The sequence below is a fragment of the Leptodactylus fuscus genome, chromosome 3, assembly GCF_031893055.1.
Source record: "Leptodactylus fuscus isolate aLepFus1 chromosome 3, aLepFus1.hap2, whole genome shotgun sequence".
Taxonomy (NCBI): domain Eukaryota; kingdom Metazoa; phylum Chordata; class Amphibia; order Anura; family Leptodactylidae; genus Leptodactylus; species Leptodactylus fuscus.
The window spans coordinates 114,825,435-114,969,613 of record NC_134267.1 but is presented as its reverse complement, the minus strand read 5'-3'; the positions used below and the strand labels follow the sequence as shown (position 1 = coordinate 114,969,613).

General features: G+C 39.7%; 2 protein-coding genes across 6 annotated transcripts; one reads left to right on the top strand and one right to left on the bottom strand.

Annotated features, from left to right (window-relative positions):
* Positions 1 to 8,489: 8,489 nt before the first annotated feature.
* POU3F2 (POU class 3 homeobox 2) lies at positions 8,490 to 10,255 on the top strand. The gene has a single exon (XM_075266659.1). It carries the CDS (start codon positions 8,553 to 8,555, stop codon positions 9,699 to 9,701), a length of 1,149 nt encoding a protein of 382 aa, XP_075122760.1. The 5' UTR covers positions 8,490 to 8,552; the 3' UTR covers positions 9,702 to 10,255.
* A 32,426-nt stretch (positions 10,256 to 42,681) lies between these two features.
* On the bottom strand, positions 42,682 to 72,203 carry FBXL4 (F-box and leucine rich repeat protein 4). Of its 5 annotated transcripts, none has more exons than XM_075268198.1 (8): positions 71,852 to 72,203; positions 68,786 to 69,381; positions 67,344 to 67,689; positions 58,355 to 58,599; positions 48,688 to 48,901; positions 45,340 to 45,411; positions 44,080 to 44,392; positions 42,682 to 43,274 (listed from the first exon to the last, which is right to left on the bottom strand). In XM_075268198.1, the coding sequence occupies exons 2-8, from the start codon at positions 69,295 to 69,297 to the stop codon at positions 43,111 to 43,113; spliced, it is 1,866 nt and encodes a 621-aa protein (XP_075124299.1). In that variant the 5' UTR covers positions 69,298 to 69,381; positions 71,852 to 72,203; the 3' UTR covers positions 42,682 to 43,110. The 5 variants fall into 5 exon arrangements, with proteins under 5 accessions (XP_075124299.1, XP_075124298.1, XP_075124300.1 ...); XM_075268197.1 differs by having other exon boundaries at positions 71,881 to 72,203; XM_075268199.1 differs by lacking the exon at positions 71,852 to 72,203 and adding an exon at positions 71,364 to 71,734.
* Between the last annotated feature and the right edge of the window lie 71,976 nt (positions 72,204 to 144,179).

Below are 144,179 nucleotides of genomic sequence, written 5' to 3'. Positions count from 1 at the left end.
AGTCTGGTGGACATATCTAGGTGAACTTGATCTGTGTCATCCTCTGATGCAACTAATAATGTATTTAGCAAATTTGAAAAATATTGTCACATTCACATTGTGCACAATGATATAAAACATATAAATGATATTTTAGATATAATTTTGTATATAGCTGTTGCATCGTCAGACGTAAAATATGAGTGCATTAGTACAAAAAATCAACCAAAAACTAACTATGAGAAGTCAGTGCCAAGCCTGTCTTGTATTTGATTTGTAGGGTGAATTCACATATGCGTCATTTAATCCGTCCTTCCAGTCTTTCATAGGATCATAAGAAAGCATTAGCAAAAAAGATGGATCCATCTAATAACAGATAACAACATATCCCTAGGGACCTCACTGTCTGTAATGGGGATCTACTCCACACAAAAAAAGGTGTGCTTTCAGAAATCCCGCAATTTGACGGTCTTTGACGTACATGAGAAAATGGCCTTATAGGCTTAATATAACTTTCTAACATGATACAAAATTTGGCATTATCATAATTGAGTCATCTTTTCTTAGTATTCAGTTCTCACAATGCATGCTTAGATAATCCATCTAGTTTCCTCTTCCAAATGTCAGAAATACAACTTTAAGTGTTACAGAGATACAGGATGTCTCTATATGATATATAGTTTTACTATTGTTTGTTAGGCAACTGATATAACAGTACAAGATATAAACTTATAAAACTACTATTGAGGTGTGCTGGGATGTATATGGAGAATTCTTTTCTATTTGGAGTATCAGCACATATATATACGACCATTCAACACATAGATGATAGATAGATAGATAGATAGATAGATAGATAGATAGATAGATAGATGATAGATAGATAGATAGATAGATAGATAGTCAGATAGATAGATAGATAGATAGATAGATAGATAGATAGATAGATAGATAGATAGTCTTGTAGAAAAACACATCCTTATACTAAATAAATAAAGAAGGTTCTACCAAACAACATAGTATACTCTGTTGCTTTACTATTACTACTGCACATACTGTACTGAAATGTTATATAACCTAGTTCACTGTATATTTGCACTGGATATTTTAAGTCTAGCTGTGGATAATGACTATGTTATCTCACCTATAATATAAATTAGCCATGAGGGCTCAGTAGTACTTTCACTCTTTATCTCTGTGTTTAGGGCTGTTTAGAAGTAATGAGAATTTACATTTCATTAATGCACTTAGTAATGGTGCTTCAGAGGCCACCAGGTAAGTTCAATACAGCTCAAATACAGCCATCCAGGGGCACATTCATATTCAAAGCAAAGTGGCTACTTGGGATCACAATGGCATCACTGTGTGAGCTGCTTACATTATAAAAAGCACTAAAAGTTATTTCCTGTACACCCTGCTGCCCTACAAGTAACTACAACAATGTGGGCATCTACATGGAATGTATGGTATGAGCAATGTCACTGTGTAAACAGATGTGTGTACAAGATATATATATAGATAGATAGATAGATAGATAGATAGATAGATAGATAGATAGATAGATAGATAGGAAAAAAATATATATATTATGTGGCCATAGCACATTATGTCAGTGCATGCCATTGGTAAGAGGTTCATTTTATGCCATGGATTTTTATAGTACCTACCAAAGTTTATATCTCAGCCCCTCAGTCCCTGTACTACAATGTCTTATTTCCCACATGCTTTGGCAATGCTACTGAATATTTAGTTATACCAATAAAGCTAAGAAAAAATATTACAGAGAAAGAAATGTGCAGGCAGTTTTTATACATAAAAATGATAGAGACAGAACATTATAAAATAATAATAGATGGAGATAAGATATAGATGATAGATAGATAGATAGATAGATAGATAGATAGATAGATAGATAGACGGATACTAGATAGATAGATAGATAGATAGATAGATAGATAGATAGATAGATACGATAGATAGATAGATAGATAGATAGATAGATAGATAGATAGATAGATAGATAGATAGATAGATAGATAGATAGATGATAAGAGAGATAGATAGATAGATAGATAGATAGATAGATAGATAGATAGATAGATAGATAGATAGATAACAGACAGATAGATAGAGTGAGTGAGTGAGTGAGTGAGTGAGTCTTGGCTTATAACTATATGACTATAATACATATAATCCTTTGTCTTGATGATAGAGAGTTTGTTTCTATAGCTCATTGTTTCAGGGTAAAACTAATATGAAACCTATAAGACACATGACAACATTTCAGACTCTGGTGATCTAGCAGTAAGATCCTTATAGATTTTCTTCCGCTTTTTGCATTTTCAGATTATGTATAACTAGCTAAGCATTTACAGCGTCAGTTGAAATTACAGCATAGTAAGAGACAAATACACTATGAAAAACTTTGAGGAAACTTCAGTTAAATTCCTCCATTTATTTGTCTAGTGGGAATCAATATCCTGTCACCATAGTACCTGGAAAGTGGGCAATTTGAAAGCTGATCCATATATGCATGTGAATATGTTTTAATATCAGGGAAGCTATGATATGTCTCAGTCATTTTCCATCCATTTTGTTTAGATTTTTTTTTCAGCTTTGAAATGTGTTTTCTATATGCCTTAGGGAAAAGCCAGCAGCAAGTGTTGCTATAGACTTGTCATAAATTTATCCCATCCACTGTAGTCCTCTTAGCTGTTTCATTAGAAGAGCCAGCTGCCTCTTTGTGGGGATGGGTTTTTAAAGCAATCACTTCTAAAGGAAGCCTGGGCCTCAGTTTTGTCCCTTTGGCCCTGAAAGTTGAAGCCTCATTCAAGCGCTGGGTTTATGCACCAAATCAGGCTCCTTGTCTTGTGAGAGCTGCACTGAAGACATGCACTGAGTGTTCACCATTGAATGGCTCATACAGAGGAGGTTAAAAGGGGAAGGGTGGGGGAGACCAAAACATTCACTCTTCACAATAGTTACATTAAATGCGACCAGCAATATGCATTACAAAGAGACACCTCAATTTTCATTGTACTGACAAACTAAAGCCTCAACCCCATTCCTTCACCAATCTGAGGTTAGTGAACCAAAAATGGATATACCATACATACAAAACTTGTGGAATCCACTGAGAAAACACTTTCTGCCTAGCGGTTCAGCCTATTTATTTTCTCATTGCAACCAGAGAACAAAACAAATCTTTTAACTTCACCCTTTCCAGCTTGTATTTTCTTAGGGATCCAAGCAGCTGAACAATCATGTATGGATGAATATTGTGCAGGTTTTGTCTCACTGGTGCAAAAAGTTTTTATTTTATCTTAAGACTTTATAAAACATAAGACCAGTGGAGTAAATAAATATTGCACTCTGCATATTGTCTTTGTTATGTTCATAATATATACACACATTAATAGCATAATATAGGCCCATTTATTACATTCATACTACTCCATATTCTGCTTAACCTTCAAACCTCTTGTTACCTATGTTATCAACCAATTAGGTTATAATAATGTAATAACTATTGATAAATATACAAGCATTTATTATTATTATTATTATTATTACCGTTGTTGTTATACAGATCCCATTAGAGTGTGCTATTGCGTAGTGTTGTATATATACCCACAGATGTAGTGGTGCCATATAATAACCAATACAGGAATTTGTAGATAGTAACTGCGGGGGAAAAATGCCATTTCCAACTGCAGATTAAATAGATAAATGGATAAAGATGGAAAGATAGAAAGATAATTCTGTATAGTGTAATACAGTAAATATATAAATTGTATACAAGGAGTAAATTTATGTAAAGATAGATAAAAGATAGATAGATAGATAGATAGATAGATAGATAGATAGATAGATAGATAGACAGACTCTATCTATCTATCTATCTATCTATCTTTTGTGAACTAGTATAGTGCTCCACTTTCCGTTTTTCTTGAATTTTCAGAACATCTGGGGCATGAGTCTATGTAATCTAGTGATACTGCACAGAAGGACCCAGGGCATGTCTGGGTATTAGTGTGTAACAAGTCCAGGGCTGCTTAGGAGACATAATGCAGTAGTTGAAAGCTTTGCATGAGCTGTTTGAAATCTCCTATATTTGAAATGGAGCACAGCCCTGGTATTTGCTCAGCTGCTTTGAAGAGTGAATGAGCTGAACCCAGCTCTGCAGTGGGGACCCCAGGCACAGCATCACCTTCACCTTGCACAGACATGAGAGAGGAAAAGCCTGGATCTCTAGGCAGCTAATAATGCACCTAACACTCTGTCATTCACCCTCTAGGACTCCTCTCACTGAAGTCTCATTTACATCGACTTTATCTCCAGTCCCAGTGCTAGAGGTAGGACCACTAAACACACTGAAATCAGGTGTATTCAACGTATCCAGTACTAAGACTGCCCAATACCCCAGGGAGAATGTGAATTAATTGATAACCCATTCAATGTCTCATCAATAAATATTACTTTCTAATGTAGTGAGGATCCACTAGATCCAGTGGGTGAAGTGAGAATAGATAGTTTACAGAGTTAATGGATAAAATAAGTTCATATACATAGTCAATGAAAGTACAGATAAGTAGTACATACAGTAAATAAAGAATGAACAGATGGTTAGATGATAGGTAGGTAGATAGATAGATAGATAGATAGATAGATAGATAGATAGATAGGAGATAGATAGATAGATAGATAGATAGATAAAAGATAGATAGATAGATAGATAGATAGATAGATAGATAGTTTATAGTTATAATACACAGATGGATATACTACATTTATAAAGTGAGAAATAATGGATGAATTAATAGATAGATAGATAGATAGATAGATAGATGATAGATAGATAGATAGATAGATAGATAGATAGATAGATGATAGATAGTTTATAGAGATAATACACAGTCAGACAAAATACATATATAAAGAGAGAGTTAGCCAATGAAGAGACAGATAAGTTAGATATGTATTTCATCATAGATAATGATGAAACAAATGACTAGATAGATAATTAAATGACAAATAAATAATGCATAGATCATGAAGAAGCATATGATAGAGAGAGAGAGAGAGAGAGAGAGAGAGAGAGAGAGAGAGAGAGAGAGAGAGAGAGAGAGAGAGAGAGATTATACGGACATATAAAATAGATGGATGGATGGATGGATGGATGGATGGATGGATGGATGGATGGATGGATAGATAGATAGATAGATAGATAGATAGATAGATAGATAGATAGATAGATAGATAGATAATTGGGTGAAATGAGGATAGATAGTTTACAGTGTTAATGGATAAAATAGATTCATAAACATAGAAAATGAAGAGAGATAAGTAGTACATAGATAATGAACAGATGATTAAATGATAGATAGATAGATAGATAGATAGATAGATAGATAGATAGATAGATAGAGAAACAATGAAGAGACAGATAAATAATACACAGATGATGAAAGACGCGGATGACTACAGATCTCTAGATTATAGAGATAATACACAGAATAGATATATTAAGAGTAATAGACAATGAAAAGACAGATGGATAAATAGATAATAAAAATCAGAGGACTAGACAGATACTGTAGATATTACGCTTGATAGATAGTAATACTGCTATGAAGTTACCGGATTTACACGAATCTATGTACAGAAATAACAAGAATGATAACTGAGTGACCTGAGCCAGTAATGCCGGACACCATATCATATTCTCATTGCCAGACTGACGGAAAATAGATCGCATGTTGTGAATTACGGTCTAACCACGCTGTGAATTCTAGAATACATGAGAAGACTGTTGTGGACACAGACCTCAAGCAGTGCAATGCATCCAGTTAATTCAGTGCACCAGACAGGATATTGATACAGTCCCCTGACAGTCTTCTGCTTGATGTTATCTGACACTGTGATTGTACTTTACCCATTAGAGATTATACGCTGACTCCATTTTAACCACTTCAATGCCTGGCTGGTACCACCTGTTACTTTAAAATGTCCAATATATTATTCTGCATGTAGGAATGAGGGTGTATTATAATAGAGCATGCAAAACCAATGGGTGTGTGTGGATTGCTCCTATCAGAGCAGTTAGTGTTACGTATATCCATGGTACAGGTCTGTGCACACTAGTGATATTCTGGTTATTATGTCCTGCTAATGACGAATACTGCTGTTTATATGTTTGCAGAAATATACATTAGGTAGTACTGTATGTATATTGTACTACAATTCCCCCACTCCATATTCTGGTGATAAAGCTGTACATTTATGGAATACGTCAATTTACTTTACACAAGTCAGGATGTATACAGACGAAGGAGAATGAAGTTTGTCAGTGACAGCAGAGCTAAATTACCATTGGCACTACTTATTGTTCTTTAAGGGTGGATTTCTACGTGGTTTTTAGCTGTACTACAAGTGATCCTAACATAGTTCTCTGACAAATTAATCTCTGCTATACTCATAGGCGAAAAAGTGAGAAAATAGATCGGACAAGACTGCATAGTTACCTCTAATAGTAGATCCATGACACCCAGGATGTTGTACATCCAGCTGCCAGATACTATTGGCATCAGGAAAGACATTCACTGACCCCATCCATACTAATTCCTCAGTACGAGGGGAGTCAATACATCCAAGATCTGGGGGTATTAGGGGTCATTACACAAGACGTGCCCTTTAGCTTCAGTTACACTTATTATACAATATTCACAAAGCGGATCTTCTTAAAATTAAAGGAGCATAATCAGTAAGGACTGTACTCATAGCATAAGTCATAGGGTACCATAGAACTGAGCATACCATTCGCCAATAGCTCCTCTATGTACTATACAAGGACACACGTGGAGTGTCTACTATACAGATCGATAGAGAAAATGGCACATTATTACCTGCCACTCTGATGAGACAGCACCTAGTCAGCTCTAGATGTCCACCTGTCTTTAGACTGCAGATAGATAGATAGATAGATAGATAGATATATAGACCATAGATAGATAGATAGATAGATAGATAGATAGATAGATAGATATTACATAGATAGATATTATATAGATAAATAGGAGATAGATAGATAGATAGATAGATAGATAGATAGATAGATAGACCTATATGACATAGATAGATATTATATATATATATATATAGATAGATAGATAGATAGATAGATATTACATAGATAGATATATAGATAAATAGGTGATTGATAGATAGCTAGATAGATAGACAGACATTACATAGATAGAGAGAGAAATATTATAAAGATAAATAGATAGATGATTGATAGACAGACCAGTATTAGATAGATAGATAGATAGAAAGACAGATAGATATTACATAGATAGAGAGATAGATATTATAAAGATAAATAGATAATTGATAGATAGATATATGATAGATAGATAACTTTTTAAGGACATTATAGGAAGCCTTCAGCACCAATGATAAGATATATAGAATAGCACTGCCAATTCCTCCTCTATATACAGTACACAGACACACGTGGAGTGTGTACTCCACAGATCGATAGGGAAAAAAACTCATTATTGCCTGTCACTCTGATAAGACAGCACCTAGTCAACACTTCGGGAGTCTAATAGATTTAGATCCTGTCAATCTATTTATATAATGCGGACAGGTACGATAGACAGACAGATAGTAGGTAGAGATATAGATAGAGAAAATATTCAAAGACAGATGGTAGATAGGTAATAGATAGGTGATGTATCAATAGATAGATAGATCAATAGATAATGTATTGAATGCTAACATATGACAATACATGATAAATAATATATAGATAGCTAATAGATGGCTGCTGTTAGTGATGAGTCCAGGGCCAGATGCAGCGGTGTTGCCCCCTCAGTGCCCGTCTTCAATGCTTACATGCCTGGCACCTGCTGGCAGTCCTAGGGTGCAGGTAGCACTCTCAGCAGCAGTGGCGGCTCCTCTGCCATTGGCTGGGCTTTGCCTCTCCTAATGCCATCCCGTTAATTACAGTGACATCACCGGTCGCGCCTCTATTGCATAATGCCGGCCAAGTGACAAGAGCTGATGTGTGTGATGCTTGTGAGTAGCTGAGGTGAGGGGGTCTCTGGGGCAGGACACGAGGAGTGCGGGGAGAGGGGCACGGCCGCCCCACACTCTCCACAAAGACTCGGACACTAGTTTATGGGGTAAGAGCAGCTTTATTTCCCGGCTGAGGCACCGCGCTGGCCCTGCACCCGCCGCCCACATCTCTCCTCTCACCGCTCCTCATCCATGTGGCTGCTGCAGCTGCAGGTTGGTACAGAGAGTGGGCGGGGCGTTCCAAGCTCTCCACCAATCCTGTGGCGGGGCTCTCTCCGGTTGCTAATGGTATCCACGTAAATCACAAAGCAGACAGCCAATAACAAGCGCTTAGGGGCGGGGCCGGAGACGCGTGCACAGGCTGCTGCAGGGGAGAGAGGGGCAGAGACACGCAGGAGAGGGAAGAGAGAGAGGGGCGCCTGGGGCGAGGGGAAGTAGCTGTCAAATGCTCGGCTCCTTTAACCAGGGCTATCAGTCGGGCTCAGAGAGTCATGGCGACCACAGCGTCTAACCACTACAACCTGCTGAGCTCCAGCTCGTCCATCGTGCATGCGGAGCCCGGTGGCATGCAGCAGGCTGCGGGATACAGGGATGCACAGACTCTGGTGCAGAGCGATTACACATTGCAGAGCAATGGGCACCCTCTGAGCCACGCACACCAGTGGATTACGGCTCTGTCTCACGGGGATGGGGCACCCTGGTCCACTAGTCCCCTGGGCCAGCAGGACATCAAGCCCACAGTGCAGCCCAGCAGGGAGGAGCTGCACAGCGCAGGTACTTTACAGCACCAGAGCAGAGGTCCTCATCTGGTGCATCCGGCACACGGGAACCACCATAGTGCAGGGGCATGGAGGACCACCACCTCAGCTCACCTGCCCAGCATGGCTTCCACCAACGGCCAGGGGCTCATCTACTCCCAGCCATCCTTCACGGTCAATGGCATGATCAACCCTGGCTCCGGGCAAGGCATGCACCACCACGGGCTGAGGGATGCCCATGAGGACCACCACGGCGACCATGGCCATCAGCAGCAGTCCCAACAGCAGCAGCAGCAGCACTCCCAGCACCAGGGTCACCACGACCACTCCGATGAGGATACCCCAACTTCAGATGACCTGGAGCAGTTTGCCAAGCAGTTCAAACAGAGGAGAATCAAACTCGGATTTACCCAAGCTGACGTGGGACTAGCTCTGGGCACTCTGTATGGCAATGTCTTCTCCCAGACCACCATCTGCAGGTTCGAGGCCCTGCAGCTCAGCTTTAAGAACATGTGCAAGCTTAAGCCTTTGTTGAACAAGTGGCTGGAAGAGGCGGACTCATCCTCTGGAAGTCCTACCAGTATAGACAAGATAGCAGCTCAGGGCAGGAAAAGGAAAAAGAGGACCTCCATTGAGGTCAGCGTAAAAGGGGCTCTAGAAAGTCATTTCCTCAAGTGTCCCAAGCCATCTGCCCAGGAGATCTCATCACTTGCGGACAGTCTACAGCTAGAAAAGGAGGTGGTCAGAGTTTGGTTTTGTAACAGGAGACAGAAAGAGAAAAGGATGACTCCACCAGGAGGGACTATTCCAGGGGCAGAGGATGTATATGGGGCTAGCAGAGACACACCACCACACCATGGGGTGCAGACTCCTGTCCAATGAACCCCCAGTCCCCCGACACATAGAACTTTTCATTGTCCTTTTTATACTATGAGAGAACAAAGCAGCTCACTGGACTATCATACTTGGTAGCAGGTGTAGTGATGTGTTATGACCTTTACAGGCGGCTACCCAGGCAATGGAGTAGAGTGAGTATACACACCAACATGGCAGGGGCTTATGTAGAATAAAGGAAGCCACCCAAGTCCCCAGCATATACAGCGGTGACAGCAAGAGTTAGCTTTAGCCCTCGGAATAATGATGATTCTAACTACTACTGTGTATCTAATGTGGAGCCCTAACTTACAACATTGACTTGATGTAGAAGTCTAAATTTGCACTGTAAGGAAATTGAAGTTTACATGAACCATTCAATGAAGATTTCATTCCTCCAAAACCCATGAATAGACTGATGGTCAGTATATACAGGGAGCATTTGTAGGGTTAATGACACCATGTGACACAGTGCTCTCCTTTGTTTTAAGTTTTTATGTGTTTGTGGACGTTTGCTATAAAAGTTGTGTTCCCAAATTTGTGTTCTTCTTATTTACACCCCCTCCCATCCAAGACAAATAATAGCCGAGACACTGTCATATGTATTACTATTATTTCTACAGTCTATAGCTTCTATACTGTAAGTAGGCTTCATTTGCAGCCAGTGTCCAGGCATAGTACATAGAAGGGATAAATCAATGCTTCATTCTACCAAAGAGGCCTGAGGTCCCGAGGAGGAAAAGGTTAAGTGTATCCAGAATAATAGTGTCCTCCATCCCCGGCACTGAGGCCGATCAGCACTGTTGTCTCCTTCTCACCTCTTATAGATTTATTATTTATTCCAAGCCAGGATATCTTTCCTTATTAATACATCCCTTCCATCATATTTCATTTTAGTGATTGCCATTTTTATTCAGAATTTTTCTCTTCCCCTATTCCCAGACAGATTTGATTTTTGCTTTCAGCAGATGTGAGACTTAGAAGGGTCTTGCTTTCATCTATTGTGGGAAAGGGGCTAGGGGGACAAAGGATCTACCCGTTTCAATCTCTATTCAGTGCGTTGTCTATAAGCTGAATTCTTGGACATTATCTTGGAAGTAAACCGCTAGCCCTAGTCTAACAAAGGCTTTGGTGGCCAAAAACGAGCCTAGTAAAAAAAAAAAAAAAAAAAAAAAAGTTCCATAGGACAAGTGGGAAGGGGCATATGAGACATGGCAGCCTCAGATATCTGTCCCATCATTAGCCATGGCATTTGTTTTGCACTGGGACATTGTGTTGCTCTCCAGCTCCAAAAGGGTTAACTTGATGACAAACTTCATTGAAGTGTTCCATGTCTAAACAGGAATATGGGGCACCCCTGGCTCTATAGGGTGTTGTGAAAGTGGGCATCACTCTACCAACTCACCATACTGTACAACTCTGTAAATATGTTGAAATGTGTCTTATAAATGCAGAAATAGTTTAATCGTTAATTTTGTCTATGTTTTTTAATGCTGCCCAGGGAGATATTTTTCATATAAGTGGTCTCTGCCTCACTGTATATTTATTTCTTCAAGAGATTCTGGAAACTTGTTTTTTTCTTTTGTTTTGTTTTGTTTGATTTTCCTGTCGGTTTTAAGAAGTAGGCAAATGAAATCTATATAAAGTTGTACATTTTACAGACTCTCTTTCTGGTCTATTTTGAATGTGCTCGTGGGGAGAAATAAAATGCAAATCTCACTCTATATTTATGTTAAATGAAAATTTTATTATTGACATAAAGTTACAGAAGAGCTATTGAATCCTATTTCTTTTCTTCATGTCACGACATATCTGATATTCTGGATCCTACATCCTGATCACATACAATATTCCAGATATTATATTTCTGCTCTATGTATGTGCTGTTACAATCTTCAATTTGGTTAATATTCGCTTTCTGCGTTTTCTACAAGGATACACTTTCCATACTGAGCGCTGTTGTCTTTTATTATATAGACGCTTCTTTATTAGAAATAAGAAAAATGAATGCAAATGAAGTGTAGATGAGCTAAAATCTATAGTCAGGTTCTAGATGATTTCCATTATAGTAAATATTCCAATAAATTTTTATTACACAGATTTAATTACAGCATTGACTATACATGTCTAGGGAATATTATAGTTAGATTTGGATTATTATTGTTACTTTTTTAATGTATCCGATTGGAGTAATAGGTGGAATGTGAGGGGTAGATTGGGTTATTATATTTGATCATCTTTTCTAGCAGCAGTCAATACTACACGCGTTTTAGATTCAGCTAAATGATCTTATCAATAGTCTGGAAGGAAAGTGACAGAAAGAAGAAGTGTTTGGTGACCGCAGACATGCTGATGGGGAAAATGTTTAAGCTGAGTATAGATCTCAGTGGTCAATGCTATCCGGTGATCACAGGCCGCCTGTGCCCTCTGCAGGACGTGTCCATAGGCTGGGGCCTTTAGCTGCCCAGACCCCTGCCCTGATGGATATCTGGACTACAGTCTATGCCAGGGGCAGGCGGCGTGCTGTAGGGCATGAGAGTCATCTAGGCGCTATTGATATATCTATATATAAAAATATATATGTGTGTGTATATATATATATATATATATATATATATATATATATATATATATATATATGTTTGTGTGTGTGTGTTTCAAATGCTATTTTATAGATATCTTTTTTAATATATAATATTAATATGCTGTAATGGATTCCAATACAATCATTCTAATAATAAGAACCTATGGCAGGGTCGCAGTTGTTATATTTGGTGTACTATACATTGTTGCCTGCACAGAAGGCCTTAGCCTGGCACTGGATGTGTGCTAGCACTAGTCACAGATGTTTAGCATTGCTGGTGCCCTGGGCTGGTTGTTGGTAAACAAAAGCTTATGGTTGATGGTAATGCAATGCTATACTATGCTATACCACCAACCTCCTGGCACTGCTCCTCCACTGGCATCACAAGCCAAAGCCAATTTTATGGCTATTTATTTCACTACATTGATGCTTGTTATTTCCTATGGAAAGTATTTGTAATGTTGCAAATAAGAAAAAACTGAAGAGAATGGCAGAATAACAAACTGCAAATATATATATATATATATATATATATATATATATATATATATTGCTAGAAGCTTTCTGATATTTCTATTATAAATTTCTTCTGTCTATGTATCATTATAATCATATCTATTTACATAATCTACCATTTGTATGTAGTTCTTCATAATATCTATCTATCTATCTATCTATCTATCTATCTATCTATCTATCCAACTATCTATCCATCTATCTATATCCACTGCTACTTTAAATACTGTTTAAATAATAATATTAATAATAATAATTGAGAATTAGCTGCTTTTAGTAAAGAAATACGGTTTGTTTGTTTTTTACTGATGTTGATTTTTTATGTGGATGCTAATTTAGGTGTAGATAGCGCTATTTATACACACATGGGGTCTTAAATATTCGCGTTAGTTTTTAACTATATAAAAGTATTTTTAGACTAAAACTATTTTTATTATTATTATTATTATTATTATTATTATTATTATTATTACTACTCCTAGTGGTGGTGGCAAAAGCGTCAGTATTTTTTAGTGGTGGAAAAGCGTCAGTATTTTTTTTTACATCCCAGGTTTTGCTACATTGTTATTATTAATTCCTAAAATAAAGCAAAGCTGCACTGTATGAATTATGTATTGCACTAATGTTATATATTGAACTAAATCTCTTCCCTAAAATACACATTTAAATATCCATTCATTCATTCATTCATTCAATAAATGCATTTTTGAGGAACAAAATAACATAAAACCCCTCTATGTACAGATTGTAGTTAGAAAATAAATATCGTGCATCGGATCGGTACACAATGTGATTTCTGGTGCCCATAGAATTGAAGTTTTATTTCAATAATTGTAATCAATAGAGGATAATATTAATGGTGAACATAACACTACTAACAATAATAATAATAATAATTCTTATAATAAAGGTGATAAATAAACGCGGAGGGTAACTATCTGCGACTTCTCAGCCTAGTGTGTATTATACCTTGTCTCTCCAATATGTGCAGAGTGAGAAGTCATTAGTGACCCTGTATAGACCTCCAGCAATGTGGCTATCACTGTCCTATAGATTAATAATGAATACAGGAACATGGCGCATTTGTTGCTGTTGTGTAATGACCTGGCAATGTGGAATATAACCATTCATTTATTTATGAAGCAAATCTACATCATTCCCAAGCATCATTCATTGCGATTCCCTCGGCTGTGCAGACAGCATTGTTATTGGATGTTGTATGTAATCTAGCCTAAGATTTGGGGTGTGTTGGTGCTGAGTGGACAGGCATAGGAGCTTGTGTGTTGTTTATGAATTAAGAAGCCGCCATTAGTAAGGAATAACACATTGCAAGGGTCAAATGGCCTTTAATAGGTCAAGTCTGCTGTGCATAGAGTGGAGCTCCCTCCAATGGGAGAGGGCTATAGCTGTTTAGTATATATGGATGTATTATGCCCCCCTCCCCCCCAGTAGCCTGGGCTTTGCAGGAGTTGTGCACAACATCCATTAGGCTGTGATTGTCTGGGCGGGCTGAGGTGACTTGTATAGCCCTGAACATCCAGGCACACACGCATCACTGATTAACAGTATATATTAAATAAACCTGTTTGTACACATTGTCCCAGCCCATAGAAGCTCCGGCTTATTATTCTAATTACTGTAATTAGTGGACTCAAATGCTTGCTGCTTGATTCCAGGCGACAGCCACTGGCTTTACATTGCTGGATGAAAAGAACACCAAGTGCACCGCACACAGATGAGGGTACATAGCTATACACTGTGTAGATAGGTGACATGATACACAGGTAGTGGCAGGACATGACTAATAAATATATATATATATATATATATATATATATATATATACATATATATATATATATATATATATATATCCTGAATGAGGCAGGACATGACTACACCAGCTCACAACACTGCTACATCTCTAGTGTATAGTATATATATTTATCCTGAATGGATCCATTCATCCAGCTGCACATATCTCCCCATGACTGATGTGGATACTTGCACTCCACCTAATACCTTAGGTAAATAGAAATCACTTATGCATCCGCATTGGTTTAACCAAATTGCTTTTTCCCCTCGGTGCACCTAGGTTCAGTGTAATTGTGTCCCACAAGCCTTAAATGAATGTTACTATTAATTGATAAGATCAGGTAATCAGACATTGCTTTTCGATAGGGAATTGTAATTAAAACTTCAATCCCCTCTTGCTCTCTCTGTACATAGTTGGGGAAAGTTCGGGGTAATAGAAGACAGTGGTGTGGAGCTGGGATTATGTCTTCTTACCTAAATTACAATCGCTATTGATCAATTGTTGTTAGTTACCTGGGATTAAAGGGTCACAAAGCTCCATTGAATGGTTGCCTTGTATATGTGGCCTCAGAGAGGCCTTAACCAGTGCAGGTTACTGTATGGTTATTGATTATTGGCAGGATGATGCAGCATTATAGTATTGTGTGGGAATGGTCTGCACAAATTATAGGCATGACATGCAATGTTATTTCCACTCACTGGTGATAGATAGATAGATAGATAGATAGATAGATAGATAGATAGGAGAAACTATCTATTTTAATTATAAAGTCTCAATACACATTTTTGGATCAGTCTTATATAATGAATTGATACAGTGAATAACACCTATAGATTTGCATATTACTTTATCATTTTGAAGATGTATCAGTCACTGAATTTCATGGCTGTCTACACCAAGTCCAGATGTTAACCATGTAATAAGAAGTGCTAATGTGCTTCCAGATTTCCTTGTGACTACCATGGCAGAGATTGCAGCTATTTTGAGCAAACATTTACTTGTGTGAGTGTGTTGTGTGGATGCTTTGTAATACACGAGTGATACAAGTGCTGTTATTTTAGCTTTGATGTTCTTTCCCATGGTATTTAGACACTGAGCACTGCTTTTCTCTTTCTGTGCTGGCCTCTTGGATTCTATAATAGAGTTCTGGCGACCTCTATAGACGGCATTAAGGTATTGCCCATCATTAAGCGGAATTTCCTAAATACTATTTCCACGTTTTGTAACTATAGTTTCCAGTCCTAATGCGGACTATAGAGATTTAAACCATCCAAACTGTATACATGGAAATAGCTCTATGATACATGTGTATAATTACTTATCTATAGTTCATGATTGGGCACAATTTAGTTTAATATTTTATTTTTAATTAGGACTGATGACAAAGTTATTGAAGCCTAAAATGTATTCTCTATGATATTTACAATGTTCTTCCTTTTATTGTTGTCTTCTGTGATAAGACATCACGCTAGAACAAATTGCAGAAGATCGGGTTGACTCTGCTACATATATATATATATATATATATATATATATATATATATATATATATATGTGTATATATATATATATATATATATATATATATATATATATATATAGGTCTTATTAGTTATGACCATATTATGATTTTAATGTGTAGTGAATATATGTGTAAATTGTAGGAGAGGGGAGACATTACCTGCATCCTTCAGTTATATGCATAAGAAACATACATATATGTTTTAGCCAATATTAAATATAATGGAGAGTTTATTAACTTTAGTAGTGGATGTTGCAGCAGAGTTGAGTTTGTCATTTACCGCTCCTATATAACAGGGTAATGCGGCAGATTTCTCTGCACTAGTATGAAGCACATGGTGACACCAGCTCTGCTATGTCTGACAAGTTGTGAGGTGCATGTGATATATTTTGGCTTCTATTGCATGTGATCATCCAGTGTATAAGATGATAGGGAGTACTTAGTAGTGAGCTCACCCTTGCAGTGTTGACCTAGCCTACAAGCTTCACACTGCGACTTTTCCTCTTGTCTAACATCACAATACAACCAAGTGGTTCTTATATTAGTAGGAACTTTTCATTGACAGGGATGTGTGACAGGAGGAAAATAATTTGCAAGTCTCTGAAGGTTTGGAGGAGTGATCACAGGACAGGCTGTATTGTGACAGTGCTGTGCTGCTATGGTGAGATGTAGCTTCAGATGAGCCAGTGACAATGCCATCTTCAAAGCCTCTCACAACAAGCAGCCTCACGTTTGATATTTTGATTCAATAGGACCTGAGCTTCACAAGATCCCTCTTCCCTGTTTATCACTTTCTTCCTTCTAGTTCTGATTTCTTCCCTCACCCAGTGTCTTTCTGGTGCCTGCTCAAATTAAGCTTGTCTTCTTTCCATCCTGACAACTGTTCCACGACTTGTCCTTCTTCAAGCTCCTCAAAGACTCTCTCATCCTGCCTGATCTTCCCCAGCAATCCTTCTGAATTTGCTTCTTGTCTTGCAGCTGATGCTGAGAATGCTGAAGGATAATGTATTTAAGTGGCACTATGCAATAGATGCACCAGATCCAGGGCCCTGTTCTCTGTGTAGCTGTTCTGGTGTTTCCAGGCTGAAAAGGGTTAATATTGTACAGAGGGCAGTGTATGAAATTACTTTTATTGCAGTCTATAACATAATGTGCTATATTGTAGTATATCATCAATGTTAGATATGTCATTATAATAATGTATAAATAGGGACCATGACAAAAATAATGCTTCTTAGGATCAGTAACATTTTGTTTGGCTTGTATCTATGGGCCACTGTGCACTGGTGTATGGCGTATGCGTGGTTGGTATACATCAGCATATATTTATTTTATATTGCATAGGAAAGCATAGTCGGACATACTTTTTAGTTTTAAAAAAAGTAAACTGTATTTTTTATTTAGGTAGTTAATGGCTTACCTGATACTTATGTCACTGTATGCCTATAAAGTGGAATATAGCAGAGGCTCTGGTCCAGGGATATATACCTGAAGTACACTTCTGACATAAGCAGAAACATGTGAACAGAGGCTTACTCCAAAAAATAGCAGGCCATCTACAATTTGCATTCATAATTTCTTGCAGTCTATTGCATGATTTGAAGACCAATCAGTCAATACCATTTGTTGTCACATAAACATACTGCAACTGCAGGCGTGACTGTGCCCTACTGACATTTTAAGGTTTTATCTTTTTTATTGTGCAGTTAGAGAACCAGAAAACAGGAACAGCAGTATATGACAGACACCAATGGTTCCAAAGAAAGACCCCTTTGATTGTAATGGGGTCCATTCTTTATAAAGTGTTCCCATAAACATGCTGCAGATCAATGCGTCACAGTCAAAACTTATGATTCACTATTTTCTCACCCACTTTTTTTTTTATTTGTTGCTTTCTAAAATTGAACCGATTCCTAACTATTTGGTATAACTCATACCCACCTTCATCTCTCTTCTAATCAGCTTTATTTTAGGCCTGGTTTTACAAGACCCATAGACATAACATTGAATATTTTCTTTAGCCTGTATATAAAATACATAACCTGATACAAATAGATACATTTTATATTCTATAGAAATTAACAGAATCAATTGAGACAAATGTTATAGTACCATAGGCTGTGTAATAACAGAAATAGTTCATGTACATCTCAAGTGACTATTAAAGAAAAGAATAAAGAGTAAAGACTAAAGATTTGGTAGCATAATATACTTTATTTTCTTATGTCTAACAGTAATGTATACTATACACGAACCTTTATATCCATACCATATTAGTAGTAACAGCAGCAGCAATAATAATTCATAAAAAGATTAATTATGATAGCAATCAATCTCATAAATTATAGTTGTCATTATTCTTGTCATAACACAGCATTTAACATATATATATATATATATATATATATATATATATATATATATATATATTTATTTATTTTAATATTGAAATGTACTAGGCCCTCATTCTACTATTTTTCCCATTATTTACAGTGTTACCTTGGTTTTTATATGGAAAAAAAATTTGTTGTACACGTATATTGCAAAATGATATACACTATTGTACTTCAGCAGTAGCATTGAGTTAGACCTGTCAAAAAAATGCTGAAAAAAACCCAAGACAAAACAAAAAATACCATTGTGAATGAGCCGTTACCATGAAATTCCTGCATTAAAATTAAAACCATTCAATATCATCATTAGTTTTTTTTACTAGCATGGCATTATATATATATACTCAGTAGTAATAATAATAATATATACTATGATTGCTATCATTATTATGAATAGCATAAAATAATTTTAACTTAGTTCACTATAATTCTTATTCACCTGCTTCCAGATTTGTTTAAGATTAATAACAATGTAATATTACTACAATAGTACGCTATTATTTTTATAATTATTGTTCTGTGGTTCTATCATTAGAATAATATTCTTAACAGTCAGTTTCTTCTTATTAGTATTTAGTGTTTGAAATGTAATACTATTATTAATAATCATTCCTATCCCTATTACATTCCTATTATTCCTTCTTCCGTCTAGGTTAACCGAAGCCCTTTATATTCCAATTTTTCTCAAAGACAATGTAGCAGTTTACAGTGCTTTCACCATTACAGACTCATTAATAAGAGCATCTCTGAATCTGCGAACCCTGCAGAACTGCAAAATGACTTTTTACACTATGGCAGAGTTTAACAAAAGATGACATAGTATATGGATATTCGATTTTGTGTATCTCCCATACATAATGAGTATGTGAAAAAAAAAAGCTTCTAGTCAAAGGGCATCTTATTAGATGAGGTTTGTATGTGGCTTTCTGCAGCCATGCAGCCACACTAATTCACAGGGAAAAAAAACATTTACAAATCATTAGTATTAGGCAGTCCCATTATACAGGCCTTTCTTACCCATTCCATTATCTTTCCTTTTCCATTTTCATGTAGCTAATTTTACCTCTCCATTTTTATTGCTGTGCTTACTAACCTTTAAGCTGCAGTGGGTATAATAGAAGGGCAAACAATTTTCTCACAGTTAACTAGACAGCATAAATGTCACATGTTGCAAACTGAAGCCTATTTGCAAAAAGAAAAAGAGACAAGAGTGAATACATAACATGCTGTAATCCCAGTGATTTGCTTTCCACATTGATGCTGCTGAAGCTCGCTTCCACTGTATCTTTCTGCTGGAAAGTGATGGATTGTTTACTGCAGCACTAAACAAAGAAATAGTGGACGACTTCACCATACATCACATGGCAACTGGCCTTTACACACCCCAAGCAATGATAGCACCCTGGCTTTGGAAAACTCACTTTGTGTTATAAAACCAGACCAACAATTATCAAATTATTCATTCAGATAGACACTGTATGACATTGAACTGGACAGCAAAGCCCATAATGATGAGACCTATATCCCGAGATATAAAAGACCCTCCAATACATTCAAGGAATAATAACATTAAATATCAATAGTAATAAAAGATATGCAGAAAGAAGTATTCATTTTTATTAATTTTATGATGTAAATAAGGATTGCCCCATGTCTATACTTCAGACATAACAATTAAGATAGCAATTAGGATATAATACAAAACATAAATAATGTCATAGGGTGAATTCACACTGTCTTATTCCTCCGAATGGGACTTGCAGAAAACCATTTACATGCTACAGAAGCAGGAATTGATTTTCAGTTGTTGAAATTTCTGCAACAAATCTGCCACATGTGAATGTACTCCTACGTTGCTTATTACGTTGGGGTGGATATGAATTATCTACAGTATGTTAGCCCTTCGCTAGGTTTATTGCTGCACACCTCGGAAATCAATGTACAGATATGTATAGGCAATGGTAGGAGTAGATTGTATAGCATTGATGTAAAAATAATGTTATTTCAGTGCAGTATAGCTTTGTTATAAATCACTACTACAATGATCTGAACTGAAAAAAATAAACTTTTTGCTTTGGGAAGCAATAATAAAATCAGGCTTATCCAGTCCTGTTATGTAATTCCCATTACAGAATATTTCCTCTCCTTTCCACTGAAATGACTGATAGAGAAAAATGTACAGAAAACAGTGAATAGAGTTGGATTTGTGCACCAGAGAATCCTCCAATGGTCCCCACTGGGCCCCTTATAAAACCCCAAGGTCTAGGAAAAGAGACAATCTCATTTACATGTTTGATATATAAAATTACTAAAAAGGATACCTACCCTTACACAGTATACAGAAAAGGTCTGCCCTCCGAATCATTTTTGGTAGGCCTAAAGAACTTCAATCCGAAATTGGATTAGATTATGATATTTTATGATTCAATTATGTAAATTCCATCAAGACAGTTTGTTTAGTTTTGTCTGGGGTAATTTGGAGGACATTTCCTTCTTAATATAATATTAAAGAAATTGTGCATGGGTCTTTTAACCGTATCTAGAATAGGCATGGGAAAAATGCCAGCCAGCAATTGTCTTGGGTTGTCCAAAGCATTGGTTAACCTGCATGTTTGTCTCAGCCAACTATGCATGCTAATCCCTATGGATAAGATAAGGGATGCAGCTGCCAAACACCTCTGGCACAACTTATCTCTTGGGGAAACATTAAGATCATGTGTAAAAATTAAACATGATTGATGCACCATTAGCATGATTCTGTCTAGGAGTCTTTAACCTGAACTTATAGTCACAAAATGTTCTGTAGCAGCATAATATTTCTATTGTACTGGCTACAGATTGCTTCCTTTCCTATAAATAAAGCGGAACCTGTAGCGATGGCCATCACATGGTTGCGTTGTAGACCAAGGACCCTCCACAGTTCTACTAAACCAAATGTAAACTATAAGGTTTTAAGGCAATTCAGGTTTGCTTCAGTGAAAGCCTTGAGGGGGTTAAAAAGTCCAAATATGACACCAGTCTTAACACAGTACAATTACCGCATATGTCTCCCTCACATGGACCAACATAAACCACTATAAGGCTAAGGCCCACATTGCAGAAAAACAGCTTATTTTTTGTTGTAGATTTTTATGCAGAATTTTGATTCAAAGCCAAGATTGGTTACAAATGGAATGGGAAATGTAAAGGAAATATTTTGCTCGATCCACTCAAAAGACCGCAGCAAAATTTGCAACAAAAAAGCAGCTTTTCCGTAAAGTAAACAGCATGTTCATATGTGTAGAATAAAATCCAGGCATTGAATAGTTAAAATAAAATAAAATAAAAAAATGTAAATTTTCTGTACACTATTTTTATTTGGTAAGATAAACTGCCCCCACTGGGCAACTCCTGTGAAATACTTTTGCCATCATTTTATATTATTACTTGCAGTTCTCGTGTTAGATCTCGTACGGAATCCGATATCCCAAGCTTATTTACATGCTGTGCACAAGCTCTTTCTTTACTATGTAATTAAACATTAAACAACACTGCAAGAATGAATATGCAAAGCATGATGGGCACATTATCAAAGACAACAAGAACACTAGCATTTAGTGCTGGGAAAGCTGCACACATCTCTCCAGGAACACAGCATAATGGCTATGTCCTGACAGTGTTTATACAGTGTTTATATCAGCAGCATGGATGGCATGCAGTGTTTCTGGAAAGGTATCCACTCCTATACAGGCTTCCGTCAATACTCCATTTATTAAAATCATTTCAGTAAAAAATAAATGAGATACATGTATATTCTTAACAACAAAAATATACCCAAGGATATTTTTCCAATGAGAGAGAATTATGTGCCAATCACTAATGGCTGCGACATCTTCATGCAGATACAGATTGGACAGCTGATGCCCAAACACATTACTTTCACAATAAAATCAAATAAATCCATTTGAAGATTAAAGAATTTTTCTCTTAAATATAATGAGGGTTAATATAATAGATCATTGCAAATTTTTTTCTATGTAAAAGTAAGTATTGAAAGGTTGAAAATGCGTCAAAACCGGTTACATTTTAAGCCGGTTGCACACAACTATGTACTAACTGGCTGCCGTTAATGAACGGCATGGACAACACGCGGGCGACACACAGATGTCACCCATGCATCACCTGTGCACCCACCATGCTTCCACGGCCCCTTTCATTTAATGAATAAGAGCCACTGAAAGCGGGGCCCAAAATCGGACAGGAATAGGATTTTTCCATATTTTGCCGACTGAACTGTCAGCCTGCACACGTGAATTAGACGGTCATGTGTACGGCCCATAGAAACAAATTGATCACGCTCACGGTCATCTGCAAGGGGGCTCAGACAGCAGTTGTCCTACAAAACATTATTGATTGACAGTGAATGGATCTATTTTTATAAAATTCAGTGATGCATTATGCCAAGGTTAAGACACTATTTACATTTTTCAAGAAAAAGTGCCACTCATGCCTACAGGTGGTGTCGGGTATTGCAATTCAGCCTTATGCACTTAAATAGAAATAAGCTGCAGGAAGCGCTTTTTTTCTAATCTTGTAAATTTTTCAAGGATCATATCACGGTTCCTTGTGGGACAGATCCATGATCGGTACATGTAAAATTCTATGAGCCAAAACTGTTCCGTCAAATGTCTTCGGTTCTGAAAAAAATAAAATAAAATAAAGATTTTTCTCAAGAATATAAATCTACGAGAAGCTAAAATATTGGTGCATCTCTGTATAACTGAGTCATTCTCCACTTGAAGCCTTGCTTTGAGAGAGGAATACCAGCGCATTTCTAAGGCCCCATATGGAGTCCCATGACATACAAGGTATCATATAATAATAATATATAATACAAGGGTATTATACATAATTGCTATGTTATATTTCTTACAAATTCTAATCATGCAATTGTTATAGATACATTCTAGATTCGACAAAATCATCATGTTGGATGGGTTTAATATTAGCAATGAGACGAGTATTCACGTTAAGTCTGTAGCTGTAGTGCTATGCTAAAGATTTTATCCCGAAATGTCACAGCCAAGCCCTGACCTGCCTTCTCAAGGCTTCCTTACTGAAAATGAGATGCAACTGCTTCAGCCAAGGCTCTAAACAAGCTCAAAACCAGAAAAACACTTGTTGGTCAGGACATGTGAATATCCCTGACATCTGTTGACTTGCATCACTGGAAAGGTTTGACTTTGCAGCATAAACATTTTTTGGCAAGCGAGATCCATATTTTTCATCAGCCTGTAAGCCTCCTTCCTGCTGCATACATTTGCTTCTTCCACCGAGCAATACATCTTAAATACAAAGAAAGAAGAAACCAAATGATTGTACAGTAGAAGATTCTGAAAATCAATCACAGCAAATAATATACCTAGGTAGCGACATAGTCGATGGCTATATTATTTATGTAGTGTGGAATAATATAGCTTGAACTCCAGACATGACTGACTTTTACATCAGTTGTTTATTTACTGTAATCATACATATGATACTGGTTTTGCTATCAGACTTTTTTTGGACGGGGGAGGGGAAGTAAATATGTAGTAAGACTGTGAATGAGGTCACAAGCTATTTATTCTCCGTGAACCCTGCAAAATTCAATAAATATAGACTATAGGAAGATTAAATCTAAACACTCACCTTCATCATTCGAATGGGATGAAGCTGCTTTGAGTTATAGCGCTAGGCACATCCACATTCTTATGTGCAGAATGTGCCAATAGGTGGCGCTCTATTGTCCCTTCATTCAGCTAATCAGTAAGGAAGAGTCTGACCCACTCTTCTTTCTCTAAATAAATCTAACCCATGAACTGTCTTAGTCCAGACTCACAATGCCATATGTCAGTATGTTTTTTACCAGTGTAAAGGTGAACAATATCAGGAGCTGAAACCAGGCTGAATACTTGCCCTGAGTGTAGGAAAGTCTAGAATTGCCTCTGAATAGAGGTAAGTACACAACAGAAATGGTAGAATAAATAGAATTAGAATTATAGAAATACTAACTGGACCAAAACAGGAATTAATGCCATTGAAATAAAAAAAATAGCGTGATAGATTCATTTTTATTTATTCAATCATAAAAACTAATAAAAAATAAAAAAAATTAAAGTCTAAAAGGGGTTTTCTTGGCAGAAAATCTTTTTTTTTTCTTTTTTAGAAAGGTCTGCTAGAGCCAATGATGGGCTAACAAGTACACTTATATAGCTTTAGCAGTGTTTGGAGTGACTTCTGGGTATCTCTGGTTGCTGTTGGCATTCTCTGCATTTGTTTACTTGGTGTTGGCTTCCTGCTGTGTAGCTTCTACACTAAGTCCCTCTCCCTCAGCCCCCTCCTCTCTCACTCTGTTAGATCGCCCTCCCTGTCTCACTAGCTAAGGTATCCTGCCTATTACTAGCCCCTCCTACTCTCCCGTCTCCCTAGCTAAACTATTCCGCCCACTACTAGCAGAGAGGAAAAGGGGAGGAACCGTTTCCGGACACAGGAAGGCTTGGTAAGTATTGATGGCGATGGGAAAGGGGTTTAGTAATAGTGATATTCCATTTTGGAAGCGGTACGTCACCGGATTATCAGAAAGTTTCCATGGGGCAGTAATGGATATGGGTAATTGTAGACTTTTTTTTTTAAATTGAAGTAAATTAGAAGTTAGGCAGGGGGAGGAGCTTTAGTTTAGGGTTAATGCTTAGTTTATGCTCGACAACCCCTTTAAGTGTACATGCCCTGACTCTTGAAGGGAGCCTGTCATATGGAAATTCAATCTAATTTGCAGGCATCACAGTATAGAGCAGAATGAGCTGAGCAGATTGATATATAGTTTTGTGGGTATAGATTCAGTATACCATGTCATTTATGAATAGCATTTATCCTCTATCCATAGGAAACAGGGTAAATAACTGATTGGTGGGGATCTGATCACTGACTCTCTCGCTGATCCTGAGAATGGGGGTGTTTAACCCTCAATGTGAACTTGGCATGACTGCAGAATGCAGATACAGGAGCAAGAAGGGATGGATACAGTCCTAGGAGACCTGAAAGTGTTATACACGACTTTTTGGGGCAGTCAGGGCTCATCTCTATCGGTAACCCATTTTTTATTTTGTAAAAATCACAGTCTAATCCTGCCCAATGTTTATCTTGACAAACCTCAACAAACCTCAACTTTCCTGTTTAACCTTTTTTAAGCTGGCAATTTCTTAAAATATATTTAATATTCTTATTTACAAAATGTATTGATTTTTCTTATAATACTGCATAGATTACTTACCCACTTCAGGACCAGGTACATTTATGGGATTTTTTGTACAGGGTACAATTTTTTTTTTCATTTGGGTTATTAAAATAATTTTTATATCTTTTTTCGGTGACACACAAGGTATTATGAAATGTGTAACTTTTTGTAAGTTTCACGTTTGTTTTTTTAATAACAGAAAGTGAACTAAAAAAAACCTTTTCAAAATAGTTTTCCCTCTCCATTATAGTAATATTTATGAAGCTGACACATAGCGTTGTGTCATTGAGGGCGGAGCTAAAACCTGCGATGCCGGTGTGGTATTGGCAATTTATTTTTTTATTCAACTTTTATTTTTTGTTTTATTTATTTTATATTGTGCTCCCCATAAGGTTATCATAGATCTTGCAATTACTGGCAATTAGAAACAGGCTATTTCAAGTGCATTGGCACCTGTAGATGCCAATACAATTGTAATACATGGTAGAGGAGGAAACCACTGACTTCCTGCTCTACCTGTATTAACCTTTCTTAGAAGGTGTCATAACCACAACATAGCTACGTCCTGTAACAGACTTGATAAAGTAACTGTGTCGTGATGCAGAGGTGTAGTAATTGTAACGTTTTGTAGGCTGCAGGCCTGAAGTAGCTTGATGGCGGCCTACACGTTAGATTGGATTAGAAGAGGAGGTGGTGGCAATTTGGGTAACCTGCACCAGGGGATTGAGGGCAGGTGAGTATAATTTTTAATTTTATCCCCACACTTCATTAAATATATTGTGACGGTAATAACAATATAAAACTTATTTATACAGGAGGCAATATTAATATAAGGGGGACATTTGAAGGGGCATCAGGAGTCATTATTAATTGCTTGGGATTAAAAATAATGCATGCAACCAGCAGGTGAGGTGTAAAAAATAAAAATGCATTTATACTTACCTGCATTCTCCCCCTCCAATCCTGCGCTTGGCTGGCTGTCTCCTCCGCTGTTCTCAGCCTCTGTGGGTAAGTATTGGAATATACTTCTTAATTACAGTAACAATTTAATCAGAACTAGTTTATAAATTGCAATAAAAGTGAAACCAAAGTGACAAAAGGATGATTCCTGTTGGAATTAGAATATAAATGCACGTTTATATAACACAAGCTAACAATATTTTTAGCTTTGGACAACAAACCCATATTATACCCATGATTATGTAGCCTGTTATCTATACTAGAACACTCATTATCAGAAGTATGTTGAGAAGAACAACAAGCTTTAGTGTATTCCCCTATGGGTAAATTTCTGATAATATTTGTAGGATGGCAACTAATGGCATGAAGGATAGTATTACTATCAGTAGGTTTTTAGAAAAGAGAAGTTTCTATTTTGGCAGTAATGCAATTTCCGTGAAACATAAGAGCAAGAAAGTTTAGCTGTTCATGTGAAACATAATTTAAACATATTCATACAAGCCACAAAGTCAAAAATAGCTTCTTACATCCCCCCATATATGAATAAACAGTCAATGTAATTACCATAACCCATAATGGAGGAAGCAAAAGGATTATGAAAACTAAAGAAGTATTGTTTTTCTCAAAAAATCATAAAAAAATAAATCCCCTCATCTTCATATGTTTAAAAATCATTAAAAAAATTAAAGCATAACAAACATATTGAGTATTGTCGTGTCAGTCATGATCCAGTCGATACAACTATAAAGTTCTAAAGTGCCATTTATCTTTGTCTGTTGGCCACCAATATATATATATAGTGATAAAAGTGTTTTCCCCAAAATGGCATAAATGGGAACATCAGGTTTTTCCTAAAAAGATAATTCCTCACACATTTCTGTATGATATAATGTTATATATAGCACACAATAGATGGGGGAAATCGTTAGCATATTTTACACTGAAGCCAATGAGCTTGAAGTTACATCTCTGTATGGAGTGTTCCTTGAAAGCAGTTTTATAAATTTTGGATATTTCCAAGTAACCTGCAACACTTACCTTATGGTTAACATAAACTAAATTCAATTCGAGCCGCTTTAGGCCATGACTGGATGCTGATGCCACGGCTAGCTGGTTTTTGGACTGGGATCTGAGCCGATCCGTGTAAAATTCCAGTCCAAAAAAACTCAAGTGTGAATTAGCCCAAAATGTGCAGCAAATTGATTTATTTAGAAAAACAGGAAAATAAATAAACTCTGACTTCAAGCACAAACTAAAACAAAATACATCCTTAAATTCAGCAAAAACAAAATAAATACCTGCTCATCTGAGCCACTAACTAAACAGAACAGATAACCATATATATACATATACATTTATATAACTATACATGTGGCTTACTTCCAGCCACATGAACAAAACAGGAGCAATATTGTCTCACCAGACTAAGGGTTACAGGACAGAACCATACACCTCCTTTCACCTCATGAAACTGCATTGCAATGCAGGAGCTGCAGCCCTTTATGGCCCAGTAATGAGCCAAGGATCTACACCTGGGCTGAGGCCTAATCCAGATCTGCTCTGGACCACACATATGTCAGAAACCTTGGGCTAATATATCTGGACTCCAGGACTCTGCCTGTCACCTTCTCACAATATATACACTGCTCAAAAAAAAATAAAGGGAACACTTACATACAATGTAACTCCAAGCAACACTGATTGACAATCAATTTCAAATGCTGTTGTGCAAGTGGAATAGACAACAGATGGAAATTATTGGCAATTATCGAGACACACTCAATAAAGGAGTGGTTTTGCAGGTGAGAACCACAGACCACATCTCAGTACCAATGCTTTCCAGCTGATGTTTTGGTCACTTTTGAATTTTGGTTCTGCTTTCATACTCATAATAGCATTAGTCGGACTCTACAACCCACACAAGTGGCTCAGGTAGTGCCGCTCATCCAGGATGGCACATCAATGCGAGCTGTAGCAAGTAGGTTCGCTGTTTATGTCAACGTAGTGTCCAGAGGCTTGAGGCGCTACCAGGAGACAGGCTAGTACACCAGGAGACGTGGAGGGGGTCATAGGAGGGCAACAACAGAGCAGTAGGACCGCTACATACGCTGTTGTGCAAGGAGGAACAGGAGGAGTACTGCCAGAGCCCTGCAAAATGACCTTCAGCAGGCCATAAATGTGCATGTGTCTGCACAAACGGTTGGAAACCGACTCCATGAGGATGGTATGAGGGCCCGAAGGATGCTCACAGCCTACACTGTACATGACACTTGGCATTTGCCACAGAACACAAGGATTGGCAACTTTGCCACTGGTGCCCTGTTCTGGAATGTTCTGGAATGGTCATCCCAGTCCCCAGACCTGAATATCATTGAACATCTGTGGGATGATTTGAAGCGGGCTGTCCATGCTCGGCGACCATCAAACTTAACTGAACCTGAATTGTTTTGTAAAGAGGAATGGTCCAAAATACCTTCATCCAGGATCCAGGAACTGATTAAAAGCTACAGGAAGCGACTAGAGGCTATTATCTTTGCAAAAGGAGGATCTACTAAATATTAATGTCACTTCTCTGTTGAGGTGCCCATACTTTTGCACTGGTCAAATTTTGGTTTAATGCATATTGCACATTTTCTGTTAGAACAATAAACCTCATTTCAATCCTGAAATATTACTGTGACCATCAGTTATTAGATATATCAAACTGAAATGGCTGCTGCAAACACCAAAATATTTAGAACTAAAAATGGTTAAGATTAATAGGGGTGCCCAAACTTTTTCATAGGACTGTATATATATATATATATATATATATATATATATATATATATATATATATATATATACATAGCAAGTAGCAACACAGGGAGAGTATTGCACATCATCAGTGGGTGTACTGGGCATGAAGGAAAAACTACTAGGAGGTGAAGTGGGTGGACATTCAGAGGAGCTGCCTGGAAAAACACTGACACTCCCACAACCAGGAAGTATTGCATGAGCCTGAAAATAGGAATGGTAAAAATAGTCCAAACACACCAGCATTTCTTACCTTTGGCCACATTTTCTTAGTTCCAGTACACACCTTTAACATTCTGAAATTACCAATATCATTTTACTATTCTTGAAATAAGTGGAGGTTGCTATCCATCACAATTGTATCATGGGGAGGGCTGTCACATTATTTTTCATGAAAATAAAAGCTGTCACCAGAGGACACAGTACTTCTCATGTGATCATAGGTCTCTCAAATGTTTGATAAATATGTATGCATGTGCATAAGAGCAAATGTGACAAGAAAGCAAATGTGTTTTTTTTTTATTTTTATTTATGTGAAATTACACATTAAAATGTTTAAATACATACAGGATATTTAAAGGGGTGCCCACAGCTGATAAATGCTTGATCAGTGGGGGGCTGCGATCTATCACTAGAGCAGGGGGTCTTGTGTCCCCCCATTTCAATACAGTGACAGTTAAGCATGCATGCTATCACTCCATTCAAACTCTATGAAACTGCCAGAGATTGCTGATAACAGTCTTCAGTTGCCTTCCACAGTCTCATAGATTTTCCATTGGATACACAAGACTGCTGTGCTTATAAGTGGTAACATCTCCAATTATTAAGCACTTATCTTGTGGATAGAGAGAGGTTGAAATCTTGGAAAATCCCTTTAAGACATTCCAAAACAACTAAGAAATTACGTTCAGGAATCTGCTATCTTTACACTTGTAAATGAGCTGAAAAATAAGTACTGTGAACAAACTAGGAATCTAGTGTCTTGTGTATTATAGACTCCCGTAGCTGCATTATAAAGTCAGCCCATTGCAATTTATCAGTGTCCTCAAAATAGATAGTTATAACATTGCTGCGGGATGTAAGTATTGACAGCAGTAAATGCTCCTGATGCTTCATAAAATAAAATTAAATAGACTCACATTCTAGAAATCATAAATTAAGCTCAACCTAACTCAATTATTAATTGAGACTTCATTAGCAAAGAGTCTCAGGGCGGTTGTTACTGCAGTTTCCATTTATTTTCAAGCCATTAGACAGAGGCTGTCAGATATAATCTTTGTGGACGCATGCAGAGTTCAACAAGTTATAGCAATAGTCAAAGTAGGATGTAAACAGCAGGCAGCAAGCAAAGGGACAAAGTTTGCTGTGTGTTCAGTGGAGTTCACTTCCTAGGAAACAGGATTTTTTTCCTTTGGAGTATCAGATCTTGACTGTGAGCAGTTGCTACTTACATTATTGTATACTTTCAAGAAATATGTTGTCGCCAATATAAAAATATAATTACTGTATATATAGCTATAAGCAGATGACAGCTAAAAGAACTATTGTGATACATACTACATTTCACAATTATAGTAATAAATAAATATGCATAGCTGCGTATAGTTTTATATACCAGGGTAACCTGAGCAATTAGCTAGTACTTTGGAAGCCATTTTTAAAATTTTAGTTTCTAGGCATCTTATTATGCTACACTATAAATTTTTTAATAATATTTAGCACACCAGCTCTTTTGTATTACCACCAAAATTATGGACTATTGTGACCAACTTTTGGAAAAGTCATGCATTTATTCATAAATGTCAAATAATCTTGGCCACATCTTGTAGGGACTATTTCATGCAGCACAAAATAAGAGGTATTTGGGAGATAAATATGTCCCAATAATATGAATGCATATTCACTATGACAAATCTCTCTTGAAGGGGTTGTCCCATCTCAAGGATCCTATCTATAGTGGTAGTTTATGTAAATTGAAGATTTTTCCTAAATATATTCCTTTTGAAATGCTGCTTTGTTTGACTGCTATGTGACCTTATTCCTTCCATTGTTTACACAGCATTGCTATAACTACGGACCTGGAAGATAAGACAAGTGACGTCACGTACTCAGTGCCAGCAGGAGAATCAGCTCAGCTAATTGTAGTTTTCTGATAAAACCCTGTCTGTTGTCTCTATGGTTGATGTAAACACAATATGTAAACACTCAAAGTAAACACACAGATAACACTGAATCCATTCACTACAAGCATGTGCATATTATCTGATCTGTATAAGTGTTGTGATATCTCATTCAGAAAGCTGGGAGGGGAGGGGGGAGAAATACAGGAAGTGAGAAGAAGAGACTGCAGGCAAAGCTGAAACAATGAGATGGGGAAAACCCCTTTAATTTTAAGTGAGTTCTAGGCTGATGTACACTGGAAGATAAATTCATGAGAATTCCCACCTTTAAAAAAGTAAGAAGTGCTGCACATAGATGTTGGCGTTTCAGACGACAATATAAAAACACTCCTATCCCCATCACATGATCCTGGTTTACTCCTGGACTTCTCATCCAAGATCGACATCTCTGAAGGATCTCAACACAAGAAGACTGGATGTCCACAAACAGGAGAGGGGAACAATTTCCTGACATTTCCTAAGGTAGTGTTTCTTCTCTCTCTTGTGTTGCAATATAAAACTCCTTATCTTCAAAATAGACACACAGAAGAATGGATTGTACAAATGTGATGTAGGCAGGTACAACACTGCTCAAAGTTTTTACAGTCCATGTTACATTGAGAAAATAAGACATATGATTATATATAAATATAATTATCATACAGAGCTACATTAGTCAATACAGTAGATAGAAATGTAATTGCTGTAGCCTAGTAAACATAGACTGGTGGATAGTGGTTGTGCTGTGGCCAAGTAGATTTTAACAAGTAAGCACTGGTTCCATTGTTATATTATTCCAATCTATTTAGGCAATTTGCTTTCTCAAAAAAAAAAACCCAAAACCCTTTGAGTTGAAATTATAAATATCCACAACCTAGTACGGTTATTAAATATTACAGACAAAAGCATCCAAATTTTATAAAATAAAACATATGACATAGTTCCCCAAAGTTACAAAAACACTATCTATTGTGGATCTAGGACCTGGAATACACATAGATTGTGAGTATCATTTCATGGTTATACTTTTACCATTGGCTTGGAGATCTGGTAGGTCCTTATAGTTTGGTAATGTTCTGGCTCCCATTTCATAGATCCCTACTAATGCCACTTTCTAACATATTTATCGTATTTGTAGATATGCCTGTAATTCTTTTATCATTTTCATGGAAACTAGTAAGTTTATGTTGTAAAGCTGCGCCTCATTTTAGCTTCCAAAGGATTCCATTTGCTAACTGAACAAAGTGACCTGAATTTTATATCTAACACCATTATTTTATTATTATTTATACTTTGATTGTATAACAATCTTTAAAGCTTAACTTTACACAGATCTCTTCAATAGTCAAAGCTGTCAAAAAGAATTACCAATATAATATTTATCACAGAAAGTCATAGACATAACTGTCTGTCATGTACTAAAGAGACACAAGGATCTGAATACAAAGTGTGTAGCATAATTAGATATTTTTAATGATGAATATTTATACATTGGAGTAATTATACAGTAGTATAATATAATTGCGGATTAAAGTATTGTGGATAAGCCCCAGCCAATACAGTTCACTTCTCAAATAACACCAAATTTTGCACGTATTATAAAAATATTTCACTTACCTTGCTTACAGTCAAGTAAACTGCTCCAGACAACTAAAAGATATGTATGTCGCTATGTACCAACAATCAATTGTGGCTATAACATGGCAGACAAGGGTAATGACTCCCAGGTCAATTGAATGGATCCATTACAGCGGAGAACAGTTTAAAACTAAGACCCCATGCTGCACTTTACAGTACCAGCAAAGCGAATGAGATCCTGGCTAATCCCATCCACACATTCTGAGAAAAAAAAACCTGTAGAAAAGCTCCATGTTAATTTTACCTGTGGAAATGGAGGCTTCCTATAGATTTAATAATGGAAGAAAAATCACAGAGAAAAACGCAGTAAAAACAAATGTGATGTATTTTCTCTGTGTTCTTTTCCACAGCGTTTCTTTTTAGCTATGGTTTGTACATGGGGCCTCTGCCTAAAGGAGTTTTCCACTTCTCCATCATCAGTTCTGCATTCATTTAATCACTTACCAGACACAGCACTGTAGTAGATATGCCTGGTAATACAGATTTGCTCAGCTCAGCTCAGTCTTATTTCAAGTGAGTAAGACTGAGGCTCGGTTCACATCTGCGTTTGGGGATTCCATTCCCCTCTTTGCATGAAAAATGCAAAAATTCAGACAGCACTTTTCCCTCCCCTTTTTTTGTGTAGAAACCACAAGAACCCCATTATAGCCTATGGGGTCCACGGGTTTACTAAAGTAACCACTTTTTTATGCAGTTAGGTTTCCATCTGAGGGATCCCCAAGCGGACCCCTGAATGCAGTTGTGAACCTAGCCTTAGCTGCAGTAGCAGACACAGACACTACAAAATGTACACTGCTGTCCCTGGTAATCTATAAAAAAGAATGTGCTCCTTGATCAGTACGAGTGCTAAGAATCAGACCTTTCCAAAAAAACTCTTTCATTAGAAATTCCCTCTAAAATAACCTTAGCTGGAACTATAGGCCTTGAAGCGATTTTTTAAATATTCTGTTCAGCTATTTGAGAGTCATTTTGGTTTCCCTGCCTTTGCATTTGACAGCATGAGTCTAGGACTTACTAAGATCTGCATACAACTGGCCTTTGTCCAATCTTCAAGATCCAAATTCCAATGATATTACACTTCAGACAAACTTCTCTCTATGTAAAATATTCAAGAACATACCTCAAAAAGTGGACCGGTTCTGATCAATGATGTTTACTTAAATTTACTGTTAGGAAGTAATTTTCTTTTTTCCACAACTTTTGATGCACCATATGTTTATTATGGGCATCCAACTCAAGCAGAACGTACAGGCTTGCCAACCTGGCAGTTTACTAAAAGCATTTTGTTTTCAGAGTTGTTTGGAAAGATTAGAGAACTTGGAACTGAATACAAACTTTTTTTTTAAGCAGTGTCAAAATAGCAGTTTGAAGATGGGAATATTACTTGTATACTCCCATTTTTCTTACTTTCGTTGCTACTATACTATTATATTATACTGCATGCGTTACAGATGGGATTTTAGGATTGTGACGGACTTGATAAAGATTGCTTAGGGACAGAAATTGCCTACGTTATAAAATCCTTTTCAGATTCTAGTCCCCGGACCGGTTTGACAAAAGGGGTGCCCCCATTAGCTTTTTTGCAGATCCCATCCCATACTGATTATGCATGTTCCCCTGCAGCAGCCCTGTAGGGAAAACAAAGCCACCGTCCGTCCATGGTCAATCAGTACAACTGTCTTCTCTTCACATTGGTCTGTGCTTCAGCTAATAGGGAAAGGATGGTCCCAAGAGAATGATACCTTCCATTAGCTTAACTGACATTTTAGAAATTTGAAAGTCAACCCCTTTAATTTTACTTTTCGTGTTTTTTTCCAAATCCCAAGATTTTTAAGATAAAATTGAATATCATTTCAATTTAGAGGAATGTTATCAGTGCATTAAAATGATATAATTTTTAAGTACCACCAAGATATAATATTTAATCTGAAAAATGTTTAGATTCAAAATTGTCTATAAAAGGTTTTAGAAAAGTTAAATGTAGCTAGAACAAACTTTCAGCAGTGATATATGACTTATAACGCTGGGAAAATACCAAATTAGCATAAAAGAAACTAACAATCTGAAGCCGGCCAAGAAAAACATCAACATTAAGATCTTGTTTTTTCTTGTAGGTAAGCGGTGTTTTAAATATGCTGTGTAATCATCCCATAATACCACAGACATACAGGAGAGATGAAGTCATTACTTGCTAGTGTGATGTACTGAAATTAAATGCTCTAACCTCGGCTTCAAAACCAATCTTGTAATTTCAAAAGTAGAAGGGGAATACGCAGAGATTGGAAAATGAAAGATTGATCTGCTGGCGTATTATTGACAGAACGTAACCACAAGTTCTTATTTGTTGCTAAAGAAAAAATAAATTGGGCATACATTTTTATTGCCAATCCATTATAAAAGAATAACCAGAAGTGCAGAATTAAATTTAAGAAAGACAATCATTTATTGATATTTATGTCTCATAGAAATGTGATACTATGTCATTTGGCGGCAGATTCACACTTAATAGGTTTTTTTGTTTAGTTAAATAATTTAAGGCATTCTGGTGGAGAGAAAAGGGTTAAATTAGCAGTTTTAAGTTAAACACATTAATATTGGCGAAAGAAAGAAAGAAAGAAAGAAAGAAAGAAAGAAAGAAAGAAAGAAAGAAAGAAAGAAAGAAAGAAAGAAAGAAAGGAGATAGATAGATAGATCGATCGATCGATCGACAGACAAAATATATATGGCCGCACCAGTACAGGGTGCTCACCAATGGGAAAAGGATTTATCCCGCTCAATATAACTCCAAAAAAACAAGCGGCACACCAAAAATTGTGAAAAAAAAAGTGAAAGAGGTTTATTGCCTCATGCTGTGACGTTTTGGCTCCAAGAGCCTGTTTCAAGCAAGTTTTTCACAATATTTGGTGTGCCACCTGCATTTTTGGAGATAGATAGATAGATAGATTAGATGCAACTGTTAGTGTTGCACTGTTGCCAAATCTGGCCAATGATAGGAGTAAAACGCTATGGACTATAGGAACAGACTGTTGAGACTATGGCTAAATTGACATGAAAGAGGTACAAAATGGACATCCAGTTTTCGCATCAGTCTTGCACCCCTTTCATGGATCAACCATACATTTCAGCGTATGGAGGGATTCTTGATAACGGCCAAAAATAGGACATGACCTATATTTTGACAGTCCTTGACAATGGGCCATCAAGATCACGGTTGTGTGAATAGCCCCGTGAAATTAATACTTCCGTATTAAGTCTGTTAAAAAAAACGGACATCACACGGCCACAGTATTCACTGTCGTGTGAATGTAGCCTAAGAGAGATGTAATCTGCAGTCTCTTAGCTTTTTTTCCTCCTCCTATTGGACTGGGAAGAGACATGCCATTAGCTCAAAATAACATGTCTACTTCACACAGTAATACACCACGGTCACACTGCATAAAACCCTTATGCATAATACACTCATTACATAAAATCAATATTTTGAGCAATTCATTCACTCATTGTCTGCAAATCATTAGCAGTGCTTACAAATAAATCTATAGTTATCCCTAGCCCAATAACTAATAATTATGTCATGAGTTATTTACTTTTCAGTCCCCATTAATAACCAATACAACCAAGACTAAACCTGACATAGGACATTAATACGTCTTTTATTCCAAGTGAAGCTACATATTTGGTAATCCGGTACATAAGGTTTCTAGTCAAATCCCATCCAATGTAGCTAGGCTTATTTCATACAGGAAAAGGAGTGTGGTGCTTTGTACTCTCTCCAATTACAATGTAACATAAAAGACCTCTCTTACCCACAGATATCACATTGGGTGTAGAGAAATATTGCTCCAAGCCCAACGACAGATGCAGTGGGAAAGACTGGTTGGACAAACAAACATACTGTCATTCAACACTGGAGCATTAGAAATATGTAGTGATGAAGTGGAGTATGGAGTATGGGTTTGCCAAAATGCAAGGAGAACATTACCATGTGGCAACTGTAAAGTCTGGGGTAATGCTATGAGGTTGTTCTTCTGGGATCGGTCTAAGTTCCTTATTCCCAATTAAGGGAAATCTTAATTCTTCCGAACACCAAGTCATTTTGGAAAATTGTATGCTTCTAACTTTGTGGGAGCAGTTTAGTAAATGACTTATTCTGTTTTAGCATGACTGTGCCCAGTGCTCAAAGCAAGATCCATAAAGGCATATATGGGAGAGTTAGAGTTCAAACCCATCAGACACATTTTATCTAACTGAAATTGTGCCCTATATTCCAATATTGGTGTCTGACTTCTTATATGTGTTTACTCCAAAATCTTGTTTAAAGCCTTCCCAAAAGAGTAGAATCTGTTTTATCTGCAAAAGGCAGGTTAACTCCATCTTAATAGATTTAGAATGGGATATTACAAAACCTCCTGTAGTTGTAATGCCTCTCTGCAGGCACACAGTACAGACCAAAAGTTTGGACACACCTTCTCATTCAAAGAGTTTTCTGTATTTTCATGACTGTGAAAATTGCAGATTCACATTGAAGGCATCAGAACTATGAATTAACACATGTGAAATTATATACTTAACAGAAAAGTGTGAAACAACTGAAAACATGTCTTATATTCTAGGTTCTTCATAGTAGCCACCTTTTGCTTTGATTCCTGCTTTGCACACTCTTGGCATTCTCTTGATGAGCTTCAAGAGGTAGTCACTGGAAATGGTCTTCACTTCACAGGTGTGCCCTGTCAGGTTTAATAAGAGGGATTTCTTGCCTTATAAATGGGGTTGGGACCATCAGTTGTGTTGTGCAGAAGTCAGGTGGATACACAGCTGATAGTCCTACTGAATAGACTGTTAGAATTTGTATTATGGCAACAAAAAAGCAGCTAAGTAATGAAAAATGAGTGGCCATCATTACTTTAAGAAATGAAAGTCAGTCAGTCTGAAAAATTGGAAAAACTATGAAAGTGTCCCCAAGTGTAGTTGCAAAAACCCTCAAGCGCTACAAAGAAACTGGCTCACATGAGGACCGCCCCAGGAAAGGAAGACCAAGAGTCACCTCTGCTGCGGAGGATAAGTTCATACGAGTCACCAGCCTTAGAAATCGCAGGTTAACAGCAGCTCAGATTAGAGACCAGGTCAATGCCACACAGAGTTCTAGCAGCAGACACATCTCTACAACAACTGTTAAGAGGAGACTTTGTGCAGCAGGCCTTCATGGTAAAATAGCTGCTAGAAAACCACTGCTAAGGACAAGCAACAAGCAGAAGAGACTTGTTTGGGCTAAAAAACACAAGGAATGGATATTAGACCAGTGGAAATCTGTGCTTTGGTCTGATGAGTCCAAATTGAGATCTTTGGTTCCAACCACGATGTCTTTGTGCAACGCAGAAAAGGTGAACGGATGGACTCTACATGCCTGGTTCCCACCGTGAAGCATGGAGGAGCAGGTGTGATGGTGTGGGGGTGCTTTGCTGGTGACACTGTTGGGGATTCATTCAAAATTGAAGGCATACTGAATTAGCATGGCTACCACAGCATCTTGCAGCGGCATGCTATTCCATCCGGTTTGTGTTTAGTTGGACCATCATTTATTTTTCAACAGGACAATGACCCCAAACACACCTCAAGGCTGTGTAAGGGCTATTTCACCAAGAAGGAGAGTGATGAGGTGCTACGCCAGTTGACCTGGCCTCCTCAGTCACCAGACCTGAACCCAATCAAGATGGTTTGGGGTGAGCTGGACAGCAGAGTAAAGGCAAAAGGGCCAACAAGTGCTAAGCATCTCTGGGAACTCCTTCAAGACTGTTGGAAGACCATTTCAGGTGACTACTAGAGATGAGCGAACACCGTTCGATCAAATACATATTCGAACGAATATCGGGCCATTCGAGGTATTCGATTCCAATCGAATACCACGAGGCAAACGCAGTAAAAATTTGTATCCCCTCCCACCTTCTCCGGTGCGATTTTTGCACCAATAACTGTGCAGGGGAGGTGAGACAGGAACTACGACAATGGAGACATCGAAAAAAAAATCAGAAAAAGGAATTTGCGGCCGAAATCAGGTGACCTTCAGTTTAGATGAATGGTGAGTTTAACATTTGATTAATTTGAGAATGTGAACTGTGACTGTGAGGCAGGGACAGATCTACAGGCAGTGCTGGGTGTGCGCTCTGCTCGGCTGCATCTCTGGAATAGCCCAGCTGAGCGCACGGCCCAATGTAGCAGTGCTGGCCGATGTAGCAGTGTCCGATGTAGCAGAGATGAGTGTGCAGCAGGGTTCAGCGCACACTCAGCTCTGCTAAATCTCTAGTGTAGCAGTGCCAGCACTGCTACATCTCGGCATAGGAATGCATTGACCAGCGTTGATTGGCCAAATGCTATAGCATTCGGCCAATCAACGCTGGTTCTTCCAGTGGAGGCGGAGTCTAAGAGCGGTCCACAGCAGTCTCCATTCTGGTCCAGTCTTAGACTACGCCTCCTCGCAGACGAGCCTCCGGCAGAACCGGCGTTGATTGGCCGAATGCCGCACTCTGTATGGCATTCGGCCAATGCTGGTCAATGCATTCCGATGGGAAAAAGTCAGCTCGCGCATATCGCAAGCTGACAGGGATCCCGACATAATACAGTGACTTTGGAATGTTAGATGCCCCCAGGCATGCTTCCCCTGCTGTCCCAGTTGCATTGCAGAGGTGTTGGCATTATTTCCTGGGGTGTCATAGTGGACTTGGTGACTCTCCTGAGTCGAATGGTGGGATCCCCTGAAACAAAGCATTTTTTCCCCATAGACTATAATGGGGTTCGATATTCGTTCGAATAGTCGAATATTAAGTGGCTATTTAAAACGAATATCGAATATTTTACTGTTCGCTCCTCTCTAGTGACTACCTCTTGAATCTCATCAAGAGAATGCCAAGAGTGTGCAAAGCAGTAATCAAAGCAAAAGGTGGCTACTTTGAAGAACCTAGAATATAGGACATATTTTCAGTTGTTTCACACTTTTTTGTTAAGTATATAATTCCACATGTGTTAATTCATAGTTTTGATGCCTTCAGTGTGAATCTACGATTTTCATAGTCATGAAAACACAGAAAACTTTCAATGAGAAGGTGTGTCCAAACTTTTGGTCTGTACTGTACATACTTAAAACAGCTGAAAAAGTACTTAATGCATAGTAATATGAGGAAGGGGGAAAGGACTTCCAGATGCCTAAATACTGTGAGCTCTTCCCATTTCTACCAGAGTGCGCTTAGGGCAAGCTCCTGGGCTTGCACCCTCATTATGCCCCTGCACTGTATGCAAACCACAGATTAGAATCTATTACCACCATGACATCTCAGAGACTGTTGTGTACACCTACGCAACCCAATGGATGGAAGCGGAGGATGGGAGTAGTAGTAACAGTGATGATTTCACAGGGTAGGCCAATTACACTCAACCGAAATCCTCCAGCCTACCTTTCACTGATGAGGAGGCCTTCATGGTACCTGATGGTGGTGGTAGTTGTTCCTCCGGGCACTTCCAGTTGGTGAGGGGTCCTGGCCATGGATTACGTTATAGTAAATACATTTCCCTTGTGATTTTTTTTTTTTTTTTAAATCTACCTACGTAAAAAACAAAATTAACATATCTGTAGCTGTTTATATATAAACTCAATCACTGTGGAGGATGGATTATTTTTCAGGCCATACAGAAGAGAGTTGCCCAATCGCAGTATTTATTCAGATATTTTTCAGAAATTAGTGCCCTCATGGGTCAATTTAACTTTTCACCTGCATAGGTCTGACAATCCTCCCCTAGTGTGTCTAGGTACAAAAAGAACCTTATAAAATTCTTGGTCATAAATGTATTGCAATCACCAATGGATGGCACAGCTACATGAATATGGCAGATTGTTAGTTGTGTTGTGTGTGTGCAGAACCTGTGAATTCCAATATTAATAGGAAAATGGTGTATTAAATGGATCGAAAAATGGACGCAAGAGGGCCTCATGTATGTTAACACCTATTAAGGCACAACAGAACCTGGAGAAAGAATTATCCACATTTCCTGGCAGAAAAAGCTGACTATTATCATTGATCAAAATCTGATTTTACACACACTAACTGAATAGTCACTACAAGGGAGGGCATTGCCTTTTGCCACTGAGGTAAATTGAGAACCAGACTGAAACTGGGAGTATATGCTTTACTTTATGTTGATATTCTAGAAAACAGAAGTGCAATTAGTAGGCCTGGGCAATTAATCATAAAATCAGTCAGCTCAATTAACCTATGTGAACTTACGGAGATCGATTATCACAATTATTTTGCATCCATGCTATTCTGTCTGACACCTACACAGAGCAAAAGGCCAAATCCAGGATTTGTTGGTGGCGCAAAAACAATTATAAGGGAACCTGTTAGCTCCTTTTCACCCCTCAAAACCATTAGTACCTCATAGTGACTCAAGTATTGCCCCTGCTGTATATGTCAGCATTCACAGAAAAAAATACTTTTATTAGGAAAGCTATTTAGGTTCCTCAAGTCAAGTAGGTGGAGAGCTAATGGAAAAAGTCACACTCTCTATGACCCAGCCTGGCCCCTCTGCTGTGGTTAATGTCGCCGCAACAGCTAAACTAGGGCCCACTTCTTCCGCTAGCTCTCAACCACCTTGACTTAAAGGATCTAATTTGCATACACAAAGAAAAATATTTTTTTTCCATTAAGAACATATTAGTAGCAGTCACAGGCACCTTTAGGCTGGGTTCACATGGGTTTGGGGGCAGATTTTGACGTGGAATCCGCCTCAAAATGTGGCTAAAAAAACTCCTCCCATTGACTTCAATAGGAGTCGTTCATTGGCTTCAAAGTGAGCTGTCCTTTCTTGCTGCGGATTCCACGGCGACGTCTGTGGCGCGACACTCCCTCCCGACTAGGCCCATTCGTTTGGAGCCGAATGCCGCGACAGTCACGCTAGCTGAGAGAAGCATTATTTGGACCAGATTCTGAGGCGGATCCCGCATCAAAATACAGTCCAAAAAACCTATATGAACCCAGCCTTTAGGCTAAGCTTTTTTTGTTGCAGATTTTGCTGTGTGTTTTATTCTAGCTAAAGTTAGGAGTAGCTTGTGCAGAAGGGAGAAATAGAAGAGCTTCATATATATTGCAAATCCTGTTGAAGCCAGTCTTGGCTTTGGCTCAAAAACGCACAGCAAAATCTGCAAAAAAGAAAAAAAAAAAAAAAAAAAAAGATGCTTTTCCACAGAGTGGGGCCTCAGCCTTTCTTTTTACCCAATGGTTTCCATCTTTTGGAACTAATTTTATTGTTAGCACAACATAAAACACATAATTTGTAATAAAGACATTTAATACAAGCGTGTGTAGGCCTCTGGAAAGGTTTCCAAACATTTTATTTTAAAAAGTTGCCAATATATATCACATCACAAACTGTTTCATTTAAGAATATTTGTAGGACCTCTTGCCTTTACGGTAAGAAATACAAGAGATGAACTTGAAACCTAATAAATATTTAGATTTCTATAGACCAATATATCTGCCCTGCAGGCTTGAAATCAGTTATTTTCAATATAAAGGTGTATTAATTAAGAACAAGGCAAAAATAGAATAATTTATCTAAAAAAAATTCAATTAAAAGAACAAAATTGTCTCTTCAAGCATTGCATTTCATTCATATTTTAACTTAATTCAGCAAACACATGTATAGAATACATGATGATAGCTGGAAGAGTTAAGGTTAAAAAAGAATATTTCCGTAATAAAAAAGAAAAGCTATCGGAGCAGCATGTATGGTTACTGAGTAAAACTCTTTTTGATGGACACATTTGGAAATCTGGAGGCAAGTTCCTGAACTATGCGGCTGTCAATCTGTGAGCAAAAGGAAACATCTAGTAGGACAAGATCCTTACAGCATTCCAGCAACTTTCGTAAAGATGGCGGACTCACTAGTCGGGTACCTAAAAAATAAATGAATAAAATAGATTTCTTCATGAAGTTTGGATATGTTATTAGAACTGTAGCTGTAAATTAACTGAAATGTGCTATCCAGGGAATAACTAAAGCTTACAGGCTTTGGTGAAAAGCTCAGCTTGCCTCCCCACTCATGACTGTCGTCACTCCCATCTGTACATTTTAGCATCATTCACATTTTCCTGTCCTTCTGCTGGGTTTAGACCACCATAAAGACTTGTTCACACCTTCCCATCATTTCTTTTCTTTTTTTTTTTTATGTAGATTGTGAGCCACATATAGGGATCACAATGTACTTTTTTTTTCTACCAGCATGTCTTTGTAGAATGGGAGGAAATCCACGCAAACACGGGGAGAACATACAAACTCCTTGCAGATGTTGTTCCTGGCGGTATTTGAACACAGGACACCATTGCTGCAAGGCTGCAGTGCTAACCACTGAGCCACCGTGTTGCCCCACTCCATCATTTCTATCCTCTGTCAGTGCACCTTTTTTGGCCTGTCACAGAATTGCTCCTTGACTATACACAGACCAAGTACTCTTTTTGCACTAAAAAGTTAATGTTCTTTTCTGACAATGAAAGGCTGTGTATTAGAAATCCTCTTGAGATGTCTCAATGCAGTGTTCCAGAGGAAAGGGGAATACATTGATAGTGGACAGACTGACACTGATTCCACGGAGGTGTTTTTTAAAGACAGAAGACTCCCCTAAATACCTCCAAATGCTTCTATGTGAACAGGCTTCAAACATTGACGACATAGAAAATGCAAACGCTTTTAAACAATACTTACCTAATATATCTAGGTATTGAAGAAGTTGGCAATTTGCTGCCAATTCTTCTATATCAGAATCACAAACGGAGCGATTAGCAGTAAGGAAAAGTTTTCGCAGACCTGGAAGCTTACGGGCAAGATTTGTAAAACATCCTGTACTGCTATGAAGTGTAGGACACCAACCGAGGTCAAGTTCTTCAAGAAGTGGACAACCAGAAGCAATATCCATGATACCTTTTTCTGTAATGTTCTTACATCTCCACAAGTCTAAAGATTGTAACTTTTTGCACTTGGCACCTATAACTCCAGCTATTAGGTCGTAGTCTTCAATCTGTCAAAATAAATATGATGTCAGTATGTAGCTTTTCATGTAGCAACATAACAGGATATCTGTATCAAACTAACAAAAGGGAAATATGCCGTAGTATAAAAGAAAATTCTGGTTTTTCTGCAGCTCAGGCCTGGTTCACATCTGCGTTGGTGATCCATTTGGGGGAGTCTGCATAGGGACCCCCTTGAACGGACTACCGAACGCATTGGCAAGCGGTGTACAGTGAAAGTACACGGACCCCGTAGACTATAATGGGGTCCGTGTGCTTTTTGCATGGAACATGCGGACAGAAAAGTAGTTCACAATCTACTTTCCTGTCTGCATGACTCGTGCGGAGACTGTGCGGAAAACACACAGACCCCTTTATAGCCTATGGAGACCGTGTGGAAAGCACACGGATTATACAATTATAGGCTCCATGTCTCCCCCAAACGGATTACCCACGCAGATGTGAATGAGGCCTTAGTCTCATTCACTTGAATGCAGTTAAAGTGCAGTGGACAATGGCTCCTTTTCCGAATAAAAAACCTTTTTCTAAACAGACATCTCCCTAAGGCTGGGGCCCTACATTTTAAACATGATGTGGCAAAAAACACTCTAAAGTGAATGGAATTTTGACTAATTCCATCCACATATTGCAGAAAAAAAACTGCAGCTTAAAATGGCAGCATGTCTTTTCTGCAGTGTTTTTTTGGCTGCAGCTCGCTACGTGGGGCCTTAATCTTAGGCTGAGGCCCCACGTTGCAGAAACGCAGCTTTTTTGTTGCAAATTTTGTTGCGTTTTTTGAAGCAAAGCCAAGAATGGCTAAAAAAGGAATGGGAAATATATAGGAAGTTTTTCTGCCCCCACCTTCTGTTTAGTAGTTATGCCAAGATAGATGGATACGTAGACAGACAGACAAATAGATCAAAAGGATAATAAGAACTAGGGCTTTCTGGGTACTTACCAGGACACAGCTGCCAAGGTTAAGGTGATGTAGGTCTGGACAGAAGTTCAGAATACTAAGTAGAGCAGTTTGCTGCAATTGGAATTATGTCAAATGCAGGTTTGAGAGGAAGGGAAAAAAAAAGAAAAAAGGGGTCAATTGGGTCATCACCTGTCCTGCTTAAAATGCAGCTTTAGGCTTCCTACCCAAACATTACAAATGCCATTTAATGAGTCCCTAGGTATCCCAAACATTGATTAGTTTATAGTCTAAAAATCATTACAAGGCTAAATGTCTGTCACTTTGGATGTGATTTCTTATCCCCTAGAGAGATCTATTCTTTAACTTTGGCAGGCATTCTCCCAAAGGATGTCTGATTGAAAGAACAGTTCTGTTCAAAGATATAGGGAAGCCGGGTCATAAACACAGAAACCTAAGAGCATCCTATAAAGGTGGGCAATAGAGTCTCTGACATCTCCATCCAGGCTGATAGAAATGCCAATAGAGCTGAAGAGAATCAGCATTGAATTCCTGACCCCTGTGTTGCAGATTCATTTAGCTGACAAGGCTACTACCAAGAATCCACCAGAAGGCAACAATGCTCAGAGCGTGGAGTAATACAGATGTGCTATATAGGAATGTACAAAACAAATGGAAAAAAATAATGATTTTACAATATAGACTTTAACGTTGTAAAAAAGATTCGACTAACATCAAGTCTTCCTTATCATTTTCAAAACCTTACACAGCAAGATCCTGCTTATTTTAAGCTTAGGGGTCCAGTGGGTGGTCCTTATCAGTTCTCTTAGTAGGTATGTCATAGAGTAAAGGTTGTTAAACCTTAAGGTCGAAAACACCATGGGAAAATTTGCAGCGTTTTACAGTAACTGTAAAGTGGATAGCATTCTTGTGAATCCCATGCCCACTTTGCGGTAATAAACACAGCTTGGATACGCTGTGATTTCCATAACCGCTGCTGTTTTGGAAATGATAGCATGTCAATTATATCTATGGAAACACTGGCAGCTTCCCCGTAGATAGAATTGTAACAGAAAGTCCATGGAGGAAAACTCTGCGAACTTTCTGTTTAAAGTGCTGCGGGAAGAACCACGATGCGTTCCTGCCACGTTTTTTTCCTGCCGCGCTTTATAGTTGTGGATCGTCCCGTGGGAATGCACCTTTTTTTTTTTGCAGATTTTGCTTTTATTTATTTTTTTTAAGAATGGCTACAAAAGGAACGGGAATTATATAGGAAGTACTTCTCCTTCTCTCTCCTACTAAATCCAATCCAGGCTTTGACTCAAAAAACTGCATTAAAATCTCCAACAACAAAAAAATCTGCATGTCCACAACATGACGTTTTAATCTAAAAGTGGTTTCCCTGCCAATACAGCATAAATCCATATCCACATAAAAGTTGTAGATCTTGGGTGTTCGACTGCTGGGAAATCCCCAGTTATGACCACAGGGACTCCTTGCACCAAAGTCTAATTACACTGGTTATTAGTTGCAAACCCCTTTTAGGCTCAAGCCCCATGTTGCAAAATGCAGTGTTTTGGCAAAATCGCTCTATTTTACAGTACCTGCAAAGTGAATGGGATACTGGCTAATCCCATCCACACATTGTAGAAAAAATTTTGCAGCAAAAAAGCTGTGTTTACAAACATACCGGCATCTAAGAAAATCACAGTATGTTTATATTACTTACAGAAATGCTGGTGTTTTCCATATAGGTATAATGTAGGACAGAAAGTCTGCAGAGAAAAACATGATGTGTTTCCGTGGAGTTTTTTTTTTCCACAGCATTTTTTATTTTTGCTACTTGGAGCCTACGGGTAAGTTCACACAGAGTTTTTTGGTCAGGATTTTGAGGCTGGATTCGCCTCAAAATCCTGACCAAAAAGACAGCTCCCATTAAAATCAATGGGAGCCGCTCAGAAGCGAGATGCTCATTCTTCAGGCTGTTTCACGTCACGATTCGGCCTGAAGACACACCCTCCTCCGGACTAGGCCCATTCATTGGGCCTAATCTGGAGCAGAGTACATGGCTGGCTGCCGATGCAGTGCACCAGCTTTCAGACGCGGCTACCCAGCTTTTGGATTGGAACCTGAGGTGGCCTCTGCCTCAGGTTCCGATCAGAAAAACCCCATGTGAACCTACCCTTAGCCTTAAAAGGAAGTCTATCACCAAGGTGAAGCACATTAAACCAGCAATAAAGTTATACAGGTAGGGCATACCTAAATGTAATGCCTTTTTCACCATGAAAATGGGCACTTTTTTGTAGTAATAATTATTTATTTCACAATATCCAAACGCACAATTTAGAGCACAAAGAGCATCTTCGTTGCTCTAAATTACTACTCCCTGCACTGCTTTACTATGTCCTTCTTCTTTAAGGGACAATGCCGGGTAACCATACTGAAATCTTGCTTGCCCCTTGCATTCGCACCAACATATCAGATCAGTGTGGGACATAGTAGTTTGGAGGAAAAGGACCATCATCAGTATTCTAAATTGCTCATTTTCATATTGTAAAATAAATTAATATCATGAATATTATATCAGCAACAAAGACACAAATTTTCATAGGTAAAAAGGTATTACATTCAGGTGAGTCTTACCAACCTAACTGTGATGCTGGCGACAAACCTCCTTTAAAGAGGATTTGTCACCAAGTAGAAAATACTAAATAAAATACACCATTCGATTCTCGCTGTGCTCTTGAACAATTTTGTGTCTTTCTTTTTAAAATCCGTACACCCATTTAAAAGATATGGCCCCTGTGAGATGATATGTAAGATAGCTATGATTCGTCAAGTGGGTGGTAACCTTATGTTTTCACATGGAGACTCAGAGCTAGTTTACATATAATTTTCTAGGGGCCATATACATTTAGCATTTTCTACTTGGATGACTGATCATCTTCAATTGGGCCACAATTTTATGCTAAAATTGATATAATGTGTCACACTTAAATCATGGCCCTTTTCATGTCACATCACACTCCTTTCCAATGGCGCAACGCCCACTTCTTAAACAGTCGTAAAAATTTGATCTCAAGATAGACAAGCTATAATGTATCACATTTTGGCACATTTTACATCAAAGTAAAATGTTATGAATTTGAAGATCTGTAATACGATGAAATACAATGCTCCAACCTGTCAGAATGGAAGACCTCAAAGGTGGAGATTCATTTGGGGTTTACAGTCTACCCTATAAGCACTGCAACCAATATAATACCCGTTCTTCAATATTAACACACACAACATAAATCCTTCTAGGCATCATTTTCATAAATCTTATTCATAATCAATTCATGTCATATAGAAATTTACAAATGAAACCAAACATCAGGATGTCCTCACCTCAATTTTTGTGCGATAGAGAACAAGGCGTTTCAATGCACAGAGTTTAGAAATATGGCTGAAAGCCTGAGGTGGCAGCTTATCACAAGAGGAGAGATTTAATTCCTGCAGGTTTGGACACATCTCCGCTATGACTTCCAGACACGCTTCATTTAAGAAATGGCCACAGGCCAGATCCAGACGCACTAGCTCAGAGCCACACACTTTTAAGAGTCTGAAAATGGGGGGGGAAAGAAAGACAGAATGTAAAGATCGAAACATCTTGCAGATGTCACCTTACAAGAAAAATGCAATGGGGTTATACTATTCTCAATATACATTTCATAGTGATGCACTGAACTGCGACTATCTTCAGTTTCCTATTAGTTCTTATTGTGTGTTACCTATATGTAGGGAATCTTTATGACCAGAAGATACAGAACCTGAATGTATAGAGCGAAACGTATGAGAAAACTAACAGGAATAGCTACACAACCTTTTTATTTCTATAATAATCCTAGGACTCTTCCAAGATAACAAAACTGATTTTTCTTATTTCTGTCATACGGCATCAGAACCGAAGTGTGTACTGCAGATTTAAAGGGGTTGACCCACAAAGGATATTTATGACCTATCCTAAAAGGATCTATGACCTATGCTAGCTATTAAATGGAACAGCAGTGAACATATGTGACCAGTGTTCCTCTCAAGGGGTCTTTGGATGACCATTTTACTGATCAGAGGAGTTCCCATCAATTATTGGGGTTTTCCAGACTTAGGCTAAAGCCCCACTTTGCAGAAAACCAACTTTTTTTGTTGTTGTAGATTGTGCTGCAGTTTTTGGAGACAAGAGTCAGGAGTGGATTGAGCAAAAAGTAGAAGTAGAAGAACGTCCTATATATTTCTCATTCATTTTGTTGCCTTTCTTGGTTTTGGCTCAAAAAACTGCAGCAAAATCTGCAAAAAAAAAAAAAAAAAGTTGTGTTTCTGCAACGTGGCCTGTGCCTTAAAATGGACCTTTTACCACCCCCACTAGTTCCAATTCATTGCAATCCTTAATAGGTACTGCTCCACCGATTCTGGTGCAGTTGGTATTTTCTGTAGCCAACACCGTTCCTGGGCAATAGGTACTGTTAGTTTCAGTACTCAACTTGTTAATTTTTACTGTGAGCTGGGCAGTCCTGGTCTGGAGCAGACAGTTTGAGACTAGAAAAAATTCCAGCTGCATCAGAATGAAGGGAGAAGCACCTAATGCAGGGGTCAGCAATCTTCGGCACTCCAGCTGCTGTGAAACTACAACTCCCAACATGTTCCATTCACTTCCATGGGAGTTCCAAGAACAGCAGAGCAAGTATGCATGCTGGGAGCTGTAGTTTTACAACAGCTGGAGTGCCGAAGGTTGCCTACCCTTGACCTAACGGATGCAAAGACATGGAATTGGTAAAGGTGGTGAAAGGTCATCTTTAATAAGTGACTCAACTGAAGATCATTGTGGGTCAGACACCAGGGACCCCCTAAGATCAGCTGATAGAAGAGGCTGCAACTTTCAGGTAAGCGCTGTAGCCTCTTCACCACTTACCAAGCACAATGACATTTTTTTTTTTCTGCACATCAGCTATGCTGGGTATTGCTCCTCAGCACATTAACTGGAATGGGGCTGAACTATGAATATGCTATGTCAGGGATGCATATAAGGGCTCATTCACACAAGGCAAGAGGGGGTGGTTTCTGATGCCGAATCCACCTCAGAATCCGCACCCTCATAATAGAAGTCTATGTAGACTGCTAGCTTCTTTTTTTCCATGAGCAGTATGTTCCTGCTCATGGAAAAAAGAAACGAGCTGTACTTTCTTCTAGGGTAGGAACAATAGTGTGTGGAGATGTTCACCAAAAGCAGAAACTAAAGATTTTATAATATTTTTGAAAAAAAAAACAAAAAAAAACAACCCAGAATCATTCGGCTCTCAAGTGGTGAATTAATCAAATTAATACAATTAGTTGCCCATGCCCTACATAATAGGATAGAAATTGATCAAATCAATTTTTTTTCTGAATTTTACACGAATTGCAATGACTAATAAGGCAAGATACAAATTTACTAATCCCAACAAATGAAAATTAAAATGTCATCATTGCTGCAAACAAACATTATACAAATCAGGGACGGGCAATTAATTAGGAAAATAACCGAAACCAAATGCCAACCCGATTAACCGATGTAATAGTGTGCACATCAGTTATTTTGTTTCAGTTATTACATTATTTGTGACCCTATGCCTGAAGTTTTGTTTGGATCGAACATGTCTGAAGATCAACTGCTATTATACACTAGGGTCTCTTCAGACCTCAAAGTATACTTAAAAATGGCCTATAGTGTTACTCACTTTCCCTAGGCACTGCCCAAGGTCCTCTTCAGGCTTGCTAAAGATGTCAGGGACCTCTGAGGCCTGTAATTGGACCTCAATGGTCACATGTGTTGTGATGCAAATATATAAGCATGACAATATCAGTCACGTTTGCGTCTTTGCGTCATGAGGACACATACTTTTACCTCATTCAGCAGGCCTGAAGAAGACCAGGAGCAATGCTGAAGCGCAGGGGAGGTGAATAAGGGTGGATTCACACCTGCACCCGGTCTCTGCTTTGTGGGTTTCTGCCTTCTGCCCAAGACACTGGACAGGAGACAGAAACTAAGCAGTGTCCGCCCATGAGTGTCTTCTGGTCTACGCAGCAAAACAGTTTTTTTTAACCGGACACAAAGTCCCGCATGTCTGACATTGTGTCTGGTTAAAAAAAAAAAAAAAAAACTGTTTTGCTGCGGAGAAGCTGAAGACGCTCACCAGCGGACACTTTGAAAACTCATTCAAATGAATCGGTTTGAAACTGACTGCCGGTTTCCGTCTCCTGTCCAGTTTCTCAGGCAGAAGACGGAAACCTGCAAAGCGGAGACCAGGTGCAGGTGTGCACCTGCCCTAACAGTGTTTTTTTTTTTATGTTTGTTCACCTCCAATGGGTCTACGTTAGTTATACTCCTGGTTTGGAAAAGACCGCAGAGTGTAGTAGCGGTTCTGGTTCAGACATATTCGTTCTGAACAAAGCAAATGGACAAACCGTTCACATACTCATACCTGAAAAGTGGTGCATTAAAGGAGCGTAGGCAAAGTAATCGCCATTAATTGTAATTGAAGTAAAATGCGTGATTAATCACAATTTAAATTTAGGTCATAATTAGAGATGAGCGAGTACTATTCGAAACTCCCGTTTCGAATAGCACGCACCCATAGGAATGAATGGACGCAGCCGGCAAAGTCTGCATGCCGGCCACTTCCATTCATTCTTATGGGTGCGTGCTATTTGAAACGGCCGTTCATCTCTAGTCATAATCACCCAACTCCAAAACACAATAAACAATACAGAAACATTAAAATACAGAAAAGACATTAGTATAACTATATAAAAACTAAGCCGCATTAAAAACATTCCTTATTTCGAGGCGTAGATAATCAATATAAAATGAAACGGCTGTGGTTAAAAAACGAGGCCCAAACATTGCCATGTTCTGGCTAGTGAGGCAAGAACATAAAAAACATGAGAAGCTCTTATGAAGGAACTGCCTCATATGCATGACACCAGTAGCCATTGTCTAGGCCTCTGCCATGTCAAAAGTGTAACTTTATATAAAAATAGTAGATATGCTGCACATTCTAGCTTATAATAGTATCCAGATCTGATAAATAGTGGAGGATTTAAATTAAACATGATATAGCAAATGATTTTAATCATATATATATATATATATATAGAGAGAGAGAGAGAGAGAGAGAGAGAGAGAGAGAGAGAGAGAGAAAGAGAGAGAGATTAAAAAAAAAAAAAAATTTATATATATATATATATATATATATATATATATATATATATATGCAAACCTAAAATGTACAGCACAATAAGTGTACCTGTCCTCTAATAGAAATGGAAAAATGTAACAATGGTGTAATATACAGTATATGGAGCTTCAAGCATATGCCTAATGCTAATAAAAAAGAGGTGTGAAGCCTCAATTGTGAAAGCAAGGACAAAAGCTTACATATACCACATTGTTAACTTGTTAAAAGGAACAGTCATTTGCTGTAGGGTCAATAGGTAAACATGGAAATATATGGACAAGAAAAATCACTGCTACAACCCAACATAACACACGAGGAACCTGCGAAAGAATTAATTAGGAAAGGTGTAATGCATACCTTGGCAGGCTCCTGACATGGAGACACTCATGGTGTGATAGCACCTTCTAGACCTTCTGGTTCTCTACACAAGGCCGACAATTGCACATTTACGTGTGCTTCCTAAATACAGTTTTGACTTGCAAAGCACAGCTCAGCTTGGTGTTGGCAATGACAGCACTAGTGGTCTCATAACTATGCTGATACAGTCAAATAATGAGAGATTTTTATTTTTTTTCTCAAGAATAATAGCAAAAGATACTAGCTTGAAGTGATATTTTGCTCTAGGGATATTTTCCTCTAAACATATTATTCCGAGGTGGCTTAAGCTCCCTTTTCCAATAATAGAAAACAACCTGACTTTCATTTACATTTGTTTGCCCAGTCAGCTATTTTATCATATTTGGAGAGTCAAACGTCAACAATGACACCCGTATTCAGTAATAAACCCCAAGGCATTTACTTTACACAGAAAAAGCAAGCTAAAAAAATTACATTTTATAAGCATTTTAGTGATCTAAACATGTATGGTCCTCCATTAAGTAAAGATTCAATAGTAGAATTATTTCTCAGTATCAGAAGAACTATTAGCACTTACAACGTAAACCCAGAATCACACTGGCATAATTGGTTCTGCTTCATCCGTCTACATTGCCCATGGCAGGCATGTTACAGTGTCTGCTGAGGCATTTTGCCCATTTTGAGTGTCATTTTGCAAAAGCTCAGATTGAACCGATGACTGAAATGTATGGGCAATAGCATTTAATTAAATAAATAAATAAAATTGGAATGACTAGTCAAAGAAAACCAGGGGAAAGGGTGTGGTTGGGGGCGCGGTTAAGCATGGGGGTTAAAAAAAACAGTTTCACTGTGGAGACCACAAAACACTCACGGGGGGACATTTTGCAAACTCATTCAAATGAATGGGTTTAAAAAGTGACTGTCGGTTTCCGTCTCCTGTCCAGTTTCTCAGGCAGAAGACGGAAACCTGAAAGTGGAGACCGGGCGCAGGTGTGAGCCCTCATGCCACTGGGTCCATACTTTTATCCTCAGTTGTGAATAAAAAGTATGGTTATGTACATTACAGCTGAGTAACTCCATGTGCCTTATAGTAATAGCAGTTAACTCCATCATGTCCCTCACATTAACCCCTGTGTGCTTTACATAAGGGTTACTGATATGTGAGACATATGGAGGTAATAATTATCTTTATCATTAAGGTCCTTTATTAGTTCCTGCATATGTCTCACATATTAGTAACCATTATGTGAAGCACACAGGGGTTAATGTGAGGGACATTATGGGGTTAACTGCTATTACTATGAGGCACATGGAGTTACTAAAACTAGTTTAATAACCCTAAATTCCTGACATTAATAGAAGTAGCCCCCCCCCTCCCCCCAGTAGGTACCTGGTGGTTTTTCTCTTTCACTTTGCTCTACGGAGCTCTTCTCCTCCTCCTGGGGGAGACTTTGTAGGATGCAGATGGCAGGAGCTGAGCTGTAGCAGCAGCAAGGCTTCACACGGCCCTGCACCCATTGCTGAGCCTGAGACTGGAGGAGGCGGGGCTATAACCTCTCATACAGCAGCTCACAGAGCCTTCCCCGGAGTCTGCTTGCATGGCCACTGCGCAGCTAGAAGTAACTACAATGCCCAGCGGCTGCTGCACAGCACAGTAATTGCCTGGTTTATCCCCCCTAACGCCGGCCCTGCGGACCGGTGCAACATGCCCTGCGGCCCGGTACTGGTCTGCGGACCGGCGGTTGGGGACCCCTGGTCTAGAAGATATTTGAAATCTATGGGAATGAGAAACAGAGAAGTGTAGCCCTCCCTAGAACTTGAATACTAATTCTGATGGAGACCCAAGTATTCATTATTCATAGTGATCGTTCTCAAAAGAAATATTAGAAATAAAACTTAACTTTTATTAAGATTTACTATAAATATATGTAGTTTATATCCAGACAAAACAATTGCATAAAAAGTGAACGTCTAACACTCTATCCCACTGAGACTCTGATAAGTTTGCTGGATATACAAAAACTAAAGGATATTAGGTGCACACGTGAAGACACCTAAAGAAAGGGTAATGAATAGAAGGGGCTCCCAAATAACTCCTCTGTTGTCACTGGAGTATTATACTGGTAACACGCTGAAGGATCAAAAAGAGCGCTACCGATAAAAAAGAGGTAGTCTCACTGTCATTGTCTCTCCACTTGACAAGTTGGCACCCTACGTAGGATCAGAAGTACGTGAAATATATAAGGGAGATGGGACTCAGATAACAGTCTCCAATCCTAACTATAAGTTTCCCTATATTTCCCTACTATCTGGTACCACATCAAATCAGAGGAGAAGTGTCCACCATAGCTGATCATCAAAAACATGCATGGAGAAACTACAGGGGGTGAGGAGTAAATTAGGTCCATATAGACGCACTCTTAAAAAGAGACCTATCAATATGAATAATGATTAGCGACAATACATATAGTGTTCTTCATATGGGCTTTACCTCCCCCGTATATAGTCTAAGTGAGATACTGATTTTTTTTGAGACCTAATCAGTTGCCTTATAACATCATTTACTTCAGTTCACTTAATAGCGGCCCCTACACATAGTGTAATGTCCCATAGCAGCCCCTCTACACAGTATAATGTTCCACAGCAGCCCTTCCACACAGTATAATGTCTCATAGTGTCCTCCATACAGTATAATGTCTCACAGAACCCCCTACACATGGTATAATGTCCCAAAGTGGCCACCACACAGTAGAATGTCCCAGAATGGCCCTCTGCACTAATAAAATGAAAAAAGCACATACATAGGATCACAAAATCGTTATGCATTTTCTAAAACTTTGGGCTTGGGTGAAGCATACCTGAACTACTATTATCCTCTCTACTAAACATAACAAACAGCGTTACTTGCCTCCCCTGTGCTCTGGCTGCCAGTACAGATGAATACAAGGTTGGATTATAATGGGGGCCACTGGGCCCCCTTGCAAACACCCATTTTTGCCCTTATGATAATCTGCCCCTGCTCAGTGCAGTCATACAGTGCGCAAGAACGGGGTCCCCATAGATCAGACATTTATCACTTATCCTATGGATATGTGGTACATATCACTTGTGGGATAAGATTTGTGGGGAGACTGTAAGCAGCAGATCATACTGTAAATGTGGCACTTTGCCATCTGAATGCAATTATACCAGAAAACTTGGAGAACTGCATTACTAAAAGTCCGCTTTGTAGTATTTTCTAGATGATAGTGTTAAAAAAAAATACAGCTGTGTATATATTTATGCCAAATTACATATAGCTCACCAATAAATAACATCATCAATAAGTTAAATTACCTTCAGCCTAGCCTCTGGATATTTACATGCCCGAAGCAGTATACTGTGTATGCACACTGCAAATCTAGTGGAAAAATGTATGTCAAATTATTTAGCTAGAGGATGAGGGGATTGGAAAATAGCAAGGTGGTTAAACTTTTACAAAATCTTCTAGAAAGTCTATTAAATTATAATCGCTGTTGCACATTTTGTTAAAAGAGTGATGTGATTTTTAATTATTATGTCATTGCCTCTGGCTGAGTCCAGGAGCTTTGCCAAGGATACATGCCTGGAATGATGCTCTACTCAAAACAGTCATTCAAGCAAATTTGGTGTCTGCACTGAACTATTAAAAATGGAACCAGCCTTTTTCATGCAGCCCAGAGGGTTTAATTAAATGGGAAGAATGATATTTCACACGGAACCTGAAATGGTTAACAAGTTCTTTTGTGACCAATTAGCCATTTGTTGTAATTGCACATATGTGAGATAGAAAATCGCTATATTTAGCACTTAACAGGAAATCAGAATTAAGAAGTGTAGAGAGTAGGGGTCTGTTACCTAATCTGAGATATCATAGTAGTAGCATAGAGCCGTTTTCCTTCCCTGAAACTTAGGAAAAGATTTTAAAGGCCAGGGACACACGTTGTGTACTTGCAGTGTGTTAGCTGCTGCAAAATCTCTGGTGGCTAAACCGTTGTGAAATACAGTAGCAGTGTAGTGGATGGGAAATCCCATCTACACACTGCAGAAACACAAAGTGCCTTGCTCTGCGGGTTTTAAACACACAGCCATGTCAAATTATTGCAGTCTGTTCACTTGAGGTTCCTAAGTGTTTTTTTTAGTCCATACAGGTCCAATTTTTAGATGTGTCTTCCCACAGCGGGTCTGATGCATGTGGCCTTAATCTAAAGTGGTTTCCATCACGTACAAATGAATAAGGCTAGGACCCCACATAGTATGCCACAGCAAAAAAGCGCTGCGGGGAAAAAATGGGGCGGCAATGCATCACATTATTTCCCGAGGTACTTTTCATACAAAGTTCTCAGAGGTTTCCTCTGCAGACTTTCTGCTTCACTTATACCTATAGGGAAACAGTCAGCATTTCTGTAGGTATAATTGACATGCTACAATTTCCAAAACTGCAACAGTTTTGGAAATTGTGTGTCCACTGCGCGTATTATCCTACAAATTGGGAGGCAGAAGCAGACAAATGGATGTGATTCTCAGCCCTGACACTGACTGCCTCTGAATCTGAATCACGCCCTGCCTGAGTCACTGGCACTAACTCTACTTAACCAGAACATCAAAACTAACTAAGCTTGTTGTTCAGGAATGATGCGGGCTACAGAGAAAATTCTGTGCTGGAATCAGTAGGGCTATGACAAGTAGCAGATGATAAGATCTTGAATAGGTGGAGATGCTGAAAGTTCCTCTTATAAACAGAAGTGAAACTACCATGATACTATATACTGTAAAAGTGACTGTACTTGCAAGTTTTGTACTTTAATATCTGTCCTCTGTACACCTTTTGAGATCAAAATAAGGACTGAATCATGGAGTGCAGCCAAGGAGACAATCCTGAGGAAAGGTTTAGAAATGTTCCTCTGTCCCATGAACTAGGTCCCTGAACTCCTTCTGATCTAACAAAGACATATGCAAAGTGTCTAAAGATTCTTCTACACCAGCCGATACATTGCCCGTAATGATGTAGACACTCAGTGCTCACGTATATTTATCTTTTGTCTTCTTAGTACTAATAACCGAATTCCTTATACTCCTGTATATACTTCTACTACTCCTCTCACTCACTTGTCATTACGGTCAGCAGGACATCTCTTGTTTACACAAGGTGATACATAATTCTCAAACTGTGTCATGAAAAAGATGAAGTCACCTATCATTTGATCACTGGACATGTCTACAGGAGACTTTGATCAGGAATGAACATTCAGGCATCTTGCAGTTAGATTTGTGCTGCATTTATTTCACAAGTTTTTATACTTTCAGTGGTTAAAGTAGTATGATGTTATGTTACAGCATACAGTAACTTTAGGATGACTTTTCAGGATAAGGTGCTGTGTGTGTACAATAAGAATAACACTATCTCTGGTCATGGACATTTTCATTACCTGCTAAATCCTGAGGTAGTGATGAAGCCTCTGTTTCCAGTCCAGGACAGATTCAGCCATTGAACTAGTGTGCATCGAGGCAAAAGATACTCCAAAGAAGCATCAGTCAGAGAGGCCCAGTAAGGCTGTAAACTTAAGTGGGTGTACTGAAGAGGATCACAGCAATGCTGATACAAGAGCTTGCAAGTCTGTGCCAGCCGACACAAATCTGGAAGAGCTAAGTGGCTAATGATCAATTGGATTAACTACAAGAGAAATAAAATACAAAACAAAAATAAGAAAAAGTACAAGTAGTAAAGCACAATTCTCAGAATATACAGGACACATAGATAGGCTTAGTTAGCAAAGTACAGTACTCTTCTATTGACAAATCTACCTTCTACTAAATGGATGCCTACATTACTATTGAAGGGTATGTTCTGATGGTAGAATTTGGTGTCGATTTTGTGACAGATTCTGATTATCAGCACCAAATTTCAATGTGAGGCAGAGATCAATGCAGGAAGAAAAAACACATAAGCAAGCATACATCTTGATCTTGTCGCAGATTCAATGGCTATTTCAGCCACAAAACATGACATGAGCTACTCCGCTGATTCACCCCATTCAACTGAGTCTAATCAGAGAGCGAAAGCCACAGCGGATTGGAAATCCACCTCAAATTCCTCTTTAATTCCCAACATGTGAATGGCCCCTAATTCTAGAAATTACTGATCAGAAAAGATGTCTCCTTTATGATATTGGTTATTAAAGGGGTTGGCCACTTTCAGACCAATATTGACAAACAAATGTACAATAAAAAGTTGTACAATTTTCCAATATACTTTCTGCATCAATTCCTCACAGTTTTCTAGCTCTCTGCTTCCTGTCCTTCATTCTGTTACTTCTAGAGGATAAAAGTCTGACCATGGTCATGTGATTTCCGGTCCATGGTCATGTGATGAGCACACAGGTGTACAGCTGATTACCAGGCAGATGTCTGATTACTGTGCTGTGACTGTAACGAGCAGCACCTGTGTACTCATCACATGACCATTGACCGTAAATCACATGATCATGGTCAGACTTTTATCCTCTAGAAGTAACAGAATGAATGACAGCAAGCGGAGATCTAGAAAACTGTCAGGAATTGATACAGAAAGTATATTGGAAAATTGTACAACTTTTTCTTATACAAACCATAACATTTGTCTCTCAATATTGGTCTGCAAGTGGCCAACCCCTTTAAATTAAAAACCTCTAGCATAAAAGAAATGTGCTTTTTATCAATCTCATTAAAAACTGCATGCAGTTCTTCGGCAAAAAAAGTGCTGTGTAAATGCAGCCTTAGTTCAAGATTGTACAAGCTTTGCTTAGTGCTTCTGTCAATACAGCTGGATAGCATGGGTCTCAATTGGCAGAAAACATCTCTTAAATGTTGCAGTTGTATATGTTATTCGCATTCTGGTGCTGTAAGTGCCTTGTGGCCATGTGCCAGGACAAACTGGCAGCCGGTTTACATGTGCCAGTCAGAAATATGTCTAAAACGGACCAGATGGTTATTTAATAGTAACATGTAACTTGCAAAATCTTCCCTCCAAATGAACAAAAAAAATGAATAAATAATCTTAATACCAAACAAATAATCCCTACTTAGGAAAAGAGAAAAGAGGAATTTCAGTTTTAATTTTTTATAGAATAGAAAATCATCCAATTTTCTAATATACAAATACTTGAAAATAATAATTACTTACAATAATTGGATGAGAGAGAGAAGGGGGGGGGGATCCTCCTCCAGGAACAGGGCACCTACCCAATAGAGACTGGTGGAGCCTCCCCTCTCAGTAGATTTCATAGTAGGTAAAGAAATAGATAAGATAGATAAGAAATTCCAAAGGGGAACTCCCCTTTTTTTCCTTTTCCAACCACCACCAACCAGAAAACAGAAGGAATAAAGGATGGTGCTGTCATGGCATCAGGAAAATCCCACTACTCTAAACAATTATCATTTATTCCCGTCTCCCATGACAACACCAGAGAAAGAATGAAATTGGAAAAATTTGGAAATAAAATTAAGGAAGGACCACTGCCTGGAGTGCTTTTCTATCAAAAGAGAGATCAGCAGCAGACTTCCGGAATGAGAAAAAAAAAAAATGGAGGGAAGGCATAGACTGAATGGGCACCTGTGGAATAGTGCATCCACCTCAAGGGAGGATTACTCTGGGATCCAGAGTATAAAAACAGAGGGACCCCTCTGACTTCTTTACCAGAAAAAGATGGGAAAAGAACCTTTTACCCACCTCTTCCAGGGTAAAAGGGGTACCTGACATTTTTGCTCACAAGACTATGCATGTCTATTTCTAAGGTTGACTGACTAGTGTTTGAGTCCTTGTGACCTGGTACCTTGATGGGGAAGTAGGGAGAAACTCCTAGAGTCACCCCATTCTTGATGGGTGTCCAAACCCCAGGGCGTAGGGAGATGTTTCCCCAGACTGGAAGAAAGTTTTTTACTCTTCCTTCCACCTGGAATCTGGAGTCATTGATGGGAGATCTCCAGTCTATCTCAGGGAGTATTTATCAGGAAAGCCTTCTGCTTTCTACCCCTGGTCCGACCAGCCTTTGGATCTGTTCGAGGCCTCCATGCTTCTGTTGGACCTCCAAAAGGACCTGCAAAAATTATTAGTAGATGGGACAGTAAACCCTTTCTTTTTATCCGCAGCCTTGGTTAAAATTTGCAGCCTTGGGGCAGGGCCAAACAAGTATTCTCCACTACATGGGAGATTACAAAAGCTAGACTTGGATGCAACATCTCCTTATCAGTTAAGCCAAATTGCACGCCTAGCTAAATTTGCTAGGGCCACAGAGCAGGCCGACAACCAAACCGCATCTACTAAGGCATCTGTCAGGAAGTCTACAACAAAAAAAAAAGCTGCATTTATGCAATGTGTGGTCTGTTCAGATTTTTTTTTTTTAACATCCGTTTAAGTGTTTATGTGATACAAAAAAAAAATACAAATGCAAACGGATGCAAACTGATGGTCAGCCATTTACATATGGAATGTTAAAAAAAAAAAAAAAAATTTCTGCCAGTTTTATTATTTGGATGGACACAAAAGTATAGTATACAATGTTTTTGTATCTTTAAAAAAAAAAAAAAAAAAAAAAAAAACGACAAACATATGTGTTTTTTTATTTTTTTTAACATTGTTGTCTATGTAAACGCATTACCAGCAGTTTGCATCTATTAGTGTTCTTTTTCTGCATACTTTAGATGGATCTGCTAAACAAATGTAAAAAACAAAAAACATAACGTGATCTGATCCTTAGAGAAGTTTTTTAGGCAGACTATGGCATAATTGTTAAGTGGACAAGGTACAGTATTTAAGCCCTAAAAAAAACAATTACAGTCTCTTTTTTATTTCGTATTACTACAATTGGTATATTTTTTGGAGCATTCTGCATCTGCATCCTACTACTAAACAGACTATTAGAAAGTAACCAGTCAGGGCATCAACCAAGGCAAAGCGATAAATTAAATTAATTTGATTAATTTGTTGTTTTAACCGAGTACAATTCTGATTTTGTTTGCAATTGTAAAATTGCCATAAATATTGGGGCGGGAGGGAGCCAGTGAGATGTGACATAGCCATGAGAGTAAGACACAGTGCTACATACTAGGAATGAGTAAAAGATGTCTGGGATAGTACTGTGAGGTTGCATCTGTCTGTCTGGAGGTGAAATGGCAGGACGCTGTTCATTGACAGCATGACCCGACTGCATGAAAGGTCAAACTGCTGCAATAGCTCACACTAAACCTACTTCACATGATGTCTACACCAGAAGCATCCCCCCAGCACTGTCCTGAATCGCCCCTGGCTCTTTAAAAAGCTTAACAGTAATGTCACATGGACTAGTTCAATGTGTTTAACCCCTTCCCGCCGCAGCCAGTTTTTTACTTACTGACAGAGCTCGATTTTTTTCAAATCTGACGTGTCACTTTATGCAGTAATATTTTTGGAACACTTTAACTCAGTGATTTTGAGATTTTTTTTCATGCACATTGTATTTTGTCTCCGTAGTAAACTTTGATCGATAAGTTTTTTGTTTATTTATTTAAAAAAACAAATAAATTTTTTTTAAAAAAAGATGCAATTTAAAAAGATAGGTTTCTTGATCTGCTTTTCATATAGATATTCAGATCATCCAAATATGTCATAAATCTAATGTACCATATCTCTGCTTTATGTTGGCATCAATCTTTTTAATCTCCCTTTCATTTTTTTTTAGGGACATTATAAGGCTTACAAGTCAGGCTAGATTCACACCTGTGCCTTATCTCCGCTCAGCGATTTCGTTCCCCATTCCGCTTTAAAAATGCGGAGAGAAAAGTCTTCTCATTTTTCGGGCAGAAACCTGGGAGACCCCATTATAGTCTATGGTTTCCACAGGTAACAGCTTTTTTAGGTGGATTAGGTTTCTGTTCGTGGGGATCCCAAGCAGACCAAACAGCAATTTTCAAGAACATTTCCAAAAGCCATTTATCAAGGGATTAATCTAGTAAGGGCCCGTTCACACGGGCACAGAGGGGGCGGATTATGGCGTTTGTGGTGCCTGAATAGCCTTTTTAAAGGCTATTCACGCATATGTGGGGCTCATACAGCATAATTTTGCTGATAGAGCCCCTTTAATTTTCTTTTACTGATTTGTTCATTTAGCCTCAAAAGTTACACATTCACAAAGGGTTAAAGCAGAAAATTGCATCACACAATTTGTTATATAAGTTCTCCCAACTACCACAGTACCCTATATAAATGTAAACTGATATAGGGGCACACAGCGAGGGAAGGAGTGCCAATGAGCTTTTGGAGGGTAGATTTTGCTGTGATCAGTTTCAGGCACATTTCGGATTTGCAGAGCCCCTGAGTTGCCAAAACAGTGGAAATTCACAGAAAGCGGCCCCCATTTTGGAAAACAGACCCCTCATTTAGCCCTAGAAGTTACACATTCACAAGGGGTTAAAGGAGAAAATGCATTCATTAAGCAATTCCTCCTGACTAAAGAAATGCCCCAGATGTGGGTGTAAACTTCTGTATGAGTCACACAGTGGGACTGAGAAGGGACAGAACACTATTTGGAGGGAAGATTTTACTGTAATAGTTCTCAGGTACACTGTCGCATCTGCTGAGCCCCTGAGGTGGCAGAACAGTGAAAACCCTTAATAAATTACCTCAGTTTGGTAATTACACCCCTTAAAAAATGTATCAAGGGGTATATAGAGAATTTGGTCCCCCGCTGGTATGACATTCATTTATTGTCCAGAAATTACTGCATAACACAGAATAAAAGTAAATCTTTGAGGTACATGTCAGTATAAGGAGGCAGTGGTGTAACTACCGCGGAGGCAGCTGCCACAGGGCCAGGGACATTAGGGGGCCCGGTGACAGCCACTAACACCGCGGTTTTTTCTTTTTTCTTAATAGGCCGTTACCAGCTGGAGTTATTCCAGCCGATAACGGGCCCTATTTACTTACCGACCCTGGCTGGGCCGGGATCGGTAAGTGACACCGTGGGCCCCACAAAGACTATTATTATACTCGGGGGTCTTTGCAGACCCCCGAGTATAATGATCGGAGGCCGGAGAGAGGTAAGAAACATAAAAAACTGTGTTACTTACCTCCCCAGGCTCCGGTCAGGCTTCGGCCTAGTTGTCTGACGTCACATGAACCCAGCCTGCGTCCCGGGTCATGTGACGTCCGACGTCATTGAAGAAGGCCAACAGTGGAGGACTGCAGCGGGACAGGTAACAGGTTTTTTTTATATTTTTATTCCCCTGGGTCTCCGATTATTATACTCTGGGGTCCCACTAAGGGACATAATGCTGTGTGCAGGGGCCACTAAGGGACATAATGCTGTGTGCAGGGGCCACTAAGGGACATAATGCTGTGTGCAGGGCCCACTAATGGACATAATGCTGTGTGCAGGGGCCACTAAGGGACATAATGCTGTGTGCAGGGCCCACTAATGGACATAATACTGTGTGCAGGGGCCACTAAGGGACATAATAGAGCGCGCCGGAATGCAGAGGAGGGGGGGCCATGTCAAAAGTTCGCCACAGGGCCCCGCCATTTCTAGTTACGCCACTTTAAGGAGGTGATATACCAGGGAAAATAACTTAAAAAAAAAAATCAATCAATCAATGGTTGTGTGGTACAGTCTGAAGCAATCCTTCATGCACAGACCAGGTTGTTCAGGGCAGGTCACACTGATAAATGGTGTCTTTTTTGGGTCTTCCCTTTTTTGGCAGTTTGTAGGACTTCACTAGGAAAGCGTTATAGTACTAGTACCAGAAGTACCAGGGCCCTGCCCTTCCTGGCGCCCGAATGTCAGAGCCTTGATAACTTTCTCCGGCCTGCACATCTTGATAGTACATAGGCGTTATGCAGAGTCATCTGTACCACATGTACGGCCAGCTTTTTGTGCGATACTCTTGTTTTTAACATTGCACTGTACGGCTTCAGGACTTTATCAGATAGATCAACTCCTCTCATGTAATTATTGTATGCCAGGATGCAGTCTGGCTTGGGGGTAACCACGCACAGGGACAGGGGTGTTGCCTTTGCCATGAATTGTGGTCAGTACAAAGACATCCCTCTTGTCCTTAAACTTGACCAACAGCAGACTGCCTACTCTCGCCCATTCTGAAGTGTACAATCTGTGTCCTAGGGAGGCCTCTCTGATTTCTGTGCACGGTCTCACAGGCTGCAGTTCTTATGCTGTGAAAAGGTTATTCACATATAGGTCACAACTCTGGTCCAGCATTGGGTGCATCAAAATCAGGGGGCTGTACCTTCATTCATAAACCCTAAACTTATAAGTGTATCCTGAGCTGCTCTTGCACAGTTTATACATCTTTATGCCATACTGTGCCCTCTTACTGGACAGGTATTGGTGGAATTTTAGCCTCCCTTTGAACCTGATCAAGGACTCACCTATAGAAATGTTCTGATCAGGCATGCATAACGCTGCAAATTTGGCGCTAAAATGGTCAAAGACTGACCTGACTTTAAATAGGTCAAAGTTTGAGGCATCACGGGGTGGGTACTGTGCATTATCATTGTATTGTAACAATTTCAGGATTGCTTCAAAATGTATCCTGGTTATGGCTATTCAATAGATTGGAGTGTTATACAAGACGTCTGTACTCCAATACTGTCAAATTTGTGGTTTCTTCACTATGCCAATATGCAGAGTAAGACCCCAGAAAATCATCTCTGTAGCATTTACTGGGGTCCACCCCGAGAAGACTAGCAGTATTTTGCTCATATTCACCATTATGTTTAAAATCTATACTACACATAGCAAACTGTGACTGTGATACCAAAATCTAACGTTTCTGAGATTGCACAGAATACCGTATATAAAAACACAATCATCTTCATGCTACTTTGCAGCAAAAAGAGATTACAAGCAAAAATTGCACAAAAATTCAAATTTGCCACTAGGCTCAAGCAATCCCTTCCTGCGAACAAAATGTACTTTCCAAAAAACTGTAAAATATGAGGAATTCATACATACCACACATATATAAATTTATAGGTGCAGATGTTAAAGAAACGCCAAAATTGAAGAAATGCGCCAACCAATTTTGTGCAAGAAAATTAAATAGGAGTTTGTATAAGAAGATAATTTTCTACCCACCTATAAAAATTGTAGCAAGTTAGACACTCATTCTCTAGTGATAATTGTTATTACTACTATTTTAGTGTGTAACGGATTTTACTAGAGAGGCTTATCTAACTCTATAAAAAAAGGTATCACCTACTAAAGACTGGCAAGTTTTTTGTTTTTTATATTTCATATAAAAAAAATCAGGTATGGACAGGGTCAAATATAAACTTTATATGTTGTTTAAGTATTTGATACAACTCTTTTGGCGCTGCGACCTTGATGATGATAAATGTCTGGGTCACAGTGTCAATAAACTTCCTGATTATGTTCAAAGGGGTACAGAAGAATACCCCTCCGATTAGGCTCAGTGGCGTGTTACATTATCCCTCTATGTGACAATCAGAGAGCAAAAGTATAGTATGTACTCTGATTGCTAGGAGAGGGGTAACAGGGACTGAAATCCCTGCTACCCCACTACTGTGGCCACATACAGGTTATGTACAGATGATTCTGATTTATCATTGTCTCCTTTTTCACGCAGCTCTAAGATGCTGCCTTTAGAGACCCATATCTCCGGATACGTTAGGGCTATGAAGAAGATTACAGACCCGAAGCGATCTGGTGTTAAAAAAGCTGTTGTTAATTGTGATTCTGGACCAAAATGAAATGTGAAGTGTGCTGCAACCATAATGTGTTTATTAGCAGCAGAAAAACTTACAGGAAACCATGTCTGAAGTGTTATACAGTCATACTCTGCAGATATTTCAACTTTTCATGAAAACTCCTGCCGTTCAGGGATAATTCTATCAGCACCTTTTTGGACACTTGTATCAAACTTTTTTCTCATATCCCAAAACCGCATTCTTGATTTAGCTGACACAATTAACAACAGCAATGCTGATTATTATATATGTATTACTCCTATGCTGCCAAGACCACCACGTTATTTGCTCCTATGTTGAAAAGGTATTTGGGGGTTTCAGTTGCCCTGATTAGATTATTAACTAGATTGAATTTTAGTTCAATTACATGATCATATCTTTATTATCAGAGGGGAAAAAGTGGTGACAGGTCCTTAGTAAAAGGTGACAAAGCATGTGCCAGGCACCTGAACAGACGGCAGAGGCAGCAGGGGTGAACAGTTTCACAAGCGCTTACCGCAGGAAACCCTTATCTAGATACATAAATGATCCACTGTCACAGTGTTACAATATGTTTTCTGCAAGTTGATTTCAACTTTATGTTGGACATTGAAGCATAATTTTGTTCATGAATGATTTATGAGTGTCAGAAATAATAGCAGAACAAAACATAAAGGTGAAAAGACTCTCTGTAATCTTACCTCATAAGGCAGCTTGTCAAAATAGCCATTATTTGTCCAATCCCTGAGGCTGGAGCCACTGAACTGATGAGTAAGGCAGTCAATTCCACAGCCGTCTTTATCATCATATTCATCTTCATCCAAATCATTCATATCAATGGCGGCTGTCTTCAATGAAAGAATTGGCTTCTCTTTTACACCATGTAATTCTACAGCATCTAACTCTGTGTAATATTCCAAAATAGAGCTATTGGTTTCCAGGCGTAATAGATTTGTGGGGAAATCGATTTCTTTTATACAGGGTGTGAACTGGCGAGCCTGAGGAGAATGCGCACGTGTGGGTTCTGCCGACCAGATTGTTTCCCATCTAGACATGACACAGAATACATTAACACTTTCATATGTTCAAATAACATTGTCTATACTTTATTATTTCCTATGGAAACTTCAAATATCAAAGACCAAACCAGATCTTTCTAAACCAAGGCATCTTACAGACAGTGAGGCAGATTTACTAAAACAAAAATTGCCAGAATACTGGCAAAATTTGCACCAAAGAACTTTCTAAGGCTTAGTTCACACGGGGGGTGGTAGGGCGTATTTTGGCACCAAGAGTGACGCGGGGAGCCGCGTCACTCTCGGGTCAAAACACACCTTCCACGACTGTCGCGGCTTCCGACAGTCGCAGCTTCCCCCTCTGGAGCGGGCTGAAATGAATGGGCCGAATCCGGAGGTTGTGCCTGCCTGAAGAAAGGGCATCCCGCAGCCTGGCGATCTACATAGAGCACCATTGTGAGGGGGCGTATTATGACGTGGATTACGTACCATAATCCGCCCCCTTAGTGCCTGTGTGAACGAGCCCTAACTGTAACATCTGTGCTCTGTGTCTGTCGGCATATTGCCTTTCTTAGCAGACCCTACTTTCTATTTCTGTGTTTTGTTCCTAATCCGGTCTCATAATTATTAGTGTTGCACCTGTTTACTTCCTCCCACCTACCCCTATGTGTCAGCATCTAGAGAAGTCTCTGTCTTTAGTCTCATTGTGGTTACGCAATGTGTGAAATTCTGTTCCATGATGCATTTTATCCTAGTATCTGTCTGTTTTGTTTGATATGTGGCTTCCCCAAACTTACACTAGACATTGTAAGTTGGCTTCCACCAATTCTGACCATGACTGTCAGCCATTTATGAAAGAGTTAGAGCAGACGTAGGACTTGGAGTCGGGATGTGGACAAGCAGATAAGTCAGAGGTTTGATTTATCAACTCCACAGCCCTATAAGATATATTACAAAGTTTCTTATATTGGAATGTACTATTCATGCACCACAGTTAAACTAGAAATACAGACAAGTCACAAAGCTTAGCTCTCAAAATAAAGCTGTGTGAAAAAATCTAAAACCTTTCCGACAAAGAGATGATCTCTGAATCCACTCCTTCATAGTACATTACATATTGGCCTTACCTTACTTCAGTGGGAGTTGTCTGAGAGTAGGGATTTGCAGAACAAGCCAAAATCTTCACAACAGATCCTGGATGATAAGTTTCCAGAATATGCACCGCTGTAGGATAAACAGGCTCCTCAAATGCAAGCTCTACATAATCCTGGCTACAAAAGCTTGGTGGTGTTCTCTTGAAAGGTAGAGCAGAGCTGGCACACTGATGCCACCAGTGTCCATACGTCCGAAACACAGCAGTCTGAGTGAAATCCCCAGAACTTGGATAGACATTGGGAGGACCTGCTAAATTCCACATGGTGTAAGACATGCTGTTTTCACTTCCATAGTGAGAACTGAAATCCAAAACTTCTTTGGCATACTGTATAGCCTCAATGGACATTGGCAGAGCACGGCTGTTTGACTCAATGGCTCTGCGACTGTTAATCATTTCACCCCTACTAGCTAACCGGGCACGGCGCCGAAGGCAGATGTAGTAAAACATACTCAGGACTGTTAGCATGGGAAACCAAGGCGACATATAGCTTAAGCTGACGTGACCAGTGAATTATGTTGTCTAACTTGTTTCTTGTAATAACTGATAGATGACCTGGCAAACACATTCCTGGAAAGAAACAAAAAGGGGAAAAAAACTGAGATTAGACTGAAACCTTAAACTGCTGCTTCAAAAACCACAAAACAATAATAATAACTGAAATAGCAACTAAAGGGAACCTGTCACCATTAAAATGCAGTGTAATATGCAGGCAGCATGTTATAAAAAGGGCTGAGCAGATTGATATATCGTTTTTTTGGAATTCCGTATAACTTCTATTTTGCTAACTTCTATTTTTGCTCTTTCTAGGATTACAAATAGTCATATAGTCATGGGGGTGTTCCTACAAAGTGATTGACAGCTCCCCAGGTATGAGTATTAATACAGTTATCTAACCATTTATACTGCATGGTGAATGTCATACATACAATGTCAGAATTGCTGCATTTTTTTTAATGCCACCTCAGCAAACACATTGGGGCAGATTTATCTCATGACTTGTACGCTAGGGTTTCTGCTGTATAAGGCATGAAAATGCTGTAATTTTATGCACAAGTGCAGTTTTTGCAGAAAAAAATTGCAGTTTTTTCCTTTCCTTTCTTAAGGCCCTTGTGTGGTTGGGGCCATCAGCCCTATAGGACTTATGATTATTATTTATGCCACTGTATGCTAGGTTCGCACAAGCGCCTCCTCTCCTTTGTTGTGGTCCATCGGAGGACCAGAAAAACTGAAACGTAGACTGCTAATATAGCGGTAGCAAACACAATCCGATGGACCCATTGATTGTAATGGAGTCCGTCTGACGTCTATCATTTTAAGACGGAACCTAGCGGAGGAAAATATCCTCCATGCAAGACTTTTCACTCCAACGATTTTTAAGCGGACTCTGTTATGGAGTTTCCAACAGAGACACCAGCGCAAATGTGAAGTAGGCATTACTGGCTTAAATGATGCCTGAAACAACCCAGACTACAGTATATGCAGCCCTGCCATAACATGTACATGATAAATGAGGTGCACCCTCTGACACAGCAGAAAATAGGAAGGCTGTATCCCAAAACATTACCACTGGAAATACAACTGCTCCTGCAAAAAACAAGCCCTACTTTGGCTAAGTTCATTGAAAAAGTTATTTGTGTTGGAATACAAAAATTAAAGAATCCTTAAGGGGTTGCACACCTCCCTGACAGTCTGTCTCTCTCTACTAGATACGCCTTATGCAGGTATATCACATGTCCCTCTATTCTCAGTAGCTGTGCTGATGTATCCATAGAATTGCAATACTTTCACATTACTCTCCAGGGAATCTCACTATATAAAAACAAGCAGAAATATTAGGACCTTACATGATACCTCAGCTCCTTCTATTCACAATACAATTGCAATCCCACACCACTATATCTATTCAGGGGGTAACAGTGATGGAGTCTCCCAAGACGGATTGCATTACTGTTGTGTAGTGCAAAATATAGATGGTCATTAGCGTGAGACCACAAGCAGTCCATGATAGATTATTTCATATGAATACACTATGTAAAAGGACAAATGGGGGGGGGGGGGTAGTAGTCCAGGAGGTGCACAATGGACCCAATAATACCTAGTGGTTGGAGTGCCTTCTCATTATCTATTACTAGGAGAAATACCTGAAAACTAAACCCACCTCTGACACATCACTGTGCATAGACATGACAACCAATGCCACCAACTGGGTCACTTTCCAGACCTATGACAGTGTAAACCCAAACCCACCACCACAGACACTACTAGCAGAAATCCACAAAAAAAAGCTGGAGCGTCACATGCAATTAAGATGTCCATACTTTATTAATGCATAAGGAAAGCCTCCGATCCAATAAGACACTGGGCCTACACATTTCTGATGGATCTGACGCATGCTAAGTCCTTAATCATGGCTACTGTGCGTAAATCTCTGACTACTAAAGTCTAGCTTTTAGCCAATGGCAGGACACACCTCCCACCCAGCCATGCCCACTATTAGCATATGTATGCAATGCATCATGCAGCCCACTACAAGGATCCTCCCACATTACCTTGTTTAATAGGAAAAGGAAGGAAACCCCCTTGTATGAGCAGCAGATGAGCTCCTCTCCTGGAATCACATGACCTGCATGTCAGCCAGAGGTCCAGCGGCTGTGTACTACTGGTTACAGCCCCATCATGTGACCCGCACATCACTGCAGCATCTCCTGAGCCTCCGACTAGACATGGATCCTAGCCACGCCCCCCAAAAGCGGCTACATTGCAGACATGAAATGTAAGCCACACCCCTGCCAGAACTTAACCCTTACTGATGCTAGGAGTGCAGGCTCATCCCGTCTAGAGGGAGCAGATTTAACAGGACACAGAGGGTTAATAAAGACTATAGTAAGAAGAAACAGACTCGTTCCTGTATGGCTGCAGAATTCTATAGCTAGCACATCTATATCTAGTCTACATAAAGGACTAGTGATCATAGAAAAATCTATCACACAAGCTCTAAGCAATCTGTAATGGACAGGAAGGGAGAGGTCCGACTTACTAAAATGCTGTGCAGAGCCACATACTTACTGTCCCCTCTGCTGGACATTACTGAGCTCCAGCTCCTTCTAGCACTCTTGTTTACATGCCGGGACTCTCCCAAGATGGCTGCTGTTACTGCGTAAAACTACATTTCCCATGATACCTTTGCCTCCCCTCTCACTGCTCACGCTTGTGCCTCGTCTGGCTGATTGTGAGCTGCCTCTCCCCTCCTGTAGCGCTCTGGGTGCGGGGCTGGGGGCTGTGAGAGCGCAGGATATAGTGTACAGTCAGAGGGACGCAGAAAGAGTGGGTAAAGGCTAAACACTATACTCGGTAAGGACCTTCTGACGTCATAAGGTCACATGACAGTATAGGCGTGTCTTTAATTGTATGCAGTTCCTTCCACTGTATCCTGTGTAGTGGAGTAACATGGAGAGATGTGATGTGCACGATGTAGTGAAGGGGCAAGATATGTTGTGTGGGGAGAACGATGCGGGGTGTAGTGGGGAGAGGGATGTAGGGTGCATCGTGGACTGGGGGGGGGGAGAGATGAAGGGTGTACTGTAGAGGGAGATGTGGGGTACATGATGGATTGTGGGGGAGAGATGTGGGGTGCATGGTGAATTTGGGGGGGGGCATAGTTACAGCTGCGTTACTTTAGGGGATGGCAAGCTATGGTTGATGCTTGGTGGATTTAGCAAACTGGGCTGAGCTGTAGGGATAGCGAGCTTGATACCTTTATGATATGGTAAGCTGTGTGGGTGTTTGTATGTGAACTGACGGTACATTCGGGTGGGGGGTTCGGGGAAGCTTATGAAGAATGGAGGAATCTTTCATATCTGTCTTAGGTTTGCATTAGCGGTGCATAGGTGATTGACAATGTGCTTTAGGTTAAAGCTCCCCCCCCCCCCCCCATAAAGGGCCACAGCCAAAAAGCCCTGCGGGAAAAACCTCTGTGGAAACACACTGTGATTCTCCCACCGCACCTTTCACAGAAAGTTTGCAGAGATTTCCTCTGTGGACTTTCTACTTCAGTTATACCTATAGGGAAACCGCCAGTGTTTCCATAGGTATAGTTGACATGCTGCAATTTCCAAAAACTCAACCAGTATATTTCTGCTATGTGTGGATGGGATTTGCTAGAATCCTATCCACTTTGCAGGGACTGTAAAATGCTGCGTTTTTTGTTGTGGTGTTTCTGCCTCATTGGGCTTCAGCCTTAAAAGACACATGGGGAGCTGTGGGAAACTTGTTTGGGGGTGCTCTGAGCTGTGGAGAGCTTATTAACACTATAGGGGTGCGCTAGAGAGATGTAGAATGCTTGTGAGGGGGTGCACAGGAAATATGTGGATATTGGTAAAATGCTAGCATTGCAGGGGTAGGCTTATAGGAGCTATCTGGTCACCACAAGGTAACCCCTCCCCGTGGGTATCAGGCACAGGGGTGATAAGAATTTAGGTGTTTTGCACACCAGTCTGAATGGTCTCTATCCATTTCAGTGATTTCACACCACTGGAGAAAGCCAAAGTATAAAACAATGCTTGTTGTGACTGGCCAACCCCTTTAAGGTTCATGGGGAATAGGGACAGTGTAGGAGTACACTGGAGGGACATGGGGGGATAGTGCGGTGCTTGTTAATAATGTGGGGCATACGCTGGAGGGACATGGGGGGATAGTGCGGTGCTTGTTAATAATGTGGGGGTACACTGGAGGGACATGGGGGATAGTGCGGTGCTTGTTAGTAATGTGGAGAAGAATGACAGATGGATGTGAAGAAAACTGCGCTACTCTCTTGGGGTAAACAACACACGCTCTTTATTCCGCTTTCTTAAAAACACGACGCTACACATAGCGTTTCGGGGATTCCCCTTTTTCAAGTGTAATAGAAACACACAATATACCCTAATAAAAACAAACAAATACCACAATAAATAATAGATATAAAAAAATGTGAGATATCAAGTTTTACATTAATAGCAATAAAAATAAAGGTATTCTTTGACATGAGCCATTGAGGACCTTAGTGTTAACTGACAAAGTGCAAAATTATTCACAACCACTGGTAATGGTGGCCATAGAAAAAGACCAATATGGATGTATAGCCCATAGAGTATTCAGTAGATGTCTACATGTCTACATCTACTGAATACTCTATGGGCTATACATCCATATTGGTCTTTTTCTAAACATAAATGATGGAAGACAGGAGACGGTGTCCATCATGTTGTTTACTTTAGTGTTAATGGGAATGGACACTGACTCTGTCTCTGTCCATTTCTCTGCTGCAGTTAATGTTCGTTGCTGTCATCCATCAACGGACATTAACAAGGGTAGCCTGAACCCGCCCTAGGGTTGCTATTACACGTGTGTTTTTGATCAGAATAGAAACAGCACATGCGCTTCGCATGGACACATTTGGTTGTCAGTTGTGGTTCCCAGACCAGGACCTGGACTCCCAGCAGCATAGTTATTTATGATGCTAGGAGTTCCTGCTTCCTCGCAGCTTCAGTGTCCCATACTGTAATGTCCGTATGAAGCTGGCCTAAGGGTACATATAAGTAGAATACAATACTCAAATTATAGTATATTATACTGTGTAAGTTTATGAAATATAGAAAAGGTCCTTATGGAGTATAGTAAATAGCCAGATGAATGTGAGACAGTTAAAGATGACCTTTCATCAGATCGGGCACATGCAGTTTTATATACTGCTGGAAAGCTGACAGTGCGCTGAATTCAGCGCACTGTCGGCTTTCCCGATCTGTGTTCGGTGTAAAGCGCTATCGGTCCCGGTAAAGTAGCGCTTTACAGTCAGAAGGGCGTTTCTGACACTTAGCCAGGAACGTCCTTCTGCCCAGCAGCGCCTATTGCGCTGTACTGTGGAGCGGGAAGGAACGCCCCCTCCCCTCCTGATAACACTCATCTATGGATGAGCTGTATGAGCAGAGGGAGGGGGCGTTCCTCCCCACTCCACAGTACAGCGCGATAGGCGCTGCTGGGCAGAAGGGCGTTCCTGGCTAAGTGTCAGAAACGCCCTTCTGACTGTAAAGCGCTACGGTACTGGGACCGATAGCGCTTTACCCGGGGCACAGATCGGGAAAGCAGATAGTGCGCTGAATTCAGCAACTGTGAGCTTTCCAGCAGTATATACACTCACCAGCCACTTTATTAGATACACCATGCTAGTAACGGGTTGGACCCCCTTTTGCCTCCAGAACTGCCTCAATTCTTCGTGGCATAGATTCAACAAGGTGCTGGAAGCATTCCTCAGAGATTTTGGTCCATATTGACATGATGGCATCACACAGTTGCCGCAGATTTGTCGGCTGCACATCCATGATGCGAATCTCCCGTTCCACCACATCCCAAAGATGCTCTATTGGATTGAGATCTGGTGACTGTGGAGGCCATTGGAGTACAGTGAACTCATTGTCATGTTCAAGAAACCAGTCTGAGATGATTCCAGCTTTATGACATGGCGCATTATCCTGCTGAAAGTAGCCATCAGATGTTGGGTACATTGTGGTCATAAAGGGATGGACATGGTCAGCAACAATACTCAGGTAGGCTTTGGCGTTGCAACGATGCTCAATTGGTACCAAGGGGCCCAAAGAGTGCCAAGAAAATATTCCCCACACCATGACACCACCACCACCAGCCTGAACCGTTGATACAAGGCAGGATGGATCCATGCTTTCATGTTATTGACGCCAAATTCTGACCCTACCATCCGAATGTCGCCGCAGAAATCGAGACTCATCAGACCAGGCAACGTTTTTCCAATCTTCAGTTGTCCAATTTCGATGAGCTTGTGCAAATTGTAGCCTCAGTTTCCTGTTCTTAGCTGAAAGGAGTGGCACCCGGTGTGGTCTTCTGCTGCTGTAGCCCATCTGCCTCAAAGTTCGACATACTGTGCGTTCAGAGATGCTCTTCTGGCTACCTTGGTTGTAACGGGTGGCTATTTGAGTCACTGTTGCCTTTCTATCAGCTCGAACCAGTCTGGCCATTCTCCTCTGACCTCTGGCATCAACAACGCATTTCCGCCCACAGAACTGCCGCTCACTGGATGTTTTTTCTTTTTCGGACCATTCTCTGTAAACCCTAGAGATGGTTGTGCGTGAAAATCCCAGTAGATCAGCAGTTTCTGAAATACTCAGACCAGCCCTTCTGGCACCAACAACCATGCCACGTTCAAAGGCACTCAAATCACCTTTCTTCCCCATACTGATGCTCGGTTTGAACTGCAGGAGATTGTCTTGACCATGTCTACATGCCTAAATGCACTGAGTTGCCGCCATGTGATTGGCTGATTAGAAATTAAGTGTTAACGAGCAGTTGGACAGGTGTACCTAATAAAGTGGCCGGTGAGTGTAGAACTGCATGTGCCCGATCTGATGAAAGATCCTCTTTAAATACTATCACTGAAAAGGACCTCACCAGTGTGAAACCTTGTAAGTATAAGAAACATACAGCAGTAATGGGCAGGAGGCTACAAGGAACAACCTTCCCCACAATAAAAATAGTGTTCAGAAGCCTCCAAAGGCTTATGACCTTACGGAGACACAATGTAGAAATAAATAAATAGAAAAGTAAAAATTAAAGTAAAATAATTTTTAAAAATTAAGAAAAAAATAATACACCAATACCACACCAACATCATATGTTCAAGCTCCATCCCCAACAACACAAGACAAAATAAAAATTAACGTAACTGAGAGGGAAAAACAATTTTATGTTAAGGCCCCACATAGTGGGCTACAGCAAAAAAGAGCTGCGGGAAAAACCATGCTGGAAATGCATTGCGGTTATTCCTGTATCGCTTTTCACAGAAAAACCTCTGCGGACTTTCTGCTTCAATAATACCTATAGGGAAACTGCTGGTGTTTCTTTTTTTTTTTATAAATGTAGATTGTGAGCCCCACATAGAGCTCACAATGTACATTTTTCCCTATCAGTATGTCTTTGGAATATGGGATGGAAATCCATGCAAACACAGGGAGAACAAACAAACTCCTTGGAGATGGTTTTTTGCCCTTGGCGGGATTTGAACACCAGGACTCCAGCGCTGCAAGGCTGCAGTGCTAACCACTGCGCCACCGTGCGGCCCCAAACTGCTGGTGTTTCTGTAGGTATAATTAACATGCTGCGATATACAAAACTGCAGCAGTTTTGAGAATCGCACCATTTCCGCTGCACGTATTTTTCTGCAATGTGTGGATGGGATTTGCTAGAATCTTGTTCACCTTACAGGGACTGTAAAATGCCTTGACAAAAACCACGTGGGGCCCCAGCCTTAAAAAGTTTTTTTTGTAGTATTTTGTGCTATTAAAAAAAAAAAAAGTGAAACGTGAAGAACAGACATTCTCCCTCCTCTTTTGTCTATATTTTCCAGGATATAAAAAAAAATAAAAAAACATGCAAAAATAACGCTCTATGTGTCACTGAAAAAAGACTCAAAAATTAATTAACCCAAATGATAAAAATGTTATAGCCCTTAAAACCACATGTAAAAAAAAAACCAAAACCTGAAAATGTGTCTGGTCCTGAACCAGAGAAATTGGCTCGGTACTGAAGTAGTTAAGTTACATGCCTTGTATACCAGTGAAAAAACTTGCACATATACTGTATATGCACACGTGGCACAAATGAATTTATCACCTTAGATGTCACGCATGAAGCCATCTGTGGTGACATTTCCAGCTCTACACATGACCTGTAACATTATCTCGGAAATGTTGGTGATTTCCAACAAGGTGTTAATGAGTTAATTTTTTCACAAAAAATGTTCTACTGAAACATACCTTTTAAAAAGGCAACTGGATAACCATTTTTCAATTTTACTTGCCTTGAAAAATCATAACCTTTTTTTATTTTTCGTTCTCACAGCCTAAGGGCTAGTTCACATGTGGGCAAAGGGGCGGATTTTGACAGCGGATTTCGCCCCTTTACAATGGTGGTCTATGCAGACCGCTGGGCTTCTTTTTTCCGCTAGCTGCTAGCGGAGAAAAGAAGCAACATGTCCTATCTTCAGGCGGAAGCTGCGGCGCGCTGGGCCGCGGCTTCCGCCTAGCGGTAGCACCCTCCTATGTCGGCTCATTCATTTGAGCCGACATAGGAGGGGAAAACCGCGACAGTCGCAGCAGGCAGGTTTTAACCTGTCAAAACCCGCGCGGACGGTTTACATGTGAACTGACCCTTATGATGGCTTATTTGGTGCAAGAAATTTGTACTTCATAGTGGTATCATTTAACATTGTTTAAAATTTCCTGGGAAGCTGGAAAAAAAATTCAGAATGGGGTGGAATTGGAAAAACTTGACTTTCTTGTGGGCTTTGTTTTTACGTTGTTAACTGTGTAGCAAAACTGACATGACACCTGCATTCTCGGTTGGTACACTTAGGGTGCATTCACACTACGTTTACGGCAGCTTATTCTGAACGTAAAACACGTTCAGAATAAGCGGCGTATAAAGCAGCTCCATTCATTTCTATGGGAGCCGGCATACGAGCGCTCCCCATAGAAATGAATGGGCTGCTTCTTTCACTGCGAGCAGTCCCATTGAAGTGAATGGGAAGCGCCGGCGTGTACGGCTCGGCATGAGCAGAGCTTGCCGTATACGCCGGCACTTCCCATTCACTTCAATGGGACTGCTCGCAGTGAAAGAAGCAGCCCATTCATTTCTATGGGGAGCGCTCGTATGCCGGCTCCCATAGAAATGCATGGAGCTGCTTTATACGCCGCTTATTCTGAACGTGTTTTACGTTCAGAATAAGCTGCCGTAAACGTAGTGTGAATGCACCCTTACACTGATACCAAATTTATAGTCTACATATGCAAAAAATATTTTCATACTTTTGTAGGTATTTTCGTACACAGGGATACTGCACTTTTGTATTTTTATGTGTATTCTAGGAAAAGGGTAGTTATATCAAATTTTGTTTCTTCTTAATTTATCAGTATTTTTTAAAACTTTTTTTGTGTGTAATGTTTACACCCCCTTTAGGGCTTTTGAACCCCACAGGTCTGATCACGAACACTATGCATTGCAATACCTTGTAAAACAGCAGCACTTGCATTACAGGCTGCATTGAGCTTTACAGAACCTAGAGTATAATAACCGGAGACCCATTGGAGGATACAAATATAAAAAACAATGTCACGTACCTCTTCCTGGCTCCGGCGCACTCCCCACTGATGACGGCCATCTTCAATGATGGCCCAGACGTCACATGAGCCAGGGCTTGTGTCGCAACGCATACGGACTCAAGCCCAACCGTCGTGATGTCTGTGACATCACACAAATAAGTCTGAAGCTTGCCGTAGCAGGGAGAGGTAAGTAACATTGTTTTTAATATTACCTCACCTCCCCTGGGCCTCCGATCATTATACTCTGGGGTCTGAAAAGACCCCCAGGTATAATGATAGAGTTTGTGGGGTTTACGGATCTGCAGCCTCACTTACTGATCCCAGCTCCTGCTTCTGCACAAAAGGGGAAGTGTTAGCGGCTGTGAGCAGGATCCATGATTGGTAAATAAATAGGTTTCGGCCTATTAAAAAAAATAAAAAATCTGCAGCGGTAGTGGCTGCTACCTGGCCCCCTAATGTCCCAGGCCCTGTGGCAGCCGCTACCGCGCCCACCCCGGTAGTTATGTCCCAGTCTGCTTCCACATTCCCTTCCTACTACCCCATCACATTAGGCTACACAGGAATGAAGCAACCCCTAAAATCACACACATAAATAGCTGCCACCATTCGCCACTTGTGGTTTGCAAGACACCAATAAACCCAAACCATGCAGAAATAGCACACAAAAGGGTAACAAGCCTCTGTGATCTTTACACTCTTTGGACTTGCGAGGACATTTAGACCGTATTATTAAATTTTAAATTAATATACATAAAAAGTACAGTGCTTAACAAAAAAGATGTAACATGAAAGACTTACACATGCAATGTAAAATAAAATAACCTGTTTTTAAGTCTGACAGTAGAACAGTGCAGAAAGAAGGACAGATGACTCGCTAGGCTGTGGATTGCAAAATATCTGACAAAGAGTTCACCTCATACAGAAGGGCTCTGCTCACTTCGTGTAACCTAATATAATAGATATCATAATTTGTTCTTTGTTCAAGATATATAGCTTTGATCAGCAATGTACTCAGGTGACCCGGAGTCACAATGTCTGCTACACTAGGCACACCTGACTTGCAAATTAGATTGACCACCATTGAATTAGCACCTGAGACTGGGATTGCGAATTATAATTACTGTACAAAGGAACCACTGTAGCACAAACAAATACACACATGACCAACATCCTAGCTACACGCAGGAATGAAAAAAAAACATAACTATAAGAAAATTCATAAATAGACACCTAAGGGTGCATTCACACTGAGTAAACGCTAGCTTATTCTGAACGTAAAACACGTTCAGAATAAGCGGTGTCTAAAGCAGCTCCATTCATTTCTATAGGAGCGGGGATACGAGCGCTCCCCATAGAAATGAATGGGCTGCTTCTTTCACTCCGTGCAGTCCCATTGAAGTGAATGGGGAGTGCCGGCGTATACGGCAAGCTCTGCTCATGCCGGAGCGTACACGCCGGCACTTCCCATTCACTTCAATGGGACTGCACGGAGTGAAAGAAGCAGACCATTCATTTCTATGGGGAGCGCTCGTATCCCCGCTCCCATAGAAATGAATGGAGCTGCTTTAGACGCCGTTTATTCTGAACGTGTTTTACGTTCAGAATAAGCTAGCGTTTACTCAGTGTGAATGCACCCTAACTCAGTATTATCTGTAACCCAGAAAACCTTTATAATATAACATTTTGATTATAAAGGGGATTTCCAAGTTTATGGATTGGGAACTCAGAGGACAGAAAGAGGGGGAAAAAATGTGCTATGCACGGAAAATTTAGCTCCACCCCCTTCTAAATTGACTCTGCCAATTCCCATCCATTTCCCTTTGTGCGCCCCACACAGTATAATGCTCCTACATTCATTCTAATATTATATGCCCCCACAGTATAAAGTCCTCTCCTAGTGCACCCACAGTTTAATGTTCCCCTAGCTGTTTAAGCTGGGGGCAACTAGAGAAGGACATTAAACTGGGGCAGCTGGAGAGAGGCATTAGATTGTGGGGTTAGCTGGTGGGGACAGTAAACTGGAGCAATTGGAGGGGACATTAATGTCCTCATCTAAGTTGCCCTCTGTATAATGTCCCTTTCTAATTGCCCCAGTTTTAATGTCCTCCTCCAGTTGTGCTCATTTTAGTGTCCTCCTCTAGTTCTCCCCATTTTACTGTCCTCCTCCACGTACCCCTCAGTTTAATGTCTCCCTCCAGTTGCCCCCAATTTAATGTCCCCTTCCATCTACCCCCATTTTAATGTCCTTCTTCATCTTCCCCCACAGTTTAATGTCTCCTTTATCTTCCCCCAAGCTTATTGTCACCCCTCCATCTGCCTCCACGGTTTAATGTCCCTCTTCATCTGCTAAAGTTTAACATAAAAAAACACAGATACCTGTCCTTGCTTCCCTGCTGTGCACTCTGCAGTCTCTTGTCCTGGACTGTTCAGGGAGCTGCAGGTGCAATATGAATGATGTCATCACATTGCGCCTATAGCTTTCAAAGCCAGAGCCTGCAGGAACACAGTGGTGAGACAGGGGCTGTCCGCTCTTGCTTCACCACTGTATTCAACTCATCTGCATCCTCTCCAGCTATAACCGTGGGCCAGGACCTGAAATCCAGGACTGTCCCGCTGAATCCGGGACAGTTGGGAGGTATGGGCTATGTGTATATGCCAGTTGTGCAGGCATTTAAATTCTGCAATCGCACATTGGTTAAATAGGCTTTAAAGGAGTGATTTTAAGTTCCCATATTCAGACAAATAGAATATCTTGGTGTCCATTCTATTATTTTTTGTATTTAAGCCAAAACAAATATGTGTAAAAATGTTTTAAAACCACATGATAAACAGACCCTCGATAGAAAAACATGGTTTATAAGGTGTAATGCCTTAGCCAGCAGCCATTTTTACCTTAGAGGATGAAGTGTTTGCCTTACCTCACAAAATTCATGTTTCCATGGGTTTAACTTATGTAAATGAGAATTAAATTGGACCATGCACAAAATGTGCACTCTTCCTGATTCTAGTAGCCCTGCTGCTTTTAAGGCTGATTAATGAAGACTTATGTATGGTTGTCATGATTCACTCATTGCTTAGGACATGTTACGTTGAGTGCAGAACAAGATTCAGTTTTTATGTTTCTGCATTCAATATCTCAATTATGCATCCAAGGAATTAATGTACAATTAGCATGGATCTGTTTATACAGAAGAAGATTGTTATGCAAATGTACAAACCGCATGGCAAAAGATAGAACACGTATTACAGAACCTGTAGTAGACTACTACAGCTTTGCTATATACATTTTAATTATACATTTTCTGAGAGGCCAGGAAAAATCAAATCAAATCTGGGTTTACCTTCAATTTTTAGCATAATCTGTGAGTTTTGTGAGCAAAATTACCTACATTAACACCTCCAATAAAAAGGGTTAAAGAGGTACGTAGCATGTTAATTTTAGCTCTGGAATCACAAGTGTTTTCGCCATATATTGAATGGGGAAAAAAATTAGAAACACACAGCAAAAACTTAATGAAAAATTATGTGGAAAAAATTTAACAGGTTTTTGCTGCATTTTTTAACTGTGATTCACTTCGTGGGGCCTTTGTCTTAAGCAGCAAGCCTTTGCAGATTTTTGGCTACTGCAACCTTATACAACAATTTTTCATAAATGAATTTTACTAGTGAATATAAGAAACCTTTATAGATGTGAACTTAGTGTTAGTGACTATGATGGAGACTCCTGCCAGAGAGATTTCTGTTATTTTCTGGATGATCCATGCTTATAATCTACTGGGGTACTAACCTCTATGTGCATCTGTAAATTAATATGCCCCTATGTGCCCACTCAAATAATAATACTGTCTACTCCCTTAAATTAATAGTACCCGTCAATTAATAATATCCCCTTTGTGCTCCCTCATTAATAGTACCCACACATTAAAGGGATTGTCCATTTTTTACTTATTTATGACATATCCTCAGGAAGAATTATAGTAAAAGAAAGATCCAGTGGTTTCACTCACCTAAGACCCTGGCTGATCAGCTGCTTACAGAGGCTATGGCACTCATGCAAGTGACCTGATAACTTTTCTATTTAAATCTCATAAATATGTTTCATGCTGACCATAAGATGTAATTACATCTCCATCCTATAGAAGTAAATATGATGAATCTGTAATTACATTGCATGGCTGATATGAAACAAAAGGTGTGCTAAGTAAACAATGAAGAGGTCATAGCCTTCACATGAACACTTGAGTCTCTTCAAACAGCTGATCAGCTGATGTGCCAGAAACCCACTAATCTATTATCCCTCCACAACGCATAACAACCCCATAGCCCTTCCCTTGACTATAACAGTCCCAGTGGCCCCTGCATAGAGAATAATGGTTCACAGTAGCCCTACATATAGTATAATGGTTCCAAGTGGACCCTCAACATGATATAATGCCTTCTAGTGGCTGTTACAATATAACAGTCTTCAGTTGTCCCATTCTCACCTTATAATGGTCTGCAGTGGACCCTACATGTAGTATAATGGTTCCTAGTGGCCCCTACATATAGCATAATGGTCCCATCTAGCTATGTAGCTCCTGCACACAATATGATAGTCCTCAGTGACCCCTTGCACATGGTATACTGGAGACCAGTGGCCCTTACACACAGTATAATTGTTTCCAGTAGCCCCACAGTATGATAGTCCCCAGTAACTTCTGCATACAGTATACTGGTCAACAGTGGGCTTTACATAGTCTAATGGTTCCCAGTGGCCCCTAAATATAGTATACATATAGAATAATGCTTCCCAGTTGCCCCTACTCATAGTATGATGATTCCTACTGGCCCTCACACTTAGTATAATGTTCCCAGTGGCCCTTACATACAGTATAATGGTCCCCAGTGGCCCCCATATACAGTAGTTCTGCCAAATAAAAAGAAGTCATTCTTTCTAAGCATTTTTCCCCTGGAGCTTCTTATTTGCAGCTCATTGCAACAGGTCTGCACTGAGCCACAGATATCACTATCAGATGCTAGAGATAGGTGAACTTTTCAAGATGTGTTTAGTTTTGGGTCTTGTAAAAAAAATAAAAAAAAATAGCCTGTTTTGATGACTTGATGTATGTGAGACAGTTGAAAAGTAAACGATAAAAACCCCCCAGATAAACAGAAATTATCCCGTTATGTGATCGTATTTCTACTCAAACATTTCAACATTGGTATTGGAGGAAGGAATGGTGGGGTTGTTTGTTTTATTTCCTTTTTATGCCAACAGAGTGTCAATGGCAAGTGACTCTGGTAACTATAGGATTTGAAGATAAATTTATGGTACACTGTCAGGGTTCCTTCCACTTAAAAAGCTAAGTGGTAAACAATTGACTTCATAAAAAATCCATCCAAAATTTCTCTTTATAGCAGAAGATGCAGCACCAATGAGTGACAATTATAAGATTTAAAGAAAAGTTTTATGACACTATCAGTATGCCTGGCCTGTAGCTGAAATAAACTATGAAATGGAAGAGATTCTATGACCAGGAGAACAGTACCTGGGAGGCAGAAAAAAACCTGGATTATCATGCCGACTATCACTGTATGGGACCAAATGCCACATCAACATCATATTAGCGGAGTGATAATTTCCAGAATATCAAGAAAAATTTGAGGCACATTATTTGTGTGCCTGGTCTGCCAGCTGAAAAAAGCTATATCTTCTGAATTGAAATCTATGACCATGAGAACAACACTTTGGAGGAAAAGGAAAAGAACCTGGATTATCCTGCCAGTTATCCCTGGGAGTACATGCCATATCAACATTGTGTTGCTGGAGTGGCAATTTACAAAGTTTCAAGAAAAGTTTGGGGCACACTATCACACTATCAAAACTTCTAAAACTGGCTAAGGTAGAAACTTTTCTTCTTCTCATAGACAGTTATCAACTCCACTGTGTCTCTGGTTTGTTGCATACAATAGTCAATCACCATATACTGCTGGTCAAACTGATTCTCTAGTGTGTACAGCAGTGCCACCCAATAGATGCTTCAGCTTATTGAGGGCACATTATCAGTGTCCCTCGCTGTCAGCTGAAAAACCTAGAGTATCTTCTGACATGGAAAGGATGCTGTAACCCTGAAAACAACACTTCAGAGGTAGAAAAGAATCAGGATTATCCTGCCAGTTATCCCTATATGAGAACACATGCCACATCAACATTGTGTTGGTATTCTCAATTGAGACTATCATCAGTTGGTGAAGCACAGTGGATTCCATTAAGAAGCATAGCAGCAACTGCACCACCAGTAACTTTGCCATGTGAAAATTAAAGTTGCAGACCAGCTGGATGAATGGGTGAAGATTGCAGTTTACTGGACTCACATTCCCTTGTGGATGATGGCAGGAAGAGGAAAAGCAATTAAATTTGATAATGACGATGACCATTGTCTAGGAGTGGATGTGACCTGCTTACAAAGACGATCATGGGAAGTACAAATGGAATGTTCTTGCTCACTTGGTTCCACTGGCAACTCCATTTTTTCAAATATACATGGCCATGACTAATTAACTGCTTAATTATTCTTGTACTTTGCTATCAGTTTGTCATTTGGTAATGTAAAAATAATTGCCATACAGGAGATGACTGCACATAACTGCTGCTGCCAAAACTAGCAGCAATGGAAATGTGTCTGCTTTTGCCACCACCTGAGCTTGCCTGAGATCTACCCCAGGCAGGTTTTTGGATGTTGAGGCGGCACATTGGGTGGAATTCTTACTACTTCAGCTGCCACCGCCCTCTTCCTGTTATATTACTCTTTTACCCTGACCCAGTTGCTAGGTTTTATCTGTAAAGGAATAATGACTGGATTCAGTATGTCATCTTTCACACTTTTTTGTGACTTGTCATAGCAATGGGATTCCTCTGTGTCTTCACAATTCCTATCAGGTTTCCCCAGTGCACTACCACCATCATTAGCACACCCTCTGCCAGTACTACCTCCACCAACATGCTATTAGGATGGGGTCCCGCAGGTTTCCTTCCCAGCGCACAGTGCCACCTGCGGGTCAATCCAACTCTCACCCTCGGCATCATGCAGTGAGATGTCTGGAGTCTAAGTCCAGCTTTCTGCCCACTGAGCATGCGTGGACCTTTTGGAGGCGCTCAGAGGCTAAGTCCCATTCTTCCCCTACTGAGCATGCTCAGACCTTTTGGAGGCGCTCAGAGGCTAAGTCCCATTCTTCCCATACTGAGCATGTTCAGTGAAGTTATGGCCACCGCCCTGTGGGCGGGGACTTGATTTTTTATAGTGTGAGCCAACGTGTGCCGGGTGCTCACACTTTGACTAAAATACTTAGAGACAGGAGGTCAGGGCTAGGTTCCAGAGAAGGCAGGTTGCCAGATAGGGCGTCTAGGATAGGTTAGGCCACTGCCGTTAGGGACCTAAAAGCCTATGGAACTGTCTAAGTTACATTGAAGCTACTAGCTGTTTGTGGAGCCCTTTTGTGTTACTGACCAGCGATGACATTTAACCCCTGGCAGCTTTTACTGTTTAGCAGAGGTCTGCTGCAAGGCTTCATTCAGCTTCACCCAGCAGCTATACACAGATGCACTTTCCCAGTGAGGTTAACTGGTGAGAGTTGTTGCAGTCTGTTCACATTTGAACTGCACTAACACCACTACCAGTGCAGTTAACTGGTGGTTAGCTTTTCAGGCACATGGCCACCCTCCCCAGGGGCTTGTGGACCTCACTGCAGTGTCTTGCAGTGTCTAGCGGTTCTGTCAATGTTAAAAAATATTATTTTCATATTTACAGACAGAACCGTAACACATGCATGTCATCCACCTCTACATCCTGTTTATACAAAAAAACACTGCTAATTCTCATCCAACTCATCAAAAAGAGGAAGTCTTGTGTTATGAGGAATACCTTTCTCAGCAGATGCCAAATGACTAGTAAAGAATGAAATCTGAGAAGAAGAAATGGTTAACAGTACAGAAAGACAATATGTTAAATTACATGTTCAGGAGGAACACATAGAACTCTAATCCTTTTTTGGGGGGGGTTCACTGCTTTCAAAAACATTTTTATTTTCAGGAAGTAGCATAATTCTGCTTCCACTGACGGGGCTGTCAAGACCAGAAATAGTGTTGCTGTTGCCATACACATTCTTATTGTTAATTCTTGCAAAAAAATTTTCCTCCTCTCCCTCCTTTTTCTTGTCTCCTGCCCTGTTTTTTCTAGTCATTTTACTGCACACGGATTAATAATAATAGTGATTGGCAACAATTCTGACACTGTGTATTTTTTTTTGACTAGGGCTGCGCCAGTCAGCTTATATTTTTTTGCTGCAAAAATGTGGAAGCAACAAAAAAAATCTTAAGAGGGAATATTTATTCAGATTAACACTCCGTCACAGTGGGTATTAGATATCAGTCTATTTGTTCTTTTCAGATTAGCCTATGCTGAGAGACTGTACTTGATGTACAAAAAACCCCCACCTAAATATTGGTTTCAGATTTGTTCAGGAGATGTTTGTTTGTATTTAATTAAAACACTGAAAAAACCCTTAAGAAAATATTTTTGATTAGCAGGAGCTGCAGCTGACTGTCAAGGAAAAATATTTTTAAGCGCCCTGTATACATCAACACAGATATTCTCTCTCACACCTATTTATGATTTCTATCACTAATCTGCCTGTATTAACCTTATATAGTATGAATGACATCAACACTTTTAAGTTACCTTAAGAGAGTCAGCTGATCTCAGATGGTTCTAAAACATCTGACAGCAACTCTTCTGTATTTCCTGCTTAACACAAGGAAGTGACCATTTTAGTTTATTTGAGATGAATTAGCATTTGTTCGGTTTAGTTACAGTTTGGAATATTTGTTATTAACCGTGTTGCCTCCTCCATCAGATGTGTTATTGTATAGTTGAACGTGTTACATGTTTTTGAGGGCTCCAGACCACCTCCCCAACCCCATGCTGAAATGTGTGACATATTGGCCATATTACGGCTTCACACAGCAATGCTAAGTATATTAGGTTTTGTAGTGGAACAGAGTCATGTATTGCTCTGTTCTGTGAAGTGTCACTATATGGGGTTCTATGTGATGTTGCATTCAATTGACAATGTACTATTAATTATTATTATTGAATGTAAATCTATGTTTGGGAGGAAATCCACACAAACACAGGGAGAACATACAAACTTGCAGATGGTGTCCTTGGTAGGATTTGAATCCAGGACTCCAGCAGTTCAAGGCTGCAGTGCTAACCACTGAACCACCGTGCTGCTCCAATGTACCATTTTTTTTTATCATGAAAACCTTTAAAAAAAATGAAAGCATAAAGCACAGCAAACTGTTTCTACTGAAGTCTATGAGTGCCATAAAATAGGGGAATGTCCTTACAGGTTCGCCAGCTTCATTTAGCTGTATTCCATACAATTGTTTGAGACTAAGGAGCCATTGACTGCTCCCTTATTAAGCTTTATTGCATAATTTAGTAAATGCATTTCATACATTTTCCTCTTTAGTCTCCACACCTATTTGGAGTTTCTTTTTCCCTCTCCTACTATATTTGTTATGCAGTTTACCCTTACATATTGTCTTTGCCTCTTGCTCCATCCATATACTTTATTCATATAGCATAGGAAGAAATCATGCAAACCCTTCAAGGTATTCTGAGCTCAGTGAATTATCAGAATTCAGAAAAAAAACAATTAAATGATATATTCAGCCCTGCTACATCTGTAATATGATGAGGAAGCTGATTTTAGATCTACCAGGAGAAGTTTATAAACGTAGACGCCTGCAACCAGCATGGTTTATACTAGAAAGGTAATCTGTCATGAGATTAAATGAGACCTAGGTCAGTAGGGACAATGTGGAATTGGATCGTATGACACCCAGGTTTGGAATTTCCCTTGTTATCATCAGTCAAAGGCTTTATATGTGTTAACCCGAAATTACAATTCTCACTAAACATTGGATAAGCATTTTAGAAGCAATGCTCCTGTTGATTTAGTCACGTTTTATGTTTTTATTTAGCAGTGTACAGACGTCTCATATTTGTTGGGTTTTTCATCAGAATTAGATTGAGTAGATTTTTTTTCCTACTAAAACTAATGGATTTCCAGGTTGTGTGATTAAATTCTTATACCAAGATTTCTAAGGGGAATTAAAATGCCAGGATGCTTGATATAGTAATATTCACATTGAATTCTGATTAAATATAGTCCTATCATCCTAAAGGCACAGAGGAATTATGCAATTAGTGTATAAATATGCCACTAGAAAATAATTTAACTATATATACAGTAACACATAATCTACAATTTATATGTAATTTAAAGGCAGTTAGCTCAATGTGTATCATAAGGGCTCATCTATTGCACATTTCCATCTTTGTACTGGGTTTCTTGCTCTTCTACACTATATGCTGTTCCTCTTCCTCATCTGCAGAAGTCAGCAAAATTGACACCCATTGTAAGAAAAGCTATTCACTATGAGTAATTTAAACCTGCTGACATTGATCATACTATTTGAGGCAGTGTGTAGAATTGTATGCAAAGTGCTTGTATATAACCCAAAAAAGGATATACAGTCCTATGAAAAAGTTTGGGCACCCCTATTAATCTTAATCATTTTTAGTTCTAAATATTTTGGTGTTTATAACAGCCATTTCAGTTTGATATATCTAATAACTGATGGACACAGTAATATTTCAGGATTGAAATGAGGTTTATTGTACTAACAGAAAATGTGCAATATGCATTAAACCAAAATTTGACCGGTGCAAAAGTATGGGCACCTCCACAGAAAAGTGACATTAATATTTAGTAGATCCTCCTTTTGCAAAGATAACAGCCTCTAGTCACTTCCTGTAGCTTTTAATCAGTTCCTGGATCCTGGATAAAGGTATTTTGGACAAACAATTCAAGTTCAGTTAAGTTAGATGGTCGCCGAGCATGGACAGCCCGCTTCAAATCATCCCACAGATGTTCAATGATATTCAGGTCTGGGGACTGGGATGGCCATTCCAGAACATTGTAATTGTTCCTCTGCATGAATGCCTGAGGATTTGGAGCGGTGTTTTGGATCATTGTCTTGCTGAAATATCCATCCCCGGCGTAACTTCAACTTCGTCACTGATTCTTGAACATTATTCTCAAGAATCTGCTGATACTGAGTGGAATCCATGCGACTCTCAACTTTAACAAGATTCCCGATGCCGGCATTGGCCACACAGCCCCAAAGCATGATGGAACCTCCACCAAATTTTACAGTGGGTAGCATGTGTTTTTCTTGGAATGCTGTTTCTTTTTGGACGCCATGCATAACACCTTTTTTTTATAACCAAACAACTCAATTTTTGTTTCCAAAATGAAGCTACCTTGTCCAAATGTGCTTTTTCATACCTCAGGCAACTCCATTTGTGGCGTACGTGCAGAAACGGCTTCTTTCTCATCACTCTCCCATACAGCTTCTATTTGTGCAAAGTGCGCTGTATAGTTGACCGATGCACAGTGACACCATCTGCAGCAAGATGATGCTGCAGCTCTTTGGAGGTGGTCTGTGGATTGTCCTTGACTGTTCTCACCATTCTTCTTCTCTGCCTTTCTGATATTTTTCTTGGCCTGCCACTTCTGGGCTTAACAAGAACTGTCCCTGTGGTCTTCCATTTCCTTACTATGTTCCTCACAGTGGAAACTGACAGGTTAAATCTCTGAGACAACGTTTTGTATCCTTCCCCTGAACAACTATGTTGAACAATCTTTGTTTTCAGATCATTTGAGAGCGGGCTGTCCATGTTCGGCGACCATCAAACTTAACTGAACTTGAATTGTTTTGTAGAAAGAAATGGTCCAAAATACCTTCATCCAGGATCCAGGAACTGATTAAAAGCTACAGGAAGCGACTAGAGGCTGTTATCTTTGCAAAAGGAGGATGTACTAAATATTAATGTCACTTTTCTGTTGAGGTGCCCATATTTTTGCACCGGTCAAATTTTGGTTTAATGCATATTGCGCATTTTCTGTTAGTACAATAAACCTCATTTCAATCCTGAAATATTACTGTGTCCATCAGTTATTAGATATATCAAACTGAAATGGCTGTTGCAAACACCAAAATATTTAGAACTAAAAATGATTAAGATTAATAGGGGTGCCCAAACTTTTTCATAGGACTGTATTTTGCAACTAGATACGATATGAACAATAGCACTCACCCCTGTTGTCCAGGTATATTTTTCTCATCAAATCTGACTGGTTATTTAGCAATATAGACCTGGTGATGTGTCACTGCCTATCTAGACAGGTTTACCATTTGTGACCATATAAAAAAAAGCTAAGTGACTTTGCTTAGTGAAGCTTAAGTGATTTAGACAATTGGGATTTTTAAAGGGAAATGTACAAATAACTATACAACATTAACATTAACCATTATACCCACAGGGCCTCCACACAACATAATGCCGCCTACTCCTTTCCATACAGTATTATGCTACCTTAGTTCTCCCACAGTATAATACCCCTTCTCCATAGTATGATGTCTCTATTGCATCCACACTGTATGATGCCCCCTTAGTGGCTCCAAACAGTGTAATGCCTCCCTAGTTCTCAGTGTGATACGTCTTAGTGTCTCCCATACAGTATGATGCCTCATATACAGTATAATGTTCATTTTTCACTCAGTCCCTTTAGTGCATCCATATGGTATGATACCCTTTAGTTCCCCCACACAGTATGATTCCCCCTTAAGTCTCCCAACACAATATAATATCCTTCATTGCCCCCACATAGTATGCTGACCCTTTCTGCTCCTTAAACTACATGAGACCATAGAAACTACGCAAAAAATTGTGTCAAATTCTGGCTAAACGAATTCCAAAATCTGGCCTATCACAAAACAATGTTAATGGAAACTCAAACTCCAGGTATATGGGGAATTCTAATCAAGTAGTTAATTACACCTCCAAGACATTTTCATGTAAATCGAGTTATAAATTAATGAATCTAGTTCTAAATCCTTGTTTCTAGGAGTCCTTGAGTCTCTCATTGTACTTTGGGTATTTTGATCAGGAGACTCCTACATTTCAGGAGACTTCATTAAAAACTCATAAAACAGTATTACTCACAATAAGGAAAAAATCTAAAAAAGAACCTGGTCCTCAGCCAAATGTTTCCTTGAAGGCTCCTTATACAACACGCCTCTTTCCTTAACACAAATTGAATGAGCTCTGACCACAACACACTCTCCATCTCAACTATATAGTACCATCTTTGCCAGCAGCAAATCTTTTTTTTAGGCCTACCTCTGGGCCTAACATCTATGGCCACTAGAGATGAGTGAGTACTGTTCGGATCAGCCGATCCGAACAGCACGCATGCGTTGAAATGAATGGACGTAGCCGGCAGGCGGGGGTTAAGCGGCTGGCCAGCGTCAAAGCGGAAGTACCAGGTGCATCCATTCATTTCAATGCGTGCGTGCTGTTCAAATTGGCTGATCCGAACAGTACTCGCTCATCTCTAATGGCCACATATCATATCAAGGAGACACTACTGTGCATGAAAATCGCAGACATGTTTGACCGCCGGCATCTCAGGGGTTAACACCCGCGATCGGACCCAGTTCCGACTGCGGGTGTTACAGGGCATTGTCAGCCGTATGTTACGGCTCACACTCGCAGGGCATGGTGCGCGCACAGGTTCTGTGTGCGCACCATGCACCCACCATAGTACTACGGCCGTTTGCGGGAAGGGGTCAAGGTTTAAAAAAAATGAATAAAAGCAAATATATGGGCAATACTCTGCAGAGGAGAAAACAATATGATATTCTATTTACAACATCCAGAATAGGTGTTTAAACATGGAACAGAATATTTCCTCAGTGTTGGTCTTCTGGGCAATGTGGAGAAAGGTTGACTGGAACACTAAGGCCAGCAACTGCAGAGGACTCATGGATGTTATTTATTTATTTATTTTTTTATTTTTTTTACAGTCATGCATTGAAGTATATACTTTATATATTGCGTGCCTAGAATCTCCGCTACAGGACTAGGACCAAAGATAGGTAGCACCTTAATAATAAAAAATTCCTAAAACAAAAGACGACAGAAATGAGCAATATAATAAGCGGACCTTTTAACACTTCCAGCTATTCCAGATTTGCATCCTTAGGCAGGTGCCACTCCAGAGATTGCATTTTACTCTATCCCCCTCTAATCCTAAACAGACAGTGTAGTTTGTTTCAGCACCTAATATGTTAACTAGGTTTTCTACTGTCAGGTGGGTGGTCATGGACTGGACAGACAGACAGGGATCGCCCACCTGACAGTCAAAAGCCAAATTAGCATATAGGGTGCTGCAAATAACTGCAGTGCCTTATGAAGGATGTAAAGAGCGGGAGTTAGTGGAGGTGGCGACCAGTCCCCTTTAACATTTAGGTATTTTTCAGATTTTTCTTCTACTATGTTTTGTTAGTAATGTTCACAAGCAGTTTTTAGTCAACTAACTTTTATTTGCCTTCAGACCATTTTTAAGGTCTGAATTGAACTGATAGCGTAAATGTCTTTGACGCTTCATTACCGTCTAACAAAGAGTTAAGTTTTTTTTTTTAATAAATACAGTGTATTTGATATGGAAAACACCAGTGTTTGATATGTCAAGTAAAACATTTGTCAATCAAAAGTCTTTAAGCATAGGTCTATGTGACATTTACTCTTTTACAAACCAATATAGTCCCCAGCGGCATGCCTTTTTTCTTCTCATTTAAATAGTGGTAGAAGAACAAATCATACCGTAGGGCAAGTTGATAACTGCCAGTCACGATTCTTCCCTTGTTTACTATAATGAGGAGGGTAATAAATGCATCTGACCATTTCGGCTGGCATTTGCATAGATGAATGATTTGTCCAGTCGGTCTCTCTCCAGTGATTTGGACCCTTTTGTGAGCACAAAGAGCATTCAGCCTCGCAGGAATTTTCAGCAGCCAAGCACTCATTAGCAAACATCCTTTAGTATGAATGATGCAAATAACTGCCACTGAAATAATAAACTGGTACACAAAATATTCTATTTGATGGCTCTGAACATCAAATTGCCTGAATTGTTGACATTCAAATAAGCCAGAGAGCTTTATTGTTTTGGAACAATGAACCCTTGTAAAAAGGGTGGACATTGTTTTACCTCCAGTGGACCTTGGCCAGTTATCAAATGTGTCTCTCAAACTGGCATCCAGCATTTTAAACAGTCATTGAGTCAGTACCAGATGGAGATGTGGCAAAGCCTTATCAGTCCCGGTGTCTAAAGTCTTTTCTGTTTTTAATTGAAATTTAATTTCGTTGAAACGTTGTAAACGCATTGATCCAAACCAATTAGCTACAACTTTTATCACGTTCCACAAAATAATATTAGAGCAAATGCCAATTTTACACTGCACTGTGCAGCAGAGAACTGTGTTGCTAATACAATTTTAGCCTTCAGTTATTTAGTAAGTCAGTTAGTAATGGTTTTTAAGTTAGGAAAAAACAATGGCACTAACCTTATTTTCAGCAGTCCAAAGTGTAACTGCAACTAATTACTCCATCTCTAGCATTTGTGAAGGTGTCATTTTGTTTCTTAAAATTGGGATAAGCGAATCATTACGATTCGTCACAGTGAGATATGAAAAGAATATCCCTGCTAGAATGTGTAAAGTAACAAAATGCTACTTTAGTAGAGACTTTAGCTTATCACAAGAGAATGTTTTTATGTATGTGACTATCTACTACTGTACATACCTCAGTTCATTGGAAGCAACATTTAGACCTGGTATTTTAGATGCCCATTGGTTAAATTAAATCAGGGAGTTATAAAATACTACCTCTTTGCCATTATTTCAGATGCTATCCCGATCCTTTCCTGTCAACATAAGAAGGCCATGCTTGACTTAAAAGAAGTCTACCATTACCATGTTACAGGGCACATTACTGTGATAAACAACATACTTTGTTATGTATTTCCCATTTGTAGAATTAGATAAAAACAACTTTTTAAGTCTTAAAGGCCAGGCTAATGATGGGCGGTCTTCAGCTCCCAAGAGCACTGCTCTTATCGCTCGTACTCCTTACATCTCCTGCCTGAAGCACCCCATGCAGTGGGAATTGATCTCCCCCCTCACCCATCTTGCTTGAGTGGCAAAGCTAAGGCCAGCCCACCCCTAGTGCAGTGCGCCAACTACTTCATTTGCATAAGACGTGAAAGTTGCTTTTCTCCGAATCTACCAAAGTGATATAAATAGCAATGATATGTTATTTATCACTGTAATATGCTCTAAAATATGGTGGTGAAAGTTGAATATACTTGGGGGAGGTGGTAGACGCATTCAGTACAAAATAAGTGGTACCATCAAGATATACAGAATAAGAGAAGATGCTGAGAATTGCATCCAATATACAAGACATGTCATACTATGCACAGTCCACATATACAGAATAATAAAAGATGATAGGAGAAGTGGCACTGTATACCATCCAGCATACGGAACAAGAGCAGTGGTACTGTGCACTGTTACTATATACAGAGTTATAGCAGATACTGAGCATTACACCCAGCATATAGGATAAAATAAGTGGTACTGTGCCTCATTCATATATGCAGAATGAGGGAAGATACTGAGAATTACATCCAGCATACAGAACAAGAACAGTGGTGCCATGCGCTGTTCATACATACAGATTAATAGCAGATACATTATACATAACAGCAGAGCACTACACACAGCATACAGGATAAGAGAAGTGGTTCTGTGCAGAACAAGAGCGGATATCGAGAATTACACCCAGCAGTCATGATAAAATAAATGGTACTGTGCATCATCAATTTATGATAAATAAGAGCAGATACTGAGAATTAGACCCTATTTCAGGACAAAAGAAGTGGTACCCAGCACACATATACAGCTCACATACACTCAGCACTAGAGATGAGCGAGTAGTATTCGATCGAGTAGGTATTCGATCGAATACTACGGTATTCGAAATACTCGTACTCGATCGAATACTACTCATGATTCGAATGGAAAAATTTGATGCGGAACCAGCGTTGATTGGTCGAATGCTATACAGTCAGCCAATCAACGCTGGTTCTTCTCCTACCTTTAGAAGTCTTCTCTGCACAGCGTCCCCACGCCGTCTTCCGGCTCTGAATTCACTCTGCCAGGCATCGGGCCTGGGCAGAGACAACTGTGCATGCCCGCGCTACAAGAAAATGGCCGCTTTGACTGTAAGCGGCCATTTTCTAGTAGTGCGGGCATGCGCAGTCGTCTCTGCCCCAGCCTGATGCCTGGCAGAGTGAATTCAGAGCCGGAAGACGCTGCGGGAATGCTGCACGGAGAAAGACTTCTCGGAGAATCCAGCCCGACCCTCACCCATGGACTTGGTAAGTTCAACTTGATCGAATGTTGCCTACCCCTGAAACGAGCATTTTCCCCCATATAGTATAATAGGATTCGATATTCGATTCAAGTAGTTGAATATTGAGGGGCTACTCGAAACGAATATCGAATTTCGAACAGTTTACTGTTCGCTGATCTCTACACAGCACACAAACACTTTGCAAAAACCTTTCTTCTTGCAGCCCAAACTTCACCATCTAACTGCCCTCATACTGTTAACCCCTTCCCATTGGTGGCATTTTTCAATTTTCGATTTTGACTCCCCGCCTTCCAAACCTAATAACTTTTTTTTATTTTTCCATTCACAGAGCCAAATTAAGGCTTAACCCCTTCCCACCGATGAAATTTTTCGATTTTCATTTTTGACTCCCCCCCTTTTCCAAACCCCATAACTTTTTTATTTCTGCGCTATGAGGTCTTAATGTTTGTGGGACAAATATTTCTTCATGATGCTACCATTAATTATTCTGTACAATGTACTTACTGGGAAACTAGAAAAAAATTTCAGAATGTGGTGGATTTGAAGAAAAAGTGTATTTGTGTGACTTTCTTACGGGATTCGTTTTTACGGAATTCACTGTGCAGCCAAAATGACATGTCATCCGTATATGTTTTATTATGATTCCGAGGATACAAAATTTATATGCTTTTATTAACATTTTAATGCCTTAACAAAGATACAAAACTCTACCAAATTTTTTTTCTCCTAAAAATTGCCATATTCTGACTCACGTAACTTTTTTATACTTCCATGTACGGAAATGCATAGGGCTCTCTTTTTGTAGGCCCAGGTGTACTTTTTAGTTATACCATTTTGGAGAATTGTTATTGCTTTGATCACTTTTTATTAAAATTTTTATCAGAGGCAAAACAGTGAAAAAATGGTGGTTTGGCACTTTTGAATTTTTTTTCCTGCTATGGCATTTACCGTATTTACCATATTTTTATAGTTTTGTAGAGCGGGAGTTTTCAGACACACAGTTTCACAGTATTTAAGTACTTTTATGTTCTAGGGAAAGGGGGGTGATTTGAATCTTTTATTTTTTTATATTTTTTTTCCTTTTTTTAGCCTGCAAAAGAAAGTCACTGCAGACAGGCTGGGGAGCCTTCACAAGCCTCCCGGCTGTCATGCCTATGTGACATCAACCCCAGAGCTTGCTCCAGGGGCCGGCGATCACCAACAAAATGGCAGCACCCACGCTCCGCCGGGATAATGGCGCCTCAGTCAGTTTTGACTGAGGCGCCAGAAGGGTTAACGCCCACGATTGATGCAAGGATGTTGCTCCAGAGAGGTAACAACCTCACTGCTCCAAAGAACTAGTCGCATATTGTGAAAACAGCAAGATCTTGACAATGGAGGCATAGATTCGCAAAGGACAATTGAGAACAGATTGTTTGATAGGTAATCCTAACCTATCTCCAGCAAACTATTGCGAGTGGCCAGGAGGCTGGAAGTAGTAGTACTTGCAGTGATCATGGTGGTTAAAAAACTTGACTAACTCCTCTGTCCCTCTGGGCCGGTGCATTGCTTAGGGGACCTTCATGATACCTGATGATGGTGGTCATACTGTTTTCTCTGGGAAGACAAGAGGTTTCCAGAACCACATAATTCACAGGCATAACTAGGATAAACAGCATTCAGTTTTTGGAGGTACAATTTTTAGAGAGTTTCCTCCGAGACTGGGGTTGTTTTATGATACACCTATCGACAGTCCATGGGAAAGTCTCATTTTTAAATAGTATGTAATACTCTCTCACAAAGTCTCTAAAGTCCCATTGTGTTATGTAGATTATCAAGCTTGCCCTGTCTGCTCTTAGCTACAACCCTGCTTGTGCCTAGGAGATATCCGATTTAGGAATTATTCTCATATCCTTACCTGGAACACTTTCTTGTTCCCTATTACTCATTGCTGAGTGATGTGGGCTAAATACGCTGATGGTTTCAACAATCACACTTCCTCCTTCTAAGGCTGGTTGCAGATGACTGCTTCCAGCCGGCCGTGAATTAAGGCACGGGCGGCTTACTGGGTACATGCGGATGTCACCTGTGCACTGGTTGTGCTTCCGCTGCCCCTTTCATTAAATTAATAGGAGGCAGAGCCGAAAAATAGGACTGGTATAGGACCTGTTCTTTATTTTGCGGCCCGGACTGTCAGCACACACGATCGTGTAATTCATGGTCATGTTTACGGGCTCATAGAAATGAATGGGTCAGTGTGCTATCCGTGAAAAACACTGATAGCACACTGATCTCAGCCATGGTTGTCTGCAAGAGGCCTAAATCCAAGAGAAAGAGCAGACTCCTATCTCCTCCGTTTCCCAGAACTTACTCTGTCTCTTTAATAGCATCTCTCAGCACCTACTCTGCAGTGATTGAGTCCATTAAGGCATAGGTTACACAGCATATACATAAAAGTGCTAAATGCATCACTCAGAGACACTATGTACTTTGGTACAATATGAAACTACAAATGATGAATACAAATACTTAAAGTTGCAAGAGAGCTGGAAGGTCCTCTTTAAATGTTGTTAGACACCATGCTATTTAAGAATCTACTTGTGCAAAACCATTCACTGTTAAATAGTCCCTAAATCAATTTTTGTTGTCCATAGTCACAGGTTTATAAAGCAACTCTTTATTTATACATATCTATTGCATAGGGGTCAAGGTAAAAGTTTAATTCTAACTTCTGGGGAAACATAAGACAATGAATCTGGCAAATCAATATAAATAAAGTTTAGATTGGATGACGATTTGCCATTTGTAGACTTGACTACAAGGAAACCAAAGAAGAGCTGCAGATAACTTCATTCATTACCAAAAAATGAAAAGAGCAAGGTCAATAAAAGGCAAAATCAATGCCAGGGTTCATGGAGCAGGTCACAACTTCACCACTGAATTTTGAGTTGAATAGCAATATAATGGTCATGAAGAAGACACCAATAGGAATTGGCATAAATTGGTCACAGACTTTGAGACTGATTCTTCGAGGTGGATCAGCAATTGCACGGGTGATAACCATGCATGAAAATTTCCTTACATTGACAATGATAAGCTATTGGCAGTAAATTACTGTACAAGGGAATATTTAAACGTGACTTGAAAAAAATCCCTAAAAAGGAGCTTAGGATGAACCTTCACATTGCGGAAAAGCAGCTTTTTTTGTTGCAGATTTTGTTCCAGTTTTTTGAGCTAAAGTCAGAAGCGGCTACAAAAGGAATGGTAAATATATAGAGAGCTCTTATAATTCTCCCTTCTGCTCAATCCATTGCAGACTTTTGCTCCAAAAAATGCAAGAAAAAATTGCAGCTTTTTCAGAATGTGAGGTCTTAACCTTAAGTGTTTTTCTGATATATCTGAAGCGTATTGATGTCCTAAAATAAGACCCATTGGATTAACTGCTGAAACAGCAACTGCAGCAGCACCCTTGTGAACATTTCATTTGAGGCCATATTCCATCAAGTTTATTGGTCACAAGACCTGCGTGCAGCTAAATCCCATTCAGATGAATGAGGCTGAATTGCAACACCAAGCTCACATGCTTTATAATATTGTTAGGATTGGGTCCCGCAGGGTTTACTCTCTGCGCACAATCTAACCCTCAATCTAACCCTCGCCCTCGGCCTCATGTAGTGAGGTGTCTGGAGTATAAGTCCAGCTTTCGGCCTACTGAGCATGCTCAGACCTATTTGAGCCGCTCACAGGCTAAGTACCATATCTCACCCACTGGGTATGAGCGGTGAGGTCACTACCACCGCCCCTACTGGGCGGAGACTTCCCTTTAAAAAGTGTGAGCCGACGCCCGCCCGGCGCTCACACTTTGAATCAGAATCTCTGAGGTTGTTAAAGACAGTAGTTCAGGGCTAGCTGCAGTTTTCAGGCAGGTGCCAGACTAGGCCTGTAGTTAGTACCCAGTAAGTCCTGAACTGTCAGCTCTATACCAGGGTTAGGAGCAGTAGACACTGTTCCAGCCCATAGAGTTGCAGCAGGCTTGGGCTCTCAGATAGCCTCTTTACTGTCAAAGCTTCCTTTTCTCTCCTGGCTGTTGTAGGAGCATGTTTAGTTGCTGACCTGGGGTGACTGTTAACCCTTGGCAACCTTGCTGTGTTAGCTGTACTGTTGCACCTGTCCAGTGAGGTTAACTGGTAGGGCTTTCTTGAAGCTTGTCCACATTAAGTATCGAGTCACATATCTGCCAGTACAGCTTAACTGGTAGAGGACGATTCAGACATACAGCTGCCCACCATTGGGCCTGTGGACCTTGCTGCAGTGCCTTGCAGACTAAAGGTTCTGTTTAAAATTATTATTTTTAAAAATATACACAGAACCGTAACAAATGTAGAGCTATCATTTCAATTTTTCTGCATTGACTTCAAAGAGCTGATTGGTGGGGCTGCTGGTGTCCAACCCCCACATATTTCACATTGATGACCTGTCCTATGGATAGGCTATATATTTTATGCTATACATTTTACAAAGACATATTAGTTCTACTCATTCTTTTTTTCTAGACATAGGTAAACAATGTATTGTACATATTTGGTCAGCAATATCTTCCGTTGATTGACAGACACACTGTTACAGAAAAAAAAAGCAGAGAAACCAATTACAAACACAAAGGGAAGCAGAACATTGAAAATATCACAAGAGTACAGCCCTGAGGCACATGCTTTGATGGTCTGCCCTGGGCAGAAAATATCACTGGGGTGTCTCATTCATAAGAAAGCAAGGTACAAGAGCACTTACACACAAGTTGTGCTGTCCGGGAAGCAGGCAAATAGCCAATGCTCATATATTATTGTTTTCAACTGTTCCTTCAGCCAAGGCATATGTTTTTCTGCATGAGGTCATTATGTGCACTTCTATTGCTAGAAAACAGTAATAATAGGCATTTGGTTATCCTAATTCATTAGTTCAGAGTGGTTTACTGTTGTCAAGCCAAGGATTATAATTAAGAAGAATTATTAAATTTTATAAGTGTTCTTTTTAATTATGTGCTCATAACTAGTGATAATACAGTTTAATATACCCTATGTAATGGCAGCACTTTACAGTGGCAGGTATGAGTAGCATCCCAGCAGGCACTTCTAAAACACATATTGCTTTATATTATGCTGTTCATTACTAGCTAGGTAAGTGGGGGAGACTCAGTCTTCAGTGGTGTGTGCCAGTGCAATCTTTTGTCCGGGGCCCCCTACCTCATCCCTACAGCGAATTCTTGATAATAATGGTTACGGGTGCTAAGGAGTTCAATCAACCTTAGTGTGGTTAGGGTAATCTGTGGGTCTCTTTGGCTTATGGTCCAGATGGAATCTGCAAGAGGGAGAAGGATAGTATTGCTCATCAAGAGAATGCCAAGAGTGTGCAAAGGAGTAATCAAAGCAAAAGGTGGCTACTTTGAAGAACCTAGAATATAAGACATATTTCCACTTGTTTCACACTTTTTTGTTAAGTATATAATTCCACATGTGTTACTTCATAGTTTTGATGCCTTCAGTGTGAATCTACAATTTTCATAGTCATGAAAATACAGAAAACTCTGAGTGAGAAGATGTGTCCAAACTTTTGGTCTGTACTGTATATGTATATTAAAAGTTATTTGAACAATTTAAGTATAGAGTAGTCAGAACCATGTCTATATAGAAAATATTTGGAGCAGTGTTTGGAAGTTATGGTCATCCTACCAATACTATAATAAGTCGTAACCGAAGTCAGAAACCATCCCTAAGAACTATCCAATAAACTAAAGGCCTCATAAAGTTTTTATGGCTTCATGGTACTAAAGAAAATGGCAGTAAATAGATTTATTATTATTATTATTTATTTATTTATATAGCACCATTAATTCCATGGTGCTATACATTACATTAATTCCATGGGGCTTTACATTTGAGGGTTTACGTACGGTACATAAAATATACAAAACAAATATAATACTAAAATGACCGGCTGGCACAGTGGGATAGAGGGCCCTGCGCGCAAGGGCTTACATTCTATGAGGGAAGAGGAATAGAGACAGAAGGTGAGGGGAGAGACTGTTCAGATGGGGGTGTGGTGATAGTAGTGTTATTGGAGGATGTAGGCCTTCCAGAATAGGTGAGTCTTCAAGGACTTCTTGAAGCTTTTGATTGTGGGGGTCAGTCTTATGTGTCTTGGTAAGGAGTTCCAGAGTATGGGGGATGTACGGGAGAAAGTTGTGTGAACAGCATATAAGAGCGGAGTGGAGTGTCTTTGGAGAATCTGAGGTTACGTGTGGGCAGGTAGCAGGAGATTAGGTTGGAGATATATGGAGGGGTCAGGTTGTGGATGGCTTTGTATGTCAGCTTTAGTAATTTGAACTTTATTTGCTGGGCAATAGGTAGTCAGTGAAGGGTATATTAAGCGAGCAGCACAGTTTAAGGTGGACTGGAGGGGGCAAGAGTATTTTCTGGGAGGCATGGAGAAGGGTGTTACAGTAGTCTAAGCAGGAGATTATGAGGGCATGGACTAGCATATTTGTAGTTTCAGGGGTGAGGAAGGAGCGGATTCATTGGATGTTCTTGAATTGGAGGTGGCAGGAGGTGTTGAGGGTTTGGATGTGTGACTTAAAGGATAGGTCATAGTCCAAGGTTATCCCAAGGCAACGGACCCATAGGACAGGGGTAAGTGTGGTTCCATTAACTTTGATAGATGGGTCATGTAAAGGGGCCGTATGAGGTGGAGTGAAGATGATGAACTCCGTTTTCTCCATGTTGAGTTTGAGAAAGTGGCAGGAGAGAAAGGAGGCTACGGCTGCTGGACTTTTTGGAACTGTGGACAATAGAGAGGTAACATCTGGCCAAAGAGTGTCGCCAGCATAGCAATGGTAATGAAAAGCATAGGAGAACAACAAAATTGTAACTACCTTTTATAAAAATGGCTGATTGTTATGGAAACCTTGAATAAAATAGCGTGTATGTGACCTTGTGTAACAGTGTCATCCACAGCACCCTACCCCTTTAAAGCTGATCTACAGCAGTGAAGAAAAATGTCTGGGTTGTTATGGAAACCTGGAGTGAAGCTGTGTGCATGTGGACACTAAGTGCCTGTGAGCTTCTATTGGCTGATAAGGGACATGTGACTTGCAGGCTTCTATTGGCTAATGCAGGTCATTTATTGGGAATTCTATATCTTCTATATCTCAGGAACAATGCATTCTAGGGAGCTGAGACCTAAATATCTAAAACATTCCTGGACATCTGATGTACTCGTGTGCCAAATTTGGTGAGGATCGGACCAGTTGTTTGGTCCCACATAAAGAACAGACAGACAGAAACTCATTTATATATATTGTAAGCCGATGGCTTGTCAGGTAATGGAGGGGGTGTACATCTCACCCAAACTACTAAGGTGGGTGAGATGAGAAAACTCCAGAAGGAATGTTTGTTCTCAGCAGACAACTTTCATCTGCTGAGCATTTTGGTAAATGCTCAGTATTGGGCTGGATTTTTAGGAATGACAGGTAGGATTGGTAGTGGGACCTGTCATTCCATCCCCCTCCAGTCCACACTTTGGGGATGATCCGGCAGCGACTCGGCTGCAGAGAGTCTCCTCGTCAAGGAGGCTTAAGAAATCAGCTCCAGCAGCAATACTTTGGCAAAGTTTGGCTGGAGAGCTGACAGAGAGGTCATATTTTTGGAGCTGTGTCCTGAGTGATTCTACTGGCTTTTAATTTCTGTTATCCTAGGTGAGGTAACCTATTCTATGTTTAGTTAGAGCCTAGCCGGGCAGGTATTTATTTTTGTATTGTTTCCTTTTGTTGCTGCGCTACCTTTTTGAGTGAAAATAAACTCTACTTTTGTTTTTGGACTAAAGAATCTGGACTTGTGTGTCTATGCCACCCCATGTAGCAACCCCAGACCCTGACAATATATATATAATTATAAATATATTTACAGTATAAAGAGATTATATGATAATATATAGATAATTATATAATATTCGGTTTTCTTAAACTAAGCATTTGAATCCATAATAAAAATACAGGCCTCAGTATGTCCAATGCTAATAAATAGAAGAAAATAATTAGTATAACAATGCATTGATCATTTACAACTTAATAAAGTGGCATTACAACAGTTGGAGCCCATGAGTGGTAGATACACAGTATCTGACATTGTAAACATTATATTTGCAAATGCTTTGTGAACTTTATGACTTGGAAATATTACATCAAGCAAAAATACATTAACTCTCATTAGGATGTAACCCTCTAAGGAGAGATGATCAGTGAGCAAGCAAACCACTGACATTAACTATGGGGATATGTACAAGGAAGCTAATTAGCTAAATGATAGCTTCTATTATTTCATTATGACGAAAATGGTTACACTAGTAGTGGGTAACTTTTCCAATGACTAATTTGGAGTTAAACCCTTGTGACATTTAGGCCAGCACTATATTAGCACATTCAGACATGGTAAAAATGGAAAGCAAGATGTGACCTTTTTCTTAGAAGTTAATACCTAATTATTTTACTTTAGGGTCATTTATGTTTTAAAATCTTAAAATGAAAAGGGTTATTTACATATTTATATTTGTTTTCTCTAAAAAAAAATTGTAGTCAGCTGCATAGGTAATAGAAACCATTGAACATATATTATATCAGGATTTTGCTTAACCCCTTAGGGACTGAGCCAATTTTAATTTTTGCGTATCTGTTTTTTCCTCCTCACCTTTCAAGAGTCATAATTGTATTTTTCGGTACACAGAGTCACACGATGGCTTATTTGTAATGGCACCATTCAATATCACAATGTACTGTGGAAAGAAAAAGTGGTATTGAAAAAAAACACATTTGCGCCAATTTCATATGTGTTTAGTTTTTACGGCATAAACTGTGTGATAAAAATGACATATTACCTGTGTTCTGTGGGTCAATATGATCATGGTGATACCAAAATGAGGTAAAATTTTGAGGGCTTCCACTGTTGTGGCACCTTAAAGACACAACCTAAAACCACCTCAAGGACATGATACTTCCAAACTATTACAGAATAATTTGCGCTCCAAATGCTAAATATCACATTTTGTTTCAAGCCCTTTCATGTCCATGTACAGCTGTTTACCACCATACCTGGGGTATGGTCATGTGCATGAGAAATTGCGTAACAAATATTGAGGTGCACTTTTCTTCTTTATCCCTTATCGAAAATGAAAAATTTGGGACTGAACGGTTTTATTGGAAAAAATAAATAAATTTTCACCTTCATGTCCCATTGGTAAAAAAAAAATCTTGTAAAACAATTGTAGAGTCAAAATACTCACTATAGTTGATAAATTCTTTGGGTCTAGTTCCCAAAATGATGTAACTTCTTCAGGGATTATATTGTTCAGGTACCGCATTGGCACTGCAAATTCAAGTAGAATTTGAACTCAATTGAACCAATTGCTCCCCTTCTCTACTGAGTGTGCCCATACATCAATTTACATACACATATAGGAAAATATCATACTTGATGTTATTTACACAACAGATGCATTTTCTCCTTCATACCATTGTAATTGTGTAAATACTAGAGTTAAATGAATTTACTAGTGAAAGAAATTGAAATGTGTACATTTCATTTCCCATTTTATTTTAATTCCTGTAAAACACTGAAGAGGTTAAGATATGCTAAAAATTGTTTTTAATTGTTTCTGGAGAGAAGTTTTGAGAATGGGATTATTTATAGGGATTTCTATTACAGAGGCCTTTCATAGCCCCATGAAAACTGAACTAGTCCCTTGAAAGATGGGTTTTGGAAATGTTCTTGAAAAGTTGTTAAAATAGCCTTATAATGTCTAAAAAAAACTAAATGGGGATTAAAGTTTGGTGCCAATATAAAGCAGAGATATGGTTAATTATTTTTATGAAGTAATTTCGGTAGTGTAACTATTTATATGAAAAGCAGATAATTTCAAAGTGTCACCAAATTTACTATTTTTCATAAATAAGCAGAAAATATATTTACCACTAGCACAAAGTACTGTGTGTCACACAAAAAAAGCAGTCTCAAATTCACTTTAATAAGATAAAGTATTCCAAAGTTATTACCACATAAGGTGAAACACATCAGATTTGAAAATTGAGGCTGTGTCCTTAAGGGCTAGTTCACATGGGGCTCAGCGTGAATACATTCCGTTGTGGCTACCACGACGGGATGCGTGTGCAGTGCATCGGCATCCCGTCGTGGCATTCTGCTCTGGATTAGGCCCAAATGAATGGGACTAGACTGGAGGATGGTGTCGCGAGGAGGACGCCTCAACTGAATCAGCTGCGGAATCTGCCTGAAGAAAGGGCAGCTCGCTTCTTTTTTCCATGAACAGGAACAAACTGCTCATGGAAAAAAGAACATTAGCGATCTACCTAGACCTCTATTGTGAGGGGGCAGATTTTGAGGTGAATTCAGCATTGAAATCCTCCCCTCTTTCCCCATGTGAACTAGCCCTAAGGCACTAACATAGCAGAGAAACAGTCACAGATTCTACACTCATGCCTAAGGTCATATACCCAGAGTTGCTTCTTTTACCCTATCATAGCAGCAACTCCTAGGGAAAGATTGAAGGATCTTCCATCTAGTTTCACAAATTCCTCCCTTGTCTCGGAGAACCTCTCTGACTCCAAGACTAGCAGAAAAAGGAACTAATTGAAGTCAATGAGAGGCTTTTTTTTCAGCACTGAAATTCCACACCAAATTCCCCACCATTTTCCTCCGTGTGAATGGACCCTGACATGAATTCTCATACCATCCCTTTCTTTTCCCCTGATTCTCTGTGCTGCCCCATTTGGAGTAGTTTCCTAGCAGATTTGAATCAGTTTTTTTCTATCTTAAATGTCATCGGGATCTAGTATGTCTCCATGGAGTAAGCTTACTCCACTTATTGCATATTCTGCAGACATTATTGGCAATGAATGATATTAATGCTTATTTGTCTTTCACATATAATGTTTTAAAACTGTAACTAACTTGTGTATCGATCACAGTTCTATAATATTGATACTGCAACTACAATTTACAGGTCTTTTTATACATAGTAGTGTTTGTAATATTCTGGACTTTATTTTTATTTTGTTTTGCTTTTCCTTGTACTGTATATGAAGAAACTATTACAATAAATGAAGACTGATATAAAGAACAACAAATGGAGACGAACTGAAAAAATATTTCCAGACTGCCAGAATGGCTTCTACAGTAACCATATGGTTAATACTGTAATTTGCATAGTCATATTAATCGAAAAGCTAAGTAACCAGGAAGCCTTGAATAAAACATTCATATTCTGAACTTTGAAACATACAGATAATAGAGACGTACCTGCCATGTTTATTGGCCCTGGAAACAAGCTAATTAAAAAAAAGCTGAGATTGTACTTGCAATATTAAAATGAAAGCAGTTCCTGCATAGTTAACATTTCCATGCAGTTTCCAGATGTTGTGTAGAAAGACTGACATACAACCCATCATCCACTAAAATGACATGCGCAGCAATCGGGATACATCTAAATCCTTTTTTTCCTCTCTCACATTTAACAGCTAATGAATTATATACAAAAAAAACAATAATTAAAAAATATTCAGCAATACTTCAAGTAATACAATAACTACTACTGCATTTATATTTTAAAGGGATTCTACCATTAAAAAAACTTTTTCTTTCTAGGTAACATGTCGGAATAGCCTTTAGAAAGGCTATTCGTCTCCTACCTTTGGAATTGATCTCCACCGCACCGTTCGTTCGAAATACCGGTTTGTACCAGTATGCTAATTAGTTCTCTCGCAGCGATGGGGGCGTCCCCCAGCGCAGGAGATGCAATGGGGGCATCCCCATTGCTGCTCAAAAACCAACTCCAGCATCGCCTCTGTCTTCTTCTGCATCCTCCCCTTCCTTCTTTGACTTGACGTCGGACGCCTGCGCAGTACGCTCTGTTTGGCGAACTTCGCCGAACAGAGCGTACTGCGCAGGCGTCCGACATCCAGCTGAAGAAGGAAGGGAGGATGCAGAAGAAGACAGAGGTGGCGCTGGAGTCGGTTTTCGAGCAGCAATGGGGACGCCCCCATCGCATCTCCTGTGCTGGGGGACGCCCCCATCGATGCGAGAGAACTAATTAGCATACTGGTACAAACCGGTATTTCGAACGAACGGCGCGGCGGAGATCACTTCCAAAGGTAGGAGACGAATAGCCTTTCTAAAGGCTATTCCGATGTGTTACCTAGAAAAAAAAGTTTTTTAATGGTAGAATCCCTTTAAGGATGCACTCCAATGATGTATTTTACTTTCCTTATGTTATTATTCCCAGATATATACAATTCACTATTACTTTATAGAGATGAGCGAACAGTAAAATGTTCGCGATTCGTTTCGAGTAGCCCCTCAATATTCGACTACTCGAATCGAATATTGAACCCATTATATTATCGGGCATGGGCAGAGCCGACTGCGCATGTCCGCACTACAAGCAGGTATGCGCAGTCGGCTCTGCCCAGGCCCGATGCCTGGCAGAGTGAATTCAGAGCCGGAAGACGCCGTGGGAAGCTGCACGGAGAAGACTTCTAAAGGTAGGAGAAGAACCAGCGTTGACTGGCCGACTGTATAGCATTCGGCCAATCAATGCTGGTTCTGCATCAAACTTTTCCATTCGAATAGCGAGTGGTACTCGATCGAGTACGAATATTTTGAATACCTACTCGATTGAATACTACTCGCTCATCTCTATTACTTTAGTTTCATCTATCTGAACATTCACGGAATTGTTCTCTTCAGTTGGGTCATGTGATGGCTGTTTCTCTTTGCACTGCTCTCAGTTGGTTCATGATGTCTCAGCATAGTATCATATGGGTAGCTAGAGGACTCTACTTTCCCTACAACTGGAGACAATGTAATGGGGGCCTACCCTGAAACGCATTTTATCCTTGTCAATTGGATCCTTGTTATTTGGAATTGTTATTGTCTTTTACAAACATGAATTAAAAGCTATGTTTTATTTTTTATGATCCTCGAATTTTATGTCATTTTTTCCATATTCATTGCCTATTGGTCCAAGGTTTGCTCCGTGCATCATTTTTTCATGGTTCATACTCTTTTTATGTTTTGGTTGCAGCGGGGATTTGTTTTCACAATGTAATTATCCTTATATGCCTAATGATAGGTTGAGGAATAGATGATAGCTAGGGCTATCTATCATCGGCTATGAGATGGAGGTATACAATGAAGCTGGCCATGCACATTAAATAACTATTGTCTGAACCCACCAGTTTCAATAAGACTTTTTGAACATCCAAAGTATTTGGGGTATTTCAGACATTGCCATAGTAATAGATGTTTAGATAGAAAAGGATCAGGTAGCTGTATTTCAAGTGCCCAATCTTTTTTTTTCCTTAAGGACATACGCCGTATCAGAGGAGTCTGGCAGTAGTTTTCGTTCTTTTCATAATTAAATAGACTTACATTACTTGACTGAGCAAAACATTCATGTGTATAAGGGTGACACAGCTGGTTGGCTTAAGTAAGAAAATGAAATATAAGATGTAGTAGTGTACAGTATGCCCACTTCTGAACAGCATTGTTTACACATATGGAATAGCTATTTGCAGTACAGACCAAAAATTTGGACACACCTTCTCATTCAAAGAGTTGGACCATCATTTATTTTTCAACAGGACAATGACTCCAAACACACCTTCAGGCTGTGTAAGGGCTATTTGACCAAGAAGGAGAGTGATGGGGTGCTATGCCAGATGACCTTGCCTCCACAGTTACCAGACCTGAACCCAATGGAGATGGTTTGGGGTGAGCTGGACCGCAGACTGAAGGTAAAAGGGCCAACAAGTGCTAAGCATCTCTGGGAACTCCTTCAAGACTGTTGGAAGACCATTTCAGGTGACTACCTCTTGAAGCTCATCAAGAGAATGCCAAGAGTGTGCAAAGCAGTAATCAAAGCAAAAGGTGGCTACTTTGAAGAACCTAGAATATAAGACATATTTTCAGTTGTTTCACATTTTTTTGTTAAGTATATAATCCCACATGTGTTAAGTTTTGATGCCTTCAGTACGAATCTACAATTTTCAAAGTCATGAAAATACAGAAAACTCTTCGAATGAGAAGGTGTGTCAAACTTTTGGTCTGTACTGTATATTCAGGAAGATTTAGATACCTCTTTAGAAGCTGGTAATGCTAGAGGATGGTGTCTGTTCTCTCTTCATCAAATGACTGTATAGTGCACTAGTGTAAAGAGAACTGTGTGAAGAGAGCAGGGATATACTTGGAAAGCAGTTATTATATTGTGATCTCTTTATCTGCACACTCAACACTTGCTGAACAAATAATAGTTTAACTATAGATATTCACTTTCGTTAATATTGATTAAATATCATTATAATTTTTTAGAAACAATGTAGTAAAAAAAAAATAATAGGTGAGTGTAAATGAGCCTTCCTTGGGGGTGTATTCAGGCATAGTCCTTAAGGGAATTTTGAACTGCAAAAATAGCCCTGGACAGCAATGGTAAGCATTATCCATGGCAATGAATAAGTGGTAAGGCTTGTAGATGAAAGGACAGAATCTGTGACAAGGCAATTGTTGGTGTTGGCCTGGAAATTAGACGTAACTACTTTAGTAAGGATTGCCCATGGAATTGGACATTACGTTAAGGGACATTGCCAAGGCATTGAACTAAGTTTCTTTGGGACTAACAGAAGAAATGATACTTAGGGCCCACAATCAATGCCGGGTATGTCATTTCATTTTAATGTAACACACACAACATATCCATTAGGTTTCCTAGGTATCTGTAATAAACCAATAACAAATAGAACACAATGATAAGTGCTTGGCTTCAAAAGAAATTCCCCATAGGGTTGGCATATAATTGATTTTTAAGTGAGAACATTACCTATCAAAAGATCTTCTGATACTTGATAGAAACCTGAACTCAACAGTAATGGTAAAGACTTTATGGGGGAAGTAACCAATAGACTAGTGTCTGCCAATTTGCAAAACCCGGCTTCATAATTGGAATCATTTGAATCTTACCAAACTATTAATCCTTTCCAGTCTTCTATATTATATCAGAGAAGTGGCTAATGCTCAGGTCTCTCCTGTTCCAGAGATGACCACTCTATAAAAGCTTGTTAATGAATTTTACAATTGCTATTAGCATTATCAGTTCCTAAATCAGAGCTCCAATAAATTACTTGATATCTCCAATCTGTGTATATTATATTGAAGCTTACATCTTTTCTTGAATATATAATCTTTAGAACTCTATTTAGCTCCATGAACACATGTACAGTACCCGTCTGTATTGTGAATATGCCAGACTTGCACAGTGGCATAAGTGTAACAACCTGGTAGCTCCTTGTCTCTGCTTTTAGTAATAATTTCTCCAGTATTTAATTATTCTTTGAAACCTCTGATGATACTTTTTCTTTTCTAATTTTTGCATGACTACCGAGCAACCACAATTCACAAGAACAAACTAATTAATGGATTCCAGTTCTGACAGCTACAAGAAGACAGATGAGAAAGTAACATGCTTCTGGCAGCGTGTTATCAATTGGAAAGCAACAGCGCATCCCCTCTGTGTGGTACAGTGAGCTGGAACAGACAATGACAGATGACACAGCCCTAGACAGTGATGCCTGTACAGTCTGACAGCTCCACTTGCAGTCAGTCAAGACCACAGTTTGAAGTGGAACTTAACCAACTTGATTTGCAGAATATGCTTCCTTTTGTCAGCTTTAAGGATGTAGGTGAAATGAATAAAACTGTCATGTCATTTACACTATCTGTGAACCTCATAATCCATTATAGTGCAAGAAGAAAGGCAAAAAAGCATCCATCACAGAGGGGAAGAAGAGGAACAATGCTCTAAATAATGGAGACTGGCAACAGATTGTTATCGAAAAATAAGATGGACAAAACATTGTGAATCAGACCAGCCCAGGTTTTCTATGATGTCATGCTGCACTCAGAGGTGAGACATAGTAATAGGGAGAAATTAAAATTAAATATTGCCATCATTATTTAAATCTTATTTCATTATGTGGAAATTTGCATACGACTACCGATGTATATCATATATGAGGACATGTACATTTGACATTAGATTTTAAAGTCAATTTAGAATTTTTTGGGTACAAAGTAAAATAAAAAAAAAAATATTAAAACTACTAACACAACCAATACGGTTTATCTCAAGCCAGGACATAGCGTAAATCTTACCAGAAATAGACAATAATCAGTAAGGGTTTAGCAATCTAGATGGAACTTCTTAACAGATTCTATTAAGATATATGTATACATACATACACAAAATATAAAAATACTATACAAAACCAATATCCTGTGCAAAGCAGATGACAAGGTTCCACTTTGCTCACACATAAAAAGCAGGTAAATTATATGGTAATTTGTGTAATAATAAACCAGTCTTCTGTGATTGTATGAACCACATGAGGTAGGAGTATAAAACAGCAGGTGATAGTTGGATGGTACAGTATCTGTCCTTTAGACTCTATGTGTTCCTGGTCTCAATCCTTAACCTGCTTTCTGACAGCCAAAACTCTTTTATTTTATTTTTCCATTGGCATATCCATATCCTTGATTTGCTGAGACCAGTTGAATTTTTAAATTAAACCATTTTGAAATATATAGAATGAAATTAAAAGCTTTCAGCATTTTATTTAGGAGGGGAGAATAACAAGAAATAGCAAGTCTTCAATTTTTTGTTTTGAGTTTTTTTCTGAGTACAACAGAGATAGAAAAAAAATAAAAAAAAAAGGAGGCACTCACCAGAGAATTATTTTTGTAAAATCATCTTTTTATTCCATATGTATGATTTTACAAAAATAATGCTCTGGTGAGTGGACCCTTATTTTTTCTTTTTTCTATTGTTGATATACCGCCAAGGCCCCTAATTTTACCACAAAAAACTGGGAAAATTTATTGACTCGAGTATAAGCCAAGGAGGAAGGGGGGAATTGCAGCAGCTACTGGAAAGTTTCAAAAATTAAAATGGCCGGAATTTTTGGGTGCAGTAGATGCTGGGTGCTGGGCAGGGCCGGCTCCAGGTTTTTATGGGCCCTTGGGCGACAGAGCCTCAGTGGGCCCCCTTGTAAAGGAGGCGGGGGAGTCGAGACACTGTGCGTCGCAGATGAAGTGAGTGACGTCATGCAGGAGTGTGGTGTCACCAACGCCATACCTCCCAATTTTTAAAGAGAAGAAAGAGGAGCAAAATGTGCGGCGCGCTCTGCGCGCCGCGGCAAATTTGGCTCCACCCACTTTTGTTGATTCCACCCATTCTCATTCATTTATCATGTGCTCCCACACAGTACAATCCTCCTACAGTCACCCGTAAATTATATGCCCCCCCTCCATCTCTCCCCCAGTTTCATATACACCCTTCCTTTGCCCCCAGTTTCATGTCCCCCCCTCCATCTCTGTCCCCAGTTTCATCACGTTCTCCCCCTTCATCTGCCCACAGTTTCATGTCCCCCGTCTCTGCCCCAGTGTCATGCTGTTCTCTCCCCACCCCCTTCATCTGCCCCAGTGTCATGCGTTCCCCCCTCCCCTTCATTTGCCTCCCAGTTTCATTGGGCCACCTCCATCTTTGTCCCCAGTTTCATGCCATTCTCTCCCCACCACCTTCATGTTCTCCAGTGTCATGCCGTTCCCCCCCTCCCCTTCATTTTCCCCCCAGTTTCATGGGCCCCCTTATGTTCCACCTTTATATTTAATACAAAACAAACACTTATACTCACCTTCCATCACTCACCTTCCATCGATCCCCCGACGCTCCTCTCTCCAGTCACATACGTGATTAAAGCAGGAGCTGTGAGTTCAGCTCCTGCTTAGCTGCGGCCCGGCTTGCGTGTGTAGGCGTGATGACGTCATCGCGCCTACACACGCAAGCCGGGCCGGAGCTTTAAAGTAGGAGCTGAACTCACAGCTCCTGCTTTAATTGCGTATGTATTCCAGCTCATCGGCGGACGGACGCCGATGAGCTGAAATCGTGACAGGCAAGTGCCGGGGGGCCCCCAGAGGCTCTGTGGGCCCCGGCACTTGCCCGACTATGCCGTGCGCTGACGCCGGCCCTGGTGCTGGGGAAGGGGAGGGGGTGTTTTAGTTGTCTGTCTGCCCCTTCCCTGAGCTTGAGGACTGGGGTTTTTTCCCCCCACTTGGAACTCAACCTGTCTGAATATGACATATCTGCAGTGCTCCTATTAACCCCTTCCCGACAGAATAGGAGTACTCCAGACACAGGGATTTGGGCACTTTCAGACACAGGAATACCTAATGTGTATGTGTTTCACAGTAATTTTCTACTTTGAAGGCGGGTATTCCCGGTACCTTCTGGTGCTTTTTACACACTTTCCAAATATGCCTTTGTGTTAGAACAGTGTGGCATCTGCAACCGATGGGATGGGTTGCAGTCCACTCCTCAGTTGTTGCACTTTGCCAGATGTCCGTGTTAACTTTCCTCGCAGCAGCTGGACGTGGTCGGCTGTCTGACTGACTGGGGTGTCAGCCAATGTGCGCTTGGGGTGGGCAGCTGGGCTGTTTGTTTAGGACCACCCTTTCCCTATTTAAGGAGCTAGATTCCTCAGCCCGCTGCCCTAATGTATTTCCAGATCCTGATTGCTGTGTGTGAATGGGTTCCAGCCTGAACAATATTTAGTTGGCCTTAGCTAGAATTGACCAGGATAGAATCTCACTGTTAGTTGGGCAGTAAGCTGTCTTGTCCTTAATTCACTGGTAGCACACACTGGATACTGGTCTTGGTCTAGTCAGAGGTCCTGACTAGACTGACTTGTAGTAGCAGCGGCGTCTCTGAGCTGCACAGGTCTCTGTGAATTAACAGGGCACACCCTGTTGGTGTAGTGGGCTGGCAGTGACGCTAACTGCCAGACCTAGTTCACATCAGGGTGTTCCTGCGGTTCAGAGCCCAGTAGGGCTCCGCGGGGTTTTTGTTTATTAGGTTTTTTTTAATAACCCTGCTGACCATAACACTTTGTTATTCAAAATTGCAACACCAGGATAAATTTTAATAATTATTATTTTAACAATAATAATACTTGTTTATTTCCTTTGTGTTTATTGGAACAACACAAACAAAACAGAGAACAAAAAGTCTAAAAATGAATTTCACACAAAACTCCAAAAATAGTCTGAACAAAATTATTGGCACCCTCAACTTAATATTTGGTTGCACACCCTTTGGAAAAAAATAACTGAAATCAATTGTTTCCTAAAACCATCAACAAGCTTCTTACATCACTTAAGTGGAATTTTGGACCACTCTTGTTATGAAAAGAGCTCCAGGTCTCATATTTGAAGGCTGCCTTTTTCCAACATTAATTTTAAGATTCTTCCACAGGTGTTCAATGGGATTTAATCCTGACTCATTGCTGGCCGCTTAAGAACTCTCCAGTTCTTTGTCTCCATCCATTTCTAGGTGCTTTTTGAATTATGTTTGGGGTCATTTTCTAGGACAAAAACCTAATTTTCTAACCGTTGACACTGTTGTTTTCTTTGTAGGCCTCATTGTATTTTCGGTAAACAGTAAAATGATGTACTTTACCAAAAAAGCTCTATCTTGGTCCTCTAGACATTTTCCTAAAAAGGATTTTGGCTTACATACATTTTGGCATACTGCAGTCTAGCTTTTTTATGCCTTTGTGTCAGTAGTGAGATCCTCCTGGGTCTCCTGCTATAGAATTTAATTTCATTCAAATGTCCACAGACAATTCACACTGACACTGATACACCCTGAGCCTGCAGGACAGCTTGAATTTCTTTGGAACCTGATTGAGGCTTCTTATCCACCATCCAGATTATCCTGCATTGCAAACTTTCCTTAATTTTTCTTTTCCATCCACGTCCAGGGAGATTAGCTACAGTGATATGGGTTGTAAACTTCTTGATTATGCTGCAAACCATGGACAAAGGAACATCAAAATCTCTGGAGAAGGAGTTGTAACCTTGAAATTGTTGATATTTTTCCACAATTTTTGTTCTCAAATCCTCAAACAGTTCTCTTCTCCTCTTTCTGTTCTCCATGCTTTGTGTGTCACACACAGACATGCAATGCAAACCTCTCTACTTTTTATTTGGTTTCAGGTGTGATTTTTATATTGCCCACACCTGTTACTTGCCACAGGTGACTTTGAATGAGCATTTTTGGACAACCTGCACAACAACAGGAATTATTTCACTACCCATGCACTAAAGAATGAATGCCATGAGATGGATACGTTTGACCCTCATTACTGGACACATCAGGTGGATAGTCTGAGAAGGAAACAAAAGAATATCAGGGGTGCTGGTATGTAACAGAAAAATCTAAACACAGGAACTTTTTATTCCAGTGAAACAATTGTTATGCTTTATCAGATCCAAGAGGGAATTTTGATATTGACTCAGTGGACAACCCCTTTAATCACCTAACATTTTTTCCCATCTCCTGTTTGGACTTTGAGCCAATTAGCTAACAGTATTGCCCAAGCAGGAGATGAGCAGGGAAACAACCTGTTCGCATTTGTGGCTCTGTCAATTCATTTGATTGTATAGATCAGTGTTTATGACCCATAGGTCAGTGTCCTGTGTTAAATATAAAGGCTATATTTTATCTTCAGCATTATCAGGTATTATATTATAAGGTATATAAAATGATACCTTATATAAGGCTTCAAATGCACTTGAACCAGTGGCCTAACTACCGTTGTAGCAGTGGTAGCAGCTGCCACAAGACCCGAGACATTAGGGACCTGGCGACAGCCGCTACCCCTGCGGGTTTTTTCTTCCTTAACCCCTTAGCGACCCTTGACGTAACTGTACGTCATGGGTCGCATGGGGATGTATGGAGCGAGCTCACACGCTGAGCTCGCTCCATACACGGCAGATGCCGGCTGTATAATACAGCCAGGACCTGCCACTAACAGCAGCGGTCGGTGCCCGAGCCGATCGCTGCTGTTAACCCTTTACACACTGCGGTCAAACGTGACCGCAGTGTGTAAACGGCGCCGGCGGCATGGGCGCCGCCATGTTTCGCCGATCGCCGCCCTCCTGAACGTCACAAGAGGGCGGTGATCGGTTGCTATGACAGCCGGAAGCCTATTGAAGGCTTCCAGGCTTGTCTCTGCACTAGATCTATTAGACGATGCCAGAGGCATCGTCTAATAGAAGTGCTGCGATTTTCCTATTCACTGCAATACTGTAGTATTGCAGTGAATAGTATGAGCGATCAGACTCCCTAGGTTTCAAGGTACCTAAGGGGTCTGATCATAAATGTAACAGAAGAAAAAAAAAAGTTTTTAAAAGTATTAAAAAAATAAAAAAAATATAAAAGTTCAAATCACCCCCCTTTCCCTAGATCAGCTATAAAAGTAATTAAAGAACATTAAACATAAACATATTAGGTATCCCTGCGCTCCAAAATGCCTGAACTATTATAATATTAAAACATTTATCCCGTACTGCGAACGGCGTAGCGGCAAAAAAAATAAAAACAGCCAAAAAGCGTTTTTTTCAACACTTTGCCTCCTATAAAAAATTGAATAAAAAGTGATCAAACCATCGGATCTTTCCCCAAATGGTATCAATAGAAACGTCATCTTGTCCCGCATAAAAAGACACCACAACCAGCTCCATACATGGAAATATGAAAAAGTTACAGGTGTTAGAACATGATGACACAAATTTTTTTTTCTATTTTGCAAAGTTTATCATTTTTTTAAAAGTATCAAAAAATTTCAAATACTATATAAATTTGGTATCACCGCGTTTGTACTGACACGTAGAACACAGGTAACATGTCATTTGTACCAAACAGTGAATGCTGTAAAAATTAAACCCATAAGAAAATGGCGCAAATGCATTTTTTCTCCAATTGCGCCTCATTCTGAATTTTTTTCCAGCTTCCCAGTACATTGCACAGCATATTGAATGGTGCCATTACAAAGTACAATTTGTCCCGCAAACAATAAGCTATCATATGACTCTGTGAACTGAAAAATGAAAAAGTTATGGCTCTTGAAATGTGAGGAGGGAAAAACGAAAATGCGAAACCAAAAAATGGCCTGGTCCTTAAGGGGTTCCAGCCGATAACGGGCCCCAGGGCTGGCATTAGGGGGGGCAAACTGGGCAATTGCCCAGGACCCCCACACCCTCAAGGGCCCCATATCTTCCCTACCATAAGGAGAAGATTGGCAGAAGACAAATCATTGCTAGATGCAGGGCTGCAGATGCTTCTTGTAAAAGCTTCCACACACAGCAGCTTCCTGTTCCGCGCCTCACCCTCCTCAGTATCGGAGTGTGAGGGGAGACATCCTGAACGATGTATCTGCTCTCTTCACTGCTAGACAGAGCTGCACAGCCACATGTAAGTATATTTTTGGATAAAATATGTATAGCTGTGAATGTGTTTACATTATGTGTCTTATATACTGTGTGAGTCCTGTATGTGTGTAGATATGTGTGTGTATATGTTGTATATGAATGTATGTGTGTGAGTAGATGTGTATATGTGTAAGTATATACAGCATATCAATGTCCATCTATCTATCTATCTATCTATCTTCTATCTATCTATCTATTTCCTATCTATCTATCTATCTATCTATCGCTCCTATCTATCTCCTATCTATCTATATCTTATCTATCTACCTATAGCTCCTATCTATCTATCTATCTATCTATCTATCTATCTGTATTTGCTTCTATACATGTCTACCATTATACATAGTAGAATTGTATTTTATAATGTGTTGATTAGGCCCGATTCACATCTGCATTCAGGTTTCTGTTCGTGGAGTCTGCTTGGGACTATACACACTAAAAAGTGATTACTTTCAGGGCCTCCAATTATTATACTCTGGGGTCTGAAAAGACCCCAGAGTATAATAATTGTTCATGGGTGTTCATTATGGGGCATAATGGTGTGTGTAGGGGCCACTATGGGGCATAATAGAGCGCACAGGAATGTGGCGGAGGTCGGTCAGTCGAGGTCTTTGGTGTCAGTCAGGAAGGGGGGGGCCCCATGTCAAAAGTTCACCATGGGGCCCCGCTATTCCTAGTTACGCCACTGACTTGCATCTTATATGAGAACTTTACATAGCTGGGGCTACTGCATGTCAAGCATTGGCTCAATGTAATCTGCCCTTATGTATGTTGGTATAAATCATATGGTGCAGAATCTCAATGCCTTGATATGAAACGGCCAGGGTACTCCTTGTTGACCAACTGACCAAATCCCTCGGGTAACTGTCATTGTCCTAATTAGTATGAGCTAAGGGCTAGCAATGAGGCATTGTACCAGACACAAAATGTTGGTATTAAATCCTCTCTTAGCAGTGAAGAGAGTGCACTGACGTTCTTTATTAGAGCAGAATGGGGTTACTATAACAGCCAGCACAGAAAAAAGAAAAACAGCAACATTAGTCCTAATATTCAATTCTGATTGGTGTAGTATATCTTGATTATGTAAAAGAGAAGCATAAGCAGTTCCATATATAGCCAACTATGCCCTCCTGCGCTGTGTCATTAGGGAGCTGTCTTCTGGCAGCAAGCCAAGCACATAACTTCTTTCACCCATCCTGGATGAAGGCGCCATCTTATTATATAGCCTCAAAGCATGTTTCTTAAGCAGCATATATACATCTTATCAAAGATTATAATGTTTTTGCAACATGACAACAAACAAAAGGAATATTTGTATTTTGTAACCTTATCAGATATGTATATAGTTCCCCACTGAAAGATAGATTAGAAACAGCATCTGAAGCATTTCCTCATTGGGTAATTATTGGGTAATTAGCCAGGCAGTTTATCAGAGGTGTTGTATAAGAGCCCTTACATGTCTCCATCAACTAAACAGTAAAACAGTTCTAGGCATCAGAATATGGTGACCACTAGAAGATAATTTTTTGAACAATTATGCTTTATTAATAAAAACAGCAAAACATAATAAATAAAATCAATATAAATATGGTACTGCCCTATTTGTAATGACCTGCCAGGCAAAGTTGCCATATTCATTTTTAATGCAGAGTTAATAGTGTAGATAAAAATAAAGATACAATTTTTTTTTCACATGGACCCCCCAAAAACATTAGTAAAATATAAATATGTACCCCAAAATGGTACCAAATAAAAGTACAACTCATCACGCAAAAAATAAGCGCTCATATAGCTATGTTGACAGTAAAATAAACAGGTTAGGAATTTTGGAAGGAGGGGAAGGAAAATAATAAAAAGTGAATGTCCAAATTGCATCCTTAAAGGGATAAATGTATGTTTGGAAGCTAGACAGATGGCAACTAAATGAAAAAAATAAAAAAAATAAAAAGCTAATATCTGTAGGTTGCACTTTTGCACAAATGACAAATATGTTGCTTTTAAATTGATGCAAAATAACAAAATCGGTGAACTTTAATTAAAAATGAAAAATAGCAAATTCTAGCAAAGAACTATAGTAGCTGTTCAAACACAAAAGTGAGTGTATATGAAAATTTAGATATTATTTGAGAAGTTTCACTTTTGAAAGCATAGAAATGAAGGATTGATCTGCTTTTTCTATTTACTGCGCCATGCTTCATTTTCATCCCAAGGTTAGAGCATTCATTCTCTGCATACTTAAAAAAGGCCACCCCAGGATTTGAGGCTCCAGTCAGAAACAGAAAATCAGAATCACAGCATGGGACAAATGTATGAAAACAACACAAGCAATAATAATAACAGAAATATATTGCACTACTTTGAGAAAGCTACTTAAAAGGCATTAAGAAAAAAGAAACATGGAGAAGTTGACAGTGATTTTACTCCAGATATTTTTGGAATCTGGGAACTTGGGAGAAATTCTTTCTTGTTCTTTACTTAAAAGACGATTTATAAAATGGTGGTATGTATAATGAATTTAGCCCAATTATGCATAAATGACTCTCGTAAAGGACAAAGAATCCTGATGGGACATCAGTGAACACAGACTACATATCACTTATAAACATTATAGGGTACAATGTATCATTTAACTCTAGGAACTCCCAGAAAGTGCCTGTGAGTACTACCGAAGTGTACCGCTATTACAAGGACAGTCCCAACGTTTGACACAAGTCTTTCTCTACTTCTTAAATGTTCTTCTTTTTGACTTTGCAAATAGATTTACAGTGCAGACCAAAAGTTTCTTCTCATTCAAAGAGTTTTCTGTATTTTCATGACTATGAAAATTGTCGATTCACACTGAAGGCATCAAAACTATAAATTAACACGTACAACTATATAACAAAAAAGTGTGAAACAACTGAAAATATGTCTTGTATTCTAGGTTCTTCATAGTAGCCACCTTTTGCTTTGATTCCTGCTTTGCACACTCTTGGCATTCTCTTGATGAGCTTCAAGAGGTATTCACCGGAAATAGTTTTCACTTCACGGGTGTGCCCTGTCAGGTTTAATAAGTGGGATTTCTTGCCTTATAAATGGAGTTTGTACTATCAGTTGCGTTGTGCAGAAGTCAGGTGGATACACAGCTGATAGTCCTACTGAATAGACTGTTAGAATTTGTATTATGGCAACAAAAAAGCAGCTAAGTAAAGAAAAACGAGTGGTCATCATTACTTTTAGGAATGAAGTTCAGTCAGTCTGAAACATTGGAAAAACTTTGAAAGTGTCCCCAAGTGCAGTTGCAAAAACCATAAAGCGCTAGAAAGAAACTGGCTCATATGAGGACCACCCCAGGAAAGAAAGACCAAGAGTCACCTCTGCTGCGGAGGATAAGTTCATCCAAGTCACCAGCCACAGAAATCGCAGGTTAACATCAGCTTAGATTAGAGACCAGGTCAATGCCACACGGAGTTCTAGCAGCACACGCATCGCTATAACAACTGTTAAGAGGAGACTTTGTGCAGCAGGCCTTCATGGTAAAATAGCTGCTAGAAAACCACTGCTAAGGACAGACACAAGCAAAAGAGACTTGTGCGGGCTAAAGAACACTAGTGGAAATCTGTGCTTTGGTCTGATGAGTCCAAATTTGAGATCTTTGGTTCCAACCACTGTGTCTTTGTGTGACGCAGAAAAGGTGAACAGATGGACTCTACATGCCTGGTTCTCACCGTGAAGCATGGAGGAGGAGGTGTGATGGTGTGGGGGTGCTTTGCTAGTGACTCTGTTGGGGATTTATTCAAAATTGAAGGTATACTGAACCAGCATGGCTACCACAGCATCTTGCAGCAGCATGCTATTCCATCTGGTTTGCGTTTAGTTGGACCATCATTTATTTTTTAACTGGACAATGACCCCAAACACACCTCCAGACTGTGTAAGGGATATTTGAACAAGAAGGAGAGTGATGGGGTGCTACGCCAGATGGCCTGGCCTCCACAGTCACCAGAGCTGAACCCAATCTAGATGGTTTGGGGTGAGCTGGACCGCAGAATGAAGGCAAAAGGGCCAACAAGTGCTAAGCATCTCTGGGAACTCCTTCAAGACTGTTGGAAGACCATTTCAGGTGACTACCTCTTTAAGCTCATCAAGAAAATGCCAAGAGTGTGCAAAGCAGGAATCAAAGCAAAAGGTGGCTACTTTGAAGAACCTAGAACATAAGAAATACTTTTTTGTTAAGTATATAATTCCACATGTGTTAATTCATAGTTTTGATGCCTTCAGTGTAAATCTACAATTTTCATAGTCATAGAAAATTTAGAAAACTCTTTGAATGAGAAGGTGTGTCCAAACTTTTGGTCTGTACTGTACATTAATATATATTTAATTTTTCTCCACAGAGTAGTTGTCTTGTTCCTAATTGTATATTAGAATGCAACTTTTCATTAAAGGGATTGTTCCACAAGTTGCATTTATCCCCTATCTAGAACAAAGGTATTGTAGTGCCTCTAAGGCAACTCACATGCATACACGTTGCATTCTGTTCAAGTATATGAAAATGATGGAGATAGCAATGACCTATGAACCATAAATATCCGTTTTTGACCATCCAAAAAGTTGGGATGTATGCTTAGTGCAACATGGTATTTTTATGTATTGCCCCTGGAATTTCTGTGCCAGCTACAATGGTAACCTTAGCCCCTTTCCAGATAAAGAGTCTGCTATAGCCACGTTGAGACTTAAGTTTTCCATACATATTATATAGCAGAACGCTCATTCCACTGATATCTATCTCTCCTGACCTCCCTAAACACGTGCCATTCAGTTTTGCTGAGTATGCATGTGTTGTCAATAGGGAGGGCCGCTGCCATACTCCTCTAGAAATGGATTACCTCCCCAAAAACAAAAAAATTAGGCAGCTGAAATACAACTTCCTGTCCCTTATCTCTTCTGACATCTGCCATCAATGGAAAATCAGGAACCCCCATACACATTAGATGTTTGGTTAGTTCTGATAAAATTGGCATATTATATATGGCCAGCTTAGTTGGCAGAGAATGTGAACACCCAGGTCACTGAGACAACACTACCTGTACTCCAGGAATGTGACTTGGAATCTGGGATACCTGGGTGGTCAAGAGTTCAATGGTACTAATGTATTGATAAACATCAAAGCATATCAACTACTGTAAGGGAGGGTACACACCTGCGCCCGGTCTCCGCGTTTGGGTTTGCGTCTTCTGCCTAGGGAAATGAGACAGGAAATGGAAACCCAACGGACAGTTTTCAAACCCATTCACTTGAATAGGTTTGCAAAATGAGCGTCTTGTACCTTTGCACGGCAAAACCGTTTCTTTTTAACCAGACACAAAGTCCTGCATGTTCGACTTTGTGTCCAGTTAAAAAAAATGGCTTCACCACGGAGAGGCAGAAGATGCTCACGGGCGGTCACTTTGCACACCCCTTCAAGTGAATGGGTTTGAAAACTGACCGTTGGGTTTCCATCTCCTGTCCAGTTTCTCTCGGCAGAAGACGAAAACCCAAAAACAGAGACTGGACGCAGGTGTGAACCCACCCTAAGTCATTTCAAGTTAAATATCTGACACAACTACAAAAGGAACAGGAAAGCATGTGGAAGATATGGGAAAAGTAAATCTACTGCATATTATATTAAACTTAGATAGATGTTTATAGAGTGTAAGACTGAGCAATATGGACATTTCCTTAAAAATAAATTGGATCAATAATCTCATATTCACCAATTTGAATAAATGCTTCTGCCTCAGTACTATATTCTCAACCAAGGTGGCCAATAGTAAAGTAACTTTGTGTTTAATACATGAAAACACTATACATATTAATATACTTTAAAGTTACACTGGCATTGTTGAAATATTTCAATGGTACTTGTCTCAGAAAGGATGTGTGAAGGTGTCTAGATTTATTTAGGTAACATTGTTTTACAAAAAGCATTCTCACATCTATGAAGAACTTATTTGTGTTAATTAGTTCAGTAAACACCATTAGAGTCTGTGAAAGCACACTTCACACTGAGCTGACTTGTGCATGCCCTACATACCCATCTAAAAAGTTTTATTCAAGCTCTAGAATGCCCGTGGTTCAGAACAATTCTGTATGAAGAAGTATTACTTTCTGCACCATACCTCACTGCAAGTGCTAGCAAGACGGCCATCTTCATATGAGTCAAAAATATATTTACATGCAATGGAGCACACAGAAATTTAACTTGGGGAGGCATACTAAGCTACCTGCTACTGCCATCTTTTGTTACTGCCAAGTAGATTCCCAGTTGCTCTTAAAGTAAAAAGTAAGCAAAGTAAAAAGCGTTGGTGACCTACACATTGTATGTGTTGAGATTAGGGGGATTAAAGCACTAATTCCTAAAAATCCAGAAGCCTGGTGGTCCCCAGAACTCTTGGAGGGATCAGAACATCAACAGTAAAAGGAAAAATTGCACACAGTGATACCATAGATGAGAGATAATAAAAACAGTGATATCACAATACTGGGAAAATAAGCAGTGACATCAAAGACAGTGACGTCACAGTGTAGGGATAATAAACACAGCGATGACACAGTAAAAGGATAATTAATACTGTAATGTCACGGTATAGGGATAATAAACACAGTGATATCATAGTACAGGGTATAGCACAATAATGCTGTAGTACCTGCAAAGTGGATGGGATTCTGGCTAATCCCATCCACACATTGCAGAAAAATATCATCAGTGGAAAAGCTGCAATTTTAAAAACATTCATGTTTAATAGAGGCAGAAAATCCGTAGAGGAGAACTCGGCGAAATAGAAATGAAAAACGATGTATAAAAAAATGCATGGGTCCTTAGCCTAAACCGTTTTCCTAGAATAGGCGAATGATAAGCTCTCAGGACAAAAATGAGTCACCCTAGTGACCAAGTACAGATGAATCATTAAGCCTGTACAGATGGGGCAGCAGTTGAGTCCCGTGCTCAACTGTGCGTGCACTGGCTGTATGTGATCATAAGGCAATAGTGATCAGTTAGACAGTTTGCTTTAAGTGGTAATTTTAAGTAAACATGGATAAATGTAAGGCTGTGACAGAGTGGCAAAAAGGGGCAATCGTGTTTGGCCGTGCCCATGGCCATACGGTAAGTGAAGTTGCTGGATTTGTTGGTGTTTTGTAGCGGACTGTTCAAAATGTCTACAAACACTGGTGTAATAAATGTGGCCACGAAACACGAAGTCAAAATTGTGATCGGAAAAAGATCCTGAGAGGGACCGGAGACAAGTTTCACGGCTTGTTGATAAAAATTGCTTCCAAACCTGACAGGAATTACTGCAGTCAGTGAATGAAGGTCCTTCCCAACCTGATAGCGAGCGAACATTGTGATGGGAACTGCATGCAACGAACATTTGGAGGCATTCACTTCACAAGAGGCCATTGCTCACACAGGAACATAAAGCTGCATGTCTTCAATGGGCAGAAATCACCGAACATGGACAGTAGCTGACTGGCGACCTGAACCCTCATACACCCTATTACATTTTCATTGGCCTGCAAAATCACCCCATCGAAAATCTGTGGGATATGTTGGAACAGTGGGGAAAACGCATCAACATCAACATCCCCGCAGTTTGGTGGATTCGCACAATCAACTCCTCAGCGAGTGGCTTAAACTGGATGCAATGTACCTGCAAAACCTTGTGGACTCACTTCCTAACCGAATCCAGGCGGTTATCAAGGCCAGACGTGGAGTTACACAATATTAAAGGATTTCTTTAGGGGTGACTAATTTTTTGTCCGGTGAGCTTACTTATGCCACATTCAATACTTATTTAATCTTCAGTATAATGTGTGAATAACACTGGCCCCTCTGGTTAAAGGGAGCCAAATTTAGCTTGCCTCAGGGTTCCATTTTGTTTCTATAGCGTTCAAGTTTCCTTCACTTGAACTGCATAAAGTTCAGGCCATAATATAGACCTTAAAATATAGTCACATCCAGATACGCCTTGGAAACCTGCCAGGTGGCCACGTGACTCTGGATGAGAAGTTGTCTTCATGCCTTCTTGCAATATTATCTGCGTCCTTAGAACATTTTTTGCCATTTGTTAATAATTTTTTTTTCAGGGTAGCCCTGAGTCAGAGAAGGTTGGGAAACACTGTCTTACACTCTAATGGAGATTTACAAATTCAAGCAAATAATGGGACTGTATAACAACCTTTCATTTTTCTGGAGTGTTTGCCTCAAAGCAGTGACTTTAATGGTTGCCACAAACAACTGAATCCCATTTCTTTTGCATTCATTTTGATTAATCTACATTTTTCCGCTGTATTTTAGGTCCATAGAGCTGATCTAGAAGACCATAACTAATAGAATAAGAATATTTATTCACAAGACCTTGATCTTTTTTTCTCTTTTCCCTGAGATTCCCTTCCACAATAGACATGGGACTACACTGTCTACCAATAAGTATTTGGACACCTGTGGTAGAATAGAAAAACATTATTTATTAATATTCAGTAGTTAGTAGAACCCAGCAGATGCTTCATTACAGATGGTACTGATAGATACAATACTCTCGGATGCCTGTTGAACCTCCTGGTGTATGTGAGCCATCAGTTGGGTGTGGTTTCTCTGGCCAGCACTCGTCCGTCTTTATCTCCCAGTTTCAGGGGTCTGACAAATCAGGGCACATTCTGACAATCACCATTCACCTTCCACTTCATAATCACATAGGCCACGGTTGATTTTGGGTAATTCAGTTCGCTTGCTATGTCCCTTAAGGATAGACCATTTCTGTGGTACCTCACAATTACCTTTTTCTCGAAATCAGACATCTCTGCACTTCATGGCATCTTGTATGTGACTAATGGCAATGCTGTTTCCTATTTAACGGCGGATAGCGTGACGTACATCACGACCGCAAATATCTTAATTTAATTACATGGGTGTCCAAATACTTATTGGTAGACAGTGTACACCATATAGCCCTGGTGTTGACCTACACATTAAAGAGATATTTGGGATAGGAGATCTGTTCTTCTAGAGATCTTAATTTGTTAAGCACAAGGCCCTGTAAATGTATTAAAGTAATGTACAAAGGTTGCCTAATTCCATTTGGGAGAACAAAGAGCCATTCTGTTAATTAATGTGCTTATTTACTTAGTCACACGTTCGGTAGTGTATGCAAAAGACAAAAGTTGTCATTTCCTTCACCGGTAATTATGTCAGTTTATTGCTGTGGACCTCCAACATGCTAACAAGCTAGGACGCTGTTTTATTAGAATTCACTCTGCTCTGCTGTCCTATGCATATTTATTATGTGAGAGAATGGGATTCTCTTCTTCTATCCTTCACTAATTTAAAAGAAGATATCCTCGATGAAATGTATTCAAATATTTTGACATTTTGCTTCACCTCACTTACAGAGCAGAAATTGTTTCTGACAGTTATTATACAGTATGGAATCCTGCTGCTTCCTTCTGCTGTAGCACAGGTTCAAAAGACATAGAAATTGCGTTTTGTTCAAAGAGAGAATATCTTGGCCCAGAAATAAGAACACTGTCAGCTGTGATTCACAGAAAGTTTAGATATGATCAGCTTTCAAACTTAACATGTATTTGGTCCTTCAAGCTGAGAAAGAAGCTGAGTGGTGGAAGGTTTGTCATTCTCTTGCTGTTATATTGTAAAGCGAAGCTAAGCATAAAAGCTTCATTGGGAGAAGAAGGTACTTAGTTATTGGATTTATTACTGCAATTACATCAGCCGAGTATTGAAAGGGTTAAGACCACTTTCCCACCACTGCATGACACTGATGTGTATTTGTTACTAAACTGGACTTTTGTTTGTCAGATTCTAAAGATCTAAGGGCGATTGTGCTTAATGCTACTTAAAAGGAGCTTTAGCACCAGGTATTTTTTTCTTGAGAAGTCTAAATTACTCCACGCAGTTATACAAGAGCCATGGTTCTGCCCAAGGGCTTGACACATAACATGGGACTTAGAACCAAGTAAAACATCACTGGCAAGAGATAAAAAAATCAAACATCCTTTTCATCTCATTGTAGCTTCAATTGTTCGCACTGCATTGATTCATCATGGCTCATTTTTATTCTCTTTCGAGTGGAAAGCTGGAGATCTGAGTTTTAGAGGGACTTGTTATAAATATATTAACATTTGTGGTTTTAAGTTCAGATTTGATATGTTTACATCATATTGCTAAGCCGACTATCCCTAATGTCCATTAAACAACCTGTCATTTGAATAAGAAATTGATACCTTTCAGGCTGTCCATGCATGGTAAGATTCGTGTAAACTTTGTCAAATGTACAATATTACAGGCACGTAAAACCATTAGATTGTATTTAATGCAATAAACATGTTGGCTGGTTCTTTTGTAAGAAAGTGTTCCTTCTAGGGTAATATAAGAAATCGCCAATATACCGGGTGATGAGACCTCCGATAGTGAAATGGGATAGTTTTTTGTCATTTAGTGTCTTAAGGATTTGGTTGAGACTAATTTATGTACAGTGGATTGTTCAACCTTCTATCTTATGCATTTATGCAATTTTACTGTGAACAAAGTTATGGATCTTATGATTTATCTTAGAAGATTTATTTAGCAGTCAAAAGCATGTGGACCTATAATTGAGACTTGAAGTTATGAAACCAAGGAAGATGAGATAGGAGCGACCATTCTCCATCAGTCCCATAGAGGTGAATAAAGCAGTTGTCATGAATGCACACTAGTGTAATATTATTAAGTCTTGTACTGTGATGGCTGAGGAATCTCACCATTCCAACCCCTAGAGATTATGTGAAGAAGTGGTATTCTGGGAACACTACTTTAAAGAAGTTGTCCCATCACAAGGATCCTATCTATACTGCTAGTTTATGTGGCTTTAAGACTTTTCCTAAATACATTGCTTTATCAAAACTGCTTTGTTTGGCCGCTATCTTAATTTATTCACTTTATTGTTTACACCTCATTTCTATGGCCCTTGGGATTATCTGCTCATTTGTCAAGTGATGTAGCTGCCTGCTCTCAGGAGGGAGGGGCTGGGAGCAGCTCTGAGCTGTTTGTGTCTGATAAGTAGCGGAGCTTCTCAGAGCTCAGGGATTTCTGAGCTCTTATCAGTCGGTTTAATTGAATTTGGCTGATAAGGGCTGAGATAGGAAGTCCATTACAACTGTATATAATGCAAACTGATTCAAATCCAGCTCTGCTACATCATCTTCACACTGTGGTAATTCATTTACAACCAGTCCCGTGCAAGTGAAACCCCGCCCACCTATGTGCCGAGAAAAGCAGGAAGTGAAGAGAGCACAACAGTCTGCAGGTTAGTGAACAAGCATCATGGGAATACCCCTTTAAGGAGCAGCAGTTTTGGTTGGAGAGCTGTAACTGTTTTGGCTACATTGTTAATTTGCATAATTGGTAAACTGCGAAATGTTGTGACTATGTAGAGTACTGTGTCCTATTAAACAGATGTCACCAGGAGGTGTACATGAGGCTACCCTGTAGTTTAATTCCTGTTTTTGTAAAATCTATTAACATAATCTGGGAATATAGCCAAATCTTAATAACTCCTCCAAAACGAAGAGAGACCCATCCATTTATTTGCATTTTACTTAACCAAACTTGTTAGCAGGGTATGCATGGCACAATGGTGTGTAGATAGACAGCACTTGGGAAACAGAGTTTAACTGATAGGTACAGAGATAGGGTTCCTTCCAATATTCATAAGTAAAAGAAACTCTAAACACCCATGCTTGTAGAACGCTAAGGTTCTGTTCTCACGGAGTAACACGCCGCTCATTTAGACAAATATACACGTGTCATAGCATGGCGCTTCAAAACAGATCCCATTGATTTCAATGGGTGCCGGCTTACGCACGCTACACATTGAAATCAATGGGAGGCTTTGTAACCCATTGATTTCAATGTGTAGAACACGTAAACCGGCACCCATTGAAATCAATGGGATCTGTTTCGAAGCGCCGTGCTCTGACACATGTATACGTGTCTAAATGAGCGGTGCGTTACTCCATGAGAACGGAGCCTTAGACTGAGACTCGACATTGCAGCTTTTTTTTTGTTGCAGATTTTGATGCAATTTTTTGAGCCAAAGACAGGAGTGTATTCAGCAAATGAAGAAATATAAGTTTCCTAGATGTTTTCCACTCATTTTCATTCTTGGCTTTGGCTGAAAAAATGCAGCAACAAAAAATTCTGTATTTCCACAACATGGAGCTTGAGCCTTATTATGATTTTATTAGGCCAGGAGTTATGTGTAACATTGTGGTCAAGGATTACCTTCTTCTGATACACTGCCATACTGGGGGAGCATCTCCAGATTGGTGCTATGAGAAGAAGTGGCCGGCCGCTATAGTGCTCTCATTTGTCCATATGGAGTGTCTCATGCCCCATTTTACTAGCGCATATTACGCCACTATTCTGTCCTATTACATTTCATAAAGTTGCCATATCCTTTCAAAACCTTTTCTTTCTTCTAGGATCTATTTGAATTACCAAAATTGTAGTAAATTCGGAATCCACAATGAAAGCGCTACTTTATATTGTTACATGATGAAATTGGTGCATTTGACTAGACTAATGCATATGTCAAAACGCTAGCATTTGTGGTCTCCATTCTGTATCTCAAAATAAAGCGATCGTGTTATAAAGGAGCTCTCTCGCCATACTCTCACTTGCCAAATGACATTAGCAGTATGCTTGCCCCGAATCTGAATCTTAAACATCAAGAAATCGCTTTACTAAATTTTCTAAAGCTAACATTAAGGCGCATATGATCATTTGGTAAGTTTGATCATTTCTTTTAGGTCCACATTTGTGAAGAAGAGAAGAGGAATAAAAGGATGTGTGCTTTAATACATTGTTAGTTTAGCGGTTCCCGGGCTATGTATTCAGATGCATCCTGTGGTGAGATTAGAGAATCAATTTGAGTTGGCCTTAGATTGAGCTACCAAGTGATTTGTCATTTGTGAAATCTCTTTTTACATTTCAGAAATTACATTTAACATAACTTTCAGAAAAGCCTTGAAAATGTATTTTAACTTCAAACTGTCCTTTTCTAAAAGTTGGTATATTTCAACAAAAGATAGTTTGAGGCTGTGTGGAATAATTTGTAAAGCCAAATACGGCCAACTATATTGTTCGCATTTCTCTTTTAGAAGTTGTACTAAAAAATGTAAGATGGAGAACTAACAGAATTTAAATGACCTGTCTTTCAATTTGAAAAGCTATAAAGATGCTAGTTCTTCACCCCAGTAAGAAGATTCAATTACGAAGCTCTTTATATTCATGCTCCTTCACACAAGTGGATACTTTTTTCCCTTGGTATCATTTTCTCAGCAGGAGTTCTACCTTGACAGAAGTGCTGTGTTTCAGTGCCTTTCTCATTAAAAAGAAGCTACATAGTAGGATTTTAGATATAGGTACTAAGTCAGGACCCAGATATGCCTCTTCCATGTAGGGAGGATTGCAGACAATCAGAAGTCAAATTCAAAGCACCATTTAGCATCAAAGAAGGTCCCTCGCCTTCCACATTCAGGATTACAGTTCTTTGAAGCTTGGCAAAATACTGAATGACCTGGTCTGCGGGCACATAGTATAAAGTCATACAAACAAGCACCAGAAGGTTAATAGTACAAATGATTATCTACTGGGAGGTTTTCTAGATCCTAAATCAGCTCCATTTCTTTGCCGCTGCAACACCGCCGGCTAGAACTGGATTGAGCATAGTACATATACTGAAGCTATTACAAAAGTCACTTATTAAGTACCAAGGGTAGTATCGGATACTATCCCAGGAGATTGTGAAATATTCATCAGGGCAATGCTGTGTCGAAGTGAGAGCAGGCTCAAAATTGCTGCTCTGGTTTTTCTTCTTTTGTAATGGTCTGGTTAATATACTATACTTTCCTGCTAAACCTCCCACACACCCAGCTGTATGTAGGTCTCCCGGCTGTATGGGTGATGAATTGGGGTGCACTTGATGTTATAAAAAATAAGGCAGGAGACCCTCAGCCAATAAACAGTCACAGTTTGTGACACCTTTACTTCAAAATTATAATGGTTACATGTCCAGTTATACACTGTCTAACAATAAGTATTTGGATACCTATGGTCCGAGCAGCACGAGCAGCAATTACAGCCTCAAGCCTCCGGGGCATGCTTTCCACAAGTCCTTGTATGATGGCTAGTGGTATTTTATTCCATTCGGCTTGGAGAAGACAGGTAAGTTCTATCATCAATTTTGGTCGGCTGCTGCACCCCTTAGTTCGGTGATCCAACTCGTCCCAGAGGTACTTGATAGGGTTCAAGTCTGGGCTCTGGGCTGTCAAGTCCAGTCGGTTAATCTGATTGTCACTGTGCCAAGCCATGGTAGACATCGCTACATGACAGCTGGTGTTGTTATGCTAGAAGTAACATTGGTTCGACCCATAGAACTGCCATAATATAGGAAGCACACTTATCTAAAATAGTGCAATAGACATTGGCATTGAGTTTACCATGCACTAGGACCAAGAGTCCCAGTCCATGCCAGGAGAAACACCCCCAGACCATAACTCCACCTTCGCAGAACTTTACTGAATGTCCAAATACTTATTGGTAGACAGTGTATAGTCTCTTCAGTGTCATGGTCCACTTAAATGGTGAGGTGTAGGAGTGGTCATTTCTCTTCACTGTCCACTGATCCTACCCCTGGCCACTCTGGGGTAGCCCTGGACTATTACCAAGTCCCTTTCTGAGTAGCTGCTTTTGTCCGATACAATCCAGTCCACTATAGGGTACTCAGGGTTCCTTTGCTGTGAATATGGGTCTTTATTGTGTAGCAGTGGGTGTCCTCGTAAGAAGGGGATATTCTTTGTGAGGTTTTATAGAGCCAGTGATATAGTTCAGATAGTCTGGAATTACTTCCACAACTAACAACCAGCTGTCAACAACTATATGTACAACTCCTATTAACTGAGCTCACTTTGCTATTTCTCACTTTCACTCCATCCACCATCTAGTAAAAGCGATAAGGCATGCCACTCCTGTGCACAGATGTTGAGGCTGCCTTTATGGCAATAAATTCTCTTAAACATACAGTGCAACATATTTTAAGAGACCAAAATCCCATGAAAATGCCAAAATTCACAGAACATGAACCTTTTCACCTGTAACACATATAAGACATATATAAATACACAATCAGTAACATTACTTCACAAAAGCCTTTTGCAAAGGGAATACAGAAGAAGAGTTAATTCCATAGTTGGCATTAAATATAAGGTCATGTGATTAAACCATAAGGAGATGTGAAACAATAACAACTGTAAGGGTATAACATATTGATAAAGAAACACAACCAAAGCTAAATTATTGGGTATTTGCTTAATATAGCATGCTAGTTCTACATCTACATATTTTCGTCAGTAAAACTTTCAACCTTAAGCAATTGGTCTAGAGACATTGTAGCACGGTAAAAAGAATACCAATAGTTGAAATAATTAAAGTAGTTATTGAAAATGAAGAGGAATTGAGGTGGACTTCTGTCTCAGATTCCTCTTCATTTTATGGCCCTCCAGCTCCCTGCGGTAGAAAACCAATGTCAGCCCTTACTGACTCCGAAACACTGTAAACCCCCCTTGTTTCCTTGTCCGCCCAACAGTATAATGCCCCCTCACCCAGTCTTCCCTGTCCCAATAATATAAATTATGACCCAATATATTAAATGGGTTATATATAGAGTGAGCGAACAGTGTTCTATCAAACTCATGTTCGATCGGATATTAGGCTGTTCGGCATGTTCGAATCGAATCGAACACCGCGTGGTAAAGTGCGCCATTACTCGATTCCCCTCCCACCTTCCCTGGCGCCTTTTTTGCTCCAATAACAGCGCAGGGTAGGTGGGACAGGAACTACGACACCGGTGACGTTGAAAAAAGTAGGCAAAACCCATTGGCTGCCGAAAACATGTGACCTCTAATTTAAAAGAACAGCGACGCCCAGGTTCGCGTCATTCTGAGCTTGCAATTCACCGGGGACGGAAGTTTCCGTCCAGTTAGCTAGGGGTTAGATTCTGGGTAGGCAGGGACAGGCTAGGATAGGAAGGAGAAGACAACCAACAGCTCTTATAAGAGCTAAATTCCAGGGAGAAGCTTGTCAGTGTAACGTGGCACTGACGGGCTCAATCGCCGCAACCCAGCTTTCCCCAGATCCTGAATGGAATACACTGACAGTGTATTCCCGTATACCCCATATATACACCCCAAATCCCCGTTCCAACGGTGTGCCCCCCCCACCTTCACCTCAGAAATACCCTGCAAGTCCCCTAGCAATAGGATTGGGGCTATATACACCCACTATTTTTGCTACTGCCATATAGTGCCATTGTCTGACTGGGAATTCAAAGAATATATTGGGGTTACGTGCACCCACAATTTTTGCTACTGCTATATAGTGCCATTGTCTGACTGGAAATTCAAAGAATATATTGGGGTTACGTGCACCCACAATTTTTGCTACTGCTATATAGTGCCATTGTCTGACTGGGAATTCAAAGAATATATTGGGGTTACGTGCACCCACAATTTTTGCTACTGGTATATAGTGCCATTGTCTGACTGGGAATTCAAAGAATATATTGGGGTTACGTGCACCCACAATTTTTGCTACTGGTATATAGTGCCATTGTCTGACTGGGAATTCAAAGAATATATTGGGGTTACGTGCACCCCCAATTTTTGCTACTGGTATACAGTGCTATTGTCTGACTGGGAATTCAAAGAATATATTGGGGTTACGTGCACCCCCAATTTTTGCTACTGGTATATAGTGCCAGTTTCTGACTGGGAATTCAAAGAATATATTGGGGTTACGTGCACCCACAATTTTTGCTACTGCTAAATAGTGCCATTGTCTGACTGGGAATTCAAAGAATATATTGGGGTTACGTGCACCCACAATTTTTGCTACTGGTATATAGTGCCATTGTCTGACTGGGAATTCAAAGAATATATTGGGGTTACGTGCACCCACAATTTTTGCTACTGGTATATAGTGCCATTGTCTGACTGGGAATTCAAAGAATATATTGGGGTTACGTGGACCCACAATTTTTGCTACTGGTATATAGTGCCAGTTTCTGACTGGGAATTCAAAGAATATATTGGGGTTACGTGCACCCACAATTTTTGCTACTGGTATATAGTGCCATTGTCTGACTGGGAATTCAAAGAATATATTGGGGTTACGTGCACCCACAATTTTTGCTACTGGTATATAGTGCCATTGTCTGACTGGGAATTCAAAGAATATATTGGGGTTACGTGCACCCACAATTTTTGCTACTGGTAAATAGTGCCATTGTCTGACTGGGAATTCAAAGAATATATTGGGGTTATGTGCACCCACAATTTTTGCTACTGGTATATAGTGCCATTGTCTGACTGGGAATTTAAAGAATATATTGGGGTTACGTGCACCCACAATTTTTGCTACTGGTATATAGTGCCATTGTCTGACTGGGAATTCAAAGAATATATTGGGGTTACGTGCACCCACAATTTTTGCTACTGCTATATAGTGCCATTGTCTGACTGGGAATTCAAAGAATATATTGGGGTTACGTGCACCCACAATTTTTGCTACTGGTATGTAGTGCCAGTTTCTGACTGGGAGTTCAAAGAATATATTGGGGTTACGTGCACCCACAATTTTTGCTACTGGTATATAGTGCCATTGTCTGACTGGGAATTCAAAGAATATATCGGGGTTACGTGCACCCACAATTTTTGCTACTGGTATATAGTGCCATTGTCTGACTGGGAATTCAAAGAATATATTGGGGTTACGTGCACCCCCAATTTTTGCTACTGGTATACAGTGCTATTGTCTGACTGGGAATTCAAAGAATATATTGGGGTTACGTGCACCCCCAATTTTTGCTACTGGTATATAGTGCCAGTTTCTGACTGGGAATTCAAAGAATATATTGGGGTTACGTGCACCCACAATTTTTGCTACTGCTAAATAGTGCCATTGTCTGACTGGGAATTCAAAGAATATATTGGGGTTACGTGCACCCACAATTTTTGCTACTGGTATATAGTGCCATTGTCTGACTGGGAATTCAAAGAATATATTGGGGTTACATGCACCCACAATTTTTGCTACTGGTATATAGTGCCAGTTTCTGACTGGGAATTCAAAGAATATATTGGGGTTACGTGCACCCACAATTTTTGCTACTGCTATATAGTGCCATTGTCTGACTGGGAATTCAAAGAATATATTGGGGTTACGTGCACCCACAATTTTTGCTACTGGTATATAGTGCCAGTTTCTGACTGGTAATTCAAAGAATATATTGGGGTTACGTGCACCCACAATTTTTGCTACTGGTATATAGTGCCAGTTTCTGACTGGGAATTCAAAGAATATATTGGGGTTACGTGCACCCACAATTTTTGCTACTGGTATATAGTGCCATTGTCTGACTGGGAATTCAAAGAATATATTGGGGTTACGTGCACCCACAATTTTTGCTACTGGTATATAGTGCCATTGTCTGACTGGGAATTCAAAGAATATATTGGGGTTACGTGCACCCACAATTTTTGCTACTGCTATATAGTGCCATTGTCTGACTGGGAATTCAAAGAATATATTGGGGTTACGTGCACCCACAATTTTTGCTACTGGTATATAGTGCCAGTTTCTGACTGGGAATTCAAAGAATATATTGGGGTTACGTGCACCCACAATTTTTGCTACTGCTAAATAGTGCCATTGTCTGACTGGGAATTCAAAGAATATATTGGGGTTACGTGCACCCACAATTTTTGCTACTGGTATATAGTGCCATTGTCTGACTGGGAATTCAAAGAATATATTGGGGTTACGTGCACCCACAATTTTTGCTACTGGTATATAGTGCCATTGTCTGACTGGGAATTCAAAGAATATATTGGGGTTACGTGCACCCACAATTTTTGCTACTGGTATATAGTGCCAGTTTCTGACTGGGAATTCAAAGAATATATTGGGGTTACGTGCACCCACAATTTTTGCTACTGGTATATAGTGCCATTGTCTGACTGGGAATTCAAAGAATATATTGGGGTTACGTGCACCCACAATTTTTGCTACTGGTATATAGTGCCATTGTCTGACTGGGAATTCAAAGAATATATTGGGGTTACGTGCACCCACAATTTTTGCTACTGGTATATAGTGCCATTGTCTGACTGGGAATTCAAAGAATATATTGGGGTTACGTGCACCCACAATTTTTGCTACTGGTATATAGTGCCATTGTCTGACTGGGAATTCAAAGAATATATTGGGGTTACGTGCACCCACAATTTTTGCTACTGCTATATAGTGCCATTGTCTAACTGGGAATTCAAAGAATATATTGGGGTTACGTGCACCCACAATTTTTGCTACTGGTATATAGTGCCATTGTCTGACTGGGAATTCAAAGAATATATCGGGGTTACGTGCACCCACAATTTTTGCTACTGGTATATAGTGCCATTGTCTGACTGGGAATTCAAAGAATATATTGGGGTTACGTGCACCCCCAATTTTTGCTACTGGTATACAGTGCTATTGTCTGACTGGGAATTCAAAGAATATATTGGGGTTACGTGCACCCCCAATTTTTGCTACTGGTATATAGTGCCAGTTTCTGACTGGGAATTCAAAGAATATATTGGGGTTACGTGCACCCACAATTTTTGCTACTGCTAAATAGTGCCATTGTCTGACTGGGAATTCAAAGAATATATTGGGGTTACGTGCACCCACAATTTTTGCTACTGGTATATAGTGCCATTGTCTGACTGGGAATTCAAAGAATATATTGGGGTTACATGCACCCACAATTTTTGCTACTGGTATATAGTGCCAGTTTCTGACTGGGAATTCAAAGAATATATTGGGGTTACGTGCACCCACAATTTTTGCTACTGCTATATAGTGCCATTGTCTGACTGGGAATTCAAAGAATATATTGGGGTTACGTGCACCCACAATTTTTGCTACTGGTATATAGTGCCAGTTTCTGACTGGTAATTCAAAGAATATATTGGGGTTACGTGCACCCACAATTTTTGCTACTGGTATATAGTGCCAGTTTCTGACTGGGAATTCAAAGAATATATTGGGGTTACGTGCACCCACAATTTTTGCTACTGGTATATAGTGCCATTGTCTGACTGGGAATTCAAAGAATATATTGGGGTTACGTGCACCCACAATTTTTGCTACTGGTATATAGTGCCATTGTCTGACTGGGAATTCAAAGAATATATTGGGGTTACGTGCACCCACAATTTTTGCTACTGCTATATAGTGCCATTGTCTGACTGGGAATTCAAAGAATATATTGGGGTTACGTGCACCCACAATTTTTGCTACTGGTATATAGTGCCAGTTTCTGACTGGGAATTCAAAGAATATATTGGGGTTACGTGCACCCACAATTTTTGCTACTGCTAAATAGTGCCATTGTCTGACTGGGAATTCAAAGAATATATTGGGGTTACGTGCACCCACAATTTTTGCTACTGGTATATAGTGCCATTGTCTGACTGGGAATTCAAAGAATATATTGGGGTTACGTGCACCCACAATTTTTGCTACTGGTATATAGTGCCATTGTCTGACTGGGAATTCAAAGAATATATTGGGGTTACGTGCACCCACAATTTTTGCTACTGGTATATAGTGCCAGTTTCTGACTGGGAATTCAAAGAATATATTGGGGTTACGTGCACCCACAATTTTTGCTACTGGTATATAGTGCCATTGTCTGACTGGGAATTCAAAGAATATATTGGGGTTACGTGCACCCACAATTTTTGCTACTGGTATATAGTGCCATTGTCTGACTGGGAATTCAAAGAATATATTGGGGTTACGTGCACCCACAATTTTTGCTACTGGTATATAGTGCCATTGTCTGACTGGGAATTCAAAGAATATATTGGGGTTACGTGCACCCACAATTTTTGCTACTGCTATATAGTGCCATTGTCTAACTGGGAATTCAAAGAATATATTGGGGTTACGTGCACCCACAATTTTTGCTACTGGTATGTAGTGCCAGTTTCTGACTGGGAATTCAAAGAATATATTGGGGTTACGTGCACCCACAATTTTTGCTACTGGTATATAGTGCCATTGTCTGACTGGGAATTCAAAGAATATATTGGGGTTACGTGCACCCACAATTTTTGCTACTGGTATATAGTGCCATTGTCTGACTGGGAATTCAAAGAATATATTGGGGTTACGTGCACCCACAATTTTTGCTACTGGTATATAGTGCCATTGTCTGACTGGGAATTCAAAGAATATATTGGGGTTATGTGCACCCACAATTTTTGCTACTGGTATATAGTGCCATTGTCTGACTGGGAATTCAAAGAATATATTGGGGTTACAAATACCCTCATTTCTTGCTACTGCCATATAGTGCCAGTTTCTGACTGGGAATTCAAAGAATATATTGGGGTTACGTGCACCCACAATTTTTGCTACTGGTGTATAGTGCCATTGTCTGACTGGGAATTCAAAGAATATATTGGGGTTACATGCACCCACAATTTTTGCTACTGGTATATAGTGCCATTGTCTGACTGGGAATTCAAAGAATATATTGGGGTTACGTGCACCCACAATTTTTGCTACTGCTATATAGTGCCATTGTCTGACTGGGAATTCAAAGAATATATTGGGGTTACGTGCACCCACAATTTTTGCTACTGGTATATAGTGCCAGTTTCTGACTGGGAATTCAAAGAATATATTGGGGTTACGTGCACCCACAATTTTTGCTACTGCTAAATAGTGCCATTGTCTGACTGGGAATTCAAAGAATATATTGGGGTTACGTGCACCCACAATTTTTGCTACTGGTATATAGTGCCATTGTCTGACTGGGAATTCAAAGAATATATTGGGGTTACGTGCACCCACAATTTTTGCTACTGGTATATAGTGCCATTGTCTGACTGGGAATTCAAAGAATATATTGGGGTTACGTGCACCCACAATTTTTGCTACTGGTATATAGTGCCAGTTTCTGACTGGGAATTCAAAGAATATATTGGGGTTACGTGCACCCACAATTTTTGCTACTGGTATATAGTGCCATTGTCTGACTGGGAATTCAAAGAATATATTGGGGTTACGTGCACCCACAATTTTTGCTACTGGTATATAGTGCCATTGTCTGACTGGGAATTCAAAGAATATATTGGGGTTACGTGCACCCACAATTTTTGCTACTGGTATATAGTGCCATTGTCTGACTGGGAATTCAAAGAATATATTGGGGTTACGTGCACCCACAATTTTTGCTACTGGTATATAGTGCCATTGTCTGACTGGGAATTCAAAGAATATATTGGGGTTACGTGCACCCACAATTTTTGCTACTGCTATATAGTGCCATTGTCTAACTGGGAATTCAAAGAATATATTGGGGTTACGTGCACCCACAATTTTTGCTACTGGTATATAGTGCCATTGTCTGACTGGGAATTCAAAGAATATATCGGGGTTACGTGCACCCACAATTTTTGCTACTGGTATATAGTGCCATTGTCTGACTGGGAATTCAAAGAATATATTGGGGTTACGTGCACCCCCAATTTTTGCTACTGGTATACAGTGCTATTGTCTGACTGGGAATTCAAAGAATATATTGGGGTTACGTGCACCCCCAATTTTTGCTACTGGTATATAGTGCCAGTTTCTGACTGGGAATTCAAAGAATATATTGGGGTTACGTGCACCCACAATTTTTGCTACTGCTAAATAGTGCCATTGTCTGACTGGGAATTCAAAGAATATATTGGGGTTACGTGCACCCACAATTTTTGCTACTGGTATATAGTGCCATTGTCTGACTGGGAATTCAAAGAATATATTGGGGTTACATGCACCCACAATTTTTGCTACTGGTATATAGTGCCAGTTTCTGACTGGGAATTCAAAGAATATATTGGGGTTACGTGCACCCACAATTTTTGCTACTGCTATATAGTGCCATTGTCTGACTGGGAATTCAAAGAATATATTGGGGTTACGTGCACCCACAATTTTTGCTACTGGTATATAGTGCCAGTTTCTGACTGGTAATTCAAAGAATATATTGGGGTTACGTGCACCCACAATTTTTGCTACTGGTATATAGTGCCAGTTTCTGACTGGGAATTCAAAGAATATATTGGGGTTACGTGCACCCACAATTTTTGCTACTGGTATATAGTGCCATTGTCTGACTGGGAATTCAAAGAATATATTGGGGTTACGTGCACCCACAATTTTTGCTACTGGTATATAGTGCCATTGTCTGACTGGGAATTCAAAGAATATATTGGGGTTACGTGCACCCACAATTTTTGCTACTGCTATATAGTGCCATTGTCTGACTGGGAATTCAAAGAATATATTGGGGTTACGTGCACCCACAATTTTTGCTACTGGTATATAGTGCCAGTTTCTGACTGGGAATTCAAAGAATATATTGGGGTTACGTGCACCCACAATTTTTGCTACTGCTAAATAGTGCCATTGTCTGACTGGGAATTCAAAGAATATATTGGGGTTACGTGCACCCACAATTTTTGCTACTGGTATATAGTGCCATTGTCTGACTGGGAATTCAAAGAATATATTGGGGTTACGTGCACCCACAATTTTTGCTACTGGTATATAGTGCCATTGTCTGACTGGGAATTCAAAGAATATATTGGGGTTACGTGCACCCACAATTTTTGCTACTGGTATATAGTGCCAGTTTCTGACTGGGAATTCAAAGAATATATTGGGGTTACGTGCACCCACAATTTTTGCTACTGGTATATAGTGCCATTGTCTGACTGGGAATTCAAAGAATATATTGGGGTTACGTGCACCCACAATTTTTGCTACTGGTATATAGTGCCATTGTCTGACTGGGAATTCAAAGAATATATTGGGGTTACGTGCACCCACAATTTTTGCTACTGGTATATAGTGCCATTGTCTGACTGGGAATTCAAAGAATATATTGGGGTTACGTGCACCCACAATTTTTGCTACTGGTATATAGTGCCATTGTCTGACTGGGAATTCAAAGAATATATTGGGGTTACGTGCACCCACAATTTTTGCTACTGCTATATAGTGCCATTGTCTAACTGGGAATTCAAAGAATATATTGGGGTTACGTGCACCCACAATTTTTGCTACTGGTATGTAGTGCCAGTTTCTGACTGGGAATTCAAAGAATATATTGGGGTTACGTGCACCCACAATTTTTGCTACTGGTATATAGTGCCATTGTCTGACTGGGAATTCAAAGAATATATTGGGGTTACGTGCACCCACAATTTTTGCTACTGGTATATAGTGCCATTGTCTGACTGGGAATTCAAAGAATATATTGGGGTTACGTGCACCCACAATTTTTGCTACTGGTATATAGTGCCATTGTCTGACTGGGAATTCAAAGAATATATTGGGGTTATGTGCACCCACAATTTTTGCTACTGGTATATAGTGCCATTGTCTGACTGGGAATTCAAAGAATATATTGGGGTTACAAATACCCTCATTTCTTGCTACTGCCATATAGTGCCAGTTTCTGACTGGGAATTCAAAGAATATATTGGGGTTACGTGCACCCACAATTTTTGCTACTGGTGTATAGTGCCATTGTCTGACTGGGAATTCAAAGAATATATTGGGGTTACATGCACCCACAATTTTTGCTACTGGTATATAGTGCCATTGTCTGACTGGGAATTCAAAGAATATATTGGGGTTACGTGCACCCACAATTTTTGCTACTGGTATATAGTGCCAGTTTCTGACTGGGAATTCAAAGAATATATTGGGGTTACGTGCACCCACAATTTTTGCTACTGCTATATAGTGCCATTGTCTGACTGGGAATTCAAAGAATATATTGGGGTTACGTGCACCCACAATTTTTGCTACTGGTATATAGTGCCAGTTTCTGACTGGTAATTCAAAGAATATATTGGGGTTACGTGCACCCACAATTTTTGCTACTGGTATATAGTGCCAGTTTCTGACTGGGAATTCAAAGAATATATTGGGGTTACGTGCACCCACAATTTTTGCTACTGGTATATAGTGCCATTGTCTGACTGGGAATTCAAAGAATATATTGGGGTTACGTGCACCCACAATTTTTGCTACTGGTATATAGTGCCATTGTCTGACTGGGAATTCAAAGAATATATTGGGGTTACGTGCACCCACAATTTTTGCTACTGGTATATAGTGCCATTGTCTGACTGGGAATTCAAAGAATATATTGGGGTTACGTGCACCCACAATTTTTGCTACTGGTATATAGTGCCAGTTTCTGACT

What these genes read in the sequence shown, in the direction of transcription:
- POU3F2 (XM_075266659.1), top strand. Translation starts at nt 8,553, where the DNA reads ATGGCGACCACAGCGTCTAACCACTACAACCTGCTGAGCTCCAGCTCG.
- FBXL4 (XM_075268198.1), bottom strand. Translation starts at nt 69,297, where the DNA reads ATGTCGCCTTGGTTTCCCATGCTAACAGTCCTGAGTATGTTTTACTAC. An exon ending in TCTATCGCACAAAAATTGAG is followed by an intron (nt 45,412 to 48,687) that starts GTGAGGACATCC and finishes TTCCAATTGCAG; the next exon opens with CAAACTGCTCTACTTAGTAT. An exon ending in ACCTTGGCAGCTGTGTCCTG is followed by an intron (nt 44,393 to 45,339) that starts GTAAGTACCCAG and finishes TTATTTTGACAG; the next exon opens with ATTGAAGACTACGACCTAAT.